This window comes from Anas acuta, chromosome 1 (assembly GCF_963932015.1).
Source record: "Anas acuta chromosome 1, bAnaAcu1.1, whole genome shotgun sequence".
Lineage (NCBI taxonomy): Eukaryota > Metazoa > Chordata > Aves > Anseriformes > Anatidae > Anas > Anas acuta.
The window spans coordinates 133,389,974-133,494,653 of NC_088979.1; the positions used below are offsets into that span (position 1 = coordinate 133,389,974).

The 104,680-nt window shown below is 37.5% G+C and overlaps 4 protein-coding genes across 18 annotated transcripts in view; 3 read left to right on the plus strand and 1 right to left on the minus strand.

The window, feature by feature from the left end:
* Positions 1–1,363, plus strand: part of UPK3A (uroplakin 3A) — a 7,395-nt gene extending 6,032 nt beyond the window's left edge. For both annotated transcript variants that reach the window (XM_068657794.1, XM_068657786.1), the window contains exon 7: positions 313–1,363. In XM_068657794.1, coding sequence (XP_068513895.1) covers positions 313–400 — 88 coding nt within the window. In that variant the 3' untranslated portion in view covers positions 401–1,363. The remainder of the gene's footprint in view (positions 1–312) is intronic.
* Positions 1,364–23,556: 22,193 nt separating this feature from the next.
* On the plus strand, positions 23,557–35,076 carry FAM118A (family with sequence similarity 118 member A). 12 transcript variants are annotated; one of them, XM_068658051.1, is made up of 10 exons: positions 23,832–23,979; positions 24,374–24,531; positions 25,715–25,822; positions 26,364–26,419; positions 27,758–28,010; positions 29,362–29,583; positions 30,143–30,271; positions 31,033–31,318; positions 34,167–34,234; positions 34,845–35,076. In XM_068658051.1, the coding sequence occupies exons 3-10, from the start codon at positions 25,787–25,789 to the stop codon at positions 34,878–34,880; spliced, it is 1,086 nt and encodes a 361-aa protein (XP_068514152.1). In that variant the 5' UTR covers positions 23,832–23,979; positions 24,374–24,531; positions 25,715–25,786; the 3' UTR covers positions 34,881–35,076. The 12 variants fall into 12 exon arrangements, with proteins under 12 accessions (XP_068514138.1, XP_068514168.1, XP_068514095.1 ...); XM_068657981.1 differs by having other exon boundaries at positions 34,167–34,226; XM_068658043.1 differs by lacking the exon at positions 34,167–34,234.
* A 3,478-nt stretch (positions 35,077–38,554) lies between these two features.
* Positions 38,555–74,437, minus strand: SMC1B (structural maintenance of chromosomes 1B). Of its 3 annotated transcripts, XM_068657906.1 has the most exons (25): positions 74,199–74,435; positions 72,346–72,534; positions 71,663–71,775; positions 70,269–70,472; positions 69,693–69,931; positions 69,064–69,322; positions 67,720–67,860; positions 66,276–66,358; positions 65,122–65,329; positions 62,002–62,187; positions 59,114–59,293; positions 57,974–58,120; positions 57,215–57,352; positions 56,605–56,721; positions 52,699–52,805; positions 50,841–50,982; positions 49,245–49,390; positions 48,298–48,451; positions 46,773–46,868; positions 45,731–45,887; positions 44,793–44,947; positions 43,307–43,458; positions 43,005–43,082; positions 39,904–40,006; positions 38,555–39,655 (listed from the first exon to the last, which is right to left on the minus strand). In XM_068657906.1, exons 1-25 carry the CDS (start codon positions 74,305–74,307, stop codon positions 39,572–39,574), a joined length of 3,687 nt encoding a protein of 1,228 aa, XP_068514007.1. In that variant the 5' UTR covers positions 74,308–74,435; the 3' UTR covers positions 38,555–39,571. The 3 variants fall into 3 exon arrangements, with proteins under 3 accessions (XP_068514007.1, XP_068513990.1, XP_068513999.1); XM_068657889.1 differs by lacking the exons at positions 38,555–39,655; positions 39,904–40,006 and having other exon boundaries at positions 42,872–43,082; XM_068657898.1 differs by lacking the exons at positions 38,555–39,655; positions 39,904–40,006; positions 69,064–69,322; positions 69,693–69,931 and having other exon boundaries at positions 42,872–43,082; positions 74,199–74,437.
* A 29-nt stretch (positions 74,438–74,466) lies between these two features.
* On the plus strand, positions 74,467–90,897 carry RIBC2 (RIB43A domain with coiled-coils 2). The gene is made up of 7 exons (XM_068657965.1): positions 74,467–74,679; positions 77,809–77,890; positions 78,574–78,918; positions 79,572–79,690; positions 85,662–85,889; positions 87,484–87,650; positions 88,592–90,897. The coding sequence occupies exons 1-7, from the start codon at positions 74,554–74,556 to the stop codon at positions 88,671–88,673; spliced, it is 1,149 nt and encodes a 382-aa protein (XP_068514066.1). The 5' UTR covers positions 74,467–74,553; the 3' UTR covers positions 88,674–90,897.
* The last annotated feature ends 13,783 nt before the right edge of the window (positions 90,898–104,680 follow it).

The following is a 104,680-nucleotide window of genomic DNA, read 5'->3' on the forward strand; positions in this document are numbered from 1 at the left end:
TTCTATGTCCCCTGCCTCAGGAAATTAAGGCAGCCTGGTTGATCCCTAAACTGGGAGAATTAATCAAATTTCAGAAAATGGGTTTCAGGGATAATAAAATCTAACTCTTTTACTTGAAAATAATGCAAGTACTCTTTATTCAATGTGGAAAGCAAATACTGCAAATTATTATCTTAAAAATAATAATAATAAAAAATAGGCTTCTCTGATACTAAGTGATTTAAGTAGCAATTGGCCTCTGCAAAATGTTCTGACAGTAGGCTCCACTTAGTCTCTGCTGGAACTTAACAAAGCCTTTCACTTCTATGTTAGGAGATCAGAAGATGCTTCTGAAGAGACAAAGGGCACATCTCCAACTGTTCAAGAAAGTGAATCAAGACCACAGCTGAGCTCTGAGTGAAAAACCTGTTTCATGTCAAGCTGGAAACACAATTGAATTGTTACAGGTGTTAGACCTACAGGACTGTCTCCTACTGGACTCAACACTGGTCCACTGCTACAGTATGCAAACATGCAACTGCACATGAATAACACAGATGAAATAAGGACAATTTTAAAAAATAATAATGCAGTCTGTGATATCCTGTCTTTCCCTAATGAGATTTCATTTAGCTAACTGGCTTTTATAGCACCCATCAGGTACATGGTCTGAAGTAAGAAGATTAATGAGATCCTTCAACTTCAGTGGTGTGATGACAGGTTGTCTTGTACATGTTCTCATGTTGAGTCTACAGACTTCTGATGTGCTTCTCATGATCAGACGAACATGATGCAGCCATTTGTATCTCAACCCTTCTCTATAGTGACTGCTGTGAAACTAAAGAAAAACAGGTTGCTTTAGAAAAAGATGTTCTTAGATAAAAAGATGTTCTTAGAGAAAACTAAGGATTAAAAGGTAGACAACAGGGTACAAAAGGTAGCTGCTTCCTTTTTTTTGGTGACCATTTGTCATAAGTCATCCATTCTTTTCTCTCTTTCCTTAAAAAGAAGCAACCAAGTTCCAATTGCCCTGTATGTAGCAGAGTAATTTTCATCTCCAGTACTTAAATACCCTCAAACAGCTTTACAAGGCTAATAGCAAACAAAATTACTTCAATTAATGTGTGCTCTTTCAGAGCTCAGTATAATCTGTTGATGGGCTAGTAACGGGGAGATACTGTTTCAGTGGAAAAAACATGAGTATATTCACTGCACTCAAGGTTGGCCTCATTCCTGACCTTTACCTTAGGCAGCAGCAAGCCAGAACTCCTCACATCTTAGTATCTGGGTTGGCGGGATTTGGAAGGTTGTTTGAACTATTTCTCCTTTTCTTCATTTTATGATCAGTTGGAGAGTAGAAATAAAGTTTTGCATCGGATTTAAATTATGTGCTACTCTTCTTCTTTTTTTTTTTTTTTTTTTTTTTTCCCCCCCCGTTGATACCAGCTTCTTTACACACTGTTTTGTCTCTATAAATGACTTATGATGATTCACCTTCAAAGCCCTCTTCAGGAGGTATAAGCAACTGTCCTACTGTAGCAAGTGTTTCCTGGTGATAAACAGAGAGCTGTAAGTGGTTATTATTGATGTTCTTCTAAATTATCTTTAAATTAGTTGTCTCAGTTTATAAATGAGTAACAACTCTTTCAACACAGGTAGTTTACTGTCACTAATACAACTAGACAATTCTTGTACCACAACTTATTTCAGGGAGTGGGACTTATTCTCCTCAGAGCACGAAAATTAACATTTTTTGTGTAAAGTGAAACACTGTCAGGATGGAGTGCTGAGACTCCAGCTTCTGGTGACTGCAAAACTTAGGCCCAAGAGATTTGTATGTGAGGTCCCTCTGTTCAGTTGTCCTGAAGTGCAGTGTGTTAAAGCTTGCCTGCTTGCTGCCTGGGTTTCGGGCTGGGCTGACAGGGAGGTGGGAGAAAGCACTTTAAGGGAGAGATGGTTGCTGTGCCTGCTGATGGGAAATAATGGATGCCAAAGTACCAGGAATGCTATGGGTGGTTTTCTGTTGATATTTGTTTTGTGTGTTTGTGTTTAAATTGGTGCCTTGCTTTCCCTGTTCTTTGCTGCCTAGAGGCTGCTCTAAACACTGTTCTGAGGTGCTTTCCCATCCATCTATTGGGTAACCTGGAAGCAAGGGATATCTGGAGGAAAAGGCAGCATGAGCGTGCAATGCTGAGCATCAGAGTACATAAGAGATCCTTGTCCTGTTTGGCAAATATTTTGCTGAAGATGACAATCCTAAAAATACTCTTTCTAGGCAGTCCTGTTCTTAAGCAGGGGGGGGCTGTGAATGGAGCAGCTTTGGATTTTTGCAAGATCTTGCATGCCAGTGCCCATTTGTTATACTGTGAACTAACAGGACTCTATATGGATAAAACAGCAGCCATGATGAATACCAGAACATGTTCACAACTACTTTTGCCTCTCCATATGGTATTTTCATTGACTTAAATACTGACTTTTCTCCTCTGCTTCTGACTCCTTACTGAAGAAATGGTATGGAAATTCCTGTTTGGAGCCTATCAGAGGCTCCTGACTTTCATCCCGGTCACACAGGAAAAAAATATAAGGTATCAGAGATTAATAGCATTTCTTCAGTACACAGGTTTAAGATATGGAAAGTTTGGAGGGCATTGCCTAATTTTTTGAAAGAGTGAAGATGCAAAAAGACTACATCAAATTTTTTCATGAATTGTTGCCAAGTCTATCTGCATTTTTGTTCAAATATGATATAGATAAAACAAAAGGATATTTTCTGACCCTTACATAGGTTTCCATTACAGCACCAACAGAAACGAGACAAAACTGAACTATGATACTTGCTAGATGTTTTCTAGGTATTGTAGGTGACCCCACGAAATGTATTGAAAATGCTGATTGCAAGTGCTGTTATGTGGTGGAAAAGAAAAATGCCATCAATGGAGAGAGTCCAGGAACTGAAGTTCTGCTTGCACTTAACACTTTTATGTTGTACTCAGGTTTTATCAATGTTACACACGATGATGAACAAGCTGAACTTGAGATCCCTTTTCAAGAGCAGCTCTGAGACTTTGACCCATGCCTGCTGTTCTGTGCAGAGGAAAATGTAATCCTAATGGCATTAACTTGCCTGTAGTTGTGATCTCTGCTTCTGTTATTTCTTATTTGGATCTGGTATTTCTCTGGATGCTGTAATGAATAAACCAAACTGTGCTGTAGAAAAACTAGTGCTAGGATGCAGCTGTGGTACATGTTTTTACTTATACTCTGGGTTGAGATTCTAATACTGGTCTTCAGGACTGACTGGCAAACTACATTAAATTGTGTCTGCATCCCTCACCCCAGCATGCTCTCAGCTGAGGCCCCAGCAGAAAGTTGCCTTAGGTTCATTAGCAGAAGGACTGACTGCACTGAGATTCAGTACAGCTGAAAACTGAAGTTCGCCACTAGCAGCTGTGTGACCCAACTTGTTTGTGGAACTTGGATGTGGAAGAGAAGTGGGACAGGGTAAGAGCTAGACAATATGTCTGGTTTCAGGCACTCCCTTGATTGTGTGGTTTTGCCAATCCTGGGGCTGTCAGCTGCTAAAACATGGCTTTAATAACAGTGAATCATGTTAGTCTTGGGTTAACTAAAGACTCTTTTCTGTGCCAACTGTAATGATTTTTGTGAGGCATACAGAAGCAGATTGCTAAATTGTAGCATATCAAATAAAAATAACCTTTTAATGGGGGATAAATGAGCATAAATATGGCAAAGACATGAAACAGGAGAGACAGTACATTGCGTTTCTTGAATGAGGTGTGTTCAGACGACAAGGCCTTCTGCTGCTTCAAACAAGTCTTCTCTGCTTTACTTTCACAAAACAGGTGCATAATTAATCACAAAAAATATTTTATATTATTTATATTTTATTATTTAATATTCCCCAGGGTGAGGGGAAGAGGTCATTGTCTCCAAACCTACTTTTTCTTATTGTAAGCAATTCTGCAAATTATTTAATTGATTGTATGTTAGTAATAGACATTGTTTATGTCTTGGCTTATGTCACTGCAACAGCCAATGCAGTAATACATACACAATGAGAAGGTCTATCAGGCACCAATGAACTCCCTCCCATTTTGAGCCTGCCCCTAACAGTTGGAAACAGGACTAAGATGAAGGATATTGGTCTCAACAATATATACAGCCTTATTACTATGTTTCTGTTCTTCAAATTTATCAAAAGTGTTTTTACTAGTTTTCAAATTTGGAAATGGTTTTGGAATGCTGGCTGTAACTGCATACATTGACTGTTATTTCAGACAGGTCCTAGCTTATTTCTGCTTTACTTAGAAGCACGTGCCTACTTGGGGGGAAAAATCTGAGTGCTACTGCATTATAACTGCTGGCAGCTGCTATTCTACTTGGTTAAAGTACAGTTCTTACCCTGGTTTTGGGAGGTCACAATCCAATGAGCAATCAAGACATTTAGCAACTCAGAGAAGCTGTAATAACGTGGCACTGAACACCTCTCAAACCTCTCAAATCTAAATCCTAAGGAACTAGCAATGAGCTCTTGGCCTTAAGTAAGCGGCTTTGTTCTCACTCTTTCCCGCATCTTATAACATCTGCCTGGTTAAGGTTAATGTTTAGTATGCTTTTCTATACAGAACAGCTAAACATTATCTGACGGTGAAAAATAGTAACAGGCTGGCAATTCTTTCATGTATAGCTGAAGCTTATTGTGGCCAAAAAATATTACAATAAGTTGTCTGCTTTTATGGGAGACTAGTTTGTGAGTTTTGAGCCATTCTCACTTGAACAAGTGTGTGTATATTGCAAATCCTCTACCATAATTAGTAACATCTTTCAATGGCAAAGTCACAGCAGAATGAACTAGTTGCAAATGGCTTTTAAATGGCATTTAATCCTCCACTGGCTACACTCGGTAAACTACACCGTCCTCTGTACATGGTTTATTGCAAGTTCTGACTCTGATGCAATAAAGTACGCCAACTGTCAATCTAAGCATTGACAGTGCTGCTTGAAGAAATGTTCTGACTTTTTGCATCTTTGCTTGCAGGGGCTACGTGCTAACCTAAGCAAAATAACTGAGTACTGATTGCCTCGTGCGTTCATATGGCTGGCTGAGGGATTCAGGCTTCACAGTAGCGGAGGCCAGGTATAACGAATTGAAATTGTTTGGATTAAAATACAACAATTTTGTGTATGCTGAATGCTAGGTAGAGTTTAGTGGCATGAAGTTAAAATACAAAAACTTTCCCAATATTACAGATATTTTTAGCTGTTGTGTTTGCACAAATGTTTTTTGCTTTCCTGTGAGACATTATGTGAACTGTGCAATTAAAACTTACTATTTATTTGGGAGGGTGATCGTCTACCTACCTGTAAAAGAGAACAATCAGCATAAACTCTGGACATCTGTATCTGTGACTTGGGTTAGTTGCTGGCTAACTGTGTTTATACACCCAAATGTACTGAGTGGGAGGCTTTGCATTGCAAAACAGGAGGGAAGAAAAAAAAAATATTTCTTTACAGAGGCACTACTGTAGAGTGAAGTGCAGCCAGAACTGGGGTGCAGTGAGGTAGGCGTATCTCACTGGTGTCATTATAATGCATTGGACAACAGTTTTGCAGGCATGAAAAGCCTATACTGGGAGACTACAAAACACTTTGCAACTAAAAATCATCAAACTTAAATTAGCTGTTGTGATGTTTATCAAATATCAAAATAATCCAGGCATTACTCTGCATTCATTCCTTTGTAGGTTTGTTGTTTCATCCTATAACAGCCTGTAAATTCCTCCACATTAAGACTGCCTTTGGGTGACATGCAAGCTCACCGTATTGCTGTTTCACAACTGGACATATTTTGATGTACAGCTATAATGTTGTTAATATTGTCAAAACGTATCAATGCTGCAGGATGCATTTGCCTTTGCAGAACATATGTATCTAGGATACTAGGTAGGGTACTACTTTTATCCCACAACATTCCCGTCATAGAATGGTTTTAGTTGCAAGGGACCTTAAAGATCTACCCCAACCCCTCTGCTGTGGGCAGGGATATCTTTCATGAGATCAGGTTGCTCAAAGCCCCCATCACACCTGGCCCTGAACGCTTTCAGTGTTTCAATTGACTGCAATTGATAGCATGTCATCTACCATCATTCACGTCCTCAATATTCAACATCAATATATTTATATAATGCTTTGTCTGCACACTTCTAGTCCTAGCCAAGTTTCAGTAATGTTGATAAAAATCAGACATTTCAGACCTCTTTTGCCATTTTGCCTACCTAGAGCTCTACTGGAGAAGTCTACGCCTCAGTCAGTAATAGAAAACTGATTATTTGCTGACTGATTATTTGCTATCTATTCTTCCTCAAGCCTTCTAATAGGCCAAAGATTCCAGGAAAGATTACTTATATTCTGTAAACAAAGTTGGTGACATTTTCTGCATTATCTCTATAATCTAAAACTGTACATTAAGAAACATAGTAAGACTCCCTAGAAACTTTAATGTCTCATCCCTAGAAAAAACTTTTTGAATACTGGATGGATTTTGCCACATCTTTGGCTGATCCACAGAATGTTAACGATCTTCCACATGTGCTAAAGGAAACTGAAAGGATACAAATCTGATCACAGGGTAATGTATTGTTTTCTCATATCTAATCGTTAAGGACATCATTATATTAGTCTTCATGCCTTGGTTCATTCCAGATAATATTCTCAATCCATTCTTTATTTAAATAGTACGCAATATTTGGAAAAGAGAAAATGGATGCAACACTTCTAGCAGAATGTTGCAGTTCTACAGTTATACAAATTGTACAAACTCAGCTCAATTTTTCTCCATTCAAAAAGCAGTAACCAGAGAACTTCAGAATCTTTTAGTTCTATTTCTCTTTTCTTTTCCATTAATACATTTTCTGGAGAGATTCTTGACTTGAAATTTTTGGATAATCTTACTCTTGAAACCACCTGTAGCATTGTAAGGGAAATGCTTTCTGTTGAACAGAACCTGTTTCATTTTAAAAAGAAAAGGGGTTTTGGCTTCTGCTAGGATATGGATCTTTTAGCTGAATATAATTTGCTGTGAGTTATCAAACAAATGCTTATTAATTTCTGAGAGCATAAACCATCTTTAGTACATAATATCAAATCAGAGTTTTTTATTAAAGGCCACATGATAAAAAGTATTGTTTTAAAGATTATGTGCATCAGCATCTTCTCTTTTCCTTTTTCCATATGTTTCTCCTTTGCTTCTATTTAATGAAAGTAAATCTGTCTCTCTTTCCAATGATGCAAACTCAACAGCCGCAGAACAGCCTCTCACCAGGTTGACAAGCTGGAGTACTTCCTGTACTGTGCCTTGGAACTGGAAGGGCTGTTCAGTTCAGACAGTGTCTACAAGTGTCCTTTGGTCATTTCAGCATTTGGGTTTTATACCACAATATATACCCAATTGCTGTTTGGGGGCTGCTAATTTTATGTAGCAGTTCTTAAACACATAGTTCTGTGTGTCTGTTGCTTCTGATTATACATATGAAAAACATTAATAATAATACTCTGGATACATCCATCTAGAAGGTATATTGATCTTTCAAACTGCATAACAATAGCACACCTACCAAAGAATGAGAAAGGACAGGAATGCTATTGTATGCAACTGAAAAGATATCCTTTAAAATCTGGTTCTTTACTAATAATAGTGTTTGAATTTAGCCTCAGGACAGGAATTTCTTTTTTCCAAAGTAGCCTGCAAGAGTATGGGAGAAGCTTGTGCTGCGGTATAACCATTTTGCCCAGTTCAGGCAGACTTCAGCAGCATATATACGAAGGCTTAAAAGCACTTGGAATAATTTTCCCTATGTTTCCTGACAAAAGAATGCAAAAAGGATAGTTGTTTACAATATCTAGTTCTATATCAACACATTCAGGACTAAAGGGGAAACAGAAGTACACAGGTGCAACATGAGGGTTTGCTATGAGACTGATGTTTCTGAGGGAAATGCCTAATTTCCTTGTTTATCTGTAAGCTAGTATTTATAGACACGATCAGTGGGTGTCCTCAATCTTCAACTGTTGTGACATTTCATTATTGCACTTGGCCATAAAGCACCAAATGACTAAAAATGAAGCACCAGATGAATTCAGTTAGTCTTTCCACTGATTTTGTTTAAAATAGCTCTTGTATTATGACTTTGGGGAATGATATATATATATTCTTCAAAACACTGTAAATTCCTTCTGGATGAAAGGAGTTATTTAAATACTGTTATAATTTCCTTAATGGTATGAGTAACTTTGGGATAGACTCTGTAATACAAGCCAAATCCACTACAGCCTGTCCATTCTCTCTGCATTTATACAAGGGGGCTTAGCAGCAGAATGCACTCTAGGACTGCAGTCCATTCTCAGGCAACATCCCGCTGAGATTAGCTGAAGGTTTGAAAGATTCTGCACAGTTGGGATCAGTTTATCAATACATGTTTTCTCCCATGTCTCTTTCCACCTCCTGGCATTAGCACAGCTGGCTAGAGTCCAGCTAGAGCACACAGAACCAGACCCATTGAAGAACATCAGTCTGCAGGCACACTGAAGTGGTGATTCTGCTCTTGGCAGGCACAGTAGAATCCTAGGGGCTAACTCAAATTTGGCTTAAGGGAAGGAATTCTCAGCTTAAAACATCAGTAAAGATTCGTGCATTACTGATAGCATACAAGGCAATTACAAAAGGATATGATGGGAATGGTTCTGTGTATTTTTGTATGCCTTTTAAACCCAATTCAATTAGAAGTTTAATCCTGAACCTAGTTTTTAAGAATGAATAAGGACAATGACTTTTCAATACAGAGACCTCTATGATCAACAAGTCCAACCGTTAACCTGGCACTGCCAAGTTTATCTCTAAACTGTGACTCTAAGCACCTCTAATTAAAAGGAACTGGCTTTGAGAACAGTACTATATGAAGAGTAGTGTTCTTCTGAGCTACTATGAAGAATATGAAACAGTGCAAACTGGGTAGTGATGATGTGTAATTTATCAAGCGCGTGCAGTGACAGTGTTCGCCCCAATTCATCGAAGAGAATGACCCTGGGGACATATGTATGCTTATAGCCTTCAGTCAGAAATCATCATCTTCTGCCTAAGATTCAAGCCTGATATTTCAAATCAGTAGGAAAATTTACAGTTTGGTGTAGTTGTCTCAAGTATCTGATCATCAGAGTAGCTGAACAAGTTATTCTGTTGATTCAGTTCTACAGGCTCCTTACAAATATTTGAAAGCTGAAGTTCTTAGTGCATCTTCAAATCCAGTCTTAAAGCTGTGCTGTGGATGACCTGAGAAATTTCCTGCTTCATGTGCCAAATTACTGTATCATTTAATCTCCTAAATGTTTCAGGCATCCATTATCACTTGAAATATTTTGGCTGATGTTACTTAGGCTTCTTGAATAACTGATAGTTTTCACCTGGAATAGTATTTAGTGGTTGTATATCTGATTTCAGTGACCAGAACTTATTTTGATCTTGTAACAGTCACATTTGCATCTAAAAAGCTGCTGCTGTGATCTCAAGGAAGAAAGATGCCAAGTCATTTTTGCAAAATAATGTTGAAAAATGTTACTGTGATGCTAGAGTGACTAAAATAGCAATACAGCAAGAATGCAGAATTCTGTAGTAACTTTTACATAATACATAGTCCATAATTAGGTATAAATATCAATTTCAATTCACCATTCTCAATTGGATTCTATTTTCAATCTAACTCTTGGAAGGTCCATTGAGTTCAATGGGAACTTGCATGTTTAAGCACAGACAGACTATTTCTTTGGGCTTGATCCAAAGACCATTAAATTCATACAGAGAACATTCCATACACAGGCAGTGGACTTAAAATTAACCTCTCTTGGTTGTTTATCTTTCAGGAAATTAGTGTTTTTAATTCCTAAGAATTAGATAAAGACAGTGACTGGTGATTACTTGCATAAAATGGCAATGGTATATCAAAGTTCTTGGCAACATACAGCAAGAAACTGAAGGGAACAATAATAATGGAAATGTAGCTGCAGTACTCAGATAACCCATACTGAGGAAAAGGATGCTTGTCCAGCCCATGCCAGGGAAAAAAGCTCTGTGACACTCCATGGAATTTACTGACTGTTATAAAAGCAATAAATATAATCCAAATTTACCTTGTACTGTTGCTGAAATTAAAAACACACAAGCTATATACCTGAAATATGATATTAACAAAGTTATGGTTAACAAAGTTAACAATAATATGGTATTTGCAAAGTTGTCTTGTGTCTACCATTGCCATTAGTTGTAATTTCACTGTTCTTATTTTCTAATTAGACATTTGCATCTTTTAGCTGAAAAAAATACACAGTAGTCTATATTTTTTGGTCTTGATAAATTACATTTGGACTTCCAACAAACAGGAATTCTTCCCCCACCTCTCTCACTTGTTTTTCTCTCCCCCCCCACCCCTCTATTCTGGACATTATTTATAGAGTTAAATAAAAATGAATGATGTTCATAAGCTAAAGATAACCACAAATATGTCCTGATTCAAACTGCAATACATCTGAACTTTGGTTTAAAGGAAAGCTATTAGTTAGTTAATAGAGAAAGGGTTTCAAATAATTTACTTGTAAAGGTGTATTATTAAAGAAGCTAAAACCACATCATAAAATATTTAAAAAGAATTTTCTTAGCATTTTCTATGTGCTTTCCAAGTCAACTAAACCTGCTCAATACTTGGGAGTTCCACCTGTCCATCTACATGAAACTGGGCTGTGAATTTTAAAAATCCTATGAAAGTATACTTGCAATCAAAATCCCTTCTATGGGCATAACTGCATATTCACACTGTTGGTGACTCTGGTCACTTGTGAATCATACTTGTTATGTACATTTAGTGAACCAGTGATTTAAAAGAAACTTTGGCAAGTCCTGTATCCTGGCTGGTAGCATCTAGCACAGTGAAAAGCTCAGCAAAAGGGTGGGTGAAGCATAATTTGGCTATCATTACAAATCTTAGAGAGAGAGACATTCTTAACACACAGCACAGAGGTGCCCAAATTCTGCCACAAAACAGCTAAGCCCCAGGCAGTCTTGGTACTGTCTTCTGCTTGATAAACAAAAGCAGAGGATGAACCCTGCAGGACCCAGATAACTCACTTCCTCTGCGGTAAAAGGCAGGGAGTCCCAGCTGAAGACAAAAGAGACACCCAAAGACAAACTGTGGGTGTCCCTTAGATGCACTACGGTGTCCCTTTTGCTTCACCTGGGACAAAGTACCTTTAACTACCTGGTACTTTTAAAGGTATAAAATATAACATCTCTAGTGGTATAATGTTCATCAACTTCCATGGATTAAAGTTTTCACTCTGTTTTACTTCCAGATTTTCTTTATTGTTTGTGAAAAGTCATGGAAAATTTTCGTTGTTAATGTTTGGAATGTTTTACTACTATGCAAGGTGAGAGAAAAGCACCAGTCCTTCTTATCACTGAGTTACCTCAATCCAGGGATTATTTCAATAGCTTTAGGAGAATACACTGCAAATGAATTACACAACAGCATCAAACCCCAAATATTTATTAATAACCTGGATGATAGGATGCAGTATGCTCTCAGCAAACTTGTGGACCACACCAAATTGGAGTGAGCAATTGATATACTGAGGTGCAGGACTGCTATTCAGCAAGACCTCAACAGGTTGGAAAAAGTGGCTGGCATGAACTTCATGAAGTTCAGCAAAGACAAATACCAGGTTTTGAGCCTGAGATGGAATAACCCAACACAACAATCCAGCCTGATATGAACTGATTAGAAGGCAGCTTTGCAAAAATAAAATAAATAAATAAAGAAAAAAAAAATATATATATATATACTGTCAATGGACAAGTTGAGCATGAACCAGCATTTTGCCAACCACGTCCTGAGCAGTGATGCAGCCTGCTGGTTGAGAGGAGCAATTCTACTACATTTGGCATCTGGCATCTGTGAGACCACATTTGGACCATTGCATCCAGTTCTGGATCACTCACTGGGAGAAGGAACAACAAATCAGAAGGGCCAGCGAGGGGTTGTATGCATTGTATAAAAGGAGAGGTTGAGAGATTTTTTTTTTTCAGCCTTGCGATAAGTAGGCTGAGGGGAAGATCTTATTACTGTCTTCAGTCACCTAATGGGAGAGTATAGCAAAGACAGGCAGACTTTTACTGTAGGTAAAAGTGTTAGGAGAAGAAATAGAGAAAAGCTAGAACACATGAAATTCTGGCTCAACATACAGAAAAACTTCTCCATGAGGTCAAACAGTGGGACAGGTGCTCAGAGAATTTGTGGATTCTCCATCCTTGGAGATATTCAAAACTTGATTAGACAAGACACTATTGGTTCTGCTTTAAAAGGTGAACTAGATGATCTCCAGAGGTCTCTTCTAACATAAATTATTGTATAATTTTATGATATTACACAGTTTACATACTCATTTGTATGCATCAGGAACTAAGTATGTATCTGTCTTGTAACACAGAAATGAACTGTCCACAAATGCACAATTATACACTTAAAAATAATTATGATATGAATAGAGTACATAAACTATACAGTAGAGATGCCACACATATGAACTGTAATAAAGAGGGTATCCTCCAAAGAATTATTATCATAATACGTTAGGTTACTCCTCTCTAAATACCATTTGACAAATGCATCTGCTGCGGGACATTATGCCAATGTTTAAAATGTCCTACAAGTCATAAAGCACTATGCAGAGTTCATTTCTAAAGAGAGTTATTTCAGCCTGAATGTGCTGTTCTGGTTCATAGGAACCATTAAGATACACAGGGCACTGAGAGTTGAACTACTTGTGTAAATACTTGTGCCCTTATTTGCATTTTGCAACATTTAAAAGCTCCTCTTGTAAAAACAAGACCTCACTGTGCTATCTGATCTGGAAAGAGAGAGCAAACCTGGCCTAGAGCGCAGCTGGGTGAAGCAGCCCAACACTGCTTCTTTTGGTACCAGAGAAAATTCCACACAACTGAGGCAAGCCCCAGATCCCATACCTGAAAAAGACTGATTTTTGAAAACAGATGACCAGGATGTTAGTACAGAACTAGTGCATCAGAAAAAAAATAATAAATAATAATCGTAAATGGAATGCAAGATTCCCCTTATATTATTCAAGGGGAATACTTCCCCAGAGGATGAAAAGTATAATGTTTGCTTGAAGGCAAACATCTGTATCATACATTTGATCATTCAAGCCCATAAATTCCTTTTTTTAATCCCCCACTGTATGCACTGGGGCAGTGCATTTGCCTGGCATGCTTCCTATATTATGCATTGTTTTCTAAGAGACGGAATCATTATTTCCAATCTGCACTCAGAATTGAATCATCTGTAGCTGAACCAGTGTATATTGTTTCAGATACAATGTGCCCTTGGCACTCATCCCACAGGTCGTGGATCCAAGCCCAGAAGTAGTGGGTTCCGGGAGAATTTTAAAACCACTTTTGAACTGTTGGATGACAGACAACTAAATAAAGTTTTTAACTACATTTAGTTGAGAAGAAAAAAATCCAGGAAACATTTACATTTCTTTACTTGTAGTGTACTAGTTTGATTTGGTAAGTTATATTCCACATCAGCTTCATGCATTACCTGTACCAAGCATGCTCACCGACATCAGAAGCTCGTGCATTTTCACTGTGTACAGCATATTATCTATATCTTATTAATGACCATCTGAAAATAGGCATCAGGTAAAATATTTAATTGAGTTTTCTGGCAGAAGTTTCTTCATGAATAATCTTGCATTTCTATCATGTCTCTACTCTATGGGATATCTTTTTATAATAGGACCAATAGTGAAGTTTTCCTATCCATTAAGGGGCCTAATCTTTAGCTGTTTTATGATCTACTCAATGTCTAACCAATCTGTCTGACATTTTGCAAGAGGGCAAGAAATACTCCAGAAAATGGACTTAAACAATTCAGCACTTTCTAAGAGCAAGGCTAAGGAGAATCATTTGTTTCCTCCCTGTTAAATAGGCAAGAGAGAAAGAGAAGAGAAAAGAGAGGAGAAGGAGAAGGAGAAGGAGAAGGAGAAGGAGAAGGAGAAGGAGAAGGAGAAGGAGAAGGAGAAGGAGAAGGAGAAGGAGAAGGAGAAGGAGAAGGAGAAGGAGAAGGAGAAGGAGAAGGAGAAGGAGGAGAGAAAAAGAGTGCCTATAGCACTTTGGTGTCTTGTGGCAGGAATGTGCAGCTTCATGAATGGGTGAGGAAAGACATAGCATGTGTTCAGAATAGAAACTGCCCTACCATCTTCTCCTCTTAAAGGCCAACCTTAACAAGCTAAAGCATATTTAATACATATTTCTATGTGGGAAAGGCCAAGCAAGCCCCTGGTGAGCCCTAGCAATCTCCCCTCCCACCTTCTGACTTTGCTCTCACCTCCCAAGTGCCGCCTCTCCAAAACTGGATGTACCAGCTGGGGACACCAGAGGGTCAGGGTGGTATGGCTGTCACCTACAGCACCAGGGCCAACAAATTTGGCTGCACAGAAGGCCAAAGGGAGGATATTGAGGATGGTGAGGATGTGTGGCCCTGCCCTCCTCTATGGGCCCTGTGTGGAGGTGGCCTGGCTGCCTTGTAGTCAGCTTCTACTTGACAAAATGGCGAGGGGGGTAGGTTCTCTTTTCTGGTGTTTAGGACAAAACAGGAACAAATCTACAGGTATCTCTTGGTGAACTGGGGGTGAAGTAACTCTTGGGGGCCACAGGGGAGGCAGGTGAGCAGCAGGGCCCCTGGCTCCCAGGGAGGAAGGGGTGGCAGAGTCATGATGGCGCAGGGGAGAAAGGTGGCTCCTGGGACCACGGCCGCCTGGCCACTCAGCTGGGGAATGTATACTGGTTCTCAGGCAGACTGACACAGAAATGGACAGGGGATTAATCTCCTAAAACATCTCCAATGAGGAAAAACAAACAAACAAACAAACAAAAACCAAAAAAAAAACCACCCACTCTCAGCTACTTAACAATCTCTGGCTTTCCTCCTCCTGCTGACTGAAGACTGAGTTTTCCTCAGCAACAATAGGCAATCTTGGGACAGGCAGACCTTGCAGGTCCATACTCTGCAGCCAGGCCCTGGTGGCACCGAGATAACTACTATTCACCTAAATTAGCAACAGTACCGGCAGCTGGGCTGAGAAGGTAGCTGTCCTGCTGCAGGGAAGGTGAAGAACTGTCCCTGGGACAGCCCGGACAGGGACACTGTGACTGGCTGGTTTGGCAGTGAGCCTGGTTTAGCAATGACAAGTCTGACAGGGAGCCAAGATGCTCAAGGAAAAGGGGTTTGTAGGGCACAAGGAGCCAGAAAAGGGACAAAGTAGGACAGGACCTTACTGTGCAAGGGTGATAAAAGAGCAGGCTAGGTGCTGAGGAATAAGGAAAGAGGAAATTACACTTGATCTGGCAAAGAAACTGTATTGAATGTATTAGCAATCAGTGGCTCTCCCTCAAAATGAGAGGCAGGCTGGCTGGGTAAAGAAACTGAGACTGGACTAGGAAGAATGAGGAACATGGAAGATACTAGGGACAAAGGATCAACGTGCATAGAGACAGGACTCCAACAGACGAGTTGAGACATAACAGAAATTGTATAGTGTGGGTGAAACTGCAAATACAGAATATAAAACACTTCCCTAAAAATCTCACAAATCCATGGGTCCTGATGGGATGCATCCGTGTGTGCTAAGGGAGCTGGCAGATGTGATCACCAAACCACTCTCTATCATCTTTGAAAGGTTCTGGAGAACGGGTGAGGTGCCTGAAGACTGGAGGATAGCCAATGTCACTCCGGTCTTCAAGAAGGGCAGGAAGGAGGATCCGGGTAACTGCAGGCCAGTCAGTCTCACCTCTGTCCCTGGAAAGGTATTGGAGCAGCTTGTTCTGGATGCCATCTCCAAGCAATTGGAAGAGAAGAAGGTTATGAGGAGTAGTCAGCATGGATTCACTGAGGGTGAATCCATGGGTTGGGCTCAACCAACCTCGTTGCCTTCTATGATGGCATCACCAGCTGGGTAGATGGGGGAAGAGCAGTGGATGTCATCTACCTTGACTTTAGCAAGGCTTTCAATACTGTCTCCCATGACATCCTACTAGCAAAGCTGAGAAAGTGTGGGATAGATGAGTAGATGGCAAGGTAGGTTGAGAACTGGCTGACTGGCCAAGCTCAGAGGGTGGTGATCAGTGGAGTAGAGTCTGGCTGGAGGCCTGTGACTAGCGGTGTTCCCCAGAGGTCAGTGCTGGGTCTGGTCTTGTTCAACATCTTCATTGACAACCTTGATGAGGGAATAGTGTCTGCCCTCAGCAAGTATGCCGATGACACAAAGCTGGGAGGAGTGGCTGACATGCCAGAAGGCTGTGCATTCAGCAAGACCTGGACAGGCTGGAGAGATGGGCAGGAAGAAACCAAATGAGGTTTAATAAGAGCAAGTGTAGAGTCCTGCACCTGGGAAGGAACAACCAGACGTATCAGTACAGGTTGGGGGATGACCTGCTGGAGAGGAGCTCTGAGGAGAAGGACCTGGGGGTCCTGGTGGATGACAGGTTGACCATGAGCCAGCACTGTGTCCTTGTGGCCAAGAGGACCAATGGCATCCTGGCGTGCATTAAAAGGAGCGTGGCCAGCAGTTCAAGGGAGGTGATCCTCCCCCTCTACTCTGCCCTGGTCAGGCCTCACCTGGAGTACTGTGTCCAGTTCTGAGCTCCCCAGAACAAGAAATATGGGGATCTCCTGGAAAGAGTCCAGTGGAGGGCCACAAAGATGATACGGGGCCTGGAACATCTTCTCTATGAGGAAAGGCTGAGAGATCTGTGTCTCTTCAGCCTGGAGAAGAGAAGACTTAGAGGAGATCTCCTCAGTGTATATAAATATCTGAGGGGTGGGGGTCAGAAGGATGTAGCCAACCTCTTCTCAGTGATTTGTGGGGATAGGACAAGGGGCAATGGCCACAAAATGGAGAACATGAAGTTCTGCACTGACATGCAAAAGAACTTCTTCACAGTGAGGGTGATGGAGCATTGGAACAGGCTGCCCAGGGAGGTTGTGGAGTCTCCTTTGGAGATATTCAAGGCCCATCTGGACACCTACCTGGGCAACCTGCTCTAGGGAATTTGCTTTGGCAGGGGGGTTGGACCTGATCATCTCTTGAGGTCCCTTCCAACCCCTACAGTTCTGTGATTCTATGATTCAAAGAGAGCCCAGGTTTCCTGAATCTCAGCATTCCTCTGCTGTCCCCTGTTATCTGTGAAACCCATGGGGAAAGAGCTCCACCCATTACAAGTGTCTGTGTATTCAGAGCACATTAAATTTTCTTTTATCAGTTGCTTTGTTCACTTAAGTGACAAAGGTCCTTGAATTGCTTCTAAAGTTGCCAGTCCTAAAGTCACATAATGGAATTTTGTTTGTCTTTCACTGAAGTTACACTCAAAACAGTGTTAAAAGAACGCTAAGGCTGCAAAGTCAGGTTAGTTAAAAGAGTGGAAATCAGTATTATGGACATTTCTTCAATATTAATTTAGCCTCTTATTTATAGATATTATGGTACCATCCTGAATTACACAATCAGTTATTATTTCTTCCATACGCCTGCAGCCCCTGCAGATGAGTCAGGTCTGTATGTCAGATGACAACACCGCTTTGCATCAAACAGGGAAAGAAAACTTATGATATCAAAGTTAAGGCAGTCAACACTACTCAGGAGGTAGGTTTAGTCTCTTCAGCTATCTTAGTGTTCCTGTGCTAATCTCGACAAACCACTTCAACAAAAAAGTTTGGTGTAATGAGTAGTATTTTCTTCTTTGTTACCAGGGTACAAAGTTTGAGAATCCAAATCTGATTTGGAGAAATACTTAATGTTCTCAGCTACCACTGAAGTCAGTGAAAACTGTGCTTTGAATATTTAAGGCACTATAAAATGCAAGGAAGTAGAAGAAAACAGATTCTAGTCACCAAATTAATAAAAAAAAAATTAATAAATATTTTTTGATGCCTCATTGGAGGCTTGGAGACAGCAAAATAAAAGAATGAAAACTGATTACAGGAATTTCTTACAGTAGTGAATAAACTCAAGTAAAATTTGAAAACTCAAAAGTAACTTATTAGCTGTTCTAGTTCTGTATGAAGCAGGACTTTCATATTATACCTTTTCAAGAATTTTTTTGTTACATAGAATTCATATGGATAAAACTAAGGCCTGAAGACTTTGCTATGATAATCCTGCCTGAATGTCCTGTTTCTGTGTTATAGTATCTACAGGTTTCTGTGTGAAGGCCCAGATTCTCAAATGAAAAAATGGAGATAAGCATCCAAATATCCCTGAATCATAGGCCTGTATCTGCCTTTTAACAGATAAAGACCTTAGTCTTTATTGGAACAAGATGACACATTACAGCAAAACACATTGTTACATCATGGATTTAAATGAGAATTTTAACTGAGATATCTCACGCCAAAAATTATATATGACACGTTTCTCATATGTTGGTGATGGTAATCCAAGCAAATGTAACAGCAGGGTGGTGGATTCTTCATTTTGTTTAAGTCCTTCATTCTCTTTAGGTATAGTACAGAGTATAAGGCACGGCAGATGGCTGGATACAAAGAACGTTGCTTCTTAAGTAAGATTTGGCTTGCATTCCTGGACTTAAGTGCTACATTTGCAGTTTCCCTATAGACTTTGTCATGACTGCATTTTAGGAATTTATTAGGAATATAGACAACTGCAGCTATACCCGCAAATTAGTTTTTTTTTTTTTTGTTGTTAGAAAATAACGTGAGTTCTGAGCAATCAATAGCATCACTATTCGAACAATTCCCCAGCCATCAGTACACTGGACTGGATAGCCAGGTTGGCTGGCCACCACTATGCAGGGTCATGGTGTTGATTCCTATTTTCAAGGCTACCTTTTGCTGTGGTTCCAGAAATTCCAGGATCTTAAGATATGCTTCTCTACTTAGTATCTGTACTGTATACTGGACATGGACACATGCTGGTCCCCTATGTAGCTCTCCACTTGTTTATCCGTTGACCATGTTTTTAAACTTGTTAAATGTGTGACTAGGTAATAAAAAGTAGCCATTGGACCATAAAATTTCAACCAACTCAAAAACAAAACAAAACAAAACAAAACCAGAAACAAACCACAACTCATTACTTATTACCACATCTCTGGTGTTGTCACAGCAGACTAGCCTCTGCCTTTGTCCTTATTTTATGTATATCTTATTTCTGCAACTATTTTGGCAAACATTTTCTACATCAGATATTTGACACAGAAGAAAGATCTTTATTCCAGTTCACCCATGAGTTCTCAAAATAGTGTTCCTAAGGTTCATTTCTCTTACCTAGTACTGTTTTTCACCAAGCAGCAACTTACTTGGACAAAATTTGATTATTTGCAACTTCCTAGCCTTCTCTCTGACCAGTGTTTACAGTAACACGCTTGTTTTAAATCCATTCTTTCAAGTCTCCATCATTTTACCTTTTTTTCTTGCATTGTCTTCTATTTGGTTTTGGTTTTCCTACTTTATTACAATTCTGTCTCTCCTTAGCAAGAGCTTTTCTCCCTTTCACACTGCACTGCTTCATGCATTGTCACAATTCAGAAATGATATGGGCCTTGTGACAGGGCTCCTTTGTTTTTTTCCTGAAAAGGTGCAAAAGGCCACCTGTGTTATAAAAGGACATTCCAGTCAGTTACACTCCTTAGTTTTCAAATATTCAGTCTATGTTATAAATAGTTCAAGGTCAGAAAGACTGCAATTAACAGAGCTAATTTCCCTCACCATTTACCTTTTTTTTTTTGTAAATGTATTTTTCCATATTTGACTTCACTGAAATGATTATACTCTCACTAATGCTGATGTTACTGTACTCTAGAAAACTGATTTTCTCTTTTAATTTGTTATTGGAAAAAAAAAAAAAGCCATGGTAAATGAATTTAACAGGTTGTGTTTGATCCTAAAAGGGGTGTCATTGTATCCTGTATTCACTGTAAAGTCAAATCTATTATTAAATTCTTTTACTATTAAAGCTTATACTGCTATTCAACACAGACTTCAACAGTTTTTTCCCCAGGAAGATGCAGCTTGTCATTTTTTCCCTGTGTCACTGAAAGCATAGGACAGCATTAGCAAATTGTGTACACGGAAGAACTGACAATGTGAGAGAGGTAGGTGGAAAGTAATGCAAAACTTGCATGTAGCTATGCTCTATTAAGTAAGAGTTCTCTGCAGACAACAAAGGAAACCTTTGTAAGCATCTGTCACTGGGGATGCACTTATCACTTAGCAATTTTAAAAGCAAACTCAAATGTGCACTTGCATTTACATACTGGGTTATTTTAAAGATCTTGTCACTAGATCTTGCAGGTCTTATGCACATACAATTCTGGAAGTAACAATTTAAAGGTTGCCTTAGAAAATTCATTTCTATATTCAATCATAGTTAAACTCCAAGTGAACTGATACTGGCTTTTGAAAACATACTTTGAATTTCTGATAGTATCTTTCTTCTTCAAAGCATTTTACAAGCTCTTCTGTTTACGAAGATTACAAACTAGTAAGATCCAGCCAGCTCTGAGTTAGAAAAGACTAATCAACTATCAGGGAGTAACTAGCCACTTCATTGTGCATGTTGAAGGAATTTTATCTCAATCAACAGGGGCATATGGGCTTCCTGTTATGAAGAAACTTAAGAAACGTGTTGGTTGGTGTCTTAAAGATACTTCTCAGCAAGCTCAATAAATTTTAATTGAGAGTTTTACTTGTTTTCTTTTAAATCAGAAGAATCTGGCATAATATAAGCAAGGATTTATTTTATCATAACTTATTAAACAGCAAGATGTCAAAAGTAAATCAACATTACATCTCATTGCATACAAACACAGCTGAATAACCAGACCCATTGCCTCTTCTAGCCAAAAACAACCAGCTGCATTGCTTATCCTGATTACATCAATTTAAGCAGTATTTCCAAAAGCAGCAAGAAAGACCAAAATAAGCAATTGAATTAAAATATTGTTTGGTACATTTGGATAAACATATGAATTTACCGTAATAGGAGAGATAAATCTTAGGTTGAATCAAGTGGTAAGCTTCTGTAGCTATGTAATTTAAAACATATTCTACCTGTCACTGAGTTTCTCAGTTACAGTGACACCACTCACCTTTCTTTGTTGCTTCCTGGAAGAAAATCCTTCTAATTTAAGAGTTTAAGTTTCAACACACTTTATCATTCTTTTTTAACTGTGACATTTGTTATCAACTTTATGCCAGTATTCTTGCAACAGTGTTTGCTTGTCGCTGCCATAAGGGAAAGGAAATGTAATGAAACAAGTCCTATGGAGAACAAGTCCTACGAGGAGCGGCTGAAGGAGCTGGGCTTGTTCAGCCTGGAGAAGAGGAGGCTCAGGGGCGACCTTATCGCTCTCTACAGATACCTTAAAGGAGGCTGTAGAGAGGTGGGGGTTGGCCTGTTCTCCCATGTGCCTGGTGACAGGATGAGGGGGAATGGGCTAAAGTTGCGCCAGGGGAGTTTTAGGTTAGATGTTAGGAAGAGCTTCTTTACTGAAAGGGTTGTTAGACACTGGAACAGGCTGCCCAGGGAGGTGGTGGAGTCACCATCCCTGGAAGTCTTTAAAAGACGTTTAGATGTAGAGCTTAGGGATATGGTTTAGTGGGGACTGTTAGTGTTAGGTTAGAGGTTGGACTCGATGATCTTGAGGTCTCTTCCAACCTAGAAATTCTGTGATTCTGTGATTCTGTGAAAAATGTAATGAAAAAATAATACACTGTTGTCTCCTTGTAGGTTTGGAAAACTATACGAAAGCTCCTTTTGATTTTATTTTATCTGGATATATGTGGACCGTATTTAATTGGAAAGTATTGATATTCTTTGTCCTTAGTGACTTTTGCAACCACTTGCAAGTGAAATCTAGAGCTTATATAATTTATTATTGTTGTGATTACTGCTGCTGTTTTTAAATAATAGTTATTGTAGTCTAAGAATATAAAAGGGACAAGACTTACAGGAAAAGGTAATAACATTTTTGAGATTAATTGGCACAGACTGAAAAATTGAAAAACTTTTAAGAGCTTTTCTTCACAAATATTTCCTCTCCTATTGCTTTTTCCATTAATGTGAAACAAAGAAGAATATTAAGTATTGTAAATCAACAGGGGGTCTGACCTTGAGTCTCAAGCTCAGGAAAATATTTAGCAATATGACTCCTATCCACAGCTAGCAAAATATTCAAAGATATTCAGCAAATTATTTAGTAATACATTCCTACTTTATTGCAAGGCAGTGTCAAATAGCATTCCAAGCACAATGATGCTAGGTTTCACACTGGGGTCTCAGAGCAGAATATCACCTGTTTTTTTTTTTTTTTTTAAACACAAGATCATTGACTTTCAATATTTCATCTAAATACCATCATGTTAAAATTCCTTTCTGACTGGCAACAGCGAATGGTGAGAGGCAAAATAGCTAGAAGTGTTGTAGGGCTCCTCTAACTCACTCAATCTTAAATTTTCAGGTTGGACTACGGGTTAGACTGTATTCTTTCTTCTCCCTTTCTGTTCTCTCTGATCCTATGTTCTATCCTTCTTATCACTATGAATGTGCTTCTCCAAATGTTTGTGAAGACTTTCTATGGACAGTGCAATATAGTAACAATAAAATATGACTAAGTGAGAAATGACACTTTTTTGGGAAGATTACGTTAACATTTCATGAGGACACAGTGTTCTTATGCAAACTAAGAGTAAAGTCAGTGGGGTAAACACAGATATTCTTGCCAAAAGTATCACAGGCTATGGAGTATAAACAGTGTGGGTTTTCTTGTTGTTTGTTTGTTTCATCTGTAAAACTGGCCATCCTTACCAAAATTCTTCCTAAATCTACATCAGAATATCAATACAACACTGATATTTGACAGATGAAAGAGAATGCTCATATACTATCATACAGGCATACAGCTCCTCTGAATCCTGACTGTACTCCAAAACAATAGGACTATAGGAAAAAAATTATCTACACCCTATGTTTAGGAAGCTTCTTCTCATAAGTACTTCAATACTTCAGAAGTCCATTAAACTGGTTTCACAGGTATCTCTGAAAAGTCCTGTTAAGAAATTAGAGTTAGAAAATGACATGTTTTCAACACAGTTCAACTGGAATTTAGGGGTACAATTTGTGCTCAAAGTACCCCTAGGCGCAACATGCAGCAGTGCAAATAAAGCTGGACACTGCTGCTAGAAAATATGGTGGAACTGAGGTAAATATTGTTAATCAAACACCATAATAAGTCATGGTGAAGGAACGTTGAGTTTTTAGGCTTCGAGAGATTAAGAAGAGGAGGAGAGCTTTAGCTATTGGCTTTTGAACGTGCCTAGCTAAGGCAAGCTAGCTGTATTTGAACAACACCCAGTGTTGCTGTCCCTGCAGATAACACATTCCACCTGCTGCCAGCACATCACAGAATCAAGCCTACCCCTGATCAGGTCTGCTGAAGGTAATTCTGACGTGTCTTTTTTATTTTTTTTTTCCTTTCTGTTTTGCTTTCTCATCACCCTAATACATTTCAGTGTTAGTAGGGACCGCGCCGGGCCGGCCCCTCGCTGCCGCGGCGACTGTTTCCCAACCGGCGGGTGAAACTTCGGCAGAGCCCGGCCCTGAGGGCATGGGGCCGGGCGGGGCGGTGCCACTGTCGTTATGGCGGCAGAGAGCCGGTAACGGCAGGTAACGGCCCGGCACGGAACGGCCCGGCCAGGCCGTTAAGCCGCCGTTCCGCGCCCGGCTCCGTGTTTGGCTCCGCCTCTGCCTGCGGGGCTGGCCGAGGGGCGGTGGTGGCGGTGGCGGCGGGAGCTGGCGGGAGCCGGCGGGTGGAGGAGCCGAGTCCTTTCAGCTGCGGTTCGTTACACGGTGGGGGGAGGGCGGCCGCTAGTTCGTCCCCGAGCTGCCTCAGGAAGCCTCAGGCGGGTAAAAGCCACTACTAAGGTCTAAAGCACCAGGTGGTGATAGCGTTTTGTTCGTTTGGGCAAGTTAATCGTGTAGTTGTTCAGGTTTTTATTTATTTATTTATTTATTTTTATTTTTTTCTCCCAAATGCTTCAATGAAGCAGGCTCTTTTCTAAGTAAACGAGTCCCATTTCCCTCATGAGGGGTTTTTGGATTGGGAACTCATACATTTTCTGTAGAGAAAGGTATTTTGTTCTCCAGATCTTTGAGTATTTTGCTTGAGATTGCTTATTCTACGTATTAAGCGTGGTAGTGTTCTTTAGCTGATAGTATAGTGCTTTTATAGGATGCTGTTTGCAAATGGAGTGTGGAGAAAATACTGCCACAAGAAAAGATTTTTCTACTTGAAAAGAATCCTTGGATGTTTTCCTCAGAAATGCTGATGTCTGTGTGTCAGATGATCTCCAGGCTTAGGCCTCCTGCTTCCAAATTAGCTTTCATCAGGTGAGCTTTGGAGTTGGCAAGTAGCCGTAGGAAGCACAGGGTCTGGTAGGGTGGTTTTCTGGGGAATTAGGGTCTGCAGTCTTGGCGGCCACAAACTAAGGTGGGTTTCAAAGCCAAATGAAAATATGTCCCTTATAAAAACAAACCTAAGAATTAATATAATAAAACTTTGTGATTTCTAAGTATTGATACTGTAGCCAAAGTCTCTTGTCAACATTATTCTTATGCTTTAGATTGAAATTGGCTTGAGAAGATTGTTGGAGAGAGACAGACTAAAAGAAAGTTTTCTATACTTAAAAATTGTTATAGAAAGATGACATCTTGGACTTTACCCTGATGAATGAGCTTCTTGAGAGGAGGAGTAGTGTTACAGTAGCTTGCTAATCGTGTGTTGGAAGCCGCAGAGACAAATAAGGATATTGAGCGTCATGGTGGGGAGAGATGCAGGGTTATCTGCCTAAATGCTATTAGCTTGTGAAACGAATTAGATCAGATTCCTGATTATTTAGGTACTGTTTTGTTTTTTTTTTTTTTTTTTTTTTTTCTTCCCCTCTATCTGATGTGTTGTGTTTGTAACGTGAAGCCCTGAGCAAATGTTTCTGTGTTCTTATGGACTTCAGAGTATGAGACACAATTGCAATGTTGATGATAACAGTAAAAGCCTAGAATAACTCCAGAGTGTCTTAATTCTAGATTTACAGTTGGTAGCAGAGTTTCTCTTCATTTTAACTATGTGTTTTTGAATAAAGAGCTCAGACTGGTCCTGCCTTTGAAACATATCATAGAGCTTCAATGAACTAGAAGGTAGAATTAGGAATTTCATTTAATGTCTGACTTACAGAGAACCCATTGCTGAGATCCTTGTGCAGGGTTCTGTTTCTTCTGGGTCAGTTAGTGTGAATAATGCATACAAGATGAAAACTTACAGGGGTTTGCAGTGTGAATTGTAGTTGCCTGCTTAATATTTGTGACTTTGCTTATGTATATGGCATATGTTAAACAAAATGAACCATAGAAATAGGAGTTACTAATAGCCTTTACTAGAGGGAGACTTATTAAAACTATAAATGCTGAACTTCTCATCTGAAAAGTATGTTTTCTTTTTTTTATTATTTGTTGTGTCTATAATGTTAGTGTTTTGATAGTGTAATTTACGGTAATAAAAATGTAGTACTTGTTTTAGGCTGCACTGAGTTGTTCAGAACATGCAGAACTCTAAAATCTGAATGTGTAGCTGCTGTTCTAGAAGCACCTGATGAGATCTTTCAGGTTCCTGTGGAAAACTGGCTTTGTAGGTGTTTGTTTTTATTTTTTAATGAAATGTTGAACTTAATATTTTGTCTATCAGCTTGATTTTGGGAAAAGAATTTTCGCTCTCAAGAACATTTTTCATTTCTTTCATTATATTTTGGTGTGGTAGGGTAATTAATAATAATTACAAATTAAGTCTTGATTATTCAATTTTTTTTTTTTTTTAGCAGTTAGGTCTTCTATGATCAAGAATCTGTGTGTGCGATTACTTATTTTTAAGAAAAGCATTCTTTTATTTGAAATGAATTAACATTTTTGTGGTTATGATAAACTTTAACTGAAATGCACCTGTATCTAAATTCAAGATGTGTTAAAAGCCCCGTCTCCATTAGCTTCAAAATACCGACTGGCTGAGCTAACATGGAACTGTGGCAGTTTGTCTTGCTTAACTGGGACATGATAGAGAGATTAATTTTTTTAAAAATAATTTTAAATACTTGATAAAAAATAAACAGAAATGCTGACTAATGCTGTTCTAAGGTAGATGCATTAAGAGTTATTTTACTTTTTCTTTTACTTAGGGCTCAGAGATGGATTCTTTGGAAAGGTCAACAATTAGAAGTGAGCAAAAATCCAGGTAACTAGTGTTGCAGAGACTAGTTATTCTGCAAAACTATTAATGAAAATCTGAAAACATAATGGAAATACATTATTGAAAGTCAAGTATGAGAACAACATCATACTTGACAACTTGAAATGATCTTCAAAAACTAGTTTCTCCTCTAACCATGTGCTTCTTATTTGCTTAATTTGTTCTTGGGGCATGAATAATATGCTTGCTGAGTAGAAACAATTCCTGCTCAATGTAGCAGGAAGACAAGGGGGTTATCAACAATATTTTCTTTGTAGGCTTTAGCTACAAGCATTACCATTATGAACAGGATTATTAATTTCTTTGCCTGAGGCCATTTCAAGTTAAATGTTTCAGTTTTAGTTAGTTTCAGGTGATTGTGAAATAAGAGGTATTGAAGAACTGTGATACTGGATTAACAGTAATTAACTGTAGAGGTAGGTTTGAAAGTCAAGGGAATGTTGAGGTTTTTTTATTACTGAAATCTTTGTTTGTCTACAGTGATTTAAATGTCTTTACACTTCTTTGCAAAGTAATGATGGAAAGAATAATTGGTGAGGAAACATCAGTTCTTTTACACTGGCTTGGTGCTAAAATACATATTTGGAATAAGGGGTTAAATGGAATTATTTTGTATAAACATCAGGATTATTACTGAAACACAGCCAGACTCTCGTGGTAGTTTCTTCTGCTGTCTTGTTCAGTGAATACTGGGATACTCTCAAAGGTGCATTTGGCTGTAACCTGTGGGTTGTAGCATCAGAACAGGGGGCTAGATAAACCCTTGGTCTGAACAAGCATGACTGTTCTTATGTTTGTGTGTCCTAATGTGAGAATAAGTGGGAATAAATACACTGCTTTTTTTTTTTTCTTTTTTTGCTAGATAAAAACAAGTTTTGTTTGAAATAGTAGAACCTTCCCATTTCTAATAGTTTTAATTACTTTCTGTCTTGTGCATTAAATAAATGATTGGGCAGTCCTTTGCTTTTTCAAAATTTCGTTTGAAATGGTGTCTGGCTAGCCCAGTGAACTGAAAATTGTTAGTCAACTGTTTTGGGTCTCAAAAGTATTAGTGATTTAAAGTTGCTGTCATCTTACGGCTTTTATTATGCATGTTAACATGGGGGGAGAAGTCCATTTTAACTTTGGGGAAGATTGTTAACTGCTGCCATGCTTCTGCACAGAAGAGGAGGACTCACTTCCTTCTGGGTGTTCAATATTTTGCACAAGTGTTAATATCTCATACAGACTTCTTGAGTGACAGGAAATCTTCAGACAAGTTAGAAGTAGAAAATGTGCTAAACTGCAGAAAATGATCTGTGTTTTTTGTTTGCTTCTTTTGAGAAAATTCTTAAAAAGCCTAATAACAAAGCAGCCTCAGGACCTTCTTCTTGTAATTGGAACTGGAGTAAGTGCTGCTGTTGCACCAGGAATCCCAGCGCTGTGCTCCTGGAGAAGCTGCAATGAGGCTGTAATTGAAGTAGCAGAACAGTTGGAGGTGCTGCATCCAGGAGACATGGCTGAATTTCGTAAAGAAGTGATCAAAGATAGAGACCTGCTTGTGGTTGCACATGATCTCATCAGGAAAATGTCACCAGTGAGTGTTTTTATAACATATGCTGACTTCTGGAATTATTATACATTTTTACTTTGTTACCAACTAAAGTTTTTGCCTGTTTGCCAAAACTCAAATTTTACTGTTTAAAATAGAAATTTTGCTCATACTCATATAGTAAACTGAACACGTGGAAAGGCTTAAAAACAAAACAAAACAAACAAAAATAACAACAACAAAACACCTGTGTTTTAGTGTAAGTAAGCTTTCATCATAATTAATGCAAGCAAGAGTCTTGACTATTAAATATTCTCCATAATGTTGCCTGCCATTGAAAGAGGAACTTACAGCTCTGCTTGCTAAAGGTAGTGAGACCGTGAAAATACAGGTAGACTTAGACCCCATTGATAGCTTTAGATCACACAAACTGAACTGCTGTAGCTCACACTTCACTGAAGTCAGTCCATACATGCCTGGGTTCTCAGCTTTTGATTCTAGGCCCCAGAGGTTTTCAGATTGTGTATTAATAGGTTTGCCAAGTCTTTGCCAATTAGTGACATAGAAGCAGAGTGATGTAAATGTGATGTTCTGCAACAGGTGGTGAGGATTACAAGCTTCTCTACAGGTGAAGTATAATAGTAACCTCCCTTTTGGGAGGAGTCTGTTAGGCTTTGCAGCAGATTTAATGATTAAGAAATTCTTTCACAATTGGGAAGCAAAAATACAAACAAAACCACAAAACAACCCACACCCTGTAGTAGTATATCACAAACTTCACATCTAGGGAATGATAATTTTAGTACACTAGCTGATCTTCAAAGCAGTAAAAGCATATCGAGAAAGGTGAGGTTTCCATGTAGGTAGGCAGTAACTGTTTGAGGTGTAAACATTTGTTCTGTGTTTATTGAATATGAAGTCTGTACATTTTATAGAATTGATGCATGCTCATGTCTGTCCCAGCAGGTACTCAGGGCAAAAAAAAAAAAAAAAAAAAAAGCACCAGTGCTTTTAGGACAGCAGACCTTCATGCTTTTTGTGCCTTTTTTTTTTTTTTTACAGTGAGGATTTAACTGTAGCAAAACAATTTGGTTTTACTGTACCTACATTACAAACTTCCTTGAGCAAACTACAGTATTACTTTAAGTGGTATAAAGTGGAGGCAAGAGCACCTGAATAATTTGTGATTATTTCTGATTTTTTTTGTACATTCTAACATTTATGCTTTATGTGCTGTGCGAGTTCCTAGGTTATTACACCTATTTCTCTTTTAAAGAAATGCTTTGGAATTAAGTAAATATGGGTTTTCTGTTAGAGGTATTCATAATGTCACACGTCCTACTTATGAAGTGTTCATCTTTTTTTTTCTTTTTTTTTTTTTTTTTTCCTTCTTCAGTGTACTGGGGATACAAAGCCCAACTTCTTCCAGGATTGCTTAATGGAGGTGTTTGATAACTTAGAACAACACATTCAGAACCCTGTTGTTCTGCAATCAGTCCTGAGACTAATGGAGAGAGGCACAATGGTTCTGACTACAAATTATGACAATTTACTTGAAATACTTGGTCATCAACAGGGTAAACCTATGGAGTCTTTGGACTTGAAAGATAAGGATAAGGTATGACTTAAAAGAGAAGGCAGCTCTGAGTTTTCATTGACAGATTGTTTTCCTGTGTAAAGCCTGTTAAGGCTAAAACTTCTTAATTGTTAAAGCATACTTTTAAGTTAACAGCTGTTGCACTAACATTTATTTTCAGTATTTGTTTATTCTTAATAATCTGATAACAAATCACCAAATGACATTTCAGCAGCATGTTTATTAACATTCCCTACATTCCCTGGAAAAATAAAAACTGATAACTTTCACGAAATAATTGTAACAATCACAAATAAGATTTCACCTAGCTGATAATTGATTTGCTTTTCATATATTTTCTGTCAGCATTGCTGGAATTTGCTTGTTGGTTGAATGCTTGTTTGGACTGAAAAGCTGCAACTATCTTCAGTATCAGTAATCACCTCTTTGTAATTTAAAATAAGCTTAGGGATTAAATTAAACTCTTGCTGCAGGAAAAATGCAGAAGTTACTTCTGCTTTAAGTGGGTTTAGATGTTAGGACAGTTGTATATTTTTTGCAATATCTCACTATAGTAGACATAATGTTTTATTTTCTTTAGGTTCTTCAGTGGGCAAGAGGTCATATAAAATATGGAGTTCTTCATATTCATGGCTTGTATACGGATCCTTGTGGAATGGTGCTAGATCCTTCAGGATATAAGGATGTTACTCAAGATCCTGAAGTCATGGTTTGTGTGATCTTTAAAATTCTTACTGTGTGTTTCCAAACTATTTTGTTTTTGTCATTTCATACACATTACCTTAGTCTGTATGATCCAACAAAACCCTAGCTTAAATAATTGGGACACAGAAAAATGACATTATTCAGAAAGCCAGTTATGTTCCTAGGGCAGTGTATGCCCCTGTATTCTGCTTCTTTGCAAGTCACAATTAAAAACCCCAGTTGTATGTCATAGTTCTAAAGCTAGTTCTAAAGCTCTTTGAATTTATCTTAAGAACACCAGACCCAGAATATCAGACATCATTGCAATAATTCTTTATCATATTTTACCATATGGTAGCTTGGGTTCATTTTTTAGGGGCATAAGCTATAAGTAGGTCCAGATCTTGGATCCTTAATGGTGTGTTACATGTTTGGAGAAATAAAACATTCGGTAAAGAATATTAGTTTTCTGTACTTATTGATTGACCTACCAGGAGTCTAATATTCTATAATCATTATTCTTTCTGTTTAAAATGTCCTTACTGGAAATATTTATATGTACATAATTTTCTATGGTAGCTTTTGATTTTGAGGATTTATTGTTTTGTAGAAACAGTGCTTATGAAATGTCAGTTTGCTGCAATCCTAAAATATATACTTAATTCAGTGCAATAGTGATAGATGCTCTGCTTCTCCTTTTATGCCTGATGCATTTTAAAAGCTCTTACTTTGATCTTTTGGCTGTCAAAATAAATGTAGCTCTTCTGTTTTTATATTTCTGAACAGGAAGTTATCCAAAATTTGTATCAAACAAAGTCTTTTTTGTTTTTGGGCTGTGGAGAGACTCTACGTGATCAGATATTCCAAGCTCTTTCTCTTTATACTGTAAAGAATAAGGTGGATTTAGAACATTACATGCTGGTGCTTAAAGAAAACGAAGACCACCTTTTTAAGCTCCAGGCAGATATGCTTCTGCATGGAATAAAAGTAGTATCTTATGGGGACTGCTTTAAACAATTCCTGGAGTATGTACAAGATCTGACTACTCAAATCTGCAAGCACAGAAGTCCAGGTAATGTATTAATTCAGAAAATTTAGAGTAGGTACAGCAGGATGCTGTATCTGAACAGTTAGGCTGAAATGATGACAGTGTGTGTTGCTAGCACTAGGCCTGTGGAACATCTCCATTTATTATTGACTTGTAGAACTGAAACACATGCCAAAGCTGTAACCACATTCATTTCTGTAAGTTCTTTTTGTCTATTTGTAGTATTTGGTTAAGATACTCTCTCTCATGTTTGTTTATTGGTCTGGACTATTCTTGTATATTGAGTATTACATTATATGTGTCATAGTAGTAAAAGATAATTAAAAAAATATATAATAATTGGTGGGATAAACTGACCCAAAATTCATGATTATGCTTAAAGTGGGAAACTAAATCAGAAAAGGATGTAAACAGTACACCCAGTAGCATTTAGCTTAACACAGTTAGGACTGTGTTAGAATACCTGAGTGTAAGCATAGTCTTTTGTGAAAGAAAAGTAGGAACTGTGGAATAATATTCCACCGTTTGACAGTAAATGATGTTCTGTAGAGTGTATTTTATGCTAGAATGGGAAATAATTCAATACCTTTGCAGAAGGTAACAGCTATGCATAGACAAGATAAGTTTAACCAAGTAGATCCTTCTACCCGCCTTTTTTTTTTTTTTCCTTTTCCCTTGCATCCTGTGGTCTCTCATCTCTTAAGGCTCTCTATTGTTATGGCTAAGAAATTTTTAGTATAAAACAGTAGAAAAAGAGCAATTTGAAGGAAAGGAGAGAGATTTCTTTACCATTTTCCAAACAAGGACAGTTCTACTATGGCTTATTCAGAGAGCTGGGGAAAATAACCTTGGGAAGAATCTCATTTCAAAAATCTTATTTATCATGTCAGTGAAACTGCTTTGTCTACAGTTATTGCAAAGTGGTGCATAGCAGATATCTTGCCCTTGCTCTCTACAAAAGAAGATCACAGGTAAAAGCCCAAACTATGTAATGGTTTCTGTAAGTGCATTTAGACTGGCTTTCTTTAAGTCCGTTTAGACTGGCTTAGATTTTTCTGACCATGAAAACTAGAAAAGTATTATAGCATCTAGGTTTTGGAAGGTCTGTCTGCAGTGTAGACACTGAAAAATACATTGGGGTGGAATGTCAGACACTGAAATAGCCTTAGCCTGCTAGTTTGTTTGGTCTTTGCCACACTAATGTTGATTGTTATGCATATACTTTCATAGTCTGGTAAGTATCTAGAGTATGTGGAATCCAGACTATCCAATATATTGCACAGCAGCCATTGAGCTCAAAACAGGGTGAGAAATATATGTAACTGAACTCTAAATATGAAATAAAAAGGGTGATTATTGTTGGAAATGACTGCAAGATCAGACCATAATGCTGCACTTTTCATTCAGTGGGATTACTGATTGGCATACTACTTCCAAGAAGAGGGACCTCTGACTTCTAACTCTTGTTGTTCTTATTTACAAGTCCCAAAGGGACTTATTTACAAAGAAAACTGATTTTAGATGTAACTACTCTCTGTGGTACCCAACTGCCAGGTTTCATTATTTCCACTTTTGCTTTATAACAGACTTTGACAATATATTATTTTGTTATTGTTTCAGGGCTTATCCTGCAGGGAACTCTTTTCTTTCCCCTACTCATGAACTTTCAGTGATTTCTTACTGCCCATAAAAGTATTTCTTCCTTTTTTTGTGTGTTTTTGTTTTAAACTGGGGTTCTTATGCAAAATCTATTTTTAAAAATAGCACAAGAAACTTGTCAGGCTATATGAAAGAAATATAACTTTGGTATTTTGGGGCATTACCTTAAAGGTGCAATAACTGGATGCTAACTTGTGCTGTTGCTGTGTCTCACCCTTCTCTAGATGCTGATTGAGTGGACAGCACAACGCTGTTGGATAAACAGTGTTCTTATTTTCACAAAGTTTCATTATCTACCAGAGATACAAAAATAAGTCTGTAACTTACAGTGTAATCAAATGACAACTGTGCAATTCTCTGATTTAGTTGTAAAAGTCTACTTAACAGATTCTTTCTCTTCTTTCTATATAGTAGCAGGTAACTGCTGGGTGTCATCAGTCAGTAAAATGACAAACTCCAGCAAACATATCAAAAATATTAGCGCTGATCAAATTAAGATATTAACATCGATGAGTTTTGGCTTAAATTCCCAAATGTAGATTCTCTCTTTTTAAAGATGACATTCATGTAAGGTATGTAATAGTAAAGGTGAATTTTTGAAGGGTTGTACAATTATCTTTGTGATCCTTTGTGAAGATGGATCACAGGGAAGTTCCACACCAACATGTGAAAGAACGTCATCATAAGGGTGACAGAGCACACTGGAACAGGCTGCCCAGGGAGGTTGTGGAGTCTCCTCCTTCTCTGGAGATATTCAAGGCCCATCTGGATGCCTACCTGGGAAGCCTGCTCTAAGGAACCCGCTTTGGCAGCGGGATAGGACTTGATCTCTTCCAACCCCTACAATTCTGTGGTCCCTCTGAAGCAGAGCAATAATACCTTCACTTTTTTTTTTTTTGTATAAAATAGCAAAGTATCCCTTTGAAACAACACTTCAACTTAAAAACGTAGCAAAAACATAGCATTTCTAAAATCTTTGTGCTGCTGCAGCAAGTGTCAGGATTACAATGGATCAAAATTGTATAGAAGTATCACTTCATTATTGCATGTTAAGGGTCTTCTGCCAGCAGGAGATGAAAAACCCCACTCTTCCACAACCAAAAAATTATGCAAGGCCCAAGATATTTATGGGCATGTGTAATAACAGATTAATTTTGGAATTTGATTTTAAGCATATCCCTCTTTGAGATGAGGTCATAAACTCTTTTTTCAGGAATGCACAACCAGGCACCAGTGGAGAAGAAACCAGAACAACTTAATCCAGTTCAACTTAGTGAGTTAGTAAGGAGCTTTTAGTTACCACCTTCCTTACAAGTAATTTTAGCACCTGTTATACTTGCATTTTGGAATACATATCACGCTAAAAATTTCTTAACACAGTTTTGCATAGTAAAAATTCAAAACTAGTTTTAGGTGATGTATGTCATAACTTTGAGGGCCTTTCCCTTCCATTAATTTTTACTGTTCACCTTTGCTGTTTCTGCTTCAGCAGTAGCTTATATCTAAAACTGCTTTTTTGAGTAACAGCTCCAGACTTTTTACAGAAGCTTCTTGCCTGTGAACTCCACAGGCATTATCACACAAAACCAGAAAACTCCTTTTCTTCAAAAGGCAGCTGTATAATTAGCTAGTTACTGTTTTATATCTTAGTACCACAGCTCAGTGTTGGGAGAAGCCTTGGGGTCACTGAATTGCTGCAGATGTTTACTAGGTGTTAGAATCCAAGTATAAGAACCTTAGTGGACCAGTATTGTGTTTAAATATTTAGTGCTTATAAAAACAAAACAAAACAAAAAACACATATTTATGCACATTCACAAAACATGTATATAGGATGATTAAAATACTATTTCTTACTGTTTGTTTTTTTTTTTCCCCTCTCTTTCCACAGGAACTTCATGTATGGACAGTGCTAAAAGGAAATTAAGAGAAAATGGTACTGATTCTCCCAAGAGAATCGAGCAATCAGATAATGGTATATCCACTATTGAATGAGAGGGGGAAAAACACACACAAAACAGTTAAAATCTGCTGTTTTTAACAGCAGATGTTTTATTTCTGCATTGAAGGTTTTGAGCTAAGTATTTCCATGGTTTCAAGTGGAATAAAAATCGTATATCTGTCTTAGCATTTTCTTTTCTAGGGATGTAAATAGTAATGCATGTGAAATTTTGAGTGATACTAGTCACTCTGCAGGCACTTCTGAACTAGTGAACTACTGAAACTGTATCTGTAAGGTCATTTAACAGCACATAGATACAAGTTTTACCTGCCTGTTCTTGAAGCCAGATGGACCAAGTTCTTAACATTTTGGCCTGAATACAGTGATTTGAAGCACAATGGAGGTGCTGTTCAGATCTGTCAATTACTGTTGGCATACTATGGAACTACCTGTTAGTTGCCTTTAAAATGAAGGATTTCTTAAAATTCTTTTTCTCATCAGCTGATCTGCAATTAGGCTGCATGAGGTTGATTTCTTCAGGGGGGGTCTGTCAGCACAAGTTTGCAAGATTCAGACCTCTCTAAGCTGCTTTGAGCAGGAAGTGTTTTGCATTTATGGAACCTACATCACAGTAACTTTCCCTATTTTATGTTTTTAGCACAAGCATTCGTTTTCACTTTTCAGTCTACTAAGGCATGAGTTTACAGGGAGGGAAATCAAGAAAAATACAGTGGCATGCATGGGGGTTTACTGACCCTTTTGCACTATATTTTCATGGAAATATTCTAGTGGTTGTTTAAACACAGTATGTTGCCAGTTATCTCAGCAGATAATGGACAGTCTTAATGCAGTGGGAATAAAACAGGGTAGTATCTGATCAAGTATCTGACATCTTCTAGTGTGTAACTTCGATGACAGCTGAACTACTCAAATGACTAGCATTAGGCAGTATGCTCACTTCTTTCCTGAGTTACTGTCACTTTACCTCACACTGAATTGTTCCAGCACTTGACTGACAGAATTACTGCTTCAGTTGCTAACACTGATCTGGAATTTTCTAGTCAGCTGCCTCTCACCTCAATGTCTGCAGGAGAGCATATTCAGGGTCATTTTTGTACTGATATGAACCCATTTATATCTGGGGGTCCTGGAGGTTGCTTCAGGCAAGTTTCTCTGAGGTTCCTTGTGGAGCTGATCTATAATGCCTTGTGAGAGTGCACAACACGTGATGTTGTATGGGGAAGTGAAAGTCATAGGCCTGGGTGGCTGGGCCCACTGAGTTGTAAATGGAATAAAATCCAGCTGGAGGCCAGTCACCAGCAGTGTCCCCCAGTGCTCAGTAATAGGGTCAGTTCTCTTCAGTATCTTTATCAATGATCTGGACAAAGAGACTGCAAGCTTACTGACAGTGCACACAGTGTCGATCTGCTCGAGGGTAGGAGGGCTTTGCAGAGAGATCTGGGTAGGCTGGACCAATGGGCTGAGGCCAACTGTATGAGGTTCAACAAGGCTCTGTGCTGGGTGCTGCACCTGGGGCACAACCCCATGCAGTGCTACAGGCTGGGAGATGAGTGACTAGCTGAAAAGCTGCCTGGCAGAAAGGGACCTGGGGGCAGTGGTTGATAGCTGGCTGAATACGAGCCAGCAGTGTGCTCAGGTGGCCAAGGCCAATGGCATCCTGGAGAAGATGATGCTTAGGGGAGACCTTATTGCTCTCTACAGCTACCTGAAAGGATGCTGTAGTGAAATGATGATTGGCCTCTTCTCTGACTGAGAAGCAATATGCCTCAAGTTGTGCCAGTAGAGGCCTAGGGTTGATATTAGGAAAAACTTCTTCACTGGAAGCATTATGAAGCATTGGAAAAGGCTGCCCAAGGAAGGGGTTGAGCCTCCATCACTGGAGGTATTTAAAAGATGTGTAGATGTGGTGCTTAGGGCTATGGGTTAGTGGTAGCCTTGGCAGTGCTATGTTAATGGTTGGCCTTGATGATCTTAGAGGTCTTTTCAAAACTAAATGAGTCTATGGAAAACAACTTCTGCATGTTCTGTAGTCTGTATGTTTACAAAATGAAAAGCTTGAAACTAAGACACATGCTTCTTTCTACACTAATCACCACTGAGATGGTTAGAGTTCTTCTGGTGTGGTATGTCCTTGTCCCTTTTCTGAAGTAGGCAAATGAAAGTTCTGAAGATACTTTACATAGAAAAGCAATCTAAACAATATGCGTGCACTCCTCCTCCTATCTCAGAAGAAAATATTCCATATTTAGAAACCATACTTAAGAATACTATCTTACACCAAAACCCAAAGAACCCAACTACCCGTTCACATGTTTTCAGCTGTGTTTTTTAAAGTTAAACCAGCCGGAAAGGTGGCCATATGCATCCTCTCCTTTAAGACACTGCATTTCTGCACACATCACTTTTGAAAATTGTCTTTTAGCCTCATGTACCATTACTGGTAAGACTAACCTATGGAACTTGCCCTCTCCAATCAGCATGAATGGGTAGTTTCAGTGGTTAGGCATGCTGGCTTGGACAATGCTGTATCAGATTAGAACACTTATGCTGCAGGTTGAAGCATCAGTTTAACTTACAAATAAATAGTCAGTCCTTAAGAGGTCAGTTTAAGCTGTACCCTAAAATCGTGTAGCACTTTATCCTGTGCCTCAGATCAGATCCACAGTAGAAAACCACATTCCCTTCCTCTTGTAAGGATCAACTTGCAACTAAACGTTAGTGATTCTTTGGTTTTGTAGACAATGGTGACTTGTACAACAGTCTTTCCTTACTCAAGTGCTTTGCATTTGAATCTGGAAAAGCAGATAAGTAATTAATGGATTATTTTAGGGGTTATACCCCTATCACATGACTATTGTCATCCATTTACATTTTAGCCACAGTGTATGGAAAGGGTTGCCTTAAAGCTACCTCAGGGTTTAAAACAGTCAAAAGGGACAGAAGGTGCAGGCTGTTGCATTTGATTTATGAGTTATGCAAAAGAGTAACATGTTTAGAACCTCATTCAAATTACTACCTCTGTACAGTGAAGAAACTACCCCTACAAACTGGACATGTTAAATGTTTGCTGAGTCTACTCTAGATGATTCTTTTTGTACTTTTTTAAAATGGGTCTAAGATACTTACTGACTTGAACAGTCTCCTTGACCATTTATTATCCTGTTTTGTTTATGCTACATAATGAGATGGTAGGAAATCTAGTACATACTCTAATATTAAAAATTAACCATGCCAGTCTTGTATAGTAGCTAATATACGTAGCTTTTACCTTTTTTCCCACATTTAGTTCTTTCCTGTATTTTTCTATTTCAACTGTGTGTTCTGCATAAATGGTTAAAATCCCAAGCTTCTGTATTTGCAATATGCAGACTGATCTGGATCAAAGATCTTTAAAAAACATTAGCAGTAGCTCTTCTATTCATCCTTCACACCAATAAAAGCACTGCCATGCTTGTTAAAAGATGTTTAAATAAGTGTTACAAACTTGTAGAGTATGTTCAGAGTAAATCATTTTTATTTAATGGAGTGTAGCAGCAACATTAACTATTTGATAAACATTTCTCTACAGTTAAGTGGATACATTTAAGTCACTGAAATGCCTTCCATAGGAACACACTAATGCTCATATTTCATTCCTTCCTTACGCAGTAACCTCAACCGTCCAGTGTTTAATTATGTGCAACAAGCACTATAGAAGCAAGACATTACAAAGTGTAAGTGTGTAATAAGCATGGTGGACTACAGGAAGTTAGTATATGAACACAAGATATAATTAGGAGCAAGCATAAGCCAAATGAAGGTCTTCAGTATGCACCAAGATAAAACCCAAGCCAGATTAATTGATTCTAGCTCTCAAATAATGTTCTGTAACCAACTTTGTTATTGCTGTTTCTTAGATGAAGCACAGCCAGTAAGATTGATGGGACTAGGACAGCTATACAACAGGTAGTTGTCAGCTCAACTGCAAAATAATAGCAGATAATTTTTTCTAAGGCTGCTACCTCTATGGCAGCTGCCTCACACCTGTTTTATTCTTCTCTGTTGTGGATAGGGTACAATACCTTGGAAGTTTTTTCCAGGTCGCATTATACCTCTAAAAATGTGTAAGGCAAGCTTTTGTAAAGCTCACTCTTTTCATAAGGTATCAGGGGACAGCTGAAATATTAAAGGCATCACACAAGTCATGCAAGACATTAGCTATATTCCTGGTTTTTAAAATACCAAGATAGGATTATTTCCACTATCTGAAAGCAAACAGATGCACCTGCACCACAAAGACCTGTAAAGGTCCTGACAAGACCAGTGTTAATATGCACTGGAAATAAATCTAAACACATTTCTTCTCATAAAAAAAGAAGTCTTACTCTCTGCAATGCAGTGTGCTTATGTGAACCCATAGTCCATCTTAAGACAGAAAAAAAAACAAAAAATACCTTTGAGGAAAAGGCTTTGCTTACCAGAATAACACACACTTAATAAGAACCTCTGTCTTGTTAACAAACTGTATCAATGAGTGACTCCCTCAAAGTTTTAGAACACTTTTTTTTTTAAATGTAAACATTTATCTATTGATCTGTAATACCCACTTTCAGATTTTAAGTCAGCTGTAAACATGCTTCTTATCACCTGGCCCTGAAGTTATCCTTGGTTTATTTTTATAAAGACTCCATTTCTTCTTGGTCATCTGGATACTCGGTAAGATCCAAAGTCAGTACCTGACTGAACATACCATTATCATGCTGAAAAGAGGAAGAATCACATAATTCAGAACATTTCTGTTACTTGAAGTAAACACTTCATAAATGACTGCGATACAATAATGAGCTTGAGTTACCAAAGTGGTCTTTTCATCAAATCAGTACATGCAGTTACATCTGAAAACACCTGGCAACAACTTCATACATAATTCACTAGTAATTCTGCACATGTAAATTGGTACTTCAACAGAACCAGCTTGTGTTAGTTAACAAAACTTAATAATTTTTACCTCTGCACACACTCCAATCAATGCATCTGCTTTGGAATAAAACTCTTCCTTCAGAGAAATAACTATCATTTGAAACTGTTCATGTGCCTGCTCCCTAATGAAACTTGATACCTTTAGAAAGAAGCCAAATGATAAAGTTAGTTCTGGCCAACTGAAACCATGCTGTAATTACTATAATCATGGAATGGTGAGGAAAGAACTGAACTACGTTAGCATCGGAAGTCATTGATTCAGTTGTGAAATAAGGAAGATAAAAAAGAGAAAACTGTCTTAAGACATACAATGCATATTAAGAACCTCCCTCTGATTTGCTGCTTTGCTAACAATCATTCACTCCAATGAATAAAGCTACAGAAGAACATCAGTGCCAATGGAAGTTATTTTATGTATTAGAATTTAGAAGGGAGGTAGAAATTCCCAAATCTGAAAAAAAAACGTGAAAAAGCTGTTACTGGTTGTTTACTAGTATTCATTTGATGTTAGTCCACATTGTAGGTGACAATTTTTTCCCCAATGATCTGCAAAATGAAAAGTACAAATAATAAGCTATAAACTGGAGACTGAATAAGGCAGCACCCTATAATATAAATTACATAGTAAAGGAAAACAAGTACTTTTTTAGTCAATCTGTACAGTTTTATCCATGTGTGGTGGAAGATATTCTTTGATATCATTTGAGGAACAGCCTGTAGTGAATTACATCATTAACATTCAATTTATGATATAATTACAAGAAGATTATTGAATATCTGCTTTAGCAAATCTTTAAACCAGAAAAACATGAAAGAAAAAGATTTCTTCATTCAAAGCATAAAAGCTAGATACCACAGAGTACCAGCAACATATAACATTTCCACATATCATTTTTGCTCATTTGCTGTATTAAATGCCTGTGAAGATTTGGGTGCTTTCCAGAATCAGGCTAATAAAAACTGCATCTTACTGATAAGGAAAGAGATAAGGAAGATGCTGGGAGCAGGGAAGGGAATTTTGGTTTTGCTCATTCTGCAGTTTAAGACACTTCATACATGCTTAGAGTGTAGTCTAACTCTCCCTACAGGCAGCTCTAGATAGATATTCAAACTAATGAAACAATTATTTATTTAGGAAACCACTATTTTGTTACCCTTGTTCTGAATCACATGGGCAGCTACTCTGCAAGTAGCTAAGTAGCTATCCGTTACAGCCTCCATCACAGGCTGCCTGCTTTATGTAAAAAGAGCAGCCACTTTGATAAACTCCCCCAGCCCCTTCCATGCCACATGCAGTGGCAGGAGCAGCAGACAGGAACTGTTTGGTTAACAACTGTTAATGTGACTCTTTTGGAAAATACTTAGTGAGCAATGAATGTGTTTTTTAATGTAAAGAGAAGTAAATCAATCAGATCAGAAATATGTTTTAATTAAGAAACTAGGCTACTCATTGCTTATAGCATTCTGAGAAGGAATATTGCTTAGCATATTCCAAGATATGAAGTGGACATTTCTCCTGTCAGAGGTATCAGAATAAGCCTACGGAGAGAGGCAAATTGCAGAAAACTCACTGCTGTGTCTATCATCAGTTGCGTTAAGGCACAATTTGTAGTCTCTATGGAAAGAGAGAGCGTTACCAATGAAGCCACAGAATGCATACGTAATTGATGAGAAAGGTAAAACAGGAGAACTTGCAGGCAGTCTGGTTAACTCTGTAGTAATCTTCAGCAGCCAGAATTAAGACTCCAGAATTAAGAATAACATCCAGAAAATGCAATACTAGTATTTAACCAAAACACATCACCTTCAACTGTTGTGATAAGCCGTAGTGGTCCTGAGTGAAAGGCTAATAACTAGAGAAGTATCCTGTTGGATTATGGAGGTGTTTTGTGATCACTTCATTTGTAATCTCATTAACAATCACGTAATTGACAGGCTAACTCTAATGCTTGCTTAGATATCTTCATTACAGTTCTATTACATCTGATCTAGTATCGCTGAAACATGGTAGACTGTGTTAAAACACATGCAGCATACATCATCTCCTCAAAAGTAGCGGATGATGGGTACCCCTCACGGACTTGGATCCTGTGAAACCCTCAAGGAACTTAGATTCTGGAAAAGGCGTCTCCCAAGGCTTGAGGGGTGAGTAACCTCTGAGAAGGAATTCTTCCATCCAGCAGGCACAACTAATGGATCTTCCTAAGCTGTTTACTACAGAGGTACCCTCCAAGCAAACTCTGCAGTGCGCTTGACACAACACAGTTATATCCAGTAGGAAAACAAACCAAAACTGTTTGGTGTTCATAAAATTGCTCTCATTAAGTAAGTTCTACCAAGACTGACATCACTGTTAATACTGGTAGAAATATGCCTCTTACTTTTAGTAGAAAGGAATATTTCCATAATTAAAAAAAATCCATGTACATGTGGAGATCTTTTTGATTCCTCTCCTAAACAAGGACTCCATGTACCATGTCTTCTCTTCCCAGAGACTGACACCTACAGTTGGCAATCTTTCTTTGTATTCTGTCATAGTTTTCTTTCTAGTGACTAACTGCTACCAAAAGGAAAAAAAAATGAAGCAAGAGCAACTGGAAGCTTTTTTTCAATCAAACAAGAATTCTAAAGTGACTGGAGTGATAGCTCTTAATTGGTGCTAATGAGGATGAAAATATTTAGTAAGCCAATCAAATTAAATATATAAAATTAATACTCCAGTAATAGAATGACTTGATTTTCAACACCCAGATAGGCTCCTTTCTGCTTCTTAGTATTAAGGGAACACAAAGTCCTTAAAAATTCCAACTAAACAAACCCAGTCACAGATGACCTTTATGTTCGATTTTATCACACCCGTTCATGCTGCGTAATTTCATAGTCCTGACCTATTTTCTCCAATTCAGTTTTGAGAATGATTAAGATACTGTTAGATTTATGAATTTAAACCTAGCCTTAGTCAAGCACCTCATATACAACATTTTATTTCTGTTCTAAACATATCATATTTTGAAATGGGTTAACACAGTGTAATCAATCTCTTTACCCCTACAACCTCTAACAGTAAGTAGCCATCCTTCTGCAAAACATACCATTATATTGCAAATAAAAGGATAAGGTAAAAGGGACCAACTTACTTTATCAATGTTTGTGTTATCCAGGGCAGCATCTATCTCATCTAAAATAAAAAAAGGTGCTGGCCGAAAACTGTGAAAGAAAATACAGTACTTTGCATTTAGGTGCAAAAATATTAATAAACATTTTGATTACTTTGCGAGTTACTATCATAAAATTCTCATAAAAAGTAATGACAGGTAAGGGATTTTAGTAAGTGACTGTATGCTGTATTAGCAGGTTTGTAGCATATATAAGTATGCTTTTTTCTTGCAACTTAAGCAGCCGAATACTTGGAAAATACAAGAATTTCTTACCTGTGTATAGCAAATATAAGAGCCAGAGCTGCCACAGTTTTTTCTCCTCCTGACAAACTGTCCATTGGCATAAATCGCTTCCCTGGAGCCACACAGTTAAAGCCAATGCCTTCTAGGTAAGGCTCCTCGGGATTTTCAGGACTAAGGAATGCCTGGAAATGCATACATTTCAATATTAATGACATTTATAAAATTATTATGATGGGTATTTCTAAGATTAAATACTGAGTGAGCTAGGTTTGAAGCTGGTAAATCAGCTTCATTTGTTGTAAACACTTGTTCATCCTTACTGAAGAGCAGTGCTATGAAACTTCCCAGTGAACATTCCTCTTAATGAAACACAAGCAAGGAAGCTAATTAACAAAATTATTTTGAAAAGGCTCCACATATTTGTTATTTACAAACTTTTACCTACTAAATAAATTTGTTTTTCAAACTTTTATGTAGTTTTTATTTTTCTAATGAAAACTCTACTATGAAAACAGTTTTCTTTATGTCTTGGAAGTAAAGATAGTTCAAAAACTACTTATTTTTTTGGTGAAGCATTAGTTTATAAAATCTAGCTTTGAGTTGCTACTACAGTTCATGCTATCTGAAGAAAGATTTTAATATAGGTAGGCCTTCTCCTATACTTTGTATGTCAGTTCCCACATTTAAAATTTACAACTATTATTTTAAAGGAACAGCTATTTTACTAAAACATTAAAAAGTATGACAGAAACTAAATGGTACATGGTTTATGACACAAAGTCAAGACCTGCCTACTATTTAGTCTAGGTTAAAAGGTATGGGACTAGTGATCATAAGGAAAGAAATACTTGACTATACAGTCCAACCTAGAAGCAGAAAGGATATGTTTAAAGATATTTTAGCATTTACTGAATTTAAATTAAATAAATTTAAATATATAAAGCATTTACCAAGTATATGATTCTGAAGGAAAACACAAAATCTGAAGTTTAAGATGACAAAACTTCAAGCCTGCACTCTAAACATTCAGCCACCTACTGAATCTGATGTGACAGAAGTGTTTGGGTGTTTCCTCTTTACTTGCAGCATTAATACTGAAACCATAGCAAAGATTAATTGTGACATAATTTTTCCACAGATCCCTTAAATGTTACCATCATATTAAGTCTATCATTTAAAAAATATACTTAAGAGGGACATAAGAAGTGTCAGAACATCATACAAAAAAACAGCACTGAAATATTAATTTATTTTTTTTATAATTATCGATACTGAAGATTAAGTATTTTGAATTATTTGTCACTGGTAACACTTCAAGCTCACATATCTGTCTGATGTCAAGCATGGTCTGGTGTATTATTCTCCTCCGATCTTAAAATTCTCAAGTCATTATTATTTAAGTTCCTCCTTCAGAGCTGAAACTGTCTTAAGGATACTAAAAACAATAAGTCTTCTTATTCTGTATAACAAAGTTTCAGGTACCATTTTCAGCCAAGTACCAGAGAACATGACACACCTGAGCACTACTGTTCCTGCAAAGTTTTTTGTAGATCTGATCAATAGCTATGGAGGCATGCTCAAAGCACCGGCTAAAAAGCTCGTATCTCCTTTTCTTCACCTGTTCAAATTCTTGTTTGGATATTCTGGCCTCCTTTCTGCTGGTCTCAAAAGCTATTAAAAAAAAAAAAACAAACAACAACAAAAACAAACACTAAAATTATTCCATAACAAGCCTCTAAGAAAATACACAGAACAAATACGTATTGTACCCCATAACAAGCATCAAAGGAAATACTACAGAAAGAGGTTCCAATGCACATGCAAGCAGCATATCAACACTGAGTTTCCTTTCAGACTTCAACTGGTGGCCCCCAAAACTAGAAAGTTGGTATGTATTCAGTCTGTTCTATGCCACATTGCTCTGGACTAAGCAACAAAATTTTGCCTCACAATTGTCTCTTTACACTGGCTGGTCTAAGTAGCACCAGAGTTTACTGATAACAGCTTCAGAACTCCTTGGTTTTGGTAGCATTTTAATGTCTGATGTTCTTTGAGGACACCAGTAATTTGGTAGTGATGCTCATGTCTGATTCTGGGCAAACTTTTAATTATGAAAAAATAGAAGAATTTTACTGTTGAAGTTAGCCATTTTTAGAAAATAAGTAGAAATACTTTATAATGCCATTTGGCCAAGAAATTGCTTGTGATTGCTTGTGCAAAGTGATTCTTTGCTACACATACAAACTGTATTTTAATAAAATACTGCAAAATATATTTTAATACACTACTTACATATAATTAGAAAGACAACTGGGGATAAACACTTAAGCACAGGAAATACCTCAATGCCCGAAAGAAGCAAAACCACCAAGATTGACCCCAGAAAAAAAAATAATTTTAATTAGGGCGAGAACTCTCACAGCCACTGAAGAGATGAATAGGACTCAGTGTTACCATTCATTGATTCTTGGAACTTGTCCCGAGCTATCTGTAATTTCTCCAATGCTCTCAGGTTTGGAGCAGCTGTCTTCATTAAAGTACTCTCTTTAGATTTCATTTCCTGCTGCATTTGGTTCAGATGCGCCTCTCTTTCTTCATCAGACTCCAGGTCCTAAAGAAATAAACAACACCAACAAAAAAACAGAGACATAAAATTTGCTTTTAGGCCAAGACATTTCAACACATACAACAAACAGTCATGGTTTCTGGAGAAGCACCCACTCATCTAATAGTTTTATCTGGAAACACAACTAAACAAAAAACTCAACCCAGGATCTTAGCTCTCTGAATCAATTTACTAGGTCCTAAGTATTGTTCTACAAGACCTTTAAAAACAGACAAATTTCCTTCAGCATAGAAGTCCATGTTTAAATACAACACAAGAGGGAGACTAGCAGAAATCACTACTTGATTTCTTTGAAAAGCTTTCAAGACACAATCTTGAAGACTTTTTGAGATAAGTTAAAATGACAGATTCCTCCTTGTTCTGCACCTAACCTCTGATGCTTAATTATTTTCCTGATTAAAAAGAAACAGATACACACACAAAATCCAGCTAAGAATATGTGACTGTTACATAGGGAAATATTCTAAGTTTCAGTTTCTGAAAATACTACAGAAAGAAGATGGTGCAGCTCCCTCATCACCTCTGGCAGCCAATCCCTAGTTTTCTAGAGTTTTGTGTCATAACCTATTGTGGTGGAAATTAAAGGCAGAAGGTAAAGAGCAAGGAAAAAAAATCGTTTATATTTACTATTTCTCTATTCTATTCTTATGGTTTAAGTAAGCGTTAAATTAAATTTAGTAACGTAGTTAACCAAGCTATCTAAAAATCCCATATATTGCTATGTACAATTACAAAACCAAAACAAACACAAACACACACTCTTTGGCTTACCAGTGTTTTAAAAATCTTTCAATTGAAGGCTAAGGTGAGGACTAAAATGTCAACAAAATATTTTAAATAAAACTGTGTTTATTTTAAACAAGAGATTACCTTCAGGTCACTTGCTAGGCCACTGTAGTCTATCTTAATTGCCTCTTCCCTCTCATAGATAGTTGTGGTCTGAGTGCCTTCCATTTCAGTTCCCAGCTATAAATACAGTGGACATTCCAGTTCAGAAATATGAAAAGTGAAGTTTTAAACTCTTTAAACAATACATTGAAAGGACAGGAAAAGACAAGACAGTTGTAAGAGGGTATGAGGTAACCTTTTCACTGCTCCTCCCTCATCCAAAACTTAAGTAACTTAAGATCCTACAAATCTAAAGAAATAAATGCACCTTTTATATAAAGATGAAAATACCTGCCAATTTCAGTTTAAAGCTAAGATGAAAGCAGCAGTAATATATTTAAAATCTATTTAGAACAATTTGCTCACTGAAAATCTACCATTATCTCTTGATGGGAAGTAATTTACTTTTCTGTAGTAATTCATTCCCCTTTCAAGAAAAGGCTCTGCAGTGTGTAAGTCAAGGCATTTCTTCTATTCAGTTGGCCTCAGAAAAAAAATTAATTCTGTTTAACACAGGCAGCGCATCTTCTGGACTCTGTAAGTCTCAATTTTAAACAGCTACCTGCCCTTGAATGAAACATGTATCATTAGAAGTTTGGTAGGAAAGGAACTGATTTCTCAGAACCAAATATAATAATGTCCTCTCAATGTTATGACCTAGCAATCAAATTTGTTACTCCTACTGCGTACCTCCTTGTTTTCTGTCTTCCATATTCATAAACTGATAATTGAGCTACCTACCTACATACTCTGATGATTATCAATTCATCTCTTTCCCCTTCAGATAAGCGCCTATTTCACTGTCTTCGTTTTTGCTTCTGACCCACCCATTTATACCTATCATCCAATAAAACCACCTAAGGAATGAGCTCAACAAGATTCCTTCCAAATTTGCAGACACAACTCCCTCAAAAGCAATAGTGCGTGTTTTTTTGTTTGTTTGTTTTCAATAGTGGAGAAAGTATCATTTCTTCTCACAAGAGATCAGCTGGAGAAAGAGGGAAGACTGAGAAAAACAGTGAGGTTCAATCCCCTGCTAGCGGAAATATTTCTATTTTAGCCTATCCCTGATTTCTGTAAGTATCTATATCTACTGAAGACAAAAGGAAGATTTTAGACTGTATTTATGTTATGAATACATGATTAACTAAGTATTATCTTGACCCATGTACATGCCACATTTACTTATGGTTGACTTGAACCTTTTGTGTATCTTATGTCTACCTAGAATACTCCTTCAGGTCAATTTGTACAACTGATTTTAGATATCATGCAGGAATACTTTTCAAGCACAGGCAGAAACACTTGCAAACAACATTTCAGCAGACAAAAATAAACAAAAATCCTTCCTTTGAAAGAAGAAGGCCTGATCATATCAAAGCAATTAATTTATTTTAGCATTAGTCTTTGAGACAACCAGAAAGCAAATAAGAAAAAAAAATCATTAAATTCAAGACTGGATAATTGCTCCTGCATGGTATCTATCTTACATAAACATTTTAAGTACCTCTATTTCACTGATATCATCCAGTGATCCAAATAGGAGATTTATTTTCAAGTCCTGCACCTTGCACTCAAGAAGCATATTATGTCTTCTTAATCTTTTATCTTCCAATGAGGTTTCTATAGCTGCAGCTTCCTTTTGTAATTTTGCAGCTTCCCTTCATAAACAAATGGGACAAAACCATTAAGAGCAGCAACATCACTGCCAATAACATCTACAGTCAAACAGCATGAAAAACAGTTACCTTTGCAATCCACATCAAAAATAAAGTGGTACTTAAATTTCTCCATCCTCTTTATGACCTGAAAGCACCAAGATCCTACAAGTCTGCGTCAACATATGTTTTTTAAACATCATAAATTTAACAATTAAGAGACAGAACATTAAACACATTAGTAGTAAACAAGCATGAGGAAACAAATGTAAACTGTCTCTAAAACAGTTGACTTAAAAGAAGGATAAAGACAAAACCATGACAAAAAATTAACATTAGGTTAAGGTATCCAACACTTGAAAGGACTGGAGAAAATTGGAACGCTAAAATCAGAAAAAAATAAAAATCTCATTAAGTAAACTAGCTGTACAACCTGAATGAATACATAAAACTATCAGCAAACATCTGCAGTAAAACACTTCAAGAAGCGTTTAACATCTTTGAACATGTTCCCTTCAGAACTATCACTAGCTATATAAAATATATATATATATATATATAAACTATGTAGAATAACATTCTCATTATGGGATGCTCTCATGAGGTAATCTCATCCACATTACTTTTGGGAACCACAAGTGGAAGCCCTTTTTACCTCATGCATACTGTAAATGCCAGTTACCATGTCTCTAATGATCTTTCACTTGAAAACAGAACATGAAAAATTCAGACATCGCAAGAACTCCTCTAAAGATTATAGCGTATCATTTTTCTCAGGCATATAATTCATAATTACCTATTAAGAGTTAACAACTTCTTTCTGAATTCTTCAACTTCACTTTGGGTTTTCATAATCTCAGATTTATGAGCACTTAATGTATCCTTAAGATGTTGCTCCTCCTCCACAATTTCGTTCACTCTTTTTAGATGTTTTTCCTCATCCTGCATCAAAATATTTTCATTTTTAACCTTTTACCAAAAACTTTTTAGTATACAGCTATATATAAAGTTGATGTTTAAACCCATTACAATACTTCAAAACGTGTTGCAGCACAGTCTGAAGGGCATGGTGAAAAAAGCCCATCTTACACATTAGAATATCCAGCTGTTTTGTATACTTAGGCATGGCCAGCTCCAGATTTGTGACTGTACCAGACTAGAAGGTAATGCCACCAAACAAGGCAGGGATCCTAAGACTCCTACAATCCCATGGACTACTCTTTTCCTCAGTTATTCCCATAGCCCTACTAAAAAGATCCCATCTGCTGCACTTGTACGACATATTTAGCAACACCTTAGATACCTGAAATTATTTAAAAAGTATTGTTCATTAGAAGAGAAATCCTGAGGCAATCTGCATAAAAGAAAGAATCTCTGAAAAGTATCTGCAAAGGAGCAAAACACAACTGAAGTACTTTACGTAAGTCTACCCCTATATAACCCATACAACTGCTAAATTGCTAGAAATGAGGTGCCAGAATATAGCAAACCTAATGTTACATGCATGAAGACATACTGCTTGAGAATCCAGCACTAGGCAACTTGATCAAGGCCTGCTGCCACAAAGTATCTTCAGAACTTAATGTATTTCAACGCATGGGCCATCAAGTCAGAGGCTTTTGTGCATGACTGAGTCACGGTCTATTGTTATTCTCAGTAACAGAAATACGTATCTTCTTATGTATTATTTGTTTCTCTAAAAGTTCCTAGAATGTACATGTCAAATGATGCGTTTCCTCACCTCCCCTCTCCCACACACTTTGGAGCAGTTTTTACTTTATTCAAAGCACTGTTTTAGTGCATCATAAGCACAGTTTATTTAACAAGCAAAATACTAAAAAAATTAATTATGAATATTTTTTTCCATATTACCAACATGATCTTGCTGAAGTAATTAAAAACAACAAAAAATGCTATGAAAGAAGAGTTCATGCATATTATTTCCATTAAAAATCTAAATTGGCTTTCATACTAAGTTATTTTATGCCTATTTGTATTTGTGAAGCACCACAAAAATGCAAAGCACCAGCGTTATTTACTATTAATCATAAAATATGCTGGAGTCTCAGCTACATACTATTAGTTTTATCTGTAGACATATGCTGCCATTTCATATAAACTGAACACAACCCTGTACAAACAGTAATCCCAGTTTTATTTTTATTTTAAGTAATTAATAAATACTCAAATATGACAGGCTATTCCAAGGTTAAAAGAATAACGTGCAGCTGCGTTTTTTTTTTTTTGTTGTTTGTTTGTTTGTTTCTTAACTTACAAAGTCAGGACCATATTAGGCACTAGAAGAATTACTCAACAGAATTTGTGATGTTTAAAATTGTAATTTGGCGCATTCTGTCCTCTCAGCCCCACATATATTATATATGTACATTACCTTGAATAGCCCAGTAGTCTCCAATTCATCCTTTTGAATTGTTTCCCTCAGCTTGCTGACTGTGTCTATTAATTTCTGTAGATGACCACGATTATATTCCAGCTGAACATTTAGTCGCATCTTCTGATTTTCAAACTCCAGTCTAGTGAAAGTACAGTATTTCAAGCCAACACTCACAAACCAGGATAGTAACTGTGATTTTACATTATTAAAAGATACAATTTCAACTTCTACTATTTAGATATGCATTTTTTTTTGAATCTTCTACTGGATCACAGAAATTTGTATACATAGATTTCACTACACCAAATCATGGATATATACTGGAATTTATAAAAACACAGTGGTAATCCTTCTACAAATACAATATAAGGATCTAATGTGGTCACATTCAACATCAAATTTAATGCTAAAGGTTCCTGTATCTCAGGATCCTTTATCCTATGGGATAAAGATAAGTGATAGAGAGATGAGATGGGCAACAGCTACCCTAGTGCTGTGTCCAATGCCTGCACTCCCTGTTCAGCCTTAGGAGTAAGCCTCATCAGCAGACACATACGTGTATCGATTATAAGAGCCTATCTCAGCTGGGAGGTAGTAATTAAGTAACATGAGACCAGAACTTTTTAGGCCATCTTCAGCCATGCTCATCCTCTCTTAATTAAGACCTGTATTTGTTTATAGGGGTACAACAGAAGAAGCTTTCTCACTTTCTGCTGTGAGAAATTAAAGAAGTAAAAACCAAGTGGCTGCTTACAGAAAGGTTCCCTCTCAGCTGTTACTATCTGCCTCTCAGCTTTAAGCTCCTGGATAATGTACCACCAGCGCTACATCTGTTGTTCAGGCAAAAGGGCTGACAACACCAGCTTCAGGCTCTTTAGACCAAGGTAAGAATGTACTCTAGCACAGGCTTGCAGGACTAATGATAGCAAGTTAGGACACAAGCAAAACCAAAGCCGTATGTGCAGGGTAGCATACAGCCATGCAAAAAGCTGCTCTTTCCACTATTATATTAACAGCTTTCTCATCATCATTACTTCTGTTCTCACCAACATAAATAAATGATCGAATCACTTCTGTCAGGTGCTTTTAACTTCAACAGAATGAATGTACTGCACTATCTCACTGCAATTCTAGCCAAAGATGCACATTTAGCCACATTACTGGAAGACAGCCAGAGGGTCTCTTTATAAATACTGCTGAAAAGAAAATAGAGTTCAGCACTAGACATCACACTAGTCGTGTTAAAAAAAAAGAAGTGTACTTTCTATAAAGTATGCCAGGAAATGCATTGTTATCTGCCAGAAAATACCTGCTCCACAAGCAGACATTTTATTTTAACATTTTCATTCCTTAAGATACAAATTTGTGATCCTATGACATTTTCCTTCTTGAGTTGAAAGTTACCTGTAAAAAAAATAAGATGCCATTTTCCCTCAATAGCATGTTCCTATGCTGAATCACTGCATTTTACATCCAGTTCTCTAAGATTTATGACCATGACGAAGCCTTCACATCACCCTCAACTGTCATTTCTCAATGTGGATTTTAGATAACTATGCTTTAGCAACTATGCTACATTTTACCTTCAAGTTTGTTGCATAACATCTCTGGCTGTAACCGTCTAATAAACCCAAACCATGGTAGTGCCACTGCTAATTCTTGCAATGATAATATACCTTCTTCAGTCTTATGGGCTTTTGGGGTATTTCCTGTGATGGAGTTACTTGTTTACTGATGTGCGCAATATATATATATAAAAAAATGTGTGTGTATATATATATATATATATATATATATATATATATATACACACACACACACTTTTTTTTTTTAACATTTCAATTACAAATACAACCTTCTCCTATCAATCTCCTCTTGCTGTCTCACATGTTCTTGTTCATACACACGTATATTTTCTATGCCAATTTCTTCACAGAATTCCTTGAAAACAGCATCTTCAGCCTTTGAATAAATAGAGAAGGAACACAATGTTTATGCTGTTTTGCAGTCCAAGGAAGGAAAACACTTAAATAATCATCTCATGCTACAGACTACATTTTCAAGATACTTCAAGGAAACAACAAATGGAACTAAGAATCTGTACTTGACATTTTCAAATAACGCCTTCACTACAAATGCCCAATAGAAGGTGTATAACCTGCAAAATGTTAACTCCCATATAAGTTCTTCTTGACAGCGCCTGGTCATTATAAAGGCAATTGAAGTCCTTACAGTATAATAAACATCCTTAGTGTTGTCTGTGGTTTCCACTCACCTGAAGGAAAGAAAACTAAGTGGTATACAAGCTACTAGTGAGCTACAGGCTTCTTGATGTAGTTCATTTCTTCACTTTAATCCTTTCAAGTGATCCATAAATATTAATTGCTACATCCCATTTAAAGCAGAGCCACATCAAAAGAGCTGCTACAGAATCTCCCATTTCCTAATTATACAGTACATACTAACAAAAACAATGGACTGAACAACATTTTAAGACAACTTTACAGACCAAAAAAACGACTGTTTACATTGGTTTGGTCTGTAACCCTGTTTAACCAGATATCAAATGCTGTATCTAACCAAGTAATATTATTCACAGGAAACAGACAGGCAGATTTTTTTTTTTTTTTTGGAGGGAGGGGAAGGTTGTTTTTTGTTTGTTTGTTTTCCCCCAATACAAGCAGAAGAAAATTTACCTGGATTTGTGATTCTTATGGCGCAAACACTAAGGACTTCCTCAGTGTCTGAGGATGATACACATGTGCGCTCCCCCATGCCCGTACCACAACCAAGACAATATGCTGTAATTTTGGTTTCTCTTCACATGTAGAATTTCAGTCACAGATTAATTCAAGGAAGTTTCTAGCCTCTGACCCATTCTTATCAGTTTAAACTATATAATGTACTATGCACCTCACATAACTCCTGATAGTGGTGAGGAATATGTCTTTAAAAATGTACATCTACATAAGCATCAGGGTGCAGGGCTGTGGATTTCCAGATTAAACTGCACCACCCCTCTTCCACAGGATGTACCAGATTCCTTAGTATTTGGCAAGACCTATGACAAAGGTGGCTTTCAGAGAGCAGTAGAGAATAACATACTTATTTTTCAGAAACATCAGAGCTCTTATATGAATTCTAGCAGAACACACTATGAAACCCCTTTTGGTACTATATTGGGCTTTAGTTCTATTTACTTCACTGAACGCCTTCTATCTCTTCACAGTAATCAACCTTTTGAATGTCAGCTGTCTGCATGAACTGGTTCTGGAGACCATCTGAAGGGAATGAGAGGGAGCTGAGGCTATGAGATGGCGGAACAGTCTACAGAAAAGACAGCCTAGAAATCTAACCTGTTAGATCACGTAACATCTTTGAGAACATCTGTTGCTGATAAAAATGGAGAAGGAGTAAGCTTCAATGACAATAGTCATTAGCATACAATGGTCTTAAAAAAAAAAAACAACAAACAAAACCACAAAATGAAATAAAGAAGAAAATCAGTGCAATGAAGAATTTGCTGACTCAGCCACTACAATGGGCGATGAAGAGGCTGAACAGTACAGCCCAAAGCATCGCAGTGACTGGGGCTGCATCTGGCTGGCAGCTGGTCACCAGCAGCGTTTCCTGAGGTTCACATCTAGGACTGATGGATGCAGGAGCTGAGTTCATCTTCAGCAAGTTTGATGACACTAAACCGGGAGATGCAGTGCTGGTATACCCCAGGAAGAACAGGCACCAAGAGTAAATGCTGGGTGCTGCACCTGGACACACGCACAGACTGGGAGCCAAGTGGCTGAAGAGCAGCTCAGCAGACAGGGGCCTGTGGGTGCTGGTTTGCAGCAGGCTCAGCATAAGGCAGCAGCGTGCCCTGGCAACCAAGGAGCAAACTGCATTTTGGGGTATATTAAACACAGCACAGGTGTACAGTCAAAAGAGATGATTCTCCTGCTATATTAGTGTTGGCACAGCCTTATCGTGAATAGTGTGCAGTCTGGGCTCCACAATATGAAAAGGATATTAAGGCCCTTGAAAGCATCCAGAGGAGGGCAACAAAGCTGGGAAGAGGGCTGGCAGGCATGTCCTGTGAGGAGAGGCTGAGGACACTTGTGTTGCCCAGTCTAGAGAAAAGGAGCCGAGAGGTGACCTCCCTGCAGCTCCCGGAGGAGGGTAGTGCTGAGGGAGGTGCTGGGCTCTGCTCCTGGTCATCGATGACAAGATGTGAGGGAACAGCATAAAGCTGTGCCAGGGGAGGGTCAGACTAGGCATTAGGAAAAAATTATTTACTCTGAGGGTGGTTCAACATTAGAATGGGCTTCTCAGAGGGGTGGTTGATTCCCCACGCTTGTCAGCACTCAAGAGGCTGGACACTGTCTCCATTACTAGGCTTCAATTTCTGGCTAGCCCTGAAGAGAACAGGCAATTGGACTACATCACTATAGATCCCTTCCAACAGAAGGGATACATTCATTATTCACAGAAAAATACTCCAGCTTTTTCATGTCTGAGAGTATAATTTCAAAAGTCTTATCTTGCTTGTTCTTTCCCCCAGTGTAATCAAAGCACACAGAAAACACAGGTATTTGCCACTTTTTTTTTTTTTTTTTTTTTTGGAAAAAGGACTCTTTACACTGCTGCTCTTTATTTGCTTTTCAAGTATATAGTGGTGTAATGTCATCACCTAGACACAAGACCTGCAGAGTCCAGAATAAAGTATTCAAGCAGCACTGAGATCTGGTCTCAGCTCTAGAAAACAGACAGAGCTCTATTCCTGATAGCATGCGCATGCCTAATCTGTCTTTGGGTTCCAGAAGTATGGATCATCTCTTTTTTAGAAGAAGAGATAACAATTGTGTATTTTCATGTAGAAATGGGTTCAGCCATGACTGCAAAAAGAACGATTTTCAGAAGGGCAGTCACCTCTACAGACATCTGCTTAGTGCTGATTACCACAGATTTGTAAATGTTGTAGGTGTATGGAGAGTTTAAAATTGGGCTTCATGTATGTGTATGTTGTCACAGACCCATGTGAGCCAGGAAGACTTCATGGCAAAAGGTGGTCATGGTCTAGTCATGCAATCACACTCCATAATTATCTTTCTACATTAAAATATGTACATGATTTTTTCTTTTTCTTACCAAAATCTTAGACACTGGAGTCTCAGAACAAGCAAGATAAGACTTTTGAAATTATACTCTCAGACATGAAAAAGCTGGAGTATTTTTCTGTGATTTGATCCACACGGGAAGTTTGTACTGTACAGCTCTAAAGCTGTGAAATTTGGTAGACCATCTATGCTCAATACAAAGAGTAAATCATATTTAATAGCAGAGGAGGAAGGGGAAAGAGAAGAAAACGCCTATTCTTCAAACTCAGAATTATTTTCTCCGGTATCAACTGGAATTATAGCATATAGATTAGGCATAGCATCATCTAGTATTCAAAGTATATGCATTCCCTTGGTTGGGTTTGTGTTTGGCACATGTAAATCACAGAATTTTGATTTTAATGAAACTGATTTGTGAAGCTATGCTTCATACATACTAACAGCCAACTGTAAAGTAAGTACATTTCAGTTCACAGTGACCTTGGTAAGTGACCAAGGTGGAAAAGGTGGGATGATTACTGGAGTAACTGTAACCTACTTTGTAGGCTAGGTTCGTAAAAGTTTGAAGTTTTCCAAACTCTAATATGGTACAGAAAGAAATTTCTGTAGAATAACAACATAAACTGTGTGACTGTGACAGAAAAACCTACCTCATTGATTTTCTTCTGAAATTCTTTTATTTTTAATTCTCTCTGTAGTACTCCTTCATTTATCATATCATGCTGGGACTCAGTATTTACTAGTTCACTTTCCAGCTTCGATTTCTCCTACATAGAAGGGAAAAAGATGCTAATTTTTCTTAACAGGACGGTTAACTTCCTAGAAACTAACACCTTTCTGATCCAGATGAACTGTACTTTTCTGATTAAAAATACTATTTTCTTCTCAAATGCTACTTACTCACAGTTGTTGTTAATTTACATGCAATAGTTACAGTAGAGAAGCAAATTACATAAGTATCATTTAAGTGTCTGTCGAGTTAAACCAGACATTGGAAAGTTACTAAATGATAGGCCAAACTTAGTTTTTAAATCAATTTGAATTTCCGCTAATTTAGAAAAAGCCTCATTTAGATTATTTTGTCATTTAAAAATATACGTTTTAGTAATTCTTCAGTCATAACTGCTGTATGTGAAACAAATTAAGGTAAAAAACCCTACATTAGGAAGCAATACATCACTGCTGGTAATCATAGTTTATGAAGATATATACAAAAATACAATGATTAAGCATGAAAATTATAAAGGCTTAGTACTACACCATGTAGAGATTAGCAAGATGTTTCTTTTTAATAAGGTCTAATTCACTCTGTGAATATTTAAGTCGCGTCTGAGTTCCGTGACATTGAGCATGCAAGTGCTTCAAATCAGTCTCCTTACGTTTGATTTTCATTAAGTCCTAGAAAAATATTACAACAGGAGAAGAGAAAAAGCATTTAAAATGAAATTTGATGTATTGAGAAATTATTTGTTTTTCAGGTTTGTTAACTATTTAACGCTAGCCTCACTGAAAATGGCCACGTTCAAAGTAAATGCTGATATCATTGGTCACACTCGTGTCATTTCACATAGATTTATTTCTTAAAAGAAACCACAGACTTGCAAATTCCTACTCTCTGCCCTGACTCCTCATTCCACCCCAATAACTAGAGGTTTGGAGAATCATTTTATATTGACAGGTTTTTGTCTGTGCAAATGTTTTCATGTTAGCAGAATGTATTGACTTTTTTGCTACAAGTTGTAGGGTACTTTAAACACCAGTTTTTTCCTTGAAGGAATATATATATATATATATATATATATATATATTAACAACGCTGTCCTTGTTCTCCACCTCTGTGATACATGAGCCAACCCACCAGCTGAAGACAGGGACTCACAGTATATTACTAAAAACTAGAAGAGTATGAACAACTACTATATCCTGTTTACTGCTTAAGGAATCACCTTCATTTCTCCCACTCTTAAATTAAATTAGACTTTATGCCTTTTGCAGTTAAGTGCTCTTTAAGAAGCCTACCTTTAACTCATTAATCAAGCTCTCTCTTCTTTCTTTCATTTTATTCATTTCTTTATCATCCCAACATCTGGCTTTGAATCTTAAATCGCTTGATCCTCCAGAAATCACCCCAGATTTCAAAAATAAAGTTCCATCAAGCGCCACTGTCTGCAAGTAAAAATTAGTAAATAACTAAATAAATTCTTAACACAAAGCAGTGAACTAGTGCAAAATAACATAGTTAAACAAGTGACAAACATATTCTTGTTGGACTCTGTATTCCAAACCCATTGATATGAAATATACTAAGCCACAAAAAAGCCTGCTGCTTATGGCTTGGGTCACATTCTGTTATTATTACAACAGATCGGAAAAGGAAATGAAATCCTGTGATTTCCTTGCATTTAAGAAGTTTGAGACATTCCTGTATGTTAGTAATTTACGTTGTGGCCAGGTCAGTAGAGCAAAACAAGCAAGGTGATAATGGAAGGAAAACTCTACAGCTGGAAGAGTGACTACCTCATTACAAACAGAAAACTTCAGTCTTAGTAAGGAACGTTTTTTTTTGTGTGAGTCATCTCAATTTCAAGCAACCCAGATGCTACGCTCACCTTCAACTTAAAGCTGTTCTAACCAAGATTTTTAAAAGCTTTATTAAGTGTATAAAAGTGCTCCACAGACAGTGACAGAAATAGAGATATGGCAAAAAAGAAAAAACTGCAAGATACAAAGAAGCTGTTTCATCTGTCTACAGTCTATATCTGCAACTATCATATTCTTAAAATATTTTTTTAAAGCATTTCTTCACAGAAAAGCTATCAAGATATTCGTATTTTTAAAATCATCTATTTTACAAGCAGGTTTATCCATTTTTCCTCATCTTTCCTTTTATCAACAGAGGACTATGTCAAGAAACAAGCCTGAACGCTAACTAACAGTCTTCTCTAATTTGCCTCCTTTACCTAGGAAATCATTTAAATATACTACTATAGAGAGAAAAATGCAAGCATGTAAAATACCTGGCTATTTGTTTATGTAGGAATAGACTAGAGAGCAAAGCATCATTTTATGTTTATCTGCAGTATTTTGTAGGATGTTCATAGAATAAATATTTAAATGGCATTAAATACCTAACATACAGAACAAAATTCAACTTCTTACTTTCAACCTCACTGGTCCATCAAATGCTATTTGTCTTGCTTCTTTAACTGTTTCACAGACCAAGCCATTCCCACTCACAAACTGAATTACTTTTTTCAGTGGATCAAATGGAGTTTGTACAACATCCACCAGCATTTTAGCTCCTTTTATCTCTCTTAACTTCTCATTAATTGGCTTAACCTGTAATGCAAATATGCAGTGTTTAAAATTCACATTGTAATAGCAAACCATATCTAAATCTCAGTGGTCTGGGGACAGGATGTACAAATCAAAATAATGGGTCACTCAGTCACTACAGAAGTAGGAACAGATCTGTTTTTCATGTTCTGTGTACAAAACAGTCCTGAAACCTGTAAAGCCTCACTTTCAACAGACCCTTGTGCTCATGGGGACTTCAACCAAGCAGCTCTCTGCTCAATGGACAACACAGCAGGACATAAGCAATATAGGAGGCTCCTGAAAATCATGGACAACTTCCTCACCCACATGTGGGAGGCATCTGTGAGGAGAGGTGCTCTGCTGGACCTCATACCAACAAGGACAGGCTTGATGCGAAAGATGAAAGCAACTTCGACTGCAGTGACCCTGTGATAGGAGAGTTCAGGATCTTAAGAGGAGAAATTAGGTCAAAAAGCAAGATGATGACACTGGATGTCAAGAGAGTAGACCTTGGTCCCTTTAAGAATCTGCTTGGAAGAGTCCCATGGGACAAGGCCTTGAAGGGAAGAGTGGCCCACAAATGCTGGGTAATTTCAAGGATCCCCTCCCTCCAGGAGAGGTCTATACCAACATGCAGTAAGTCAAGTAAAAATGGCAGGAAGGCTACAAGGACTAACAAACGGAAGTATACAGAAGATGGAAGCATGGACACAAGACCTGGTAGGAAAAGAGAGGCACTATGCAAGCACACAGATTACACTTAAGGAAGACAAATTCCAAACAGAATTGAGTATGTCCAGGGATGCCAAAGGAGGAGCTTCGGTAAGTGTATAGATGGCAAAAGAAAGATGAGGGAAAACGCACACTTTCTGCTGAATGAGGCAGAGGACCTCGTGACAAATGGTATGATAGAAGACCTCCTTTACCTCAGACTATACTAGCAAGACCAACCTTCAGGAACACCAGGTCCCAGACACCAGTTGAAGGCTTAAACAAGGAAAACATGCCCTTGGTCAAAGATCAGGTCAGTGAATGCTAAAGCAAACCAGAAATACAGAAGTCCACGGGCTCAGATGGGATGAACACACAAGAGCTGAGGGAACTGGCTAATGTAATTGCAAGGCCACTTTCAATAACATTTGAACAATCATGGTGACTGGGAGAGACGCTTGAGGACTGCAGGAGAACAAACATCTTTCTCATCTTCAAAAGAGACCAAGAAGGAGGACCCACAACACTACAGGCCAAACAGCTTCACCTACAACCCTGGAAAGGTGATAGAGCAACTAATTCTGGAATCCATTTCCAGGCACATGAACAAGAAAGTAACCAGGAGCAGTCAGCACAGACTCACCAGATAGCCCTCCACAATGAAACGACTGGCCTGGTGGATGAGGGGAGAGCAGTGGATACTGTCTGCCTGGACTTCAGTAAAGGCTTTTAACCCTGTACCCAGCATGATCCTCACAGACAAGCTGTTGACGTATGAGCATTCAGTGAGGTGCCCTGAAAACTGGCTGAACTACCAGGCTCAAAATGGAGGAGGCCGGAGGCCAGTAACAAGCTATGTATCCCAGCAGTCAGCACTAGGATGTTCCTGCTGAACCTCTTCATTAATGACCTGGATGATGGGGCAGGGCACACCCTCAGCAAGTCTGCAAATGGCACAGAACTGGGAGAAGCGGCTGACAGACCAGAGGGTCATGCTGCCACCCAGACAGAGCTGGACAGGCTGGAGAACTAGGCAGTAAAGATCTTCATGACATTCAGCTGAGGGAAATGTTAAGTCCTGCCCCTGGGGAGGAATAATCCCATGCTCTGCAACACACTGAGGGCTGACAAACTGGAAAGCAGTCCAGCAGAAAAGGACCATGGGGTCCTGGTAGACACCAAGTTTAGTATGAGCCAGCAAAGTGCCTTTACAACAGAGAAGGCTAATGGTATCCTAGACTCAACTGACAGCACTGTGGCCAGCAGGTCAAGGGAGATTATCCTTTTCCTCCCCTCAGCAGTGCTGTGGGAAGTATTGTGTCCAGGCCTGGTCTCCCCAGGACAAGAAAGATATAGAGCTACTGGAGTGCAGCAAAGGACTGCTAAGATGATTAAAGGGACTGGAATGTTCTCCTGTGAGGAAAGGCTGAGATACCTGGATCTGTTTAGCCTGGAGAAAAGAAGGCTCAAGGTGATCTCAACAGCATGTACAAATACCTGTAGAGACAGTATAAAGAACAGAGACAGGTTTTTGCACTGAGGTGCCCAGTGCCAGGACAAGAAGCAACAGGCACAAACAGAACACAGAAGGTTTCACCTGAACACTAGGAAGCCCTTCTGTGCTATGGGTCACAGAGCAATGGACTAAGCTGCCTAGAGAGGTCGTGGAGCCTCCCTTCCTAGAAGCAGTCAAGAGCTGTCTGCACATAGCCCTGGGAAATGTGCTCTACATGGCCCTACTTTGGCAGAGTGGTTGGACAAGAACACCTCCAGGTCCCTTCCAACCTCAACTGGTCTGTGATAATACTTCACAAGGCATAAAACATCTAAATATATAGGCAGAAGAAGGGTCTGAATCTCATCAAGAGCATGTAATGTTTTGAGCTTTACAGTCGTTCTCAAACCATGTTTGCTTTACTGTAGCACTTAAGCCTGTTTTAGTTAGCTTAAAGGAGACAGTATCAAGATTTACAAGTGTATTAAGTTGCTGATAACAGGAAAAAGAAAGATGTACTTACATCAAGGTAATCCAAAGCAAGAAAAGTTTCGGGTTCAGCTCGTTCTTGTTTTAGGAACCGAATGCAATCTCTTGCTGTTTTTTCTGTGGCAACAACAATAGCAGTCATGTATTTGCTGAACACTTTGGTGACAGCAAGCTGGTATTTTTTATGAATAGGGTGGCACAAGTCAAGCAGTCTTCCAAACTGAAGATAAAAAATATGGAGAAATAAAAATGTAATTAGTAGTCATCAGTCCAAATGGCAAAGTATGACTTCAAAATCCGAAAACATTTAATTTCTTCCCCTAAGGTGACAGTTACATACATCTTATTGCATTACTTGCAATCTTTAGCACGTACTTTTAGAAGTACAACAGAGTGACAATAGTAAAATTGGCTACGCATCTTTTTTGGCTGGAATGAAAGTGCCTAATACAGTACGATCTTTGACTGATAAGATCCTATATAAATAGAATGGCTAACTGGAAAATGACAGCAAGAAAGACTAAACGGCCTTACTGTAGTTTCAACTCAAAAAAGAAGTTAACTCCTTATAATAGTAGCATGAAAGAGAGTCAAAACTGCTTTTCTTGTACTGTGCAGTCCAAATAATTAAGCCTATTTTGCCTTATATTGAAGTATCACCTCCAGAGATAAAATTAATTCCAAGTGCATACTAACTCCACAGAATGACAGTAAATCTAAATGACAATAACCAGATTATTTGCCACAGATCAAAACAAATTAAAAAAAAAGTATGATCAGATACAGGTATTATCAGATTATCACTGTGATGCAATAAACAACCACCTGCTACCAAAAAGCAGTTACAAATTCTAACTATTCTTTCAAGTTCTGTAATACGCTCGCTTTTGCTCTTTCAACAGCTGTTCCCACCCACGAGAACTCTCACCTACAAGAACTTCAGTTCTTTGCTGTGTATGTTCCCTAAAGATCTTTAGTTCTGTTCCTGTAATTTTAGTTACAGTTGAACTTTCCCTGAAAAAATTAAATCCAATGCACATTCTGAACATTGTAGTCTATAATTTTATTGAAGAACAATTTTCCTGCTTGTTCACATATAGCTACTGGTCTCCTGCATTTCTATGATTTTATGTTTATCATCAAATGATAACAGGAAGACTGTATGTGAGCATGTGAGGAGCTGTATGTGATAGGTCATCCACAGCATTATCTGATGTATAAATAATATAATTTACAGCAGATCAAATTGTAGCCTATTATGATCTGCTCTTTTACCCTTCTCCTGGTAAATGCTTTCAATTCTCTGAAACAAAAAGAACAATTGCAAGGATAACACCCAACACTATAAACGTCTTCGTTTAGTTTCCTCATTTTCCTCAGTTTCATCAACTTGGATGTTCCTGTCTGCAACTCAGGCATGTGATGTTTCAGACACTCAGAACTATACAGAGGCATTTGAGTCCAGGTGTAATGCCAGATTTCTATGGGAATAAATAATGGCAGCCTAACAAGCTAAAAACAGTAACCTTGCCAATTAGAACTACTAGCGTAGGAATGACATTTTGAAAATTAAATTGTAAAAACTGTAGTAAGCTGTAAAGTTCACTATGTTAATCAGACAAAACCATGAGAAGTGCCATGTGGCATTTACACTGCAGGACTCATGATTGCTGGGTGGCTATTCCAGTACCTGGAATGTTCACTGACCATTAAAAAAAAATATATCTTTCCAGAATAGAAACTTTAACACAGATTTAATGTTAAATGTTAATGTTCAAAATGTTTTGAAACAATAAGGCATTTGTATTATTATTTTTTTTTTTTTGCCTTTGAAATCCAAAAGACCAACGCCAAAATTTCCTCTAGTTCTGACTGAGGACTTAGTGGACTATCAATCAGATGAAACCTGTCATGACCTTTCATCCTGAGACTTTGATTTGGATTGTGTTCAGTAATCTAGAATTAATACATCAAAGGAAGCAGCTCAAAGCAACTCTGCTGCCTCACTTGCTACTGTTTTAAGTTATCCACTTTCTATTTCCAAAGCCATTGCATTGGTGAGTACTCTAAGTCTGCAGCTCTTGAAGGAAAATGACAGAACACCTAGGACACCAGCTCTCCCCTAGGTGAGCAAGGTATCACCAGTATGGTCCAATTCTTGTCATATAGGGATACAATGTAAAGAGAAAGCAAAAAGAGACATGCAGTCATTCTTCTGATTCTTTTTGAACATCTTGTGAGCATGTATTATAAAAATCTGAAGCCAACACTTGCCACACGCTGAGGTTCTGTCAAAGACAAATAAGCAGAGCATAACTGAGAAAAAAATAAAATACTATGTTATTATGGCTGCACTAGGAAGCAGAGATGTCAACTTCTAAACATTTTTTTTGTTGTTTTTCCAAAATGGAATTCCCAGCTTCATCTCAAATTTCAAATGAGTATGCATACCAAAAAGGACTGAGTATACTGAGGTATACCCAGGGAGCAACTATTCAGTTGATTAGATTTATTAAAGAGTTCTTACTTGGAGTTGCTTCCAGAGTCAGAATAATTATCTTCAAAAGTATCTATAAAAGAGGTGTAGACATACCTCAAAGCATTCAATCAATTTTGGTAAATATCTTGAGATCTCGAGATAACTCAGAATACACAAAACACTGACATTATTGGTGGGTGATTTAAGTAAAGCATAGTATTTGATAAACAAACCATTTGTGAACAGAAGTCTGGAGTATTGAGAACAATCTGGGGAAAAAAATGGGAACAAATGCACCTGGAGTATTCTTCCTGGGATAAACAGGCTTAGAGCTGATCTTCCCATTCATTTGTTCAAAGTAAGCAAGTCAGTATGTTTTAGTATAGACAGTCACAGTTTAGAATAGGAAAAAAAAAGTCACACTCCATAAAAAGCACACAAGCGATCAAAACTTTTTTGATGCAAGTACTAGTCTGTTACTGGAATCTCTGAAAAATAATGACAGCAAATGCTCCTCTTTCAGTAGTACTCTTTTGCCACGTGCACTTAAGCAGGCCTGAAGCTTAACATAACATACAAGAGAGTCCACTTTACTCTAGCTGCTTACACAGTCTTAAACGGAACTCTCAGTTCCAAATTGTAATATAAGGCCTCTAAGTGAGGTCATTCAATTACCACAGAATCTGGATACAGTCTTCTGAGACTTTCCAGCAACTCTGCTCTCATTTGCTGACGCTTTCCTTCGTGGTAATCGATTTTGGCATTCTGCAGTTCACCAACTATTTTGTTCAATTCTTCATTCACTTCAGCCATTCGTATTGTTGAGTTTTCTATTTCCTTAGTAAGTGTTTCTTCCTGACGTTTTTTCTCTGCCAGTGACTCACTTTGAACCAAAGCAAAGGGAGGAAAGCAGTTTACTGTTTCATTTATACAAGCTTTTGGTTTATAAAATTAAAATCATTCCATGGCCACAGACTATAAAACAATCATTAGAAGTCTTTTAGAATCTGTAAGAAGTCACTTACTGAGCTGCATTCTATAGCACAAGCTATTGCTAAGGTTTCCAAATTGAGTTCCAGTGTGAATTTATGACTGCAATATGAAACGCCATTATTGTATCCACCATCAATAAAAGGTCTGATATTGTAAAGCTATGAAGGACTGAAGACTCTCATTCAAAACTATGACTCACTTCATGCCAATGCAAAGTCATCAAGGCTTTGCTAAACTCCACTACACAATACTTAATTAAAATAATTTTGCATCACAGTTGCAATGGGTTTGCTGCTATCTGAACATAGCAAAACTTTGTTCAGTGCATACACAGCACCGCTAAGCCAAAGTGCACGATATAGATGCATAGGAAGACAACAGGCTGGGAGAAATCTCTGAAGGTATCTATTCTGAACTGCAGAGAACAGGGCTAACATCAAAGCTAGATCGGGTTGGTCAATGTAGGGCTTATGTACTTTTATTTCACAAAGAGTGAAAATCAGGTACAAAACAGAGAACAAGAACTGAGCTGTGCTCCTAATACGGTGTCAATATTAACTTGTTTCTAGAGCAGCACAACTACAACACTGCCCCTATTCTCTCTCTCAGAATTTCTACACTAATAGCCCCAAACCCTACATGTAGTGATGTAATTTGCACACATACAATAAATTAGAAGCGATTATAATAATGTTTCAAACAACATACGGGTGTCATCATATTTCCTACTTATTTTGACAGCTAAAGTAACAAGAAAAATTAATACCACAGCAGAAGAATTTGAAAATACGTTAACATACAAGAAATCTAATTAGCTTTTACTTTTTTAAACATACATGCATAACTTGGTGTACTCTTCCAACTTCTCTATTCGTCTTTTATGCTCTTCTATCTGTTCCACAGTCTGTTTAATGTTTTCCTATGAAATCACAAATAGAACGTGTTAAGAATCAAATGATTTTATTTATTTATTTAACAGCAATATATAAAGCTCTTAATTCCAAGTAAGTACTGAGATGCATCTTTTCTTCCTTGTAAGTATTTCATGCTGACGCAACAGCATCTCTTTTCAATAGCAGATTAAGCTATTCATTTGCTATGAACAGCAAAAATAATTTTACCTTGCTGGAGACGTTACTGTACTTTTCATGTTTGGCAACAGTTTAGAGAAAGCCTCTTCAGCACAAAGAATCACGACACCATCAGTGGGATAATTTTACAGTGTTAGTAAATTGTAGGTGTTAAAACAAGAAATGTGCTTTGCAAGAATAAAAGCTTTTTCCTAATCCCACACAAAAACATTGTACTAGCAAAACCAAAGCAACAACAAAACAAGCCTTTTCAACTACTCAAACTGAATAAAAACACACACTACATCAAGTGAAAAAAAAATACTTACACATTTTATTAAGTCATAACTTCCAAAATCCTTGTGACCTATTGTTTTGTTTCAAAGCACGTTATGCATCTCTATCATCTCTAATTTTAAATCTGTTGGTCTCCTTCTACTCCTTTCTATTTTTTTAAAGGCATGTAACATTTTCTAGCAATGCACACTAATGATATTTTGATATCTATATTTGAAGGAGGTAAGAGAATTGTTATACAAAAATAGAGAAGCACAAAGTTCCAATTTATTTTAATAGGAATTTCATATATATACACACATGAGTAATACCAACTCTGAATGGTAAGACATACATTTTATGAACTCTCAGCATCCCTTATGTCCTTCTCAACACTAAAACGGAATTTGTGGTGCACAAGGAATAGAATTTCACTTTTAGTTAGTAAATAGTTTATTCTGGTACCTTGTGCCTCAATGAAAAAAGCATCCTATCAACAGCAAATGGATGTACAAGCATTAACTTAAATACGATGGCAAGAACGACTTTACACCCTCAAGCTATCATGTAAAATGTAGGCTTTTCTATACAAGCAAAATTACATTTAGAACAATTAGATGTAAGGACCTCTAGAAATGGTAACATCCTGTCTGATGGACTTTTGAGTTTTCTGAGTTCTGAGCAACTGTAAAATGCTACAGCCAGTGTTCACAAAATAAAATCTGGTTGCATGGGCCCATGCAACTATTCTCTGAACAAATATACAGGTCATTTTGTTAAACTTGTTGCAATACGAAAACTATACAAAACACTCACAATCAATCTCCTTTGCTAAGGATTTGCGATAAAGCACTTTACGTATTTATATAGACATTACAGGTACAGAAACAGAACATTTTTCTCTTTAAACGTAATTCTAGCTTGATACAAGTACCTCAATTTCTTTTTTCTTTCTCCTGTTAAGTTTCATCCTTTCTTGATCCGCTTTTTGCTCCCACCGAAGTTTTTCTAGCTGCTGGGTTAGCGTAGCCACTTTCCTTCTTGCTATTTCCTTTAGCTCTTTATAGCGCTCCAACTGGGAAAATAACAAAAAATTTCACACCACTGAAAGTGGGATGGCTCATGGTTTTATATCCTCAGTTAGTAATTACCTACCTTATTAAAAAAAATATTACAAAAGCCACATAATTTTTAGTCATTCCAGCTATTAATTCCATTATCAGCAATTATATTAAATTAAAGGAAGAGTCAATTCAAAGCTTACACTTATTTAAGACCACAGACAAGAAATATTTAAACTTAAAACAATTTTTGTCTTCCAGGAAAGTTCATAAAATTGACAGTACTTTACAGCAAACGGTAAGACAGAAGTCTTTGCACAGGCCAAAATTTGTGCAGATTTACTATAACACCATTCTTATTACAACATTTCTACATTATCAAATACATACTTTTAAGGTTAACATATGAAACAACACTTTAAGCAATGCCGCAAAGTTACAACTGATTTGACAAATGTGTCTAAAGTGCAGAACACAAAGATTCACATGCTAAAATAAGCAATCCCTCAGGTTCTCCATTAATTGATCAGAAAATATTTTAAGGAAGAGACAGTGGAGAAGAGAAGCTAGTACTTGGTTTTAGAAGGGTTTTGTCACCAAATGGTTGCAAAGATAGCTTTCTAAAATGTGAATTTACTGTAAAATGATTCGGTACTTCCCTTCTAAAACTTGAAATAAGCTCACTTGTGAGTATCTCAGTTTTAGATTCTGACCCACATTGGATGGGATTATAACATGATCTTGTTTGCATTTTTGTTTTCATTTTCCAAATTGAAAACAGATTTCAGCAATATTTAATTTCTCAAAATGGATCCCCTCAGCCCAAGACCCTACCAGATATTTTCTCGCCTTCATTGCTTCTTTCAATAGAATACCTTCTCATATTGCTTAGAAGACTACACACCCTGAGATATGTACCATGTCTAATGTCAGAACAGGACATTTCTAATATTCAGATTTCCTAGAACTGTTCCCTGCTTGGAACTTCCCAGGAACCTGCCTGTTTTTTCCCCCTTCTACCAGAAAGGAGACAGCCCACTACCCCAAAAGGCTGCAGCATCATTTCTTATTTATCTGATTAAGAGTCCCTGAATAAAAGCTAAAATCTTGTTTTTGTTTGAACACAACAGCAAGTACATTAGAAATCACAGATTCATCAGTGTGGATTTCAGACTTCACTAGTAAACAACACTTTGGCTTTTGTTCTCCCAATTCACCTGACTTTCTCTCAGCTCAATATCTACTGCTCTCTGCAATATCTCCTCTTTAGTTTTCTTCTCAAATTCTCTCCACGCCTTCTCAGTTTCATACAGTTCTATCTCCAGGTCTTTTATGTTCTGCTTTTCCTTATCACAGTATTTCTCCTTGTCCCTCAGAAATTTTTTAGACATTTCTATTTTCTTGATTTGGTAGGAGGTGTTTTCTTTTGCTTTTATATAGAGGGCTCTATGCTGAACCAGTGACACTTGAAGAGTCCTAAAGGAACAAAAAACAAAACCATCCCCTCAAACAAACATACAAATCAAAAATGGTTGCCAGCTGCAAGGCTACATACCCACAGATGATTTTTTTTATATTTTAATATCCATGGAAAATATAAATGTAAGTGAAGTATAACAGTCTAAAATCTCATGGCAAACACATTATTTCTATAATGAAATTACTGAAAACATTGGGAAGGATGGTACAACCCCAATATCTAGTTATTACTTTATGCTACTATGGAAGTCAGTTCGTAGCAGTTAGAGATATCACACTACCTGCTTCAGCAGGAAATGCCTGCCTTCCAAGCAATTCCCTTAAAGACTGTGCTTTAACTATCAGAGAACTTGATTGGAAAACTTACTTCATTTCTCCTTCCAAGCGCTGTTGGTCTCTATTTAGTACACCAAGCACTTTTTTCTTGGCTCTAAATTCATTTTCTGCTGTAGCAAGAGAATCTTTCTTGATACTAGCCTCCATATTCTTTTCATCCAAACTTTTTTTCATAAAGTCAATGTTTTTTTCATTGTAATAAAGCTGGAAAAGCTGTAGCTGTATCCTATTTTCATGCATTTCCTTGATGAGCATCTGGTAATGATCTGCCTACCAACATTAAAATTTTTAGTTCAAAACAAGATTTTAAAATAACCAGAAGTCTAATTTCAAGTCCAAAGTGGTATCGGCTAACACACCAGCTATAATTCATGTAATGTGTACTAATCAAAACTCAGATACCTAAGTCAACCCTTAAATTAATTATCCTGGCAAATCTACCCTTTAAATTATCACATTTTTATAAGTATATACTTACAAGTACAGAAAATTACATATATTAAAGCATATTGAAAAAATACTGTATGAATAAAGTGAATTTTAAAAAACATATCTAAATTCTTAAATGATGTAACATTACGCAGAAAAATTAGGCAATTTGAGTTACCTCCTCTTTTTCCATCTTTGCTTGTTTGCGTTCTGCTGCAATACTTTTTTTCTTGTTATAATTAAAGTGTGCATCCTCTTCTGCTTGCTCCATTTTTTTCTTTTTTCTTTCATATTCCTCAGCATATTGCCATGAATTACTGATTTGTTCAAAAAGTTGAGTTCTTTCCTTTGGCTTCTTCATTGCAATCAGTTCTACTGTTCCCTACAACAAAATTGAAAAAAAAAACAAAAAAACAACCTGCAGATTATTATGCTATGTAATGTGAATTTCTTCTCCATAAGTATATAATGAAGATTTATCTCCTGATATTTTAAGGGTTAGCATAATTGTAAGTATGTACTTTTAGATTCAACCCCAAAGTATAGAAACAAAAGGACTACAACCTAGCCACTTCATCTGATTACATAATTTTATAATACCAGTAATTGACTAACAGAAACACCTTCAAACAAAATCTACCTAAACAAATCAGTGAGCAGTATCAGAAAGCCAAAATTAAATCTCATTAGTCTCTTTAAAGGAACTGAAAGTAATTTTCAATGAAAAATAAGGTAACAAGATTTTAAATAACAGTTTCAAAAGCTTAATAGCTGAAGTCAGTGCACTAGAAAATTCTGTAACTCCCAAAGTTAATGGGTGCACATTTTTTATCCATACATTAGCTACTCAAATCTTCGCTGACCTGAAGGAATTTCAGTAAACTGTATGACTTATTTTTTTCATTGGTGGGCAAATGCCCTCACCACAGTAAGTATTATCACAAGAAGCATCTATACCTACTCCTTCTATAAGAGGGAAAAAATTAGTTCTTCCTTTGGAATTTTACATCCATAGTTCAGTAAATATAATGAAACAATCCCATGAAATGTATTTATCATAAGCACGTGACATTTCTGACCAGTATCACTAAATACTTCTGAAGCAATAAATCAATAGCATTTTCAATCCCTAAATCTTAACATAGATGTATAAATTTTCATTTATCTTGACTAACAAGGAAGTTATGTGATGCAATAATCTTTTTCTAGCACTAAATTCTAAATTCATAAAATAAACATTTCAAAATCTAAGAATCTTTAGTTTTAGTTTTCTTTAATTTTTAGATTTTTTTTTAAATTTTTAGTTTAGAAGTCTTTAGTTTTAATCACCCAAGTCCTGGATTTCTTCCAAAATACTTTCTTTCTTACTAATACACACATGTACACAAAAATCCATAATTTACATTTCACAGTCTTACAATTCTTAAATGAGATCAGGATAAAGTTTATTGGATTTAAACTATCTAAGTCTATCAAATTAGAAAACCAGCTTGACTATTAAATAGATACCTGTTACAGATATAAAATAATCTCAGAAATTTGTTTGCTTTACAAAATACCTTAAATGCTCACCTGAAAAATAAGACAATTCCTAGCTTTGACAAGTATGCCTATTTTTTCAAGCTCAGATATGTAAGTAGATCGGGTGACTGTTTTATCATTGAAAATAAATTCAGAACAACTATCTAAAGGAAGAAAGAAGAAATAATCACTGTAAAATGGCTATAAGACAAAACACATAGGTAAAATTATTCCGCTTATATTTCCCCCTAACCGAGCAACTTCCTCAAAGAAGAAAATGGATTTCAACTATTCCCTAAGTCATTTCAGTAACTTCACTCTTCTGTACTGAAATTCTAGCTGCGTGCTTACAAAAGGGTAACAGATGCTTAAGGGCTTGTACTTCCAGCAAGGCATCACACTCTAGTTTTTAGACTATGGAGTTTCTACACCATATATGTATTCCTAATGAAAAATCTACAGATCAAAAGTACAGAGCAAATAGCATATTCATGGTTTAGTTAATTTTTAACTTCGCCCTTCCTGTTTTTTCCATGCAGTTTTTCAGTGCACTTTTCAATGCTATCAAGATGCTGCTGATGGACTGTAAGAAGTATTTCAAGACTCATGGGCTCAATTTAACCAAACATGACAGGGTATTAGGCATTTGAAACTGAAAGTTAAAATTCCTGGTCTCCATTTTTTTATTTATCAGTCAGGTACAGAATATACCTCCAGAAGAATCTACTACGTACCACGGATAACTCTTGAAAATGTTTTTTCTTCCCCATCTTCTTCACAATATACTATCTTTACACTTGCTGTAGAAGAAACTGGTTTTCCAACATGTGCTCCATGAATAAGTTCTCGAACACTTTTAACTCGCAAGTTAGATATCTTTTCACACATAACAAAACTAACAGCATCCATTATGTTAGATTTTCCTAAAGAAAAAAAAAAAACACATGAAAAAACATAAAACAGCGAGTTTAACATGGCAGAAATTAAGAGATTTGATTAACAATTAACTTAAAAAAAAAAAACACATGTAGATACAAGTCTATATTAATTCTAATTCTGCATTCCACTGAGGAAAAAAAAATATTATACAGAATGAAGAAATCCATTCCTAAGATGCAACATACTGGCAGCAGATAAGCCTATCTGTAATAAAAATCACAACTAAACTGTTATATCCAGCCTTTTAGAACTAGTTGAACCAATTTTACACAGGCATTTCTAGAGGTCATTAAACTGAACTAGCAACATCATAATCCTCACAGTTTCCTTTACATTATTCCACAGTTTCCTTATATATATTATTCTATATTATATAATTATTATATAATGCTGTCAGAGAGTTCTGCTGTGTAAGGACTCTTTCACATAATAATAGCCTTTGCCCTAGGACTGTGGTGTTCTGGAGAACACAAGTACTTTCCCACATCCATTCACCGCAACAATAGAGTTTTCTGAAAATACTCCTTAGACTAAAAAAGAAATCTCTTCATTGAATCCTTTTTCCTTTAGTATTGATCATTTCTATTGACAATTTAATTAGCATCTGTCTTTAACCTTGCTACTTTAGCAATAATTTGACTAATTTACCAGAATATCAAAAAGGGATTAATATCAGAGTGAAAATAGAAGGAATAAAATGTAATTCAGATATCACACAACTTTCCCATTATTTTTTCCTGAATCATCTATAAGATTCACCTCAAACAGTGCCCGGAAAAAAATATGCAGTTTTGAGACTTGCAAATATTTAAAATTGAGGATAGGACAGGATGATTCAGGATATGATAATGAAGCTAACTGACAATAGCTAGCTATTTACATTCATTGAACACACTCCAATTAAAATAAGAAAAGGAACATCAGGATCTAAAAGCTAAATCATAAATTAAATCACTAATATACTGGGGAACTAAGACCAAAACCCCCATCTTTGTGGTTCTTCATCAGGACATCTCACACTGCATATCACATTGCTCTCAGTCAAATAAAAGATTAAATCCCATTTTTCAAATGCAGCTTTCAAAATTTGGTTTGCTTCTGCTGAAAAGTTCCACCACCCAGTGCATAACAACGCTGAGTCACATCTACAAGCAAAGGCTCTTGTGGACTAAAATACCATAAGCAAAGTAGCAGCCATCCCAAATGGCTGCTCTCTCCCCTCGGAAGTGCTTACTCATAAGGCAAAGACTACATATTCTAACCAAGAAGTGTCTTTGCATTACTACACTTCACAACCCTAAGCATTAAAGATGCCTTTACTTCAGGAAAAGAATAGGGAAAACTAGAAATCCACCTCTCTAATTGAAGAAGCAATGGCAGCTCAGAAGCTTCCAAAAGAAGGTGTATGTAAAGGGATTTGAAGCAGGCCCACAAGGTCTACCTTGCCCTGGGCCAAACCTTGCAACTCAACAGCCTGCTACTGCCATCCTTATCCACTCAGCCCCTACTGCTCTACCAATACACCTACTACTTTCTCCTCATTAGGCCCCCAGAGCTAAACATGGGAAAGCAGAGCAACCAAAACCTCTATCTTTGTATCTACAGTGAAGAAGACTGTCTGCCCCCAAGCCCTGCAGCACACCACTACCTGCTCCGTTGGGCCCGATGATGCAGTTGAACCTCATGAAGGGGCCAATGACCTGCTCCCCCCGCCAGGACTTGAAGTCCTTCATCACCAGCAGCTTCAGGTAGCCCATCCCTGCAGGGACACACACAGCCCACAAACCTCCCGCACAATATCTTTTTTTTTTTTTTTTTTTTTTTTTTAAATTAGGTTATGTGCCGAGACCGAGAGGAGGAGAAAAGCTCACGCCGCCTCGCCCCTCAGTAGGCGTCGAGCAGCGCCGCCCTTAAGAGGCGTTATTAGCGGCCGCCATTAACAGGTGGGGCTTCGGTTGCCCTGGCGACCCGCTTTGTTGCTGCCGCTGCCTGTGCCCGGCGCTATGAGCAGTCTGGGGCTGGGTCGGGAGGCGCAGGAGGCGGCGGCGGCGGCCGCCCTGGAGCGGCGACGGCAGCGGGAGCTGCAGCGGCAGAGCCGCATCTTCAACGCGCGGCTCCGGACCATAGGGGTGAGGGTGAGGCCGAAGCACGGGGTGAGGGGAGTCCGTGTCTGGCCGAGCCAGGAGGCGAACGCCCTTCAGTCTGTGGTGGCGAGAGCTTCGCCCTAGTGGGTTTTGTCTTCGGTCGGCTGTGCTACTTGCAATCCGAGTGTCAGGAGGTTAAGTTATATATTATAGCTGTTTAAACTCTGGATGCAAGAGCAGCTCCCTCACGAGGGGAGCAGAGGGGCAGGCGCTGAGCTCTGCTCTCTGGCGACAGCGACAGGACCCGAGGGAACGGCATGGAGCTGAGACAGGGGAGGGTCCGGCTGGGGGTTAGGGACAGGTTCTGCACCCAGAGGGTGGTCGGGCACTGGGATAGACTGCCCAGGGCAGTGGGCACAGCACTGAGCCTGATGGAGTTCAAGAAGCACTTGGGCAATGCACTCAGATGCGTGGTCTGAAATTTTAGGCGTTCTTTGGGGACCCGGGAGTTGGACTCAATGATCCTTGTGGGTCCCTTCCGACCCAGGATATTTTAAGAGTCCATGCAAGGGTTTACAACCTTAAATTAATTTTCCGACAATGTGGCCAAAGGCGCACATTAAGATTCTGTGTGTGTCTGTGCAGGAAAAAAGAATGCCAAAAGGGAAAATAAATTTAAATTTTGCTTGTAAGTTATTCTAGACTACTCTTTGCTGATGCATACATACATCATGAGTATACGCTGTAGTGTTAATGAGCGCAGAACCAAATTTAGAACTGGTGGAAATAAATCCAATCTGTTAACTTCGTTGTGCTGGTAGGGTTGCAATGATTTTGTCTAAATCCTCTCTAGTACTGAAACATGTTTCCTATGTCAGTGGAAGGGTAAACTTACCTTATTTCTGTCAGCACCTCCGATTTATTCTTGTGACTTGTATGCAACAGTCACCCACGTGGTCAAGTAGCAGTTCCCACTTAACAAACTGGACAGGTTGTCCCCTTGACATAGCATCCTGACACACATGGTAGCCAGCACTACAAGTAAATGACAGGGGCTAATAACTTTTTTTTTTTTTTTCTCTGCAAAGCTTTTCTGGAGCCTTAAAAATTAAATGTGAAATATGCTGACCTTCACTAACTGAGAATTTGTATCACAGTGCAGTTTGTTGAGCAATACTTCTTTACAACATCTGAAGGTCTTTCCCAAATACTCTGTTGTAGAACTAACTTACCAGACAGGTTTTGATAGATCCATTTACATGAGACAAACATCTGAAGTGGAAGAGGAGTTGGAGGAACTCTGTCCATATTATCATGAATTTCATTCAGTATTTGTTGGCCGAACAATGACTGCTGACAGAAGGGACTGTTCCTGTGGTTTGAAATTAAGCCAAGTTCAAAACACAAGGAGTCAACAAAGCAGTTCAGTGATATTGTATTATCAGTATTTCCAGTGTGGCTTTCAATTCTTTGTTTTCTCATTCCCTTTTTAATTTAGCTGAGTGGCTGTCTATGACTCAACTAAAAATCAAGGCAATGTTTGGCATAGATGCAAAAATATTTAAGTGGTATGTGAGTAACTTAAAAATGTGGAAATCATACTGACTGCAAAGCAGAATGGGAACTGAGACATTTTTTCCTTGATTATTACAAGTTGCTTTGACTTCTGTATATTTCTTCATTTAAGAAATGGAAAAATAAGATACATCTCTCTTCATTTACAGATCTAAGAATTTATCCTCAGTAAATGAGTAATTTTTTAAAAGCTCACATGAATAGTTCTACTGAAAAATAGCACATTCCATTTGTATATGAATTGTTATGCATAAATCCAAGTATATGAGAAATCAACTGCTTCCAACTGTTCATAGTATGGAATTTATAATTTTAATCCTATTTGCATCTCTCAGTCTTAAAGTTGCTTATTTTTCAGCTAGACAGGTTACTGTTCCGAATGCACAAGTTCAATCTGTAGCTTTACGTGACTAGGAATGGTCTTTTTAGGGATGTATTCTCATCAAGTGAAATGTGTTCAAATGGGAGACAGTTGATAATGTAAATCTGAATTCAGACACACCACTAAAAACATTGACTTATCTGTATTATTCCCAGTAACTGCTAATGGAGCTAAATTGAATTTCTGCTAACAGTGTTTCCCATAGTTATATTGAAAGCTTGGTTTCTAAAATGAGTCCTCTAAATGAGTTTAAAGCCTACTATACTACATAAAATTACATTTTTAAAAAATTACATTATTATTATTATTTGACAATGATATACTGTAGAATTCTTCATGGTTTCATCCTTATTAGTTAACAAATTTACCTCTCTGCCTGATTGGTGTAGCCAGTAAGCCTTTTACAGCATTAAAAATGTGTGTTTTCACCTGTTATCTGTTAAGTCACTCTGTCTTGATCTGAATAGTTTTTAGGCAAGGACTCTCAGAGTACCAGGCTCTTAAAGAATCGTATCATTGTTATTTGATACAGCTTTTAAATACATCAAGTGACAGTAAAAAAATAAAATCTTTATTTCTGCATATGAATTTGTCACTTCTGTCAGCAAACATGACAATTCTTTTGGCTAAATAGGATACACTGCCATACTCAGCAACTACTCTCCAGGGCTATCCTGAATATCCTTTAGCAAGTCAGCTCATTGCAGTTGTCTGGGTGTTTCTCAAGTGGCACCCAATATTGCATTTTGGGGACTATATCAAGCCCCCAACATACCTTGTTTCTCTGATATGACTGGAATATTGCTTCTCATTCCCTGTTAATTCTTCAGTGTACGTTTAGGCAACCAACTGTATTTTTTTCAAATCTGAACTATTTCAACTTCTTGTCGTCTTGACTGGCAAAATAATTACTATAATGGGGAATTATGTTCTGTATAATGCAGCTAATGTATGTATATACTTATATTAAATAAGTGTACTTTTTTGTTCTGATTAGATAGACCTGTCAGTATTAAAACAAAGCCAATAAGAATGTTGCTGTTTCTGGATATTCCTTTATATGTATTAAATAGTGATGTATATTTATTCTGCTGGAAGCAAATTTTATCTAAAACAACTGTAAAGCAACAGAGCTCAACAATTCCTGCCTTTAATCCATCAAACAGTATCTCCTACAGAGCTGTTTTGTTTTGTTTTGTTTTTCTTCATTTTAATAGGTTGATAAAGATGCATTGGATGCCCAGGTCAAGGATAGGAAAATTCAAGAAGCAGCTGAAAAAGCACGAAATGAAGAACTTGGTATATTTGTAGATAGTCTGATATTTCTATGAAAAGTTAAATGTAAACAGATTTGCCATCAATGTCTTTCGAGCACCTGTATTAATTTCCAAATAGAGTATTTCTCTTTCAATCTTGAATTTATCTATCTGTCTATAGGTGCGTGTGCAATTATAGGCTCTTGTTTAAGTTCAGGCATACAAACTGAATCCTCTGTGTACTCCTATTTATGTTTATACATTTACATTGATACAGTATGTGTTTCCCTCAGAATCTGAGGTAGGAGCTCACTTTCATATTTACATGATTAAACGGGTATATATTTCTGTGTAGGTTGGAATCTACAATGTTTGCTTTTAATAAATGTAGACAAATAGCATTGCTTAGACACCTGAAGATATGGGTGGATTTAATGTCATAGTTATGGAAGTACTTACTATTGTCTCCTTTCACAAACGTATTTCATTTGTAACATTAATAAGAAAACTTATTCCTAAAAAACTGAAAGTATTTTATAAGCAAAGATTTCTAGAATTTCTAGTTTTTGCTAGTATAGTGTTTTGTATATAAAATACATTTTCATAACGTATTAAATGTGGAATATATGTGTTCTATTTATTCCTTTTCAAAGTTTGATTTTCCATCTTAAGCGATACACGTACGCTTCTAAGAATTATATTATCATTGTGCTTATTTTTCTCTAGCTAATGAAATTAAGCAAAATGACAAGATCATGTGTATGTTAGAAGAACGACAGAAATATGATATCAGAAACATAAATAAGGCTTTCAGTGACTTTCAGAAGAATTTTCAGAAGCCAGACACAAGACGTGAATTTGACTTGTCTGATCCCCAAGCCCTAAAGAAGGATAGACCTGCTCGACTTTCAGACAATGATCCTCGATGTACTGTATCTGGCTTGCAGAAGTTTATGGGTGAAGACTTAAACTATTCTCTGAGGATGAAATTTCAGAAGGAGCAGTTAAGAGAGTGGTCTCTTCAGCAACAGAGAGACTGGAAGAATGCACTAGCTGATAAAAAATTTCTAGGTATCGACAGAAAATAACAGGGTTTTTATCTGCTTTTTCTGAAATTCGGGTGTATATGACATAACTGTGGTAAAGCATATTACATCAGATTCTGGCATAGCAGTATTTTAGTGTATTCAATATTTAGGCTTTAAAAATGCAGCAGTACTTATGTTTCAACTTCTAATATATTCAGTATATCAATTCAGAAATTTGTATTTAATAACATGGTGATTTTATTACTACCTAGACTTCATTTCAGTTTTACACCTCAAGTGAATTATCAGAGCATTCTGAAAAAAGCATCTGTAGTTTACATGCTTGATGATACTAGGACAAATTGTCTAATCTTTGCTTTTCTACAGCATACAAAGTAGTTGCTATTTTTCTCTTTCTTAGCCTGTCATGAAACATTTTTTTGCAATGCTTAACATACTTTTTTTTTTTTTTTTTCAGTTTAACTTTTTGTCTAACTGTTAAGACAAGATTGATCACAAAATAAACTGATTTAATCAGTCACTGAAATTCCAAAATGGAAAGCTTCAGTGGTAGGATTTGGAAATATTTGTGTAATTCAGTTTACTGTAGGTGTAGTCCCACCCTTCCCAGTAGCTTAGTCACATGGCATGTTATTTCCATAAAAACTGAAAAAAATTCATTTTAATGTAATTTAGATGATCTTCATGACAAGAATAGGATTGAACTTGACCGAAAGACTATGGAGCAACAACAAACAGAAGAAGAAACCCGTCGTGCTGTCTGTGCAGTTACTAAAGAATTCAACAGAAGCCAAGTAAATTTGTGTTGGTGGTCTTTGTTATTGCTGTTTGTCTCTTTAAGGGTGGGTGAAAGGAAGAGAAAAAGGGAAAGTCAGATGACCAGTGTACAGATACAATGAGTGGTGATGTTTTCACAGAAGTTTCCTAGAAGCTGACTTTAAATGTCGATTCAGAGGACAGGATTTTTTCACTTCTTTGTCCTCTGCAAGGATCTGACTATCCTCTGTCTAGTTATCTGCTATCAAAATTCTCCCTTCTGGTTCTCAGCTTGCTGACTAGGAGGCAGCCACAACTCCCCAGTCTTTCTGGAACTTCTAGTCTGTAAAATGGGCTACAACAAAAGCCTTCCATGCTTTCGTTCTGGTTTTATCTCAGTCATCTGATAATCTAAGCTCTCTGCCTACTTTTTGTTTGCTTGAATGGAAATGTTACTACCAGTAGCTTTTAGTCTTCATTGCTTACGTTAGTGCCCTGAGAGTGTTGTTTTTAGTACTTCCTTGATATCTGTGTACCTGTGTCTCTTGGTTGTTTTAGAAACGTTCTTCGGAACTTACTGAAACATAACAAAAACCTTTCTGTGTCAAGGCAGTTGGTGATAGAATCATTGAATATGAGGGAATGGCAAAAATCTGCAGCAGGGGAGGTTCAGACTGGACATTAGGAAAAATTTCTGTATCATGAAAATGGACAGACCCTGGAACAAGCTTCATAGACAGTTGTTTTATGACCCAGGTCTGTCAGTGCTCAAGAGGTATTTAGGTAATACCCTTATTAATAGTAGGCTTCAACTTTTGCTTAGCCCTGAAGTGGTCAGGACTACATGGTCAGTGGACTGGATGATCTTTGAAGGTCTCTTCCAACTGAACTATTCTATTCTAGTCTATCTTAGTACCATTATCTGTCACGGTCCAGTTCTTCATCTTACCGTAGAGATTCTCTTACTGCATTCAGCTTCTACATACAGCTCAAAGGGCTAGTTGGACACTATTACTTCGGTTACACCATATTTGGTTTGAATTAACTTTATTTAGTCACATCAAAATAAGGCACATTTACATTACCTATGTAAAGTATGGTATTTTGGGATTAAAGAATATAAGTATACATGCCTTTCTGTAAGTGTTGCTTGAGCCCTTCATGATTTTATATATATATATATATATTACAGAATCACAGAATTTCTAGGTTGGAAGAGACCTCAAGATCATCGAGTCCAACCTCTGACCTAATGCTAACAGTCCCCACTAAACCATATCCCTAAGCTCTACGTGTGTGTGTGTGTGTGTGTGTATGTGTAGTTAGACGGAGGTAACTAAAAAAGGTTTTACTGCTTTAAATCAGGACTACTGAATAGTATTTTACATTAGTAGCTGCAAAAGTACCTGAAGTGGGTGGTGCGCTTAGGTTTACAGTAGTATTCAAAATAATCGTTGTCATATCCATTTGTTCCATGTAATAGTTCCTGAGTTTATGACAGGGCTAGAGAAATGGAGTGAGGTGGGCATAAGTTTGCATGTGGTGTGATTTATTTTTAATTTTTTTTATTATTTTTAAAGTTTAGGCTTATACATTCTACTTTACTGTTGTTCATATTAGATGTATATTAAGACATGTTCTTTGGTTCTTTTTTTTCCCCATTTGTGTTTTGTTTTTCCAAATAAGGGTATAGTGGAGACAGGGGCAACAACAATCTCTATTTAGTTGTTTTTTACTGTCCCTTGCTATGTTGTACGGATCGGAGTTGTCTTGATATCTCTTTTTCTTTCCTCCTGAGGTAGGTAATTATGTTTACTTTTTTTTTTCTTTTTTTTTTAATACCATAGTATACTTTTCAGCCTTTTGGTGTTTTTTTTTTTTTTTTTTTTTTTTTTTTCTTAGGATGGTTGAGAAGAGCTGTTCATTTTCCCTGAAATGACGTACTGATACAATTGCTGCTTTTCTTTGTTAAACATGCAAGCCAGAAGTTTCAGGTTGCCAGGCCCGTTTTTCTACTCGTTTGTTTATTAAAGAAAGCTATATTACAGAGGGATATTCTGTACATCCTTTTCCTGAGAGAGAAAACTAGGGCATTCAGCCTGAGAATGAATTTTACAGAAGGAATCTCTGTATCTGACCTCAAATATATTGATCAGGAGCCTCCATCAATTCTAGTGTTTTGAGTAGCCAGTTTGAAGACCTTCACCACTTGAGGGTGTGGTCTCATACTGCATATAATTTGCTCTGACTGTGGGTGACTTCCAAAACAAGAACTCCTTTTCCTGTTACCAAAGCTTCATGCACTTGATTCAGCTGTCTCTTGCAGTGGATCTAATGGTCGTGAAGCTTCAGGATGTGTTAGATCATTTCTCAAAACTCACAGAAAACAAACTGTGGTCTAGAATGTGTGACTGCTAGATCTGACATAGGAGTGAGTGCACGGTCTGTGGTGGTGCAAAACCACTCCATAAGGCAATCTTTGATTACTGTAATTTGGATCAAGTGTAATATGACAATGCATCCTGAGAGAGGATGAAATGCCCTAGAATATGACTTTTGATCAATCATTATCTCCAAGTGCATCATCTGTAGTCTTTAAGGCTGCTGGTATCTGTAGGGAAATTTAAAAAGGGAAAGGGGAAGGAACGGGGCAAAAAAAAACCACAAGTCATGTACTCCAGGATTTTTTTTTCCTTTGTTATTTTTCTAGTCAGTAAGAAAAGAATCCTAGCATCTGACTGAAAGTAGGGTATCTCAGTTTAGTAAAGCCTGTCTTCATGAGTGAATTTGATGTGTTGCCCCCTGTGACAGTGGTTCAGCTTCCTATGCTTACAGTACTATTGTTGACAGTGACTTTATTGCTGACAAGCTAATTGCTAATGATTCATTTTATTCCGGAATTAATTAGCAGAACAATGAATTAATAGTATACCTGGTTCCATTTTTTTCTCAGTCCTGAAGGATCCTGTACTGTAAATAATTTAATTGTTTTATGGCTATAAGATTAATGCTACCTTTCCTCTCAGATTTTCTCTCACAATAAGCATGTGTTTACCAGAAATGCCAATGGTGCTTTTGTCCTTGATATAAGTGTTACTACAAGCTTAAACTGTCATTTATTCCTGCTGACATCATTTGTACGTAAGTAGTAAACACTTCAATTTGGAAAGCAAGGTAGCAGGAATTAAAATTACTTTGAGTTCTGACTAAAGTATATATATTTACAATTCTTTTGACATGTGATTGTGCAATAATCAAAAACAAAGAGATTCCTCTCTAAGAACAAGAAGACTTGGGAATGCCCAGTTCAGCATTGCAGTGATAGATACACGGATTGTGCTCCTGAAATCAGACAGTCCTCTTACTTTGACACAGGACTTGAATCTTTTCCAAGATATTTTGGAGATTATGCTAAGAAAATAAGAGGACACGATAACAGAGGATCTTTAATTAACTCATATTGATAGACTTCTAAACAGTCTTGCAGATTTCATATAGACAGAATTTATTCCTGGGAACACCACAATAGCTCAACAGTTTTCCTGACAATGTGGTTGTTATGGACTTTTGAAGGGTAGGATGGAATTATTCTGTTTCCTTACTCACTTGACATTATGCCATTACTAACACATACAGAGCCAGTAGCCACTTCAAAGAAATACCTATTCAGGTTTTGAGTAAATAATGTATGTTTACCATGGAACCTTTTTTTATTTATTCATTTATTCAGTTACCTGAAATTAAGTGTATGTGTGCCTGAATATAGAAGAATGGTAGATCTGTTTTTAAGCATTCTTTGAGATGTGCTGTACAAACGTCTTCTATCACTCACATCCTATTCTTGGTATTCAGTGTCTAGAACAATCAGTGTTTCTACATTTTTACCATATCTTCATGCATGAAGAAACATTGCATGTACTTGCTAAGCAGAAGTTCCCATCTTGAATGGGCTGGGTGTGCAGTTCTCTACTATGACATAAATATCTGTGTAATATAGCCAAAGGAATTGCATTATTCATCTATGCTTCTTTTGCAGGTTCCTAAGACCCTGGATAGGTTGCTCTGGTCATTTGTGAGCTTTGTGACTTGTTATAAGGACTTCAGAAGCTGTGGTGCATTCCTTTAGCGCTGTGTTGGCAGCAGTTAGTTGCTTGTGCATGCAGAACTTGGCATTATTCTAAGCACATGAACTCTTGGCCTTGCAATGCTTCTAATGGAAATTTCTTTTGGTTTATGACTTGAATCAACAGAGTGGAAGCATTATAGTAGTAGAGAAGATACCCTATGAATGTTGGACCACAAATTAAAATAGATGAAAGAGCATCTATATGTGCATCTGTGTTTTTTTGATTGTTTTTGTTTTTCATGCTACACCAATGAATTACATTTTGTTGGGGATTTGACTCGATGGAAAATGTATCAGATTTTACCCAGTTTAAAGTATTTCTTTTGCAATATCATTAATCATTTTTTTTATAGTGCTACATGCATGGCTATGCAGAGAGCTAGGAGTTTCTTCCACTAAGATTCCAGGCAGCTTAGAAAATGTTAGGCTCTCCCTCTTATTGAGAAGGTTAGGATTACAAGGATTTTGGATCTGTTGCTAGATCACAGTAGAATTACATTAATAAGGTGATCTAAATAAAAATTAGACAAAATTTCAATAAGTCTTCATCATAATCTAGTATTTATTTATGTGAGGTCCATCCGAAATGACTTTTGGTTAAATGTAATTTACTTTGGAGCGTTTTTGGAACTAAAAATAATTGATCAATTTGTAGTATCAATAAACTAAAAGTACATAACAAGATATTCTGATATATATCATGATATTGAAAAATGTCATAACTTTAAAAATCTTTGGTGTTCGTGTTTTTTTTCTTGGTAATTGCAATCTTCCCCTCAAATTGTTATCAACTCTTCTGGAGAAAAAGAAAACTTAATTAACATACATGTTTGGATTAAAAAATTGCTTAAGCTTCTGGTAAAAATTACACTAACTTCTGTGAGATTAATAAGTGACATTTAGTTTGTAATTTATTATTCCAGATTGTGATGGCAGAGCAGGTAACAGCTAGATCTCAAGTTACATTTTGGCACTTGAAGTTTGGTTTGCTTCATTTTTTTTTCATTTTTTTTTTATTTGTTTAAATGTAGACTTTTCTTATTCTAGTGTTCAGTCTTAAAAATACTTACCAGCCATCTAATAAATAAAAGTTTTCTTTGTAGTCTAAGTTAAATTGAAGCTTAACTAATTTATCATTCAAGAAAGAGAGAATTCATCTTCTATTAGTTTGTTTGCACATGAAATACTTCTGTTATTTTAATAGAAACCGTAAGGCTGTTTTCAGCCATGGTACCATATCCTAGATCAATAAATTCTTAGTATTGTTTTCTATTTCTTCTTCTGTCCAATCTCTGATGGGTCATTGTCTATTTTTGCCTGTATCAAATAAAGGCCACCACCTGGTATGCTACAGGCCTGATACTTGGCAGAACTGCTGTCGTACAAACTTAGTCCATAAATACAAACGTAGGGGTAAACCCAGCCAGGTTAGCAGTCTCCTCTAGTGGGATGAATCTCTATGCTTCCCTATGCTTCATTCTCTGTTGTTAATAACTTCTAGCTATTCTGCCTCTTATTTTTCACCTTTTCACTTTAAAAGTGAATATTCTCAAGCCAGTGATTTTAAACAGAGTGTGAAACAGTCTTGGACAAACTAGAGAGATGGGTTGTTGCAGTCGAGATGCATGTGCAAGAAACAGGTCTGACACCCTGTGCTCTGTTCCCTTGCCAGAAGGAGATCTGTTGACATTAAAGAAATGTATACCTTTAGATTTTCAATGTTATTAACCAGTAGGGTCATGATCATAATGTTCACATGTGGTGCTGTTGACAACTGTATGCAAGTTGAAAAGAAAACTATTGTGATGTGCTAACTATTGCATCCCTTTAGTTAACATTTTTTCTTGGAAAAACTATTAGTCCGCTCCTTTTGTTGCCCTCAGGCTGCTGAACTAGCTGAGAGAAAGAAGCTGGAAAAACATCAAAAAATGAAAGATGACATGGATGAGATTTCCAGCCTCCTTCAGGGAGACTTACTTTCTGAAAACCCTGAGCAAGCCATCAGTTCCTTTGGTAGGCATCGTGTGATTACGGATCGGTGGAAGGGAATGAATCAGGATCAGCTGATGGCAATCCGTTCATCTCAACAGCAACAAGTTCTGGAGAAGCTGGTATTTAAGCTTATGTGCATATTGTGTATTCTTGTGATAGTGTTATAAGCAATATGTGTAGAAGCAAATATATTTGTTTACTATGCACATCCCATTTTGAGACGGAAATTCAGAACAATAGAAAAATCAGAGATACTTTAATCATTCAAACGTAACACAATGTCTCTAAAGGAGTTGGGAAATGGCAGGGAGCAGCAAGAGTGGACTGGGAGGTAGGTTGCTGGGGAGCCTAGGGCTAAGGGGCCTGGGAGTCTTGGAGCATGGTCCTTGGTGGCCCAGCAGTGGAGCAAGGTTCTGCAGAGCCTGAGGGCCAGGTTTCACAGTGCTTGGTTTAGGACTTGAGACAGTATGAGCTGCCTGCAAGGGATGAGCAGGTGTGGTCTGCTCCCTAGGGGAAGAGGAGCCAGGAACTGAGGATGACTGCAGAACAGGCTGCAGTAGAGCCTAATGGACAAGGTTACTTAAGCAAGGCAAAGAGAGTAGGTCCAGTGAACCTACTTGTGCATATTTCTTAGTCTTAGATGTTTCTGAATGCAGTAGACCTTCCTTTCTACCATCCTACACAACTGTGAGTCACGCTTTGGGATGGGGTTACAATAGAAAAAATAAATATTGGTGATAATTGCTGCTTTACAGGTGGATAGAAGCAGGCATTCAAAATGAAGAAATCTGTATTTCCTTTGCAGTGATGAGTATATTGGTGCACTTACTGTAATGTAAGAAACTGCTAACCTTATTTAGTGCAGAGGTTGAATTAACTTAATGAATTGAACAGGTGTTCAATTTTTTATTTTTGAATCCCTGCAATGTCCTATGTTATGCTATGTCTTGTCTACTCTATTATTAAGGCTGAAAATAGAGTTGTCATTTCTCTAAGGGTGTATTTGTGAGACTTGCACTGGATCTCCTCTGATCCTACACTAAACCCATTCAAATAGCTAAAGTGGCAGAACATGAGCCCTTCCAAGAAGGGTGAGAAGGTTTTTGCAGGCCCGGTTTCTTGAATCAGTTCGCTGTAATGTCAGACACAAAGTGTGGAAGTGACGGTATAACAGAGAGATGGCAGAAAAGAAAATGGTTTGCATCTATCATCTGGTATGGATGGCTCAGTTATTGCACTGAGTCAGCAATATTGTAAGCCATACTGATGATTGCTAACTTCTGAACTCAGGAGGTTCTGTTAACTCCTGCCAACAACTTCTTTAAAGAAAGAAAAGTCCATTGTGCTGATCTTGGTTTGGGGAGAGCTAATGTATTGGAGAGAAACAGTAGTCTACTGATGAACTTACTGACACTATAGTATTTTTGCTAGGCAGCAGGCCTAAATTACTTACCTTGTGCAGAAGTAGGAGTCAGTTTGTCTTGCTTCCTGGAAAAAAAACAGCTTCCTAATCTGAAGTATTTTACTTCTGCCTAGTGCATGGGCTCCTACCTTATTTGGAAGTGTTTATTTTTTTCCTCCCTATTTTGAGTGCTACCTCTAACATACAGTAAAGACAAGCAAGTTTGTTGTTGGAGTGAATTTACCAATAAAACATTATATAGACTTTTTCATCTTTGATTAAAGACAAAACAAAACTCTTCCCTCCTGTAGAGACTAAAAGAGGAAGAACGCAGAAGAGATGCTGAATGGGACAGGCAAAGTATACAGGCTGCAAGAGCACAGTTGATTTTAGGGCGGCATCAACAACGACAGAGTCGGGAACGCTGCCGAGCTCTGGATAGCATAAATGCAGAGCTATCCCAGGAGCAAAAATCAAAGTAAGTGCCAAAAGTGTTTTCTTATTTTCAAACACAACTATTAACGCAATTGCTTAGAAGAGCTTTTCTGCTTTAATTAAGCTTGTTGTTTTTCTAATAAACTTAACTGCAAATTTATACTTTTTAAAAAGTCAACAGTTCAGCTTAAGAATGTTTTTCAGAACTGTAGAAAAAAACCTTCAAAGTGTAGGTTATGATGGTTACTGACTTGCATACATGTATATGGAATAATAGCTGGAATTCTTAAGCGTTCCACTTAAAACAGATTAAGTTCATATCAATAACAAAGTAGCAAGTAAATACAGTTGGACAGTAAATTATATTATTGCTTCTGAAAGAATGTGTTTCTTTAATTTACCTTAGTTTTCTGAAACAACAAGGGCAGGTATCAACTGCCTTCAATAAGAACTGCTAGTTTCTGATATGTCAGGGCTAACAGCACATATGAAGCTTTTCCATTATGTATGACAAAACTAGGTAATTCTTTAGCGAATCAGTGGACATAGTGTGTAGGTGTTTCTGCTGTGCTGAGAAAGCGGGAAGATAATATATGAAGGAAAACCAAAAATCAAGCTAAATGATTCAGTGTTCTAATCTTCCAGTCTGATTTTTTTTTCTTCTCCTTTTCCATGAATGCATGCATATATCTTGCAAAAGAATATCCAGTACCTGGAGCTTTCTTGTTATACAAGCAAAACATTCTGAATTGTGTTAATTTAGCTTTTCACTGTGAGACATTTGGAAGGTGATTTTAGGAGGAGAAATAAAATTTGCTCTACCAAGATATGGTATACATTTTGAAGATAGACTTACGTTTAATTCCATTTCTAATAATTCTGGATTTTATGAGCATTTCTGAGTTTATACTTTACATCTTCATGTTTCTCTTCTATACAATGAGAAAACATACTAACTGCGTATTTTGTTTTTGTTATTGCTAGGAACATTTATCTTAAAGAAGAAGAATATTCAAATGTCCCAACAAGCCAGTACTTTGCACAGTTTAATACAACCAGTCGATGACATCCTAGATGCACGAATGTGAAATACATAGAAGTATGTAGACTTATTAAATCTTTTAACTGAGCAGTACTTCTTCATGTTGCTGCTGCTGCTCATTATTTGTATGTATTCCCTATGCTGCTTAAACAGTGCACTTGAACTAGAGGACAGCCTGTTAGACTACATTTGTGCTAGGAAGAGGAAAACACTAATAAATTTTAAACATGATTGTTTTTCTAAAAAGTTCTAGTTGATTCTATAGTTAGGTTGTTTGACCATTGTGTCTGAGGCTTAACTGGAATACTTGCTATATTTTTTTATAATTATATTTTGCTGTATTTAGAAATCAATTTCTGGAAAAACATCAATTTAAAATGTGATGTTCCTTGATCAGAGTTACTTGGTCAGAGAGAACGGTGCCTGACATAGGTCATATAGATCACAGGTGACAGAAACTTAGCCACATTCTGTGGGAGGGAAGAAAGATGGCTTAGGTAGAAAGTTGTAAGGCTTTTTTGTTTTGTTTTGTTTTTTAAATTGGAAAAAAAATGAGGAAGAAATGAGCAAGGTGATCAGAAGTGCAGAGGATAAAGTGATCCTGAATAGCAGAAACAAGAAGAAAAAATGTGTATATTTACCTAGGTGATTATAGCAGTGAGGCATGTTACAGAAATGTAATGAATTACAGTAAATGGGAGAGAAGTATTTCTACATACACCATCACTCATTAGGCATAATGGAGAAAACTAAGCAGCAATGTGCTTGTAAGGGAAAGTGTAGGGAGAGCTTAAAGATGCGATGAAAGAGGGGGGGGAAGTAGGTACGCACCAAACAAAACCAAGGAGTAAAAGTTCTCTGTGTGTAGGGTAATTCATGGAAACAGTTTGTTTGCCTTATGGTTAAAGAATTGACTTACTGATTGAAGAGCCAGGCACTGGTAATTGAAAAATGGGGAAGTGAAACACATGGGAAGAATATATGGAGATGCAAGGTAAGGAACTACATAAGATAAATGGATATGCGAATATCCAAAAAAAAATAATGAAATCTGTGAGGGAAGGAGATGATATGCAAAAGACTGGAAAGAGAGTTAGAAGTCAATGATCTAAAGTAGCAGGAAGAATGAAAGACAGGCAGATATTCAGATAAACATTTAAGACCTTTAAGAGATTGTGTGTTCTAAATAAAAATGATGCTGTTTATGAGAGTTAGTCTTGAAATAAGAACATGTAGTTTGCAAGAATCTGGGATGTAGACTTGGGGTAGAAGCATCCGGATGATATTGGCACAGAGTCCACTGATTCTTCTTTGTATCAAGATAAGTGATAACTTCAAATTCTGGTGAAACAGGTTGAAGATGACTCCAGCATGCTAATTAGGAAAGATGTTTAAAGAAACTGAGGCAGAGGTAAACTCTCATCTTTGTGAAAATACTTTGTGAAAAGCAATGTTCTCAAGGTAGATAGTATCAGAAGGATTTTTGAGTTGTTTAAGGAAGCATTCCTTGAAAGAACTGTATTCAAACAGGTCTTTTTGCTTAGCTGAAATTTTGGCCCCATGGGATCAGGCTAATACAACTATTTACGGTTTTGAATCATGTAATAACAGAAGTTGGGAGATGTCTTATGTTTGATCCCACTAGGCGGAGTGGTGAAAGAAAATTAAGTAAGTATAACATGAAAATGCATAAAGAAATTTCTCAGTACCCGATAACCCATAGCAAGAAGAAATGTCCTTGTGTTAGTTTATTAAAACAACTGAAACTAATTGTGATATAGATAGAAATGAGACAGAAAAGGGGTGTGGCTAGAAAACAGGAACTGAAAATGTGCTAGTCAGAAAAGTTGGTAGATAAATCTGAGGGGGAACACACTGCACTGTTAATGATGAGATTGACTTAAAAGAATTAAGAAGGGATGGTGTGTTCAAGAAATGCTAATATGACAGCATTTGAAAATTGATTTGTCAGGCTAGGTTTGAGACATGACTGGCTATCTTTATATTATTACCAAGTACTGTAGTGTATTAAGTTATCAAACTAAGGAGTTGATCTGGTTGTCTTAAAATAAAGGCCACCAAATGGGGTGGGAAGACAAAACAATAGCTTTCATTTAATTAAAGTTTTTTTCTTGATCTGTGTTGAATATTTCAGGCTCTGATTCTTTTATTTTTTCTTCCTTTTTTCCCCCTTACTTAAATTTTAGTTACCTGACAGAAAAAATGAATAAAGAAGCATTGAAAAGTTCATGCTGTTGTCTTCATTTGTTCAACTTCCTTGAGTAGGTGTCTACAGTCTTCGCAACTGTAAAAAGTATTTACCTACTACCTTTCTTGAAAGATCTTTGAAGTTAGTTTGAAACTTTTGAAAACTATTTGAAGTTACAACAAAGATACACTTTTCCAGTTCACTGAGAATAAGCCTTTACATAGAAATTCAAGTAAGAGGACAATTCAATAACTGGGTAAGATCAGACATCCTTAAATTTCCCAGAAAACTTCTAGTATCATCAATCATATTTGCAACAAAAAAGATGCTGCATTCTATCTCTTTCAGAATACAAAAAGTTAAATTTATTTTAGATCTTAAAAAAAATGCACAATCGAATTGTAGAGAATATGCTTAATATGAAATAATTAATAATTGCTGATATTTTCACAGAATCACAGAATTGTCTAGGTTGGAAGAGACCTCAAGATCATCAAGTCCAACCTCTGACCTAACACTACCAAGTCCTCCACTAAATCATATTGCTAAGTTCAACATCTAAACATCTTTTAAAGACCTCCAGGGATGGTGACTCGACCAGTTCCCTGGGCAGCCTGTTACAATGCCTCACAACCCTCTCAGTAAAGAAGTTCTTCCTAATATCCACCTAAAACACCCCTGGCGCATCTTTAGCCCGTTTCCCCTCGTCCTGTCACCAGGCACATAGGAGAATAGACCAACCCCCACCTTGCTACAGCCTCCTTTAAGGTACTTAGAAAGAGTGATAAGGTCACCCCTGAGCCTCCTTTTCTCCAGGCTGAACAAACCCAGCTCCCTCAGCTGCTCCTCGTAAGACTTGTTCTCCAGACCCCTCACCAGCTTTGTTGCCCTTTTCTGGACTCTTTTGAGCACCTCGATGTCCTTCTTGTAGCAAGGGGCCCAAAACTGAACACAGTACTCGAGGTGCGGCCTCACCAGAGCCGAGTACAGGGAGACAATTACTTCCCTAGACCTGCTGGCCACACTGCTTCTTATACAAGCCAGGATGCTGTTGGCCTTCTTGGCCACCTGGGCACACTGCTGGCTCATATTCAGCTGACTATCAACCAATACCCCCAGGTCCTTCTCTGCTAGGCAGCTTTCCAACTACTACTCTCTCTCCCAGCCTGTAGCTCTGCTTGGGGTTGTTGTGCCCCACGTGCAGGACCCGACACTTGTCCTTGTTGAACTTCATGCAGTTGACCTCAGCCCATTGGTCCAGCCTATCCAGATCTTCCTGTAGAGCCTTCCTACCCTCAAGCAGATCGACACACGCGCCTAGCTTGGTGTCATCTGTGAACTTACTGAGGGTGCACTCAATGCCCTCATCCAGATCATTGATGAAGATATTAAAGAGGACCGGCCCCAGTACCGAGCCCTGGGGAACGCCACTAGTGACCGGCCTTCAACTGGATTTGACTCCATTCACCACAACTCTTTGGGCCCAGCCATTCAGCCAGTTTTTAACCCAACAAAGCGTATGCCTTTGTCACAGAAGGAGATCAGGTTCATCAAGCAGGACCATTCCTTTCATAAACCCATGCTGACTGGGTCTGATCACCTGGTTGCCCTGTAAGTGCCGTGTGATGACACTCAAGATAATCTGCTCTATGAGCTTCCCTGGCACTGAGGTCAAACTGACAGGCCTATAGTTCCCCGGGTCTGCCCTCTGGCCCTTCTTGTAGATGGGCGTCACATTTGCTAGCCGCCAGTCGACTGGGACCTCCCCCGATAGCCAGGACTGCTGATAAAGGATGGAAAGTGGCTTGGCCAGCTCCTCCACCAGTTCTCTCAGTATCCTCAGGTGGATCCTATCTGGCCCCATTGACTTGCATACATCCAAGTTCTGTAGCAGGTCACCAACCATTTCTTCATGGCTAGTGAGGGCCACATTCTGCTCCCCATCCCCTTCCACCAGTTCAGGGTACTGGGTATCCAGAAAGCAACTGGTTTTGCCACAAAGACTGAGGCAAAGAAGGCATTAAGCACATCAGCCTTTTCCTCATCTTTTGTAACTAAGTTTCCCCCCGCATCCAGTAAAGGCTGGAGATTCTCCTTAGTCCTCCGTTTTGCATTAATGTATTTATAAAAACATTTTCTATTATCTTTAACAGCAGTAGCCAGGTTGAGCTCCAGATGAGCTTTGGCCTTTCTAATTTTGTCACTGTACTGCCTCGCAACATCCTTATAGTCCTCCCTAGTGGCCCACCCTCTTTTCCAAAGATTGTAAACCCTCTTTTTCCTGCTAAGCTCAAGCCACAGCTCTCCGTTCAGCCAGGCTGGTCTTCTTCCCCGCTGGCTCGTCTTTGGGCACATGGGGAAAGACCACTCCTGCACCATTAAGATTTCCTTCTTGAAGAGCGCCCAGCCTTCCTGGACTCCTCTGCCCTTCAGAACCACCTCCCAAGGGACTCTACCAACCAATGTCCTGAACAGTTCAAAGTCGGCCCTTTGGAAGACCAATACAACAGTTTTACTGGTCCTCTTCCTGGCTTCTCCAAGAATGGAGAACTCTACCATTTCATGGTTGCTCTGCCCAAGACAGTTTCCAACCACCACATCTCCCACCAGTCCTTTTCTGTTTGTGAAGAGAAGGTCTAGCGGGACACCTCCCCCGGTAGGCTCACTAACCAGCTGCATCAAGAAGCTATCTTCCACACTCTCCAGAAACCTCCTAGACTGCTCTCTCTGGGCTGTGTTGTGCTTCCAGGATATGTCTGGGAAGTTGAAGTCCCCCACAAGAACAAGCACTGATGATTTCACAACTTCTGTCAGCTGCCTTTATAATTCCTCATCCGTCTCCTCATCCTGATTCAGCGGGCTATAACAGACCCCCACCAGGATGCTTGCCTTGTTGGCCTTCCTGCTGATCCTAACCCATAGGGACTCAACCTTATCATTCCCAGCCTCAAGTTCTGCGACATCAAAACACTCTCTGATATAGAGAGCCACACCACCACCCCTTCCATGCTGCCTGTCCCTTCTGAAGAACCTATAGCCAGACATTGCAGCACTCCAGTCATGAGAGTGGTCCCACGACATTTCTGTGATGGCAACCAAGTCGTAGCCTGCCTGCTGCACGATGGCTTCCAGCTCCTCCTGTTTGTTACCCATGCTGCATGCATTGGTGTAGATGCACTTCAGTTGGGCCATTGCCTTCTCTCCCAGCCTTGCCATTGTTCCCCCTGGCACAGCTCCAAGAAGCCTTGTTTCAGCCCCATCCCCCTTCTCACCTAGTTTAAAGCGCTCTCAATGAGCCCCGCCTGCTAATGGCCCAGGATCTGTTTTCCCCTTAGAGATAGGGACCCATCTGCGGCCATCAGGCCGGCTGCTGAGTAAAGCGCCCCATGGTCAAAAAAAAAAAAAAAATTTCTGTGTTGGCACCAGCCTCTGAGCCACGTGTTTATCAGGTGGGCTTTCCATGTCCTCTCTGTACCCCTCCCTGCCAACGTAGGGAGGGACAAAAACACCACCTGTACTCCCACCCCACCCACTAACTGTCCCAGTTCCCTAAAGTCTCATTTGATGGTCTTCAGGCTTCTCTCTTCAATGTCATCACTGCCAGCCTGGACTATTAAAAGAGGATAACAGTCAGAGGGGCGAACCAAGTTGGGAAGCTTTCTGGCAATGTCCCTGACCCTGGCCCCAGGGAGGCAGCAGACTTCCCTATGGGTAGGGTCAGGCTGACAAATAGGTCCCTCTGTTCCTCCGAGAAGGGAGTCACCCACAACAATCACCCTTCTTTCTCTCCTGGTGGAGGCAGTCCTGAGGCGTGGAGTCGACCTCCTCGCCCTAGGCATCTTCCTGGGCAGACTTACTACCTCTTCCTCAGCTACTGGTCTCTCAAGCTCCAGGGCCTCAAACCTGTTGCGTAAGGATACCTGGGAAGGCGGGGCCGGGGGGGGGGGGGGGAGGCATCGCCTGCGATGTTGAGCAGGGACCTGTTTCCATTCCTCCTCAACTCCTAGGTCCCCTGCTTCTGCCCAACAGCAACAGGGCAGGGGGTCAACCCCCATTTGGGGTGTCTCACCCTGGTGCCTGCCCTTCAGGCCGTGCAGGGAGTTGCTCCACAAGTCTATTTCCCACTCACACTCCCTGATATCCCTCAACCTCTTGACCTCCTCCTTGAGTCCTGCCACGAGGCGAACCAGGTCATCCACCTGCTCGCACCTCACGCACACAGTCTCTCTGGCCCCCGCAGGTGGTGGCGACAGGCTCAGGCACTCCCTACACCTGGAGACCTGAACTGCTGCATTTTTGAGCAGGCAGTCAGTCTGGGTGCGTACAGACTTCCTGAAGAGAGCGCTGTGCCTGGTGTACACCATTGCAGCTGAGCAGGCGGTAGACCTCTGTTAGAGGAGGTGTTCGTATGGGCGGGGGGGAATGCTCTGCCCTTCCTGCGCTGACACGCTACGCCCTGTTTGCCCGTCCTGGTCGCCGCGCTCCCAAGGAGCGGCTTTTGAACGGCCGGGGAGGAGGCGCTGCTGGCTCCGCCTATGCCTCGTTATCGCCTCGTTCACCTCCCTCCCGAGGGCTGCCGGGTCCTGGTGGCTCTCTCGAGTGGGCTCAGTGCCGGAAACATTAGCCCTGCCTGTCCGATCCCCCGCTCTGCTGCAGAACGCGTCTGCCCTGGAGCCGATTGCTTCGGCTATTTATACAAATTTGCTTTATTTTTACCAAAGTGAGACACATTTTCAGTTGGCTTATCTCACCTGAGTAAGTGATACTCATTAATATCTTGTGTGGCTGTATGACAAGACGTTGACTGTTGTATTCAGCCATTAGCTGAAGGCTTTAAAAGTACTTTTAAAATGTCATTCTCATAATTGTCACTGCTGAATATTGAAATAAATAGACAAGGTGTATTAAAAGAGCATTAATTAATTGTAGGAACTGTTTGATAATGTTTGTTGATTTCCATTACTGAGATCCTCTTTTCTTTTGATATTTATAGATATTTATTAGAAATAAAGCAGTGTAAAAGACCGTATCTTCCACATGAGGACTTGGATAGCTAGTTGGAATAAGTTTAAATAAATAAATAAATAAAAATAACAGCTGTTGGAATTAGAGGGCTAGCAACCACCTTGTGTTTTTGTTGTTGTTGTTGTTTTTTCTTTTTAAAAACATCCGAGTACTAACTAAGACATTCCTAACACTTTTCAGTTCCTATTATTGTCCTTATGACTAGCCTATTTAATTAGATGCTGGTACTACAAAATCATCCACACTTTTAAACGGTCTTCATGGAGCATCACTGAAGTAATTAGGGTAAGGAGTAGGCTCTAGGATTTGATTTCAGGGAGGAAAATGGTGATTAGTTCCTATCATGTTTACATTTGTATTCAAAATTTTTCTTGTATCACAGTTTTCTGTACTAGTGATACTTTTAATTAATAATCTGGGAAAAGGTATGTGTTTAAAGCTTAAAAAACAACGTACAGTGGTTGAATTGAGTCCTTTTTTTTTTTTCTTCAGATTTTTGTACAATGATATTTTTCATAATATCATGCAATGTATGCACAAAAGTTTTTCTCTTACTCTTCAGTAGTCCTCCCTGGAATAAGTAACTTCATGTTACAGGTATTTTCTTACTAAATTTTAAATTTCTTTGAATGTTGATACTATGTTATAGGTTAACTTTTTTTTTTTTTTTACCTTCTTTGAAGAGATCACTAATGTGAGATTGATCTTTGTATAGAGACTTTTTTTTTCTTTCTTTTGGGAAAAAAAATATTCTGATACTATTAAATTCATGGATATTCGTGCAAGCAAAATTTGCACAGCTAATACTGCCAGGACTAGATTATTCCCTGTCTGGTCTAGTTGTTCTCTCATCTACTTTACAATCATAGAATGGCTAGGTTGGGGGGCATGTTAAAGATCATCTAGTTCCATCTCCTCTTCCTGAGTTATGTGTGTGGTATCCTTTTAACAATATCTACTTGCTTTTAATTTTACATGGTTATACTTTTATAACATTGGCATTAAGCATTGTATTGAACATTGCGTATAACAATGTTGATATTTAATTTCCATGCTGCAAAGGCAAGTATTAAATTTAATGTGCAGGTCACTCTCTATGCCTTGTAATACAATTTTGCTCATATTTATTCTATTTGCATTTAGTTTTGCTATAAACAAGATTAATGCATTAAAAAAAAAAGTTGGACAAAAAAAGATGAACATAAACATGCAGGTAAAAAGGTGAAGTGGTATTGGTAGAATATACATGCAAAGTGTCCATGATTTTGTTGAGCTGAATGGGTGATTATAAATATTATATAAATATTTATGATTATAAATATATATATTATGTAAATAAGGGTGATTATTTTCAGGAAAAGAAAACAGAAATAATGTTATCTCTCCCTGCTGCGGGGACTTTCTCTGTCCTAAATCTCAAGTGAAGATCCGACACAAGCAAATTCTCACTATAGAAGATTCTTATGGCAATCAATGAAATGAATCAGTTCAAAGCTCTTTAGTGTCTATGTACTAGTGGTTTTCTGATTTAGACATCTCAATTTTTTTACCAGCATAGTTTGGTTGGAACAGCCCTTAGTATGGATAGAGTTACGATATACTAATAGTGTATTATGCCAATATAGTATAATTGCTTAAATATACAGGATTATGCTGTCTTGGTATATGTGTGCTTAACAGATGGTATAAAGCTACTGTTGTGAAACATTTAACATTGTTGATTTCAAATCTGTGCTACAGCAGTGCAAACACTGCGTATAGACCCATTTATGTATTGATCAGTTTACCTTTTTAATAGTACTTAAAAAGATTTATACCAATCCTATTTACGTTTCATTGGAACATGAGGTAGCTAATTATATGTAAACAAAGTGTATTTTTCAGTGTATCTGGCTATTTGTGATGTTGTGCAAAATGCATAGTTACTGCTTTGAAATGATAGGAATGACCAAATAAGTGTTTGAAATTCTGTGTACATCTACCTTTCTTCCATTTTCTCTCCCAAAAGAAGGACTAAGAAATGCAGCAGAACAAGCATCCACTAACCAATCATCCTCTCTGATGGCAGGAATATTAGATTCCAGCCAGCTTCCAGCAAGCTTTCTCAGAGACACTCAAAGCCATAGGTGATGGCATTGCATCTAGTAATTGTGATAGCAGTCTTGCATTTCTTGAATCCACATAAATTAAACATCTGTGATGTCTTGTTGCTGACTCAGCACCTTTTTGAGTTTTGAACCTGACATCTTCTAGCTTCATTTCATGCTTGATAATTTTTTATCAAAATACAGGAAACATCTCTTCTTCATCTTTTCAAAGTGTTATCTACATTTTTTTTTTTTTAAGATTTCTGCTATATCACAGTTTAACATCCCCTTTTTCAAGGCCAAAGAATCCCTAGTTTGTTCAGTTATTCCTTTTTAAAAGGCTATTCCATGGATTTCTCTGTCCTTGTTTCCCATTACTGTACTTTTTCAAATTTTACAACATATCCTTTTTGAAATGTGGGGTCAGAAGATTATGTCAATGACATTTTCTGTTTTATTCCCTATTTTCCATAGTAATTTCTAATCTCGTGTTTTCTTGGCCATTGTTGATCACTAAGAAACATTTTCATAGAACTCTATTCTGTAACTCAGAGGTCTTTTTCTCAGTGATAGTGGCTAGTTCAAGGCCACCAAAATTAATATATTTTTGGTTTTGTTGCTTTCCTCTCTCCTCCCACGTTCCCCAATCCCCAATTAAGAGTTCTTTGTAGTGAAGTTCACCTACCATTTAGTCTCCCCATCACTCAGTATCACTCTAAACATAAATGAAACAAGCAAAAAAAAAAAAAACACACCCTCTTAAACTGTCCACTGACATGAGAACATTTTCTTCCAAGAATGCAGGATTTTTCCAGTTTTATTCATTAATTAAAAGTTCAAGAAAAAGTAACTCTGCTGTTGTATTTGATATTTTACATGAATACATGGCTGAGGTACTAAGCTGTGACAATGTAATATCTCTTTCCCCAGTTTATTTTAAAAAAAGAAAGCTTCAGAAAAAAAGATTCTAATAGTCTTACAGGTATTAGTGGGGTTAGGATCAGAATAGACAAGTTTCAACTCTTTTTGTGGTCAACCTAGTATCACAATTTAGTGCAATTAAACATGACAGTAAATGAAGGATAGCTTCAAAGTAAGATTTAATACTTCTATTAACATTATTGTGTTTGCATAGCATAGGAAAGATGTTTAAAGTGTATCACCTATCGAAGAAATACATGTTGAAAAACAAATCATGGTTTTCCTTCAAAAAAAGTCCAAACAGAACACCAAAAATTCAGAGGAATTAACAGACTTACAAAATAATTTCTTAGTGTTATCTTGACTCGAGTATGATGCCTCACTAAACTTTTTCATCAGTATTTTTCATCTATTGACTCGAGTAAAGTTAACTTCTAAATTGAATCAATCAGAATTAAGCATATTACACTACTAAATTTATTATTTCATTGGGTAAAATAAATTCTCTTTATATCATCACAGGTAATTAATTTCTGCATGAACGGTCCTGATAGACTACAAACGTTCATGTGTGAAGTCAGTGTACTAATACAGATTTGCAAGAGTTCACTTTTCAGTATTGGTTAATTGCTGCTGTTATTTTGGCAAGTTGCATAAGCAAATAGTGAAATGGTGGTGGTACTTTCTTCTTATCTACCATTACTTTAGTAATGTTAATAAACAAATAAAAGCACTTAATGGGGGAAGCCAAGTCAGTTCTTTTCCTACTTTAATTGTGCTGTTCTTTATTTACTGTTTATTACTTTAATTATACTGTTCTTTATTCTTTCATATACCTGACACTTATTTTCTGAGAGTATTGTGTTTGTTCCCAGACCTCTAATACAATAAAAATGTACTTCAAATTCTTCAAGCAAGGAAATACTCTATATAAATTAGGGATAAATTTAATGTTAAGTCTGTTCCAGTAAACTGTGTGTGGTATTTCAATCGTAAGGTGTTGCAACTACTAATGGAGTGAAACACTTCTCAAGTGGCAGCACGTGGAACCAGGAGAAATTGACTAGCAGACATTCTACTCACAAGCTGAAAATATAAAGGAAATATGAAGTGTGATCAGGATTATATATATGTATATTTGAAAGCAGAGATTTATTTATATAGGAAACTATTCAGTGTTTAAGGGTTGTTTTAGGTTATTGTTTTTCTTTTTTTATTAATTTCAACTACATTGTCACTATTGTTCTGTAAGTTTCTGCTGTTAAAGACATATTTTTGTAGCTTTTTCTGCATGAATCTGGATAATTTTCTGTAGGACTGAAGCATACTTTCTGTTGGTTTAAGTATTTCGTAAAAGATACTGTGTTCTTTTCGTCAAGCTTTGCTAACAAGAGCTATTAAGTGTGACTGCACTGGGCAGGCGGATGCCTTACTGATTGTATTTATTACCTGCATTTTAGAGAGTTAGCTTCAGAAAGATATTCATTACTGCAGTTCAAAGCAGTGTTTCTTTCTGATTAACTACCAGCCAGGAGAATTGATTAAAATGTATATGTCATGAAAAGTGAGTGCCATAATATAGATATGTCCCTGTTCTAGAAAAATATGCATTAGATACTTTACTGGTAAATAGAGAGTGAAGTATTTGCATAAGAATTTGATAGTCAGGAGAGGAGAACATTGTTATTTGAATTTTTCTTTCTATGGATACTCGAACTCACAAATGTTTAGCAAAATTACAGTGAACTTTGACCTTGACAAATCTAATTCCTGTGGCTTCATATTAGCAATCCTAATTCTTCACAGAAGAAACCACAAAAATTTTGTCTGTAAAAGAAACCACAGAAAATAAACAGCAGCCACTAGACATCATAGTAGAAATAGCACAATTGCAGTTAGCACAGCAAAAAAATCTTAAGTTAAACTCCAAAGGCCCTCTTCTTTCAATCCTTAGAAAAGTTGAATAGGCATTAATTATTTTGTAATAATACTTAATCTAACCTAATTATGACATTTTTCAATAAAAAAGGAGAGTGCAAGTATTGAGGATCCTGATGCATCTTTATACAAGCTTGAAACAAAGCAGCAGTACAATATGTGCTCTGGCTTTCGCGAGAGAATATTTCCTGTCTTTGTGGTGGTGCTTGAAATATGTTATAAAAAGAAAGACTACTCTAAGTCCTAGCTATCTATTGGTGAGCCAGTATATAAAAATGAAAATTACTCGGCTTTAAGCTTTATTAAATTTTCTGATGTTCCATCAATACATCTTAATTCGTACTCCATCCTTAATTGAAAATTCTAGAAAGGAAGTTATGATTGGGAAATACTGCATATGCGGGAGAAATTGACCAAAAGGGATAGCCAACTACATAAAGATGTTAAATATTTTTAAAACAAAAGATTTCCTTGGTAATATTAAAATATTATTTCCTATTTTATTGTTATAACTAGCAATTACGTGATGAGATATTAAAACAGATGTTAGGAAAATTGGATAGAATACTTGAAAACAATAACACTGCTCTGGCACAGGATGAATGAGTAAATAACTAAAAAAGTGGGTGAGAAAACAGTAGAAAAGGTGAACAGTTTAGTAATGTAGTATGTGACAAGTATGCTACGTTACTTTGAAGTTTCTTACAGTAGTTGGACTTTGATTGTTTTACCTGTTTGTTACTCAGTGACCAGCCTCCACAAACCATCTATCTGGAAGACGCTATCTGCCTTGTCACATGCAGAAGGAGCCACTGTCAGTTCCCAGGTTTATGCTTTTGCTGGGCTAATTAGTTTCAAGTACTGAAAAGTTTGACTTACAAATTCTTGAGAGATTCTGATCTCCTTATATCTGTAGAAACCCAAATCCAGCTTAGTTCTGGGTCCTAAATCTGCGGACTCAGGATTACTGAAAATGCCTACCAGTATATATGTATGAGAATATGTATACATATATAAATGGTATACTTACCATTTTAGCCTATCAATATACGTATGAGAATATGTATATATATATGTCTGAGAATGTAATGTCTGCATGTAGATGAATACACATAAAGAAATGTAAATGAAAGTGCAATTTTCAAAGCCATCTGTTTAGCTCCTGCTGACTTTAAATAAATGAAAAATGACTAGGCTTCATTCTGACAAAGATTATAAGTTTTTTGTTTTTGTTTTTTTCCTACAAAGAAAAGTGTTTTTCATTGAAAGCTTCAATGACTAGAGAATGAGAGATTCTGCCAAGGCTAGCCAAGTGTTACACAGCTGGTGTAGAGCTGGGGCTTATTTCTTCTATGAACTACATTAAGGAAGCGTCTCAAGGCTCTTGGCTGTTCTATTTTGAGGCGTTAGTAGGATGTATAAAAATTCTTACAAAACTAAGAGCATTAGTCATGTATGGCTCAAACAAATGAGCTCTAGTGGTGCATGTATGTATGTATGAAAGGTTTATAATATGTGAAAACCTAACCCCTGAGTCGAACCAGAGTTCCATTCAGTATCTCTCCTTGTTTTTCTGTTTTCCTCTTCCCTTCCCTCCCTGCCTTCCACGTTCTACCTAGTGCCTTCATTGGGTATATTTTATACAAATTAAAGGGAGAAGACATCATTAGTAGAACTTCATTTATTAGATTGGACATATGTAATGATGGGAAAGAAACGTGAAAAGATGAAGACTGAAATGGAGCAGAGAGTTCGTAACATAGGCTTGGGAAGAAATCAGTTTACATGTTAAGCTCTGGAAAGAAAATGAAATAGATCCAAACCATCAAGAAATGGCAGTACAATAAAAATGCACAAATTTAAAACAAAAACAAAACAAACCAAAACCAAACCAAACCAAACAAAACAAAAAACCAACCACGTTTAAAATGAAAAGTAGATGGAAAAAATCTCTATAAATCTTTCAAAGAGCCACTAAATTAACATGAGTGCTAATGTTGTTAGTAGGGAAAAGTTTGTGACATTATGAATACCTTCATCTATAAGCTCAAGAAGCTCTGTTCTCATTTCAAAAAGTACTTGCTGCACGTAAGTTAGCTAGCAAAATTGTATGCAGAGAGGAAAGATATAGATAAAGGACTTAAGTTTCCTGAAAAATATTAACATACTTTCTGAAGTTAGTTACAGCTAGACAACTAACTAATGACAAAAAACAGCAACTGTCAACAAATGGAAAAAGCAGCATTTTTTTCATTACTACTTGTCAGTCAGTACTAGGAAAAAACAGTTTTCTGTAGGGTCATAGGATAATTTCATTGATGCAGGGGTTAGTGCCAAGAAGGTTTGTCTTAAAGGAAGACAGATTTTACAGTAGTTTACTAGAATCCTTTATGCTTTCAGATATCTAACTAAGAAACAGAATTGAAAATAAAAATCAATAATATTGGTGGGAAAAAAGCAGGAACTGTAAAGGATGGCAGTATGAAAATTAGTAAGCTATGAAACTAATGACTTTGCACTTTTGAGCCTCTTGAGATGAATTTATAAAGAAAATAGAGTTCACTAAGGTCCCAGTTGTGATATGGATCTTGTTGGTTGCAGGTATCATGTGAAAGTGAAAACCTGTACAGCTACAGACCACTCCCTGAAAACATGAGAAGCAGCATGTACCACGGTTGAGATACTGCAAGGCTACACTTCCTGTAACTGCTCTTTCTCTCTGAAATAAATTTGCCCCTATTATTCTGACCAAGGAGTAGTTTAAAAGGTGCATTGATTAATTAGTATTTTGCAAATATTTAAGGTTTTGCCACACACATACTACATTCTCTTCCTTGCTCATTCCTGATTTAGTTTATTATACCTGCCAGTTTGATGAGAAATTACATATTCTATACAGGCTCAATTGATACAGAAGGACATTTGGGAAGGTTGCTCCTCTTGCAGTCTAGATACTTTTTTTGAGAGGTTAAACAGAAATCTTCAAATTTATTTCTGCATCCCTTATCTAACTTTATACAATAGAGATGGAAGAACACAAGCAAACAATGGGCATGTATTTCGAGTTACATTTCATGTTAATAAATTAATATTAATGTCAATAAATTAAGTAAAATAATAAGTATCTTTAGTATAGAAAAAGAGAAGAACTCTCAGCAGTATTATTCTGACTTGCAATTTTCTTTCCCATCTGAAGTCTGAAAGACAGCCTTAGTTTTAAATTTAGCCTGTCTATAAAATGTGCTGCAGAACTGTGAAATAATTCAGTTTGAGGAAATGTATCAGAGTGGAGGGAGAAAAAGAAAAAGCCTCTGTTAGACGTGAGAAAGGCTGAAAAGGCTTTAAAGTAATAGTACAGATATTTTTTTCTTCTGGAAATATGCCTTACGCTAAGGAAAACATATTTTGCATTTCTGTCAGATATAACCTATATGCACTGAAGACAATAATCTAAGGCTCAACATCCCAAAGGCTTGGGGAAAAAGAAACATATTCATATTGTCTCCTTCATCAGTGCCCTACTACATACTAGAAGAGTATTACACTCTCCTTGATCAATACAAAATGTCAGCTTATCAGAAAAAGCTAACGAACAACAAAAGTGTATGAAGTGTGGCCAGCTTAGCAAATAACTTCTCTAGTTATTCTAGTATTATTTGTTAATAAGATTGGCTGTCAAAGTTTCCTGTATAATAATCATTGTCACAGGGTTTATTGATCTTCCTTTACTATGAATTTAAATTTTTGTTCAGTTGCATTATGTGCATTAATTCCAATGTTTCAGTTTGTTGGAAAATTTCATAGTGTGTAACTAACTACTCTAGGACTAAATACTAGATTGCTGGTACTCT

Coding starts and splice junctions, on each gene's coding strand:
- RIBC2 (XM_068657965.1), top strand. CDS start 74,554: ATGAGCAGTCTGGGGCTGGGTCGGGAGGCGCAGGAGGCGGCGGCGGCG. Junction 77,891..78,573: donor AGCACGAAATGAAGAACTTG/GTATATTTGTAG, acceptor ATTTTTCTCTAG/CTAATGAAATTAAGCAAAAT. Junction 78,919..79,571: donor AGCTGATAAAAAATTTCTAG/GTATCGACAGAA, acceptor AATGTAATTTAG/ATGATCTTCATGACAAGAAT.
- SMC1B (XM_068657906.1), bottom strand. CDS start 74,307: ATGGGCTACCTGAAGCTGCTGGTGATGAAGGACTTCAAGTCCTGGCGG. Junction 62,188..65,121: donor GACTGTATCCAGATTCTGTG/GTAATTGAATGA, acceptor TTTTATCTTCAG/TTTGGAAGACTGCTTGACTT. Junction 59,294..62,001: donor TTGCTTTGGATTACCTTGAT/GTAAGTACATCT, acceptor TTTGCATTACAG/GTTAAGCCAATTAATGAGAA.
- FAM118A (XM_068657981.1), top strand. CDS start 25,787: ATGAGATCTTTCAGGTTCCTGTGGAAAACTGGCTTT. Junction 25,823..26,363: donor TCCTGTGGAAAACTGGCTTT/GTAGGTGTTTGT, acceptor TCTTTTACTTAG/GGCTCAGAGATGGATTCTTT. Junction 29,584..30,142: donor ACTTGAAAGATAAGGATAAG/GTATGACTTAAA, acceptor TATTTTCTTTAG/GTTCTTCAGTGGGCAAGAGG.